Here is a 144,179-nt window from a genome sequence, read left to right as displayed (position 1 = left end):
CTTGAACTATGCTGTTGACAGATGAAGTTGAAGTAGTACTCATTGTCTTCAAGTTGCTATGATACGAACACTGGCTTCCCTCTTCACCTCTAGGTTTCTCAGGTTTCTTAAGGAAGTTGTTTCCTTTTACTCGGAGCCAAACTTCGTAAAGAATAAATTGGAATGTACATTTTTGTAGAAGTGATTTGACCTTTTTCATGTTTACAACATTTGGGGACCATTTCTGTTTTAAATAATTTCTGTTCTGTCTTTACTACTTCAGTGAAATCAGCTTAAGTGACCCAGATGTAGTTGTATACCAGGGCACAGGGTAAAACTACGGGCCTTTTTGCACGCCTTCAAAATAGCACAATGGTTGCTAATTGAAAACACTACTGATTTGCAATAACGCACGACGTCGTAGACAATCTGCCACACACCTGAAACCAATCAGCAAAAAGCGCTTCCTTGTAGCGCTTTGAGGGGAATCCCAAAAAGTGGATTCACCCTCCGGAAAGCGCTACACTCTTGCAACCAATCTGCAACACTAGCGAAAAAGACCTGTGCGTTAACATTGTTGCGGTTTCTTCAAAGTCCCTCCTCCTGAGCCTGTCCTCCAAACTTCCGGCGAAGCGATCGCCATTTTTTTTTCTCCGAGCGAGCGGGGATAAATGCACCAGCAAGCCTCTTTCTGTTTAGAGGCTTCCCTGGCTTCAGTCCTTCCCCTTTAGTCACTAAGCACAAACCACAGAAAAGCCCGTTTGCTGAAATAAAGTCCCTTTATTTTTTACACATTAATTCAGCCGAAAATCGGGCCCGCGAGAGGGGGGGGGTTTCACTCAAGGCAGCGTGGCAACGATCATACGATCAAACGACAGCTCACATTAGGCAGCTGGATGGGTCTCTCCGTTGCAACGAATCTACACAGATTCGTTACAATGGGTCTGTTTTTTTTTTAAAAAAAACCTTTCTTAAAGGGAAAGGGGCTGTTTGGGAGCATGCTAACGGCTGCCCATTGGCTGCTTGACGGCCAGGGGCGGGACGAGCTTGGCAATAGCGCTTCCTTTCTAGCGATTTCTGCCGAGACCGGAAGCTGTGGGAAACGCTACAAAACGCAACTGGATTCCACTACAAAGGCAGGTATGCATAACGACGAATTCCACTATTTTAAATGGCGATTTTTCATTCAGTGACCAATTTGCAACAAAGATCCCGGTGCGTAAAGCCCCTACATATTATGTTCAAAATTCTGTACCTGGAATGCCAGATATTTTATTTTGCTCTAAAGAGCAACTTGGAAAACAATAGGAGTTAGGATGACAGTGCCAAGGAAGGAAGGGTAAACTCTCGCACCTTCTTTGCATTTGCACAGTAGAAAATGCTCTCCCCAAGCTTAATTTAGTCCTGGTCGATAAGAAAATAAGAAGAGTCTTGCTGGATCAGACAAACAGTCCATCTAGCCCAGCATTCTGTCAGACACAATAGACAATCAGTTCCTCTGGATACCCGACTACAGGGCATAGAGGCCAAGACCTTCTAAAGTTGCCTCTCGGCACAAGGATTCAGAGGATTACTGCCTCTGAATGTGGAGGTTCCCCTCAGTCACTATGGCTAGTAGCCATTGAGAGACTTTTCCTCCAGGAATAAAATGTCAGTCACTTATTCTGGGATTGTCTTCTTTCTATTTCAGTGCTAAAAGCAGACTACAAGAAGGCATTTTTATTAGATACATGTGGCAGAGGTTAAACCTTTCATTCTCAGTGCTATAGCCCTGATCCAAAATGTCTGTCCAGCTGGTTGTTCCACATGTCTGCCCCCAACCCAACTTACATTTCACATATCATTTAAGGAGACACAAACTTTCTGCTGAAAATAGAGATATGCAGCGCTGTGTTAAAGTCATCTCTATGGAACTCAGTATGTGCAAATGAGACTCATACAATGTGTTCATGTATATAGTAGATTTGACAGAATTATCAATACAATTGTGTTTGGGGAAGAACAACATGGTCCCTAGAAACGGTTTGTTAATACTATAATGCTTTACTGTTGGTATGCAAGATGCCTAACATCCATGAAATGTGCCTATGTAGAAAGGACGGCTATTAATAAGTTAATAGTGCTTACCACAATTTCTGGGAAAACCCCAGAATGGCTTCATATCACTCTAGGAGTCACCAGAAACTGTGTAGTTTTATGATGAAATTGCTGGTGATTCCTACAATGACATGATGCCATATATGTGATGACTACACCCCCCATGCCCCTGACTCCCCCCCCCCCCTCCAAACTTACAGCAGTTTTCAGGCATGGCATGGCAACCCTAAAATCCTTTTAATGAAGACAAGGAATTTCAGTGAGAAGGGGCTTCCAGGGGGGAGTGCGTTTTTTTTTTGGGGGGGGGGCTTCCCTGGCTGGGAGAGAAAGAGGCAATGTAGCCTAGTCATTGAGAGAGCTGAAGGGAAAGGCAGCACAAAAAAGATTGAAACTGAAGTCTGGTCACTTTAAGGTTACACTTAACTCCACCCCAGGGAAATATGTCTAAGGCCCAGGGAAAGAAGACTGCATTTTATGGTATTCACTTTATGTTAGAGAACAACAGTTAGAGGTAAGTAGAAATAATTTTTGTTGTTGTTAGGTGGGAAGTCGTATCCGACCCATCGTGACCCCATGGACAATGATCCTCCAGGCCTTCCTGTCCTCTACCATTCCCCAGAATCCATTTAAGTTTGCACCGACTGCTTCAGTGACTCCATCCAGCCACCTCATTCTCTGTCTTCCCCTTCTTCTTTTGCCCTCAATTGCTCCCAGCGTTAGGCTCTTCTCCAGGGAGTCCTTCCTTCTCATGAGGTGGCCAAAGTATCTGAGTTTCATTCGTATCTCTTTAAAATGGTCTTTTCTGTATTCAAGGAGCTGTCTCATGTGGGGAAGTGTTCAAACATTCTTGCATGAACAAAATCACGTTTGTTAGGACTCCTTCGACTCCACAAGAGGTGAACTCTGGATGAGTTCATCTCACAGTTCTCTGGCAAAGTTAATTGCGATCACAGGACTCTGCCAAGCTGCTTTGCACCTTGGTCAGAGCAACTCAGAACTGCTTTTGCGTTCAAGAACTTGGTGATTCCCATTGCCAGAGAAGAGGCAGTACTCGTTTCAGTCATTAAATGTAATCACCTGACTGATACAAAGCATGGAACAGCTAACAGTACACCTTCTGTGCCTGCTTCATTAGATACATTGTAAAATGTCAGTCATGGGCTAGATTACACGGCCTGCCTTTTGCAATGGTATCTAATAAGTGATGGTAACAACATTGCAAGTGAAGTTCATGAGATGCCAAGTAATTCTCAATTCAACCATCTCAAACTGATTACAAAATTACTGTGTGTGTTTGAGTACAAGAGAGAGGTGGCTGCTGCAGGTGGCTACTGCAGGGGGACGGGGGCAGAGAAACTGCAGGGAAATCTATCACATGGAAGCCCCTGTGTTGTTGCACTTCATTGCAGCTACACCAGATATGTTGAAATCATATGTGTATAAACATATAAATTTGTTTTGGATTGGTCATTGAACATGATCACTATACACGAGCTTGAAAAGTTTCTTTATTAAGTTAGCATACAAGAAGCTGATAACATTGACATGCATCTTATTCAGTACAGTGATTTTATTGAGCAAATGTCAAATGCTAATTTCCCCATTTCACTTGCAACTGTTTTCTTCTAACAGCTTTTAAGCAGTGTAGTTCACCAGGGGTCAAATTAAAAATATGATCCACCTACAAAACAATCCAGCTCATGTTACAACTCTGCACAGAGCACTGCGATGTGGAAGTGGTTTGGGGGAACCCTCCGTGTGAATGTGACCCTCAGTCCAACTAACTTTGGGTGGTCACTTACCTTAAATAGTTTAGGGATGGCAGAGTTAGCTCTACAGCAGCTCAAAGTATAGTCTATAAAAATAGTTCCTCTTTTCCTATGTGCACTCAAGACAATCAGTAATATTCAAAATGAAACTGTACAGAAAATGTACAAGCAATATAGCAACTCCTAAATCTGTGGAAGAAAGATCAGGTTATCCTTAATTCTTTTTATTATTTTACCAAATAATTGTGTTTGTGTTAAGGGTCAACTAAACCTGCAACATAAACCAGAGTTAAGAGTTATCTGTCCCATTAGTAATATAGGCAATCTCGTATGGCCCTGGGCACATCCAAAAATATTTGAGTCATCTCACTTTAAATACACTAAAGAGCAATCCAGGTATGATTAATTTTTTTATAGACCTATACTAAAGGCATCAGTTTTTGCTTTTCAAGGCCTCTGAATATTCCTATAGGACAAGCTTTTTCAACCAGGGTTGAATGAAACCCTGGGGCTTCTTGACAGCCCTGGAAGAGTTTCCCAAATGGGTGGGAATTAACTAATATTTATATATTTTAAAAATGTGTTGAAACCTTTATCAGGTAATATTACTGTATATGGTCATGTTGACCCACACACCACTGTCCCAAAATGGCTAATGATGGGCCTGGAGGGGGTGGGAAGGGGATAGGCCCAAGGTGAGCATGTGCACAGCTATGCTTCTCTATAAGTTAAAATGACTAAACTGAGGCTATCGTGTTTTGATCATATCATGAGATGATCACCTACTGAAAAAGACAATAATACTAGGAAAATTTGAAGAACTTTTTGAAGAAAATTTGTAAGGGGGAGGAGATTTATTCCTGCAAAGCACTGCAAAACAGTGACACAATCTGGTAAAAAGAAGTTAGAAGACTGATGACAAGACCAGGGAATATATCATCATTTGTGGACAGCTTTAGTTGGATGCAACATGCCTGGCATCATATCCAAGAAATGATATTTGTAGAGTCTCTCCAACTACAATGTCAAGAGGAAAAAAATCAGCATTAATCATAAATAATATAATTAGCAGCATAGACTGCTATCTCTAGCTATCCATCCCATTTGGATCTCGCCCTTCCTCCATGGAGCTCACCTTGACCTCCATGGGTTATCCCATTTCACAGTTAAATATGGGAATTACTTGTCTAAGGCCACCTAGTCACCTTTATGGTGTTGAGAGTACTTAAACAGGCCACCTCAATCAAAGTGGGAAATTCCTCTATTGGCTCTCATTGGACAGTGGCCATATAAAGGATCAGATATCAAAGACCCACCACTTTTCTAAGGAGATAATTTTTATTTTTATCACACTTTTCTGCCAAAAGACCAGGAAGTAGCAACCTACTTATCCTCACAACCCTGTGAGGCATGTAGAATGACTGAGAGATGGTGAGTGGGTCTGGGTTACTGAGTGAGCTTCATGGGCAATTGAACCTATATCTTCCCAGTCCTATCTCATCACTCCACCCTCCAGGCCACACTGAATAAATAAGCACAGGAAAGCAAATTCATAATTCCCTTACATGCAATGAAATTGAAACATTCACTCGTAGAACACTTGGTAGCTAAAATTATCAGACTTGATTTGGAAGTTATATGCTCCAGCCTTTCGTTGGTATCGGAAAACCAAAAGACCTGCTATTCCCAGTGCAAGAACAAATACACCAAAGACAATAAGGACAATGTAGCCAACTCCTAAGCCAGGCTTCTTTTCTTCATTTAAATTATCTAAAATACAAACAATAAACATACATCTCAGTACAGACAAGTGTGCAACTTATCAAAAACTTAATCAAAAAGGGAGATCACAACTTATCTAAACTTCCTGCTTGTATGAATAGCCCCATCTTCACACTATCAGTGGTTCTTAATTTCACTAGCAGTCCCAAACCAGAATTTAAGAAATACAGGAAGCAAGTAGATCATTCATTGGCTTCTTCAAAGTTCACTGCAAGAATAATTTGACCAGCTGACACAGGAAGCAATCATAAAAAGGTCTCTTCAATGGTGCTTACTCCCAGGAAAGTGTTTTTATGATTGTACTGAGAGTCTGTGATGTCTAATCTCATGTGATGTCTGCATCATCTGTACCCTTGAAATTCCCTTTGTAACTGCCTATTCTATTCCTTACTGGAAAGAAAGATTAGCCAAGGTAATTGCTGCCTTTCCATTTGAAAATATATATATCTATATTATTGTGCTCCTGGAGTAGCACAAACAGCAGCAGCAGTGATAAGCTGAGAACAGATCTCAGGTAAAGTGGGGGGGGGGGGGCGGAGAGTTAAACTTTCTCACTCCCTCACGCTAACTGGAGCTAAGTTCTACATTAAGGTGACCAGATTTTAATATTGGTAAAGTGGGACACCATTTACCGGGGTGGGGGGGTGTCTTGATTAAAAATTTGGTCTATATGGAGCAACAAAAAGTTTCATAGAATGCATAGAACGCAAAAATAGTATTGTAATATATATATATATATATATTTTAATTTCAACATAAGTGCAATTTGCCAGCTGCCCCCAGATGCCCCTCCAAAAGTGGGACAATCTGGTCACCTTATTCTACATCTGACGAGCTCGTATCTAAAGCAGAACAGAAGTCTTTAGTCTAGAGATCAGCTGTAATTCTGGGAGATCTCCAGGCACCATCTGGAAATTGGCAACCCTAGGCCAGAGCAAGGCAAGCCAAGAGAAGAGACATCTGGATGTTGAGCTGAGGGAGGGACAGAAAGGGGGGCATCCCTTGTGGCCTCAGTGATTCCACATAAGATTGAGGGGGTTCTAACAGAAGGCTCCAGAGAGCAATACAAAAAGCTGGGTGCAGAGTATGTGTGTATGTGTGTGTATTTGGCTGCCTGCCCTCGAGGGCCCAATCTGTGTACAAACACAGTGTGGTCCTAACACAGCAGTTCAAGAGCATTTGTTGTTGTTGTTAGTTGCGAATTCGTGTCCAACCCATCGTGACCCCATGGACAATGATCCTCCGGGCCTTCCTGTCCTCTACCATTCCCTGGAGTCCATTTAAGTTTGCACCTACTGCTTCAGTTACTCCATCCAGCCACCTCATTCTCTGTCGTCCCCTTCTTTTGCCCTCGATCGCTCCCAGCATTAGGCTCTTCTCCAGGGAGTCTTTCCTTCTCATGAGGTGGCCAAAGTATTTGAGTTTCATTTTCAGGATCTGGCCTTCTAAGGAGCAGTCAGGGCTGATCTCCTCTGGGACTGACCGGTTTGTTCGCCTTGCAGTCCAAGGGACTCGCAAGAGTCTTCTCCAGCACCAGAGTTCAAAAGCCTCAATTCTTTGATGCTCGGCCTTCCTTATGGTCCAACTTTCGCAGCCATACATTGCAACTGGGAAGACCATAGCCTTGACTAGACGCACTTTTGTTGATGTCTCTGCTTTTTAGGATGCTGTCTAAATTTCCCATATGATGACTGTTATTTTTGCCAGCATCAGTCAAAAAGGCTTGATTACTTGTGAGCAGTTCTGTTAGCTTAGTTCCAGACTGCCTCATAACTGCTTTAATTCCATTGGACTGATTCCCAGCTATCTCAACATTAATCCTCACCTGCCTTATGTCCCTTTTGTGGTCCTTATTGATTACTCACCACTGGCTTTGCGCAGAGGACCCCAGGATGCACGGGGCATGGGAATAGTTTCTCCAATCCTCCAAGAACGGGTACCCTTGCAGTTCTGTAAGAATGTTTTTGTTTAGATCAAAGGTTGGCTCAGCAACATGCAACACTGAACATAAAGCTTCTGATCCAATCCAACAGAATAACCTATACTATGGATTCCCATAATTTTCATGTAAATTAAGAACCACTCAAAAATTATATGACTCTTCTTCCTTTGTCACACCCTAAACTTGTAGGCCCTTGAAATGAGAGTTCTGCTTCTTTTGCTGTCTCAAGAGGTCATTTGTCCCAAGAGATTTGTACCCATGTACTGAAGCAACAGCAGCTGCCATCATGCAACACTGGGAAAATGAGAGGAATCCTGTTTCATCCTAAGCACTGTTTCATCCTAAACACTGTGAGACCTACAGCAACTAAAGTGAGAGATAGGATCAGTCTGCCCGAATATTTTCTGCTTGACAAAAAAATTAAATCCAGATACTGCATAGACTTACTAATGAAGCTATCCCTTAACATAGCGATCCCCAACCTGTGGGCCACAGACCACATGTGGTCCATCGACTAATTGGAGGTGGGCCCCGAAGGACGCCTTCTCCCCCCCCCCGGCCCTTTACTTCATCCCCCCCCCCGGCCCTTTACAACACACTTTGGGTGTCATTGTCTCCCATCACTCCCAGATGGGACTATCCCATTGCAGCGAAACAAGCTCAGGGTTCCCATTGATTTGTCATTGTCATGAGTTAAAATTTCCATGAAAATAAAATGTTCCTTATGTTCATTGTTGTGGCATGTCTGTATCTTATTTTGAAGGGATGTTTAAACATTACCATAGTGATCAGAGAGCGTTAGGACAGTGGTTGAGAGTAGAGGAGTAAACTACCCCCCCCACCGGGCCTCAGTAAAAGGCGTTGAGTGGTCCCCGGCATTGAGTGGTCCCCGGTGATAAAAAGGTTGGGGACCACTGCCTTAACAGACTTGGAGCCCCATCCTAAACAGGAATATTTGAAAGCAAATCCCATTAAATAATTTCTCAGGGTCAGAGTTGAAAAGTACATGAAGATCTAGTTCTAACCGCATGGCATCCTGAGCACTTTCACAGTTTTTCACTGCTACTGGAAGCTGATTAGGAAGACCCTAGCAATTGAATGTCACAATCATTTGTTCTTTGGCTGAATATCTTTGAGAAGAAGAAGATGTAGAGTTGGTTCTTTTAGGCCACTTTTCTCTACCTGAAGGAGTCTCAAAGTGGCTTACAATCACCTTCCCTTTCCTCTCCCCACAACAGGCACCCTGTGAGGGAGGTGGGGCTGAGAGCCCTGATATCACTGCTCGGTCAGAACAGCTTTATCAGTGCTGTGGCTAGCCCAAGGTCAACCAGCTGGCTGCATGTCGGGGAGTGGTGAAGTCAACAGGATGAAACCATTTTAAATGCAAGAATTCCATTGTAACAGATTTGGGGATTGCACTCTTATACCCTCAATTTTCTGTTTAATAAAACTTTATATTTATTTTTATATTTATACCCTGTCTCTCCCAGCAACTACCAGCCTGAGGTGGCTCACAATAAAACAATAAAAACAAGAATCAATATCAACAATAAAACATCCCCAGCCACAGTTAAAACAACCTAACATTAAAACAATAGTAACAGCAAAATGGCGGAAACAGCACAAAAGAATCCCATAGCTCTGCCACACCAGCCACCAATGCCTGCCACAGTTCTCATGTGGTGAGATCTTCCATAGCAACCAACCATAGGGCGGGACCCCAGATTGAAACTCTGGGCACCCTTTCCCCAGCCTCAGCCAAACATCTGGTAGAAGAGCTCCATCTTGCAGGCCCTCCAGAACCTTGACAGCTCCATCAGGGCCCTTAGCATTGCCAGGAGCTCATTCCACCAGCTTGGGGCCAATGCCAAAAAGGCCCTGGCCCTGGTTGAGGCCAGGCAGATTTCAACAACCAGTAGTTTCATAACCATAGAGAGAAGTGCTCTACGGGGGGGGGGGGGATAGGCAGACAGGCAGTCCCGCAGATAGGTAGGACCCAAGCTGCATAAAGCCTTGAAGGTCAAAACAAAAACCTTGAACTTGATCCAGAAACAGACTGGTAACCAGTGCAGTTGTTTTAGTACAGGCTGGATATGGGTCCTCCAAGGTGTCCTAATGAGGACCCTCACAACTGTGTTCTGTATCAGCTGCAATTTCCAGATCAGGGACAACAGTAGGCCTGCATAAAGCAAGTTACAGTAGTCTAGTCTGGAAGTGACCAATGCACTGTGGCCAAGTGGTCCGAAGACAGGTAGGGTGCTAGTAGCCATGCTTGGAGCAGATGGAAAAACGCTGTCCTGGCTACCTTCATGATCTGAGCCTCCATGGAAAGGGAGGCATCAAAGATCATGCCCAAACCAGAGATGGTTTCTTCAGAAGAGGAAAGATCACTGCCTCCTTAGGCCTCTCAGAGAACTCCCCTATTGTAAGGGAGAGGTTCACAATTTCCCTTAAAGTGGTCACCCTCACTTAGCCCAGCAACTTGTCCACTTTAGTTAACAAGAGCCATCTGAAGTCATCAAGCCTCATCCCCTGTGACGGCCACAGAGCTTTCAGTTCGCAAACTGTATCAATCGTGGATGGAAAGTCCCAGCAGAACGAGACGACTTTGTCTGCAAAATAATTGTGCTGGGCGAGAGCTTGTGGACATGATTTCCACAGTAAACAAGTCTCATTTTGCCGCTTTCACCACATTCTCATATGCCTTCATAAGGTGCAATGAGATGTCTGTACCACCTCATTGTGAGTCTTCCACCACACCCACTTCAACTGTCTCACTTCCTTCTTCCTCTCCTGAAGCTCCTAGGAGTACCGTGGAGCCTGTTTGAGGCAAGGGTGGAGAGGGCGCCGAAAAGCAATCTCATCAATGGCAGCCAACATGTGGGACTGCCAGTCTTCCACCATGGCTACCAACGAGGCTGGAGGGCATCAGATCCCGAAGGCTATTCAGGAATCTCTCGGATTCCATCAGTCTCCATGGGCGGACTAAAATACGGTCATCACCCAACTAGAGCAGTGGTGGCATCCTCATTTGGGCCTTCACAGCATGGTGGTCTGACCATGGCATCCATGGCATCTGACCACCAGATCCACCTCTGCACCTGCACCAAAGATGAAATTAAGGGTAAGGCCAGCCTGATGGCTGGGGCCGGCAACAAATTGCAAGAACCTCATTATTGCCATGGCCAACGCCAGATCTGGCCCAAGTCCTGGAGATGGCACATCCGCATGGACATTGAAGTCCCCCAAAATCAGCAGTTTGAGATACTGCAATGCCCAGGCAGCCACCACCTCCAGCAGGGCCAACAGCGAATTTGAGGATGCAGTGGGTGATGGGTACAATACATTCTCAACCGATTCCCACCCTAGGCTGACACATTCAATCCCTGGAATCAATGGTGAAGGGAGAGCTCTGAAGGGAAAGGTCTCCTGGACCAGGATCACTACCCCTTCCCCCTACCATGAGTCTGGTGTTGGTGCAAGACCAAAAACCCAGGTGGTGCCAGATCTTTCAAGGCGATCATTGCACCTTCTCACACCCAGGTTTCAGTGATGCAAGCCAGGTCCGCCTCATGCCTTGCAAAATAATCACTCAAGGTTGAGGACTTGTTAATGGATCTGGCATAGCAGAGGATCAGTACCGATCCATCCTAGCCCTCACTCCCCCAAATCTGGGGATGGTACAGAGATTTGAAGGGCAGCACAAGCATCGACCAGGCCACTGCCCATGGAAACCCCATGGGCGGGGCCTCTTTGGACCTATGTACTTCACTGCCCCCCCTATTATCGAACCTCCTCCCAACGCTATATCTACCTTGGCCCAGATATGTTCCCTTTTCTTATGGTAAGCAGACTAGAATTTTTTAATTGCTGCCAGGGTTTTTTACAATCATACACACACACACACACAGAGAGAGAACAATGTACAAGCACTTTAATGGTTTATTATCAATTTGTTTTTCCATTGAGTACCCAATAGAACATTTATTAAGCAATAAAGTTTGAAGGGGGAAATACCTTACCGTCTTACAAGTGCTTCCCAGATTTTCCACACAAATATGGATTTTGCAGTGTAAGTAAACCACAGAATTGTTCACAAAGGAAAAGATTTTCAGCTTAAATTGGGCTTTGCTGGAGATCCCATTTGCAATAATCACAGTGTGTGTGTTGGGAACTGGACAACTGAGAAAAAGAAATAGGTCAGTATAACAATTAGTTGCATGTATGTTCTCATAGGCTTCTCATGCCTCAATAGTGTCTTTTCAGGACTCAAGAAACGAGGCAGTTAAGATCCCTTGTGCAAGCTTTTCTCCATTTGTAGACTTTGTGTCCAGTCCTATGCATTTATTTGTGACAGGCTGAATGCTTAAGCATTTATTCCTTTTGAGTGCTCAAACTACTTGATCTGTATTAACTCAACCCTAAAGGGAGATCAATGGAATTAATCTCACATTTCAGAAAGGAAGCACAGGCTAAGTAGCAGGAGTCTTGCCGGAAGACTACCTAAATAGATTAAAGTTTTCAGTGAGTAGCTGTGTTGGTCTGCAGCAAGAGAACAAAGTTTGAGTCCAGTGGCTCCTTTAAGACCAATGAATTTTTATCCAAGGTACAAGCTTTCATGAGCAAGCACATTTTCCTAGAAGAAGTGTTCTTGCACATGAAAGTTCTTGCACTTGAATAAAGGTGCCACTGGACACAAACTTTGTTCTGAGATTAAAGTTTTGCCACTGACAACCATGGTTTCAAGTTTCAACATGTATTGGGGAAGAACTATTAAGTAAGAACATATCAATAACGTGTTAAAGCAGGGCTGCCTTTTCTGTCTCCTGATTTTGTATGCTTGTGTATTAAGTGAGAGACTTGCTCACATGAAAACACATCACACACACACATATACACTCACACAATCACCTTATATTGGTTGTGGTACTGTACCTGCCATGGATGAAAGGAAATGATATAAGGTCCCTTGAGTTATTACTTGGAGTTGCCCAACATTCACTGACAACCACCTTGAGCTTGCTATCCTTTTTGCGAATTCCGACTTCAATCATTATGTCATCACTAGCAGAGATGCTAAAGTTTTTGGGAATTGGAGAATTTCCAATAAAGAGTTGCATCTCTGATAAGAAGTGTCCTGATCCATGTAAATCTTCAAATATGGTGTAAACCCTGTAAGCAAATTTATCTAATGTTAAAATTCCTTAAAGAAAATTCATTTATAATGTGCCTAACAGTACTGAAAGAATGCAAAATAATGATTTTTATGGTGTTTTATGTTTTTGTTATATTTTATTCTGTAAACTGCCTCAAGCAGGTTCTCTGGAGAGTCACCATAGAAATGTTCTAAATAAATAAAATAAATGAGAGCATTGTATCTTGTTCCAACCCAAATTAAGGTATTTTAAATTGTTTGTGTATGGATTTATGCATGTGATAACTAACATCAAAGACAAAAGAAGCTTAGCTATAGAAATGACATTTTCATCTCCTTCATTTAAATTAGGATTGCTGCTAGGGAAAAAAAAAAGTCGATTAGTTTGAAATGAGGTCCTGGAGGTGAATTTTACAGAAACTATGAACCACTAAAAAGACAAATAAGCGAGTTCTAGATCAATTCTCCCTATAAGTTAAAATGACTAAACTGAGGCTATCGTGTTTTGATCATATCATGAGATGATCACCTACTGAAAAAGACAATAATACTAGGAAAATTTGAAGAACTTTTTGAAGAAAATTTGAAGAAAAGAAGAACTGTAATGGCATGGATTGACTCAATGAAGGAAGCCTAGGCCTTCGGTTTTAGACTTGAGCAAGGCTGTCAATGACAGGAGATTTTTTAATTCGTAGGGTTGCTATAAGTTGGAAGAAAGTTGATGGTACATAATACACACAGTTATCCATCCTCTGAATTTTCTACTTTATTTAACATGACTGTCTTTTGCACCCTTCCTTATTTCTCTTTGCCTCTTAGGATTCTACTCTGCTTTTCTATAGACTCTCAGCAGTGATATTTTGAACTTAGACAGAGACTCCCATCACATTTGTATTGGCAGAGTAATTAATACAGTGATGGTACACAACCTGATTAAAATGTAGATAAAGGTTTATTTAGGAACAAAAATATTTGATAGTAAATAGGTGAGAGGGAGATAGGTTCCTAATTACATCACTTGCTGAGAGAGCTACGTGTGGAACTTCTGAGATGAAGCAGGATATTGCCCTAAGAGTAGCAATCTGGAGACAGACAAGAAATGACATCAGAAGAACAGGGTCACTATCACTATCATATACCATTGTCTTCTTTCTGCTCCCTACAGAGTGCTCTTCTCTTCCTTGTATAGCAGACATTGCCTGTTCCAACAACTGGAAGGGACATGTAGGTAAAAACTGATGCAAACCCTTTGAAAGGTTTGTATTCAATGTACACTCTAAATTGCTTTGAAGCAATACTGGAATGTGATTTTCTCACTTGATGAGAGGCTTATGTATTTTATACTTAGAATGAAAACTAGCTCTGAGCACCCTACCCAGTCCTTCTTTCTCTAAAGATCTCCTTTCAGACTGTATTTGCTGCCATTCTATAAAATATAACATCTGTGGGTGAGTGTTTATTGTAGCAATAGGATCTGAGATTTCATTTACCCTTCCGGAGTGTATCCAGATGAAGTCAAGAGATCATTTTGAAATACACAATGAACTGGACTAACAACCTTTAAGTGATGGATGACCCCCAGGGAAGACATGTCATTCCGGAGAACTGTTTTCACTATGGTATGTGTTGTATTCTGGAAAATAAATAGAACAAAAAAAGTTAACAACTGGATCCTCTGAGGAGTTTCATCAGTCTCATCTCATCTCCTTATTTCAATTGCAATTCAACATGCTTTTTATCCATGCAGGTCCCCATGATCCCCGGTAAAGACCCTTTAGTGGTCTCCTCCCCTTCCCACCCCTCCCCTTTTTGCCAGCAGAAAAGCTGCTTGTATCCAGGCTTACCTCACATTTCATTTAAGTATTAAGGAGAATTTAAGAGGTCTTTTTATATACTTGGCTTGCAAGACAAACAAAAACTCAATGATCAGGTACAGGATATCTTCCATATGAGGAATGGCTAAAGGGATTACATCCCTGCATATTAGAAAAGTAACATCTTTAATCAAATTGAAGTTGAATTTAAACTTAAGTTGAAATTGTACGGAAACAAAATCAGGAATCAATAAGAAAGAAAGAACAATGCAAGCCCTTTCACTTTTAAGACAACACCCGTACTGCAGCCCAACACCAGCAGTGATGCAGAGCTGTTCATAGATAGCTGTGCACTAATTTCAATCATACACTTGCAGTGATGGAGAGAGAGCATCCCAAAAGACCATGATGTACTTTACACACCACCTTTGCCCTGGGATGGCCTCTTGAGATTCTTGCGCCATCATGTGGCCACCCAGTAGTATGCAGCCATCATTAGGGAAAGGATCAAGAACTAAGCACAGAATTACAAAAGATGCAGAAATGTAGGTTTATAATGTGGTGGCACTGCCTGCATATAGCTATGTTGTAGGCGTCATCATGAATGGCAACTTCAAGCATTCCTTGCAAGCTGTATCAATTGACTGAGATGAACTAGATCCGATGGCCAAGCAGTACAATCAGGGAGCAGTGTGTAACTTACAGTGTGTACTTCAGTTCCACATTCATTCCATCCGGTCCGAAGAATAACATGACTGGAATTGCTGGCGCTTACATTGCAGTGTGGTTCCCCTAGGAACAGGGAGGATTCTGGGATATCTTCCTGCCGCAGAAAGAGTCTCTGAATGGTGATGACAACTTTTTCAATCTCACACACTACTCGAACTGCATTCCTCATGGCAATCTCCTGGACAGATTTAGTGACAGTCAAGGAAGAGACCTGGACTGAACTATGGTCATTCAGACGTGGTTGTGTAGGTTGTTTAGTCACTGCCATGCCAGTGGTTGTATTGGTTAAGGTTCCAGAAGAATCCTCGTTAGCCAATGAAGTATTTGAATATATCAAAGGCATAACTGTGCTGTTCCAGGATTTTCTTTGAATATCTGCAGCACCACAGGTAGAAAAAAAGTATTGCTCATTTTCTTAAAAACAGTAAACTAGAACCCAGCCACAATCATCTATTAGATGAAAATAATTTTAGCTAGGGAGAGGCCAATTTGATGATCAAAAGTAATGTTTTTGGAGACGGAAATATTTGCCCCAACTTCCTGAATTAGAACCTTCCCCTTTGGGGGATCTAGTTTCCTGCCATTATTGGCCTGTCAGCTGCTGCTTCACTACCATTTCCCCTTAGTATTCCCGCAGCATCTTTCATTATTAGTCAGATGGCAATCCCAGCCAATTGAGTGTCATAAGTTGGCTTGGGTCCTGTGATGTTCGAATAGAAAGAAAAATTAACTTAGCACAATTCTATTAGTGCAAGCAATACCACAAGGGCAGTGCTAATACATAGAACCATTATAGTTTAAAACAGGAAACAAAACTATTTGCATATAAAATTGTTAGAAAAAAATACCTTCCACTATTTCTTGCACTCAATGAAAAAATAGGCATACAAATCCCTATCACTTAGCCCATGTAGACAGTAAATAAAAACTGAAGTGCTTCTACATGTGCTAAGGACTATTGCCCCTACAGAAATCTTCTGTGGCATCCAGTTCAGTGAATGGAGGATTACTGTGGAATATAACTAATCAGATCTGGTTATGTGATGATATTACTGAGTGCAAACAAAGCCACCCAAAAGTGAGGGCAATAGTTCCTGGATCAGCCACATGGGTGATCCCAACAGATTGGGAATCACATGGTGAACAAGATAATGAACAATGGTTTTTATACCTCGCTTTTCACTGACTGAAGGAGTCTAAAAACAGCTGACAATCACCTTCCCTTCTTCTCCCCACAACAGACACCCTGTGAGGAAGGTGAGGCTGAGAAAGCCTTGATAGGACTGCTTGGTCAGAACAATTCTATAAGTGCCATGGCAAGCCAAGGTCACCCAATTGGCTGTATGTGGAGGAGCAGGGAATCAAACCCAGCTCGCCAGATTAGAAGCTGCCACTCTTAACCACTACACCACGCTATGTTATATAGCCAATCAGATCTGCCTGTGTGCTAATGTCACTAAGCAAACATTCACTGTTGGCAGTATTTCCCCAAAGGTGGGTATTGCATCCCTTTTGAAACCAAGAGCTGGAGAAGGAACTTTTCAAAGTTGCCAAACCTGTTCATGAAATGGGCTGCTCCTCAGCTCAACCTGAGGTGAAGTTATTTCTAAACTGTATTTCCCTCAAAATGTAGCTTCTTTTTCTTTGGTAATCTAGTAATGTTATACCTTAATAACATTCAAAGATTTCACTGAAAGATTTTTCAAAGCAGCTCTGATCACAAGTAAATATTAGATTAGACGTGCATTAAAATGTTATCACACAGAATTATGAGATCTTCTTTAAATGTTTTTGAGGGCTTAAGTGATTAAGAAATCTTCCTGCTGCAAAGTGCCTTGTTTTGTTACAATGCTCCACCACTGAAAATATTTAAACATGTGTTTATATATGAAAATACACACATGTACAAGGGAGTTTTGATAATATACACCTTCCAATAAAGACCCTTTAAAATACTGTACTCACATTATGTCTCATTTACTTTAACACTTTTACTTGGAAACAATTCCATTAATATAATGAAACTTTCTTCCTAGAAAATATTTTAGTACTTCAGCATACTGGTGGAGTTATATAGCCATTTCTAAATAAAACTTTTCAGTTATGCATACCATTTTGGGGCTAGATTCCAGGCTTGTGAATGTTTTAATAATATCAAAAACTAAGACATCAGAACATGATGGACACATGACATTATGTTGCTGTCAGGGCTCACAGTGATTGTGGGCAACCTTTTCAGAAAACCAGGTCAAATAGTAAACTGTATAGAGGATCATGAAAGATATTCTCAAGAATGACCAATGTGTCAGTCTGAGAAAAGTTCTGAAGACATTAGGGAACCTGGAGATTTGGAATCAGGTTGGAAGATGGAATTAAAATGTGAATGGAAGATCAGAAAGCAAGGATTCAGAGAAAGCTGTACTAAATGTACTAAGAGAGCCAGTTTGGTGTAGTGGTTAGGAGTCCGGACTTCTAATCTGGCATACCAGGTTCGATTCTGTGCTCCCCCACATGCAACCAGCTGGGTGACCTTGGGCTCGCCACGGCACTGATAAAAATGTTCTGACTGAGCAGTGATATCAGGGCTCTCTCAGCCTCACCCACCCCACAGGGTGTCTGTTGTGGGGAGAAGCATGGGAAGACGACTGTAAGCTGCTTTGAGCCTCCTTCGGGTAGGGGAAAGCGGCATATAAGAACCAACTCTTCTTCTTCTTCTAAATCCCTATCAGCTCCCATGTAGGGTGCCACAGGGGACAGTACGTTCCCCCACATTATTAAACATCTTTATTTGCCCTCTGGTCCAACTGGTCCAGAGCTATGTACTGGGTTGTCACCAATTTGTGGATGACACCCAGACACCCACACACACATACACACCTGGATACATTAGCCAGATATTTGGAAGTGGTCGCTGGATGGTTAGAGCAGAGTCACCTGAAACTCAACTCCTCCAAGATGGAGTTCCTGTGGTTGTGCAGAAAGGAGGCTGGACAGGAAGCATGCCTACCTACTCTGGCTGAGGTGTAGCTTAACATTACTCCCTCATCCAGAAACTTGGGTGTGATCCTAGATGCCTCCCTTTCAGTGGAGGCCCAGGTCACCGGTGTAGCCCGCACAGCATTTGTCCATCTTCACCAGGCGAGGCTAATAGCGCCCTACCTGCCCTGGGACTGTTTAGCTACAGTGATCCATGCAATGGTAACCTCCAGATTAGACTACTGTAACTCGATCTATGCGGGCCGACCCTTGTCTCTACACACAGAAATTACAGTCCATGCAAAATGCAGCTGCTAGGGTCCTCACTGGTACACCTTGGAGGGCCCATATCCAGCCTGTGCTGAGGCAACTGCTTTGGCTGCCAGTTTTGGTCCAGATCAGGTTCAAGGTTTTGGTTTTAACCTTTAAGGCCATCCACAGCTTGGGCCCTGCTTATCTGAGGGACTGCTTGTCTCCTTGTGCCCCCCGCAGGGCTCTTAGCTCTGTGGGTGCTAATCTGCTTGTGGTCCCTGGCCCCAGAGAAGCACGTTTGACCTCGACTCTAGTCAAGGCATTTTTGGTTCTGGTTCCGACCTGGTAGAATGAGCTCCCAGAAGAGCTGAGGGCCCTGTCGGAGCTATCACAGTTCTGTAGGGCCTGTAAAACAGAGCTCTTCTGTCAGGTGTTTGGTTGAGGCTAGGACCATGAACATCTGTGCCCCCCCCCCCCCGGCCAACACTGTGTCATACTGCAAATTCCCACCCTTGATGAGAGCTGACTGTGGATAGGGGAGGTTGGGATTTTCCACTTCTGGTGCTCTATGCTCTTTGAGGTGGTGCGGTTGAATGAATGTTATTAGTTTTTATTGGAGATTTTATATCGTTTTTTGTGACCCACCATGAGTCCATGGAGAGTGGTGAATACATAAACTGAATTGAATAAATTTAAATTGAATAAATAAATAAACAAACCTAGAGTCCTAGAGTCCTAAATAGCACTCAGTTATTAGTCAAATAAAGTTCTTTTGCTCTGCTTGGGTGAATTTATAACATGTTATATTGGCATAACATGTTATAAATTCACCCAAGCAGAGCAAAAGAACCTTACTCGACCAATAACTGAGTGCTGTTATGCTAATATAATGAGTGTTATGCCAATATAAGAGCCTCTTGTGGCGCAGAGTGGTAAGGCAGCAGACATGCAGTCTGAAAGCTCTGCCCATGAGGCTGGGAGTTCAATCCCAGCAGCCAGATCAAGGTTGACTCAGCCTTCCATCCTTCTGAGGTCGGTAAAATGAGTACCCAGCTTGCTGGGGGGTAAACAGTAATGACTAGGGAAGGCACTGGCAAACCACCCCGTATTGAGTCTGCCATGAAAACGCTAGAGGGCGTCACCCCAAGGGTCAGACACGACCCGGTGCTTGCACAGGGGATACCTTTACCTTTACCTTTATGCCAATATAAAACTATTACCAGATCTCTACATGATACACTATAATCCCACCCAAAGTCAATATTATCTAATGCTTTCAGGCATTTAAAAAAATTAGGGCTGGAATGAAGTGGGGAAAAATAGTGCAACATTGCCTTCACAGTTTCTCCCAGGTCTCTCAGCATTTACATTGGAAAATCCTTCTTTGCAGATACATTCATAAGATCCATAAGTGTTATTGCAAGATGCATTAGGAGAGCAATCCATTTCTTCTCTGTTACACTCATCATAATCTGTTTTTTATTATTTAAAAAGAGAAAAACAGAGCACAACTATGCATTAGTGTCTATAATGATTATTGTTTAAAAGATTGGCAATTACTGGCATTTTTATTCTGGTTGTTGATGCTTTCAAGACATTTTCCTACATGTAATGCAGTTGTACAATTTACAATACCAGTCTAACATGCAGATTGCTCTGGGGGTGGAGGTGGTATGATCCTTGATAACAATTGCACGCAACCAAAAAATTCAAACACAGGTCAAGGTCTCTTGGGAACAGAACAGAACAGAACATTGAATACCTAAGGAAGCTGAGGAATTTCAGAGTTGATGTAGTCTTACAATGAAATGAGACATTGCCTAGGATTCTAGTCTTGTTCTGATGATTGTGTTCTGACTTCTTGTGTTTAATATTAACATAGTTGGAACCTAGGAATTCTTCTGTTAACTACAAGATTTATAGAGCCATGTGGGTTTAATCCCTATTTGCACACATCCTCCCTTGTGTATTTTCACTTTTATATTGTAAAGGGTTAGCTGCTGGGAAAATACGGTATATTGCTGTTTTGAAACAGCTACAATGGAGGCTGCCAGTCCATTCTCAAGTTCATGCTTGTAATGGCCTTTAAGGTCCTTCACAGGCTGGTGCCCACACATTTGAAAGACAATCTCTTTCCATATGTTCCTGTGCACCAGCTATTGTAATTAGGCAGCCATCTGATGGCTCTCTCTCCATTTAGGGTGCCCCAGTTGGTTCAACCCAGAACCTAGGCCTTTCCCCGTCATGGCTCCTGCTATATAGAATGGGCTCATTGAAGGGGGGGGGGGTGCTGGTTGGAGACCTTCAGGAGGTGCTGTAAGATCTGCTTGTTTGTCAGAGCTTTTGAAGATGTTTGAATGACAATGATCTTTTAGGGGGGGTATTTGGGTTTGTTAGTTTATTTTGGTTTTTAACTGGGAAATGCTTTAAATGATAATTATAAACCACCTAGAAAGGAAGGCAGGGTATAAATGTTTAAATAAATAAGTATAACTTACCCTGTATGGAGAGACTGCTATTGTCAATTATGAACAAGTGGCTGTGTTGAAAAGCATCAAGAAAAGTTCTAGAAACATTCCTTGCATCCATGTCTGTTGCTACCAGAAGATCAAAATTTATGATGATGCTTCCATTAGAAACACTTGTTATCAACAGTTTAATTGCCCCAGCATCCATTTGTTGACAAATGTAAAGGGGCAAGTGGGTGTGGACCTGTTATTGACACAAAATGTGTGTGAATATGTATATGGCGGATTCTTGCAACTGATTCAGTGCGTAAATAATTCAACATGTGAAACACTGGGGCTTATTTTGTACAGGCAACAAAGGTTACAGAAAAAGTAGAATCATTCTGCATCAGTCAAATAAAACAAATAAAACCCATGTTTGGGAGGCTGTTTAAAATAAAGCTGTGGCCATATTTTAAGCCATATCACATGTCGCGTCTTCACTGCCAGAATTGGCCTCCTACCTGCCAAAAGGATATTCCTGTTATTTAATGGCAGTAGCCTTTTATCAACATGGTTGTTAGAAGACAGTCTGCTGAAAGGATCTGGTCCTGATTGAGGACTGGGAAGCAGATGGTTGTGTACGTGAAGCAAGAGTACTCTTAATTTGAAAGAGAAGAAGCAGACTGAAGTTCAAGCTGGCAATGACCTTTAAAGTCCTTACACCCATTTCCAGCTTGCTTATCAATGATTGGACGCTGTCTCCACCCCCTTCCTAAGATGAGTGGTTTCATTTCCCTTTTTTATGGCATTAAAATACTGACATATTGTTAGAGTGTTGTAACAATAGGTTCTCCAAATTCCCAGGTGTCATCAGCCCTTGCAAAGATATACCTTTTCCTTATGCCTGTAAGGTAGAGACTTACTTAAAAAAAAATAACCAAAACCGAGTAATTTGGAGAGCCTGCAAAGCCTAGTGTTGCAATGCTCTAAGAATATTTCAGTGCCTTTTTCAAAGAAGGGAATGCTGTGATGCCGACACCAGCAATGATGGCATTGGTGAAAATTCTCATTATTGAAGGCACATGCAGAAGAAAATATACTGACTCCACACCTGTGGAAATGCAGAAGAATCTGCAGAAGAAACATGAACAAACTGATTTCAGTGCTCGGAGGTCAACTTTCAAGGTAATCAGAAGTATGTGGGAAAGCCCTGAGAGGGAGCTGTGAGTTGCCTGAAGTACAAGGTATCATATGCTGGGATATTGACATGGGTTACTGGGTATGTATGCTGGCTTTCAGAAAAGTCCTCTTTCTCATACCATTATTTAGTGTTTTCTCCTCTGAAGGGATCCAGATCCGGGAAGCCCTGTCTTTGGAACAGCTCAAGTCTTGGTCATGTCCATGTTGAACAACATTGAATCTTTGTATTAACTTACCTCAGTGACAAATAACTGTGTAAAATTTTGGTACTCTTCAGAGCTTGAATTGCTGAATTCTGAACTATAATTCAGATTTGTTATCCTGACTGTTCCTTTAAACTTCTGGGCAGCTGCAGGATTGAAAAAGATAAGTTGTCAGACAGACAGTGCTAATTGTCTCTGAATCCTTGAATGGGAAAAGAAGATTTAAAAGAACATTCAAGTAATAGAGCAAAAAATGTCAAATCAGATATAAAAACTGTTTGAATCAGGATCAATTATGCACTGGGATTTTGAAGCTCATTTGGCTTGGTTAAAAAAGAAATCAATCTGCACATGATGTTAGTGTAAACTCTGATGCTATTTGCTCTCTTTTTTCAGTCTGCACTGTTCAGGAGTCACTTCACTTATCTCCTGTGTTACCTAAATTACACTTAAACGTGTGTCCTGTGAAAGGAAGAAGGAAGAAAGAGTGGCTGAAGATCTCACCTCACATCTGCTTCATGCTGGGGTTGAGAAAATCTACCAAGGGATCTCCCCTGCTATTTCCCCCCTCCCATTTCCCTCCTATCTCAGCAATTTCGTTTTTAAAAAATTAAGGGAACACTGAACAAATTGGTGGGAGAAGGGGGGAAGACAGAGAGAGAGCAAAGGGAGAGGACAGCAGTGACCCACTTGCTGACCAGCCGGTGACTGTTGATTGACATGAGACATCGGCTGCCACAAAAACCAGCACCACTTCAGTGATCATGCTCCAGAGTAATCTAATTTAGGATCGATTTAAGATCAGCAATTCTTATAATGATAAAAAATGGTGAATGCAGAGTATATCCTGAGTGTTCTGAATTCATAGTTCAAGAAAGTGTCTATAAACATGGTGGGTTTCCCAGTTTATATTCCATTCTAATTGCCTTTTTGAGTAGGGCTGAATCTGCACTTACTTTGTTTATTCCATTGTGGATCCTGCTGAATCCAGATTGATTTGAACTCGGGTCTTCCTCTTCCCACCCCCCTCCCCATTGAAACTGAAAAGTGTTCTGCACATGGTTAGGGAAGTTCAGAAGGGGAGGGAGAAGCCAAGCACAGCAGGAGCCTCTTTCATTCTTTTCTTGAAGGGGGGTGGGGAGAGGATTGGAGAAAGCAGAGGAGAGAGAAAAAAACCAAGAGGCAAATCTCTACCGAGAGAAGTTAGGGTTTCTGCCAAGAGAAGTTAGGGATTCCCATTTAAGGTAAGCTTGCAACCTGGGAACCAGGAACTGATGCCCTGGACAATCAAGGCTTCTCTACCACAGAGGCTCAGCAGCAAGTTTGGAACTGGCAGAGCTCTGCATGCTTTCTCATGCCGATTTTTCAAATATTGAGGGTTATATCCACTCTAGGATATCGCAAGGAAAAGGTAGGGTCATTCCAGATCAATCATGCTTGTTGCAGAGGGAAAATTTAAATTGGACAAAATCAAAATGGAAATCGCATTCAGTGTACACGGCAGGGACTGAATCGATCTGGGATTGGAATAAAAGCTCCGTGCAGATTCAGCCTAGGAAGCCTGGAGAATCACTGACATAGTGTGTGCCAAAACTGGGCTTAGGTTTCTAAACATTTGTCCATATACAGCAACAATGAAAACAAACCCTGGCTTTTCTATCATGGGGAAAATAAAATGAGCGTCTAAAGAAATGTACCTGTTTTTACTTTCCACTGTGCTGGTTTACTGTTCTTTTCACAAACCTCTGACTTGATTTGAACAGTGTATAGGACCCCCGGTTCCAGTCCAGAAACAGTCAGGTTGCAGCTCTGGGTCTTAAACTTTTGTATAAGCTTTTCTCCATCAAACAGCAGAAAATGGAAACCAGGATTCTGTGTATAATTTGTAGTCCAGACTACATGAAAACCAGTACTCGTGACATTGGAAAAAACAGTCCTTACAACTGGAAGAGGCACTAAAAAGAAGAGAAAGGACAATTATACCTTTAAAAAGAGGAAAACAAAGAACTATCTTTCCAAAGGATCAGGCCACAACAATTCTCTTACAGAATGCCTTTATAATTAATTAAACTATAAACCAGTGAAAATTGAGAGCATGTGAGAAAGAACTTATGCTCACAGAAAATCAGCTGTTTAAATACATGGCAGCTACAGGCAAAATTACTATGTTTTAATATGCATCCTGCGAAGATTGGACTAGATGACCCTGGAGGTACCTTCCAGTGATATGATTCTATGAAATATATCAATTTGCAGTGTGAAAAAAAACATGAACTTCTAAATCTAACAAACTATACTGAAGGTCTGCAAATCTTGTATTTATATGTTCAACAAACAGAGAACTTAGTGGGGGGGAGGCATTTTTTTCTATTATTAGATCCTCCCTCATGATTCCTTGACGGTCCCCCAATTTGTGTCAAACATTTTCCAACTAAGACCTCCAGATTTACAGAGAGATTCACTTTCTGGAAAACTTTGAATTTCTATCTCATGACAGTAGATAATACATTTTTTGTGTCCTGGAAACTAGAAAGCAATAACAAGAGTTGCCTGATCAATTAATTCATGTGGATTATATTGTATACAATCTTTTAGACCCACACTCAAGCCCTTCAGACATTTTGATACACATGCATTCTGATGCCAAATGTTGTCTGCATGCAAACTCACCACTACAATTTGTGGCTGAGGAGCCAAATGTTGTAGAAGATGGTGACTCAGAAGAAGCTGGCAATAATGAACGTGATTTTTTCTCTGATGAAGAGCTGTTACCTGTTCCAATTTTCTTATCAATTGTATGATTTAGACGTGTGGGGTGTTCTGTAACATAAAGGGCTGAAGACGAAATTGGCCTAGTATTTCCTTCAGGTAAGAGACCAGATGTGCTTGTCTCTCCTAATGACTCATTTCCTTGAGCATAAACTGTGGTATTTGATACTGTGGGTAATATTAACAAAGCAGAGCCAGGCTGGTCTTGAGTAGTTGATCTCTGTTCAGCTACGTTTTCACTTGGTGTAGTTCTGCTGGCCCATTGCTCTGTTACCTGCGGGGACGTTTCAGAGATGCTCAGAGTCTTATTATTTGTGATATTCTGCAATGCTGGAACCATTTTGTCCATTGTAGATGTGTTTGGCTCTTGAGCACCACTTGATGGCAGTACAATAGGCAAAGCAGCTGCCTCACTGTGATTAGAAGTCAGTGTCCTTATTTTTGCCTCATCTGGAGAAGTGGCACTTGTCACAGGCAGTCCTTCAGATGTAGGTATCTTTTCTGTAACAGGATCTACAATTTCACCTGGAGTAGAGCATTGTTGCATATAACCAACAGAAATTTTAAAATGTGTTAGATTGTTAACACCCAATATGCACACAGTTATTGTTATTGGAGCCAGGTTGGTATAGTAGTTAGAGCAGGGGTAGTCAAACTGCGGCCCTCCAGATGTACATGGACTACAATTCCCATGAGCCCCTGCCAGCATCCTTCACAGAAAGCTCATTAATGGAAGGAAATTCACTGTATAAAACCCCTGTCTGTGTATTGCTTTTCTTGAAAGAGGACCAACAATGAATAATATCCATTTTAGAATGGGAATGTGAAAATGTTCACAGATTAACCACCTCACAGCATTTTTGTGAGGAGGACATGGAGGAGAGGACAGCGGTACATGCTAATTTTGGTCCCCATCGGGGAGGAAGGTGGGTTATACATGAGGCCAATAAATCAATCAATTGTGTCAACAGGAATATTTAATAAAAAAGAAACAAAGCCATCCCCTTCAGTTCATGGCAAAAATGCCCTCCTCTGAAACAGGAATCTGCTTGTTACCTTCACAGTTCCTCCCAGGGCGAGAGGGGTTGGTGTCTGTAGTAGTCCTGCACCTGCACACATATGAGCCTATGGTATTGATGCATTCTGCAAAAACACAGCAGTCGTTTTCTATCCGATGTGTGCATTCATCCCAGTCTGTAAATTAAAAATCCCCAGATTCAGCATGACAAATTTTCACAGAACCAAACTCAACAGTACTTGGAAGATCAGATTTTCAGTATTAAACCAACCAGTGGGCGAACATGATGCTGACTGTGCATGAAGTTCTGAGAAAGAGATTTTTAACCGTCAACCTCACCCCACTTTGACAAGGTTTCCCTGACAGAAATCACTCTCCAATTTAATCTCAAGGCCTGATTGTTGTTGCCAATAGCAGCTGCTGGAATAATCTAGCACAGAAACTTTGCCTTCCCCCAGACTGTTTCCACACCTGCAAAGCATGGCACAATGGCTGCCTTAATGTTCCATGGAATTAGAAGCAGCTTACACTGAGGGCCTTTTCGCACAGGGATCTTTGTTGCAAATTGTTTGCGGAATGAAAAATCGCCATTTAAAATAGTGGAATTCGTCGTTATGCATACCTGCCTTTGTAGTGGAATCAGTTGCGTTTTTTAGCGTTTCCCACAGGCTTCCGGTCTCGGCAGAAATCGCTAGAAAGGAAGCGCTATTGCCAAGCTTGTCCCGCCCCTGGCCGTCAAGCAGCCAATAGGCAGCCGTTAGCATGCTCCCAAACAGCCCCTTTCCCTTTAAGAAAGGTTTAAAAAAAAAAAAAACGACCCATAGCAACGAATCTAGGTAGATTCGTTGCTATGGAGAGACCCATCCAGCTGCCTAATGTGAGCTGTCGCTTGATTGTATGATCGTTTGCACGCTGCCTCGAGTGATAAAAAAAAAATCCCCCCCCCCCTCACGGGCCCGATTTTCGGCTGAATTTATTTGTAAAAAATAAAGGGACTTTATTTCAGCAAACGGGCTTTTCAGTGGTTTGTGCTTAGTGACTAAAGGTGAAGGACTGAAGCCAGGGAAGCCTCTAAACAGAAAGAGGCTCGCCGGTGCGTTTATCCCCGCTCGCTCGGAGAAAAAAAAACGGCGATCGCTTCGCCGGAAGTTTGGAGGAGAGAGCCAGGGGGGGGACTTTGAAGAACCAGCAACAATGGTAACGCACAGGTCTTTAGCGCTACTGTTGCAGATTGGTTGCAGGAGTGTATCGCTATCCGGAGGGTGAATCCACTTTTCTGGATTCCCCTGAAAGCGCCACAACGAAGCGCTTTTTGCTGATTGGTTTCAGGATTGTTGCAGATTGTCTACGACGTCGTGGGTTACGGCAAATTAGTAGCGTTTCCAAATAGCAACCATTGTGCTACTTTGAAGCCGTGCGAAATGGCCCTGAAATCTCATAATTCAGGTACACATGGGAATTCACTCCCTGTTTACCTCATGTTTTGCAAATTCCTCCTCCTCCCCTGGGAGGGAATTTACATTTACCTAATGAGGAAGCTCAAGTTGGCTTCCTCCTCTGTTGCTTGCCTCAAATAATGCCATATCAACCCCGATCAATAGTCTGACTCCCCTCTTGACCTCCCCTTCCCTTCCATATTTTTTTTCTTTTGAACATGACTGCATACAACGGTAGTCTACAATAGCATAAACACCGTCCCCCATTCCTTGAGTGATTTGAGTGCCATGGGCATCGAGGGCTATGGTGCCACTTAAATCCTGTTTTATTTTAATGTATGAAAGATTTTCAGTAGCAAATGAGAACCAAGGGTTTGTAATGAAGGCTTGTGTGCTTTGAAGAAAGACTGGCCTCCCTTCCAGTATTATTTATTTATGTATTTTTGTTTGAATTATTTTATAATTTTAATTGTATTTTTAATTCTTCAAATGTTTTATGTTTTTTTCCTGATTACTACCTTTCGGACACAGATTGGGTGAAAAGGCAGCATTACAATGTTTTTAAACAAATAAATTTGAGGGACATGGCATAATGCAGACATTTTGGAAGGAAGATCCAAACATAAGGCGCAGTAAGCAAGAAAGGGTGGAATCATTTGAGGTAACAAAAGACCTGCAAATGGCTGAAAGTGGAGACACTGGAGGCACAAAGCTTTAATGGTTTGGCATTCTACGTTTGGCCAGAAAGTGGAGGGAAATACTTGAATCACAGAATCAGAAGGGATGAAGGAAGTTGCATTGTACAAGTATTCTTAAGATTTACATAGGTAAGATCCATATACTGTGCAACTTGTTATACTGCCTCCATGGGATCTCTTTATGGCTTAGTCAGGTTTTAAAAAAAACATTTCGTGTGTTAGAGACAGGGATGCCAGCCTCCAGGTTGTACCTGGGGATCCCCCAGAATTACAGCTCATCTCCAGACTACAGAGATCTGTTCATGTGAAGAAAATGGATGCTTTGGAGGGTGGACTCCATGGCATTGTACCCCACTATGGTCCCTGTCCTCCCCAGGTTCTAGCCCCAAGGGGTTTCTCCATCTGGATCTGGGAACCCTACCCCTCACCCCTGGCCAGTGACCAGGCAAGCCTACTTAGAAAAGATTCTTAGGGTTCCTCCAGCACTTTTCAAATTAGAGATTCATTGCTGGGTTCTATGTTCCTTGACTTCAAATAAGATCAGTCTTACACAAACCAAGTTCTTTAGGATCTCAGCTCCTAACATCTGAATAAGCACAAAAAGCAGATGTGGTAGATGAACAATGGTGGTAGAAGTGGTAAATGGGGAGGGTGGTCCCTTACAAAACCTCATCTAGATATTTACAAGTGGGTATGGGGAAGCACGGAGGAGATGCAGAAGTTGGAGAAAGATCTGCTTTCCACTCAAAGTTCTTAAGATCTAACTCACGGTAAAAATTACACAAAATTGACATGATGTTCCTCTGCATGATATTTGTATAGCTGTCAAAATAAATTGCCTACCTTCCACTACAGAGCTCTGTAAGTCAACATGAAGCACAGAATTTTTGTGCAGTGATGAAACCATCTGGTCAAATGCAGACAAGCTTTCTGGAAATTGTGGGTCTTCTATTATCATTTTAAGTTTCACAATGACGCTTCCAGCTTTAATAGATTCCATTTGCACTTTCAATTTCTCCACCTTGTACAATGCAAGCAGATTTGAAGGAAATGATTTTTCAATCTGAAAACAAATGAGAGAAATATTGCTATTACTTGGTGTAGTGGTTAGGGGTGTAGACTTCTAATCTGGTGAGCTGGGTTTGATTCCTTGCTCCTCCTCCACATGCAGCCAGCTGGGTGACTTTGGGCTAGCCACAGCACCGATCAAGCTGTTCTGACCAAGCAGTAATATCAGGGCTCTCTCAGACAGGGTGTCTGTTGTGGGGAGAGGAAAGGGAAGGCGACTGTAACCCACTTTGAAACTCCTTTGGGTAGAGAAAAGTGGCATATAAGTACTAACTCTTCTCCTACCACCAAATAGATATGCATTGTATTTTAGTCTCCTTGATCTGTGTTCATATTCATAACCTACCCATATCCATGAACGACATGTATGAATTTGTAGTTTTGCAATTTTATTTTTTGTTTCATACATTGGCATTATGAACCTTTGTATTTCTCCCATTGTGTTGCCAGTGTTCCTGATCTGTTTGTTTGTTTTCTGCAATATATGTTATATTTTACACTACTTACACATAACAGGCATTGGGTTTAATAGTAATAATTCTATCAGTAGTATGGTCAGTAACAAAAATGATTACAGTTTTATTTTGAGCAAAGATAATATGTTTCAGGAGCTAGGATTTTCAATGTGGAAAAGTGCTTTTACAGAATGTTGTAGCATCCGTAAAATAGAATAATTGTTAAGTATTATCAAACCACCTGGCACTTGCATTAATTCAGTTGTGTCCACCTTGTTACCATTCCATGTTTCACACTGAAATGAAATGTGACAATTTAGTAGGAATAGAGCACAAATTAATAATGAATTAATATTGCACTCATTAACAGTATCCTAGTTCATAATGTGCTTCTTTCCATATGATTACCTTTCACAGATATGGTACATGAAGTCCACAGATGTCACCACCATTAATGTTACCAAAGAGTTATCCTGACAGGATAAATTAAATTCCGTATAGCTCAAACAGAAGCCAAGATGAAGTGATGCATTTGGCCCTAAAATTATGTGCTTCTCATTTCTGTGTAACAACATGTTTTTTATCTGATACAGCCCTTAATTGATTGCTTGAGGCTTCCAAAATACATAGGAAACTCATATGCCTACCAGGCATGCCCATTTTTCAACCAATCATGGTAGCTGTGCCTTTAACAGCAGCTGATATGGATGTAACAATGTCTCATGTTGTAAAAAGACTACGCTGCTGATGCCTGCACATCAGGCTGTTGGTAGAGACGGGATATGAAGCTAGAGCCATTGCCAAAGGTTTAATGGATGCAGCAGATCTAATGGGAGAAACCTGCACATGGTGGTACTGTGTGTCAGAACACCTGCTTTAAAAGCTAAGCTCTCATCTCTAGTAAAAGGTCAAAAAATAAAAGTTGCTTTTTGAAACTTCTTAGGCCAGTTTGCTATTCAGTAAGACAGTTTATTTAGAATTGTTCCATGAGAAACTGCTGCATCATGTAAAATCTGATCCATGGTTTTAAATAGGTAAATATTTTAGCATTACCTCTGTCAACAAAATGTTGAAAAATCCATGATATTCTTTGGAGCTGGTGTTTAAGAACTGCTCTGTGAAGTTATAGTTCAGGATCCTTATTGTAACACCAAATATCAAGGCATCTAAAAGGCACAATATCAAAAGAGTGATGCAATACATCAGACGGATCAATCGAGCCACAGATGTGATGTCATTACAGTAAGTGATTAATCTATATGATGAGAGAAATCTAACCCTTAGGGTAAAAAGAAGTAACTCAAGTTATAAATCTGTGTTCCTTCCTTAAAGGGAGTTGAAAGGAGATGCTATAATACAGTTGAATTCCTTATCAGGAATATGTACATGACATTTGGGGCAATCTGGTATATTAGGGTCAATTAAATCCAAATTAGGGAGTCTTCCTAAATATAGATATTGTCACCTAGTCCAGTGGTCCCCAACCTTTTTATCATCGGGGACCACTCAACGCTTGACAATTTTACTGAGGCCTGGTGGGGGGGGGGTGTATTGCCGTCGGCAATCAAGTGGGCGCTCCTAAGCGCTGGGACTCTGGGGGGACGGGAAAGACAAGGCGGCGCTTCTGCTCAGGAAGGCGGGGTGGCTGGGGCGGGGGAGGGAGGCACCGCCATCGGCATGCCAGCGAGCGCAGGCGTGGAGCTCTGAGCCTGCACATATGCGCCTGCCGGATCATTGATGAAGTAAAGGGCCGGGGGGGGGGGGAGAGAAGGCGTCCACCTCCAATTAGTCGATGGACCACATGTGGTCTGCAGCCCACAGGTTGGGGATCGCTAACCTAGTCCACAAAAAAGTTTAAATAGAACATTTGCATCCAACTGTTTATTAAGTGTGAAATCGGTAAAGGTCATTGATAACAAAACATGATTGAGGTGGGTTGGGGGGGGGGACATGGATGCCTGCTAAAGGGAGGAGAGCACTTCTAAAATGATAGATACCAGTCTTCACATTTCTATATGATACTCTGTTTTTGCCACAAGCTTCATAGCTGATCTTCACAGTGTACATTACGCCTGCTTCCAGTCCAAACACATCCAATGTCGTATTGCTGGTTTCCATTGCGTGAATCAATGCTTTGCCTTTGAATACTTCTATCTGGAATGTGTGGTTTAGCGAAGGCTCTGTGCTCCAAGACATTTCAAAACTGCTGCTAGTAACACTGAAGATCTTGTGTTCCATAATAGCAGAAGAATCTGCAACAGCATATACAATGACTTATCACAACAGAAAAGGACATTTACTTAAAGGAATAATATGAATACAGATTTATGGTACACTTAGCCAGATAAAATGTCCTTTTGATACTGGATTTTATTCTCTAGCTATTATGCTAATTCAATTTATTCATGCTTTCAAATTTTAGCATGCCTAGTTTCAAATGCTCTGAGCAGGTTACACTCAACTTCTCCTTTAAAACCATACACACTGTAGATTTAAGTAATACATGAGTTATAATTAATATTCCATTTATACTAGTATTTTTCATTTTGTTTTATCAACAATTCTCTGTGCAATACAAGCCTTCCTAAGGAGGCACAGACAGTACTAGGAGAGCCCTGGGCACACCCATCATACAGCATTTATAGGCCACCTTTCTAAAGTATCAAGGAAGATCAAAAGTGTGCTCTCCAGTTCTTAATGGCCTTCAGTCCAAAGGATCACATGTTCTCCTTTGTGCACTTGTGGTCATGTGGAGTTGTCCTTGAAAACTGGCTAGAAGCTACAGTCGGTACAGAAAGCAGCAACTAGAATATTAACTGGAGTGAGTTGTTGGAACTATATTACTCAAAGTCCTGTTCCAACTATAAGAAGAAGAATTGGTTCTTATATGCTGCTTTTCTCTACCCGAAAGAGGCTCAAAGTGGCTTGCAGTCGCCTTCCCATTCCTCTCCCCACAACAGACACCCTGTGAGGTGAGAGAGCCCTGATATCACTGCTCGGTCAGAACAGTTTTATCAGTGCCGTGGCGAGCCCAAGGTCACCCAGATAGTTGCATGTGGGGGATCACAGAATCGAACCTGGCTCGCCAGATTAGGTGTCTGCACTCCTAACCACTACACCAAAGTGGTGTAGTGAATGAGACTTACCTTGGCAGTGCATTTGCCGCAGCAGGGAAGCCCCATGCCAGAAAAGGAACTGGGCAGATTGGGACTTCAAGTCCTAGAGTTCCTTGGGCAGTACATGGGTGGTGTGGGGGGGGGGGCTGGGAAGAGGGAGGGCCAGTTTGCCTCCTCTCTACCCCCTCTTTTTAGATACAGAGCAGAGTAGAAGGCATGTGCCTCTTCCCCATTAATGAGGTCATCCACCCGCCCCTCCCTTGTTTTATTGGTTTGCTGTGTGAAGATGATGTTCATGGAAATTGTTTGAGAATTGTGTATTTACTGTAAAACAAAAAAAAGATTATGTTCGACTAATTGTCACAACTTGTGGGAATTTGGCATGGGGTGGAACCCTTTGTGAGCAGACCAGGCCTGCGTGCAGGCCTGCTCTTTATAAGGGGCCTCCATAAGAAGCTGTGGAGCTGTGTGCCCCCCCACCCATGGAGGAGGGAGCCTGGATGTCAGAGCCACATTTCCAGGTAGCATGGGCACCCAGCAGGGGTTCACACTTCAACAGGTTCCCAAATAATGCTGCATCTCCCTGACAATCCAGCAGGTCATTGGGGGCATAGGGAGCCTAGCAGAGTGCTAGATGAACCTGGGACAAGCCGCCATTTTCAGATTGTCTTCAAGGGTAACCCCATGTAGATTGTGTTATAGTAATCTTCCTAATTAGGTATGAATGGGGATTTTTTTTTTTTTTTTTGCTATTGTGGGCACTTGTGTTTTTTTAAACAGGAGACCAGGATCAAGCAAAGTTGCCAATCTATTAACGGAGTTTTTCAATGAAAGCTAAGTACCATTGATGGCAGGAAGAACAATCCTGTTTAAAGCAGTGGCACTTCTAGCCAGCATCATTTTTATCTTCCCTAAATTCAACTTCTCCCTCAGCCACTTGACTATGATATTCATGCAGTAGCCAGGACAGAGACAACAGCAGCTAGTGACTTATTTATATAGCTGGATATCCTCAGCATACTAATGACAACCTACTCCAAGGGCTTTTCCAAACTTGTTAAATATAGTGAAATCCTTACCTTATGTAGTCATTATATTCCAGCCCCTCCATATGATGTCACCACATCCAGCGTCTGGGCAGTAACCGGCTGGCTATCTCCTCCATTTTAAAGTGCTACTTGGGGAACTGCATAAAGTGGATTCCCCAACCTATTTAGCACTAGCTAAGGGAGAGCAACCAGCAGACAACCAACAGAGGGAAGGTATGGAGGCTAAAATGCGCTAAAGGCGCCTGCCTCGTCCTGCCCTCACACCCACCTCCCTCTCCCTTGTTCCTGGGGCCAGGAATCACTTTTTTAAAAGGTCTAACTTCCTGGAGCAACGAATAGGCGGACAAGCGTGCAGGCAATGCCAGAAATAAAAGTATTTTCCCAAGGTTTTTACACAAAGCATGCCTCTCTAAAGTCCCCCCCCAAAAAAATCAGGAACAAGATTCATATTTATGATTAGATGCATAGGCGTTTAAATAGGATCTTTAAAACACGGAGAAAGGGGATTGGCTGCCTGGCTTGATTGACAGTTGTGTATAAAGCACGTTGCTCGCTTCCACCATTTCCACCAGGCAAAGTGGAGAGTGAGAAGCTCGAAAAGGCGGCAGAATAGAGTGAAGCAAGCCAAAAGGTGAGGAGGGGCCGGGAGGCACAATAATGTTTAGCGCTATGCCATTCAGGTGGTGTAATGCTATTTTTGCTGATGTACGGAAATGTCCCAAATTTTCAGAAGATTTCAGTAAGGCTCTTACACAAGTAGTAAACAACATGGGCAATAACAGAGTGTTGAGGTATAGCCCCATATCAATTCTTAAAGGACAAAAGACCCGTGTCAGGATTTCATTTGCTTACAAATTTGTGTCCCATGTCCCTTATGTCCCAGGATGGTTTCCAAGTGCATGGGGGAACTGTGGGGCTCATTACTGTAGGTCCTGAGTGTTGAACAGTCAGGGTAAGAGCTGACTTTTCAGATTGCTTAAGGGCACAGTCATGAAAAGTGAACAAGACCGCTTCAGAGCGACTGCTTTTGCTGGGCAACTGAAATGATTTTGAGAATAGCATTGCCTGCCTGTGATCCTTCTTGCTTTTAATCTGCTCAAATGATATAGTTGTAAATAGAAAGACACTACAAACTACTATAAGTTTCCTTAATTGTGTCCTCCAAAAGAAACTGTCCACAAAAACGTATGCTAGAATAAAAATGTGTTAGTCTCAAACTTCATAGTTTATAATTCTGTAAATAATGCAATGATACAAATAATTATGCAGTGTAGAAACTGTTTAGCATGTTTTGGCAAGAGACAAGTACTCAATATATTCATTTTTATTCATTCATGCAAATATACATCTCCAGATTCAGCAAACTTGAAGAAATGCCTACAACATGCAGTTATACAAGCCCTTAATACTTTATGAGTAGCAACCAACAATATATCCTGAAATCAGCTATGGAAGTTCATTTGTAGAGACCCAAGAGTCAAAGGTTATTGCTACAGTCATAAGAGACCATAGCAGTATGGTCATAAGGTATTGTGCAGTTAAGACATATCATAGAGATAATTTAAAACTATCTTACTGCAAGACATCATATTTTCATAGCAGTGGCGCAAAACTTAGCATGCTGAATTGTCACCTGAGTGCTCTCATTGTCTCTTTGCTCTGCCTGTATCTGAACATCCTGAGAATCTTTTAAGTAATGGATTGATCAATTTGCCTCACAGGCCAATCAGTGGAACAGTATGTGCAATTGGGCCACTATGGCAAAAAAGATGCTAACACGAAGCTGGACTAGCCAGCTATTATTCTACTCTGGGATAGCTTTTTATCATTCCCTCACATGGGAGATCAGTGTAATTATCCCAGTGTTATAATTTTTTTAATGTAGGCAGATTCTTCTGTAACACATTTTGTAAATACCTTGAACAGGTGTTACTGGACCTCTGTATAGGCCTCTGTATTGAAACATTGTCCAGACTGAATACCACATGATCTTCCACAATACTTGAAAAGGTTGGGGAAAGCTTCATCTTCCTTATCTTACTCATTTTCACATCAGCAAAAGGCTGATGGAGTCATTGGCACATTATTATTGTTGTTGTTGTTGTTGTTATTTTCAAATGGAGCTCTTCCACCAGGTCTATGGTTGAGGCCGGCGTGCGAAGGAAGAGCTACTGGACACCACCCTTGAGTTATTCAGATGGTGGCTGGGTTCTATCGACCCCCCTTTTCTTCCTCCTCTAGGAGATTATATTATTAGGGTATGGGCTTAGAAGAGTTATATTGAGATTCCACCGCATCTTATGCATTTTATTTTTTACTGTAATTTCTGGTTGTGTTTTAAGGGGAAGTTTTATCAGGGGTTTTATGCACATTTTGTTACCCGCCATGAGCCTTATTGAGAGTGGCGGGTAAGAAATTTAATCATCATCATCATCATCACAGGACATAGCAGAAACCCCCTCCCCCATCCTCACTACCGGAGGGGCGAGGAAGGAGGTCAAGATGATTCAGTATACTACTCATACCGGGGTGGGGGGGGGGCATCGATCTTCCTCGCTGACCGCAGCCTCAACCATAGAACTGGCGGAAAAGCTCCGTTTTGCGGGCCCTGCAGTTCCCTTACCTATAAGTTTTAAAATCTATTATCTTGGTGTCAGTACACAGATACATATTTGCTAACAGTAACATCAAGTGTAAAATATGCCATGAAAATGATAAAAATGTGACTATCTTACAAAATACAATTGTTTTCCAATGAAGCATATTTCCACATTCAGCTGCTTGTAATTATACCTGAATTATACCCTGACCCATATTGGGAGGGAGGTATAGAAATGTAATAAATAATAATAGATGTGTGCTGAAAAATACAGCAAACTACAGAGGACCTCATAAACCTGCTTTTAAAATAGTTGTATTAAAACACAATGAAACTGTCCTGGGAAAAGAGATTCTGCAGTGGTGAGCAGGGTTCTTTTTAGCAGCCACTGGATGTCACTGTAGACATGATACCTCAAAGAGTTCTCAGAATGGATATAAAATGACTCTCTATGTGATCAATAAAAGAGCCTCTTGTGGCATAGAGTGGTAAGGCAGCAGAAATGCTGTCTGAAGCTGTCTGCCCATGAGGCTGGGAGTTTGATCCCAGCAGCCGGCTCAAGGTTGACTCAGCCTTCTATCCTTCCGAGGTTGGTAAAATGAGTACCCAGCTTGCTGGGGGGTAAACGGTAATGACTGGGGAAGGCACTGGCAAATCACCCCGTATTGAGTCTGCCATGAAAACGCTAGAGGGCGTCACCCCAAGGGCTAGACATGATCTGGTGCTTGCACAAGGGATACCTTTACCTTTTTTATGTGATCAATCAATCAATCAATCGATTGATTGATTAATTGACTCTCTATGTGAATTTTAGACATATTTCCTGTTTACAAGGTACAAAGAGTATATACAAAATAGATTTCAAATCCAATAAAGATTTTAAAAGAAACATTAACTTACAGCATGTGGAATCTATTGATCTGCCAGTTTTTTGTGGCACATATGTTGAATTTGCCGAAGTATTGCTAGCTTTAAACAGAAAATCTGGTGAATCTAAGCCTGTTGAAAGAAAGGAAGAAATTTAGAGCTCTTTCGCACCCATTAAAAATAGTGTCATGCCTGCCAAATGGAAGCTGAATATTCTGATAAATTGTATATGTTCATGTAACTTTCTATAAGAGAGAGGGGTTTTTTGCTTGTGTAAAACTGCTCTGCAGATTGAAATTGTCTCTTCATACTGGGATTTCCAGGTTTTCCTGTATGCAAAGAGTCTCTTACAGGATTATATTTCTAAAGTTCTAATTTGTGTATAAAGTTAGTATTTGAAATGTATTTGAAAAAAAATAACCTTGTACATCTACGTCGATAACTTCATACACTCGCATCACAATGTCCTTCAACAAAGTTGATAGGTTCACCAATGAAATAGGCTGCTTCAGGCCAATCAGAACTTGAGATGTTAGTGTCTCAGCATAGGGTTCTGCTTGAGAAGTCTGGATGTGGTACACTGAAACATTTAAAGGCCACAATGCTCCAGTAATCTGTAAAAAAAAAAGAAAAGATATTTGTATTACGTGATACAGATTTTGAGAGATTCAGGTGGGTAATTGTGTTGCAGGTGGTAGTCTTGTTGTCTGAAGCAACAGAACAAAGTTTGTGTCCAGTGGCATCTTTAAGTTTAATTCTGGGGGCCATTCCACACAACTGCCAATGTAGCTAATTCTGAACGCTATTGAAAAGCGCTGCAATTAATAGCGGCCGGTCTCGGTAATGCACACAGCCGTTTTTCTCGGAAAAAAGGCTCTCCCACTAGTGCTGTTCTCGTAACTCACAAGTTTCCGGTCTCCCCGGAATTGCAACAAAGGAGGCGATATTTTTCCACACTTCCTCCCATCCCTGGCCGTCAATCAAACCTAGCAGCCAATGAACTGTTGTGTTTGTGCTTCCCTTTAAAAACTGTTTTTTAAAAAACCCGAAAACACCTGTAGCAATGCATATTTGTTCATTCGATGTATCAGAAAGAACTTTTTCGCTGGCATAGGAGCTGGCGCTTAATCATTTACACACTCTTAAAGTTAACCCCCACCCCCGGGTGCAATTTCTAGCCGAAATTACAGGTATTGTCAAACAGGGGGCTGTATTGTGCTCGGAAACTTTACAGATAATTGTTTGTGGAGGGATTTCAGCCAAAGAAGCATCGCTTATTCGTTGCTTCTGCTGGTTTAAGGGGGGGGGGGAATGGTGATCGCGATGCTGGAAGCTCAGGTGTGAGAGGTTAGGGAGGGACATTCTTGCTACCGCTATATTGAGAACACACATTCCCCCAAAAGCGCTACAATGAAGCGATTTTTGCAGGAGTGTTGCAGATTGTGTACAATATCGTGCACAATGTTAAAAAAGTAGCGTTACAGAATGGTATGACTTCAGCAACACTAATGCTGTGCGGAATGGACCTGGGTATACGCTTTGGTGTGCATGCATTGAAACAGTTTACCTCAAGCCTTACACATAGGTAGAGGAGGGGGTTAGTTGCCAGGAAGAACTAGTTAACAGGCATAAGTAACTGGCCAATAAGTATAGACAAGATTGGATTAAAGCAGAATACCTATGAATGGCAGCAAAGTAGCATATAAATACAAGAATTAACAAACAAATGTGAGAACTAAGTTTGGGTCCAGTCGAACCTCCAACACCAACACATTGTGAGTATAGGTGAGAACTGAGTGATTTAGCATGTGTTGTGAGATAAAAACCTGATATCTCTGAAGCCCTGAGATTGTCCTGAGTATTGTAATAACTTGTAATTCAGCAGTCTCCCATTCCAGCCTTTTTAAAAAAATTATTTCCAGTAAAACAGCTACTTTGAAGTCCCCTTGGTAGGTTGAAATATTCTTGCACAGGATTCACATTTGTGTGATTCTTGATTTCAGATTTATGAGAGAAATATTGCTATTGCTTGGTGTAGTAGTTAAGAGTGCAGACTTCTAATCTGGTGAGCCGGGTTTGATTCCATGCTCCCCCACATGCAGCAGCTGGGTGACCTTGGGCTCGCCACAGCACTGATAAAGCTGTTCTGGCCGAGCAGTAATATCAGGGTTCCCTCAGCCTCACCCACCTCACAGGGTGTCTGTTCTGGGGAGAGGAAAGGGAAGGCGACTTTGAGACTCCTTCAGATAGAGAAAAGCATCATATAAAAACCAATTCTTATTCTTCTTTATCCTTTGGCACAGGGTTTGACCTGTTTATGTAGAGAACTGTCATTTAATACCATGCTAGAAGATGAGTAAGTCCATGACCCTGAGATGGTGTAGCTGATGTTGTTTGGTTTAGTGATTGTGTTGTCTGGGTGTATGTGGCAGCAGAAGTGGCATCTGGTACCACTGTCCGTATTCAAATTAGATGTTGTCCTATTGTGAGTGAGGAAACTGTCTGAGACTGAGGGGCTGTCAGTGTGCAAGAAATAATTTGCTCCATTTCAGGGCTATTTTGGCTTTTGAATCTATCCCTGCTCTCCTGCTTCCTGTCCTGTCCTGTCCTAGGGCCAGGAACAGCAGAATTCACCATGCAACTTGCTGACATGCATTTGCACAACTCACCCAGGCGTAGTGGTGGCTATATCTCGATGCCACACTACTTTCTTGAGCTTAGGCAACCTCTGCCCAACTTGCATGACTAACGGGATCTTTAAGCAGCTCAGGAGCCACCTTCTCAGTTCATCATATTGCAAGCAGGAAAGGAGAGAGGCAAGGAACCTGCCCAAGCTCACTTGTAGGCCAAGGGAGGTATTTTTTTCCTGTCACTCTTACACACAAACACACTCACATGCTAGCAGTGTAGGTCCAGGCCTGGTTTGGAGCAGTCCATCAGTAAATAAAGGGTTACATTTTTCCTGTGAAAGCTCAGACTACCCAATAAAGCTGTTTGGCACATATAAAGACCCTGGCTCATACACATGCACAACCAATCCAGTGTACAGGGACATTGACAGCTTCTTGCTTACAAACAGCCTCCTAACCTAAAACAGCTTCTTTACTACAACAATGGGACATGTAAAAGTGACACAAACCCAAGGATCAGGCCTGCCATAAGTCAACATGCCAACTTCGTGCCTATATACACAAAGGCAACGCACTACTACAGGACCCTCTGCAATACCTTTTTGGGCTCATCCACTTGTTCATCCTCCATTGTGATACATGCCACCATGTGTCAGTGTTGCTCTCTTGTTCTCCATGTAGGGCTAAGAAGACCCCTTCTATCCAAAATGTACACCAAATCTATATGAAAAATCTAAGTCCCCAGGCCCAGGACACAGAATTATTCACCTAAAAGTCACCATTCTTCAACATAATCATTTAATAGAGTGAAAGACATTTCATACTACACTCCAGTCAGAACCCAGAGTTTCTAACCTGTTAATAACCTTCACAAAACCTACAAGTTCCTACCTATTCCAGGGGTTAACTTGTGAATGGAGCCTGCTTTCCCCCTTTTATTAGATTTGGATTTTACTTAATTATATTTCATTCTCAACCCTGTTCACATCTCCTACATAAAGTGCCTGTCCAGTGAGGATCCACTCATAGCATCTGAAGATGTGGATTCTGATCCATGAGAGCTTATGTTGGAATAAAAAGTGGTTAGTCTTTTAAGATGCTGCAATCTCCTGTTTACTTAAGCTTTGCTGTATCATCACTGAAGTTTGCAGCCAGCTGGAAGCCATTGTATGCATTCATACCATAGAGTGCAAAAGGCGGGCATGCTCCAGAAATCTTGGATCCACTCTGATTAATTCTTTGAAATCCATTTTCACCAGGACTGTCACATTAGACCAGTATGTCTCCACTGTTTGCTCTAAAGGTTGTCAGGAAAAAAGAAAACAATTTATTTGAATCTTCTTGGGACATAAAAATCAATCAAAATGCGCTGTTGCTGCAGTGAACTTCCTGTTTCCAAAGGTCAAGTTAAATCTGATCAGTGTCACATATTTAGCACTGAAATTTCATCCTCTTTACTAATTCTTTTTACTATTCCAGAGCAATTAGCAATCTCTTTGTACATAACTCCTGCAAGTCAGTTGTTATGTTTTACTGCCTGCTGAAACTGATGGCAGCTTTGAGCCATTTCCAATGCCAAGAAAGCCATCCTCAGCACAGGGACTCCCTTCTAAACCCATTGGCTTTAATGGACTTAGAAGGGTGTAACTCTGTTGAGGAATGCTCTACAAGTCAGCAGAAATTGGCTGTGTTCCTTTTTTAGCCTGGTTGCCATAATCTTCCACAGTACTGAGAACTCTGCTAAGCCCCCAACTGACCAAGAAATAAATAAATGTTTGCCTTTCTTTGCACATTTGAAGTGCTGCCTGAGTGTTATATTTTACTTAATCAATAAAAACATTAAGCACAAAAATGTCTACTGATGTGCTGCTCTGACAACTTCATAAGACTTTGGCTGTCCAAAGACTGTCCAAAGTCTTATGAAGCTGCTCTAGTTCTCTTCATGGGCATTCCAAAGTTCCAGCAGCTCATCCTTTGAGTCGGAGACACTCCACCAATGGAAGTGGAGGAAGAAGAAGAAGGTGAGACAATGTTGAAGCGTACGAGGGGTCCTCTACTAACAGCAGCATTTATTTGACTCATGTGACAGCTTGTCTTTTTTCATCATTTTTTAGTGGCTAAACAATAGCTGCTGCTGCTGCTGCTGGGAACTGATGGAGAAAATGAAGCAGTTCATAACCTACCTTCAGGAACAGGGTCTGAACAACCCATTCCTTTCGGTGTCTTGCAGCATTTTTGACGTTCTGGACAATCCTTATCAATAGCACAGGAAGCATTCAACTCTTCCACTCCTTTTGGGCAGGCACCAAATGTTGAGGCATATTCACTGGATCTGTTTAGGGCTACACAACGCAATCATTAACAGCAAAATCTCATCCACTGTGCAGACAGAAGGGGCTACTTCAAGCATGACTTCCTCCCTCCCGCCCAAATGAACAGCGTATATTCACTGCTACCGTATGCCATACCCAAAATGTTTTTAAAGATCTGTTATAGCCACTTGAAAAGCACAAGTCTCAGAACTTTGTTGAGAGTACCAAACCAGTTGTGAGTTTTATTTATCTCCCAGTACTGTTTAAAACTATTTTAATCAGTGCACAGCTCCCTTCACCTAACTACACTGCATGTGAGTTGAATGTATCCCAAGGGGAAACTGCTTCTTCTCCAGAGGCTAAGACATATTGAGCTGGTTGCTTTGGTATTCCCAACCCTCCCCTCAAGAAATAATTTCCTCAAGAAATAATTTTAGCCCTTGTAAATTTTAAAAAATCAAATTTAAAAAGTTATCCAGTGTAATTCACTATATATGTAGTAATGGAAAAATTGGTACATCAATGGCTATGAGTCATGTTGACCAAAAAGAAGCTCCTTGGACAGAGGCAATTCATCTCTGAATACTAGCAGTAGGAGGCAACATTCAGGGAATGCTTTGGTCTCTGCAATTTTGTTGGACCTCCAGGACAACTAGTTTGCCACTGCATGAGACACCGTGCTGGGCTAAACAAATCACCAGTTTCTATGCTCTTATTCTTTGTGAACCCACTAGGCGGCAGCAGGACATAAGTTTCTTCCATGGACCCAGAGCCTGGCCAATTGCAATGTCTGTCTCTTTATTGGACTGAGCAAAGTCTAAGGATTCCACACAAGAGCAGTTTCCTTCACCAGCACCTTCAAAACATCTGGGGCTGAGATGTGCCTCTGCCTTGGAGCAATTCTACCAGGCCAACCCTTGGCATAGTCAACCTGTGGTCCTCCAGATGCTCATGGACTATAATTCCCATGAGCCCCTGCCAGCAAACAGGGCAGGGGCTCATGGGAATTGTAGTCCATGAACATCTGGAGGACCACAGGTTGACTACCCCTGGCTTAGAGCACTCCCATTCCTAGGTGACTGCAAGCATGAGGTGTCTGTCTGTAAGGATGGAAGTAAGCAGCAAAGGTTAGGTAGGAGAAAGAGTATTGATAAAACAGGAGGGGTGCAGAGAGAAATTCTGTTTGTCTGTATGTGTGTGCATATCTGTTCAGTTCTCTAGATCAACCATGTGTGTGCATGTAGGTAAAGCTGGAAACTCTCATGCTCTACATTTGTAAATACTTCAGTTCCATAAATTCACAAAACCTTGCAAAACATCTGATGCATGTAATTCACTAAATTTGGCTCCTATTTATGACTATCAGGGTGGCATTTGTGTGGACTCCTGGCATCAAGCATGCCCAGAGGGTGTGGTTGCTTTTACAAGAAGGGGAAATTGCATAATTTGGCATCGGGGAATTCACAGTAAAAGCTGTGTCATGGAACAAATGGGCTAGTGCTGCTCCTCCACCACACTACTTCAATGCTGAGTTATGAAGTGGACCATAGATTCCCAGGTCTAACCAAACAGAAAAATGTGACATTTATGAATGGTCAATAGTAGAGGCAAGATCAAATAACAGCAAGTTGATGATGATGTCATCCGTTCAGTTGTGTCCGACCCTCAGCGATTGTATAGAAAAGTCTTCACCATGCACCCCTGTCTCTGACTGCTTCTTTCAGTTGGTTCATGGTCATCCCTGTATCAACTCTGATTATGTCAAGCCAGCGGATCCTTTGGCGACCACGTTTCCTTTTGCCGCTGACCATGCCGAGCATTAATGATTCTAGCAAGTTTGATCGCATGATGTGTCCAAAGTAAGTGAGCTTTAGCCGTAATATCTTCCCTTCTAATGACATAGTTGGTTTGCTCCTCTCTAACACTCTCTTGTTGGTAACTTTGGCTGTCCATGGTATTCGCAGCAGTCGTCTCCAACACCATAATTCGAAAGCATCTATTCTCCTCCTGTCTTCCTTCTTCAGGGTCCAGCTTTCACATCTATAGGTTGTTATGGGGAAGGCAACAGCGTTGACTAAGTAGCCCTTTGTATTAAGGCTGATATCCTTACTCTTCCATATTCGGTTCATGCCTAACATTGCATTCCGGCACAGTGTTATTTGCTGTTTGATTTCATGGCTGCATCCACCACTTAGATTGATCATAGAGCCAAGAAAGATGAAGTCATCAGTACATTAAATGTTCTCGTTGTCAATCATGACTTTGGTACTACTGCCAGTAGTTGTCATGATTTTGGTCTTTTTGATATTTAGGTATAGTCCCATCTTTTCAGTAAGTAGATCTCAATTAATTAAGAATGCCCAGCTTTAACAGAAATTTCCCAGATTAATATGGTCCTATCACAAGAACTAAAGTAGGAAAATAGTACTAGGATGCCTGATAACATGATATCATAAGCAAGTGGTGATATTATTGTTGTTGTTTCAGTAATCTCTCCTTTCAATAGGGAAGTGGGTGGCCTTGTGCTTATCAGTTAGGACAATAAGACAAGGTTACTCACAGACCTGGTAAAGATTTCTGTGGACCCAGGGGCACCCAATGAAGCTGATGGGCAGTAAGTTCAGGATGGACAAAAGGAAATATGACTTTAGAGCAGGGGTAGTCAAACTGCGGCCCTCCAGATGTCCATGGACTGCAATTCCCATGGGAACTGTAGTCCATGGACATCTGGAGGGCCGCAGTTTGATTACCCCTGTGAGTAATTAAAATATGCTGGCAGGGACTCATGGGAATTGTAGTCCATGGACATCTGGAGGGCCGCAGTTTGACTACCATGATTTAAAGTGATTAAAATATTAGAATTACTGCCAGAGGATGTAATGATGATGACAGAGCTAAAAAGCTTTAAAGGGAGATTAGGTAGATTTATGGAGGGTATCAATGTCTAGCCATGGTGACTGAAGGGAACCTCCACATACAGGGGAATAAACCCTCTGAATACCAGAGCCAGGAGCAACATTCGTGGAATACCTTTGAGCTGGTGGCCTATTGATAGTACTAAAACACTAACATAAGGTAAGACTTTAATATTCACAGTTGTTAACAATATGGATTTAAATATTAATCTTATCCATGGTTCCTCTTAATATTTGTGAAACTGCCCTGGGGGTGGAGTGTGTCCGGGGTATTTGAGTTGGAATTGGGCCAATTGGGGTGCGGCCAGCAAAGCTGGCCATGCTGTAATTGGCTCAGCCCCTACAGCTCCCGTCCTCCTGGACAGATGCTTGCCCATCTGCCCACACACATGCCTGCCTCCAGGAGCCAGCGCATCTGCCACACTCCCCAGGTGGTGGCAGGGACACAGCAACCAGCTGCGCCGTGAATGAGCCGCCAACTGCACTACTGCCCCCAGACAGAACTGCCCGGACACAGCCCGGCACCCACAGGGCTCCAGCCACCGCCTTGCATGCTGCTGATGCTTCTGCTGATACCCCGCCACAGATGCCGAGCACCACCGCCGCCTCCTGCCCACGAAGACACCCACCAAGCCCTGGGGGACACTGGGTGGGGACAGACCAATGCAGCTGGTTGCCACCATGAGGACCCGATACAGCCGCTGCCACTCCCACACAGGACTCCCTAGCCCTGAGACTGGGGTGCACACTCCAGGAGGCGGCGGTCACACTGAGCTTCCTGCGGCGGCTATGGCCACCCACAGGGGCTTGCAGCCAAACTGCCGTGCCATGCACCCCAGCCGCCACTACCCCCGCACTCCAACACGCCGCCACCACGGCTTACAATGTACGCCCGACTCCCCCACCCCACCCCACCCTCTGCGCCCTCCAGTACCTAACCACCTCTGCCCCATGGTCTCCACTTCTCTGAGGAGGCTGATGCCCTGCCAGGACTCTCCGTTCCTCCGGTGCTCTTCCCCACACACACACACCTCGCTAGTGCCCGCTGCATTTTAAACTGCAGCGGACTTCATGGCTAGTTATAATATGACACATGGGAAGACACAGAACAGACAGGCAGCAAACTACTAAATCACATAAAGTGCAAAACAGGTCTGTTAGCCAGCAACCCAGCCTTCTGAAGGGTGAAGATTGAGAAAAACATCACTTTGCTACTGTTTGAAGAACTCTTCATTCTAATAAGCCAGTACCCATAGAAAACTAATATGAATAATGTCACAGGAAAAAAATAGCAGTAGTTCAGTGACATGCTGTGAATTCATTCCACTGATTGTCAACTTCCCCTTGTCATCATTTATTTAACACTATGTCTAGACAGTGCATTACCATTCACCAAAGCTGTGACTAGGCTCTGAGGGCTGAAGGCAAATGAAACACTTCCACCCCAAACACAATTCAGGTGGGAGACAATCTGAAAGCAAGTCACTGCAGGAAGATCCTCTGCTCTTCCACTAGCCCTGGGCTGCCTGAGTCTGGGCCACCTTGAATTACAGAGTTGGTTTTGTTATGTTTCCTTTTCACAGACTCAACAACAAAATGTACTCTTGATGGGTAGTTGCGGCCATGGTGGTTCTATCCAGAAACATGGAAGGGGGGATGTATTAGGCTTTGCTCCTTATAGAAGCAAATCACAGAAGAGAGCCAATGCCAAACAGCAGAACTAAGAAGCAAGAGGCATTCTCTTGAAAAGGTCATTTAGAGGAGTTACAAAAGGATTCGGTGAGAATCAGGGCTGGCTTGCACATGGCCTGGGAATGGATACTATCCACACAAGAACAAGCCTCACAGCCACATACATTCCATTGATTGAGCACAGTAACTCAAAAATATAATTACCGTATTTGCCGGTGTACAAGACGACTGGGCGTATAAGACTACCCCCCAACATTTCCACTCAAAATACAGTACTATGGGCCACTATGGGCAGCTATGTCTATCCGAACTGAAGTGTACCCGGCGTATAGGATGACCCCCCCACTTGGAGGCATGTTTTACAGGCTGAAAAAGTAGTCTTATACGCCAGCAAATCTTAACACAGCCCGCAGCACTATGGGTGCCGCGGACTAAATAAAGCCGTAAGGGCTTTGTGGGAGGAGTTAGGGCGGGCTCTGTCTGGGATGAGGAAGGGTGCCGATTGGCCCCTTCCTCTGGACAGACCATTGGCCCGGCTGATTCCCACCCTGGTGAAGGGAGCAATTGCGAGCCACGCGGAGCGTGGCTCGCAGTTGCTCTCTTGCCGGCGGCCTGAGGCGTCGGGAGGCACAAAGCGCCTCCTAACACATCTGACACGGCGAGAGGCTTCGCGCCTCTCGCCGCGTCAGGCCACCGGCAAGGGAGCCCCCGGCAGCTGCGCTCCGCGTGACTGCCAGGGGCTCCCTGCATGGCGGCCTGACGCGGCGAGAGGCGCGAAGCCTCTCGCCGTGTCAGACCGCTGCCCCACAGCACAACAGCCCCCGGCAAACAGAGCAGCGCTGCCACCGCCACAGAAACCGCGACCGGACCTGCCGAAGACGGAGGATACCCCGCCACCGCCACCAACAGTGCGGCCCGCACCACGGAGAACGAACACTCGGGTAGGCCGCGGCGCGGGGGGGGGGCTGGACACATGGCTAGCACCTGCTGTATTACAGCTACAGCGGGCTTAATTACTAGTACTGTAATAAATATAATAGATAATAAAAGGGGGTCTACATATGTAAATGCCACAGTTCTCATTATGGGTCATGTGAGGAAATATGACACATGAACTATGATACACTGCAATGATACACTGCTATGTGCCTCAGCTATGTAGGAACCAAACCTAACCTATAATAGATGCTAGCATTCTAGCATGATTCAGATATCTAAAACAGCAGGTAATCTGGTAACTCATAGCTCAATTGTGTCTTATCCATAGTTAATATAATACTCCATAGTTAATATAATACTCACATAAGGAACAATAGAGTCCAACTTGTTCATAGCCTTCACAGCAGTCTGTTACATTCATAGGCTCTGGGACTGTGATTGTGTGATATTCTTCTTTGTAATATGTTTTGGTACAAACTCTCCAAGGAATCCATCCTCCACATGGAGTTTGCTTCTCATATGACTTCTGATAGGCAACCATTTTAGACACATGCTTGGTCACACTATAATTGCATAAATGGTATCCCAGCAAGGAGAGACCTTTCTCTGGGAAGGAAACACAATAATATCAATTAAATAAGAGTGTCACAGAAAGATATTGTTTTAAGCACATGCTAACTGATGACATTTCAGGGAACCATTGAAGGTGGGTATATCAAGTTGTCTAATTCTTAACATGGCTCAGTTGGTGGATGCTTGATTCTGAAGACTGGACTCATGAATAGACAAGATAGATCTATAATTGTGGGGAGGTTAAAAGCACTAAAATAATATAAGCAACAACCATAGCTTTGAGAAATTAATGCCCTCAGGAGCCATTACTAGACAACCAAAACAGTACTGCCAGCCTTCAAACCTTGGTTTCTATCAGTTAAAGCAGTGGTCCCCAACCTTTTTATCACTGGGGGCCAGTCAACGCTTGACAATTTTACTGAGGCCCAGGGGGGGTAGTCTTTTGCCGAGGGACGTTGCCTGAGCCCCTGCTCCACTATCCTGTCGACGCCCACTGGGGGGGGGCACTGCCAGCAGCAGCTGTGCAGTGCCATGCCGAGGGAGAGCCCCAGCCATGGGGCCACTTGAGAGCACCAAAGGTGAGCCGGCAGCAGAGTGTCAAGGCAGCCCCCGAGGCAGCAGCCAGGGAGGAGGATGAGGAGGAGCTGCGGCCCAGTACCAATTGATCCATGGACTGGTACCGGTTCCCGGACTGGGGATTGGGGACCACTAAGTTCAAGGAAGGGGAGAGGGCAAGGCTTTTCCAGGTTTGTTTTGCACTTTACGGGGGGAATCTTTGGGGCCAGGCCTGCCAGCAAGCACTGGGCAATTTTATACTATGTGACTTGCAGGACTCACCCTGACCTGGCTGTTTGCTACTGTTGTTGTTGTTGTTGTTATTGTTATTGTTATTGTTTATATTCCACCTTCCCCCCGAAGGCTCGAGGTGACTCACATAAAAACCTCTCCCTTAAAATCCATAACAATAAAATAAAATTACAATAAATAACAACAATTAATCAACTATAACAACAATACAACAATAGATGGCAATACCAATCATCGAGTCTCCACCGCCTCAGCTACAGGGAGGTGGAGGGAGCTAGCACTCACTCACTACCACCAGATTTCATGAGGGGGGGACCCTGATCCTCCTCACCGCCTGGCCTCACCGTAGGCCTGGGGGGAAGCCCTGCGGGGGATATAGGGTGAAAGGCAATCCCTCATATATGCTGGGCCCAGACCACGGATGGCCTTAAAGGTCAAAACCAAAACCTTGAACCTGATCCGGAATATAACTGGTAACCAATGCAGCTGCCTCAGGACTGGCTGGATATGCGTCCTCCATGGTGTAGCTGTGAGGACCCTAGCAGCCGCGTTTTGGACTAGTTGCAGTTTCCGGATCAAGCCCAGAGGCAGGCCAGTGTAGAGTGAGTTCAAAAGCAGCTACCCCCCAGAGTGGTGTAGTGGTTAAAATTTCAGGCTAAGATCTGGGACTCCCAGGTTCAAATCCCTAATCTGCCGTGGAAGGTGGCTGGGTAACCTTGGGCCAGTCACAAACACTCCACTTCATCTAACCTACAGGACTGTTGTGATAATAAATGAAAGGGAAGAGGATGATGTAAGTAGCTTTGAGTTTCCATTGTGGAGAAAAGTGGGGAATAAATGACGTAAATAACTATAGCAGTTATGTTAGGGCCTCCATTCCTGTGTGCAAAGAGTACTATGTCAGCAAACCTCCTTGTGTTAATATTTCTGGTGCACCTTAGGAAAACATGAGTTGGGCAGGGATCTTGTTCAGGCATGTTTTGAGCATCAGAAATATGTCAAGCATGCTTTGGTGGGCAGCCAGGTTTTCCCCAAAGGAATCTAGCTATCACAGAATGATACAATTATTGACATGTAGGGTTTGGTCATTAGTTCCTTTCCCCCACTCTGGAACAACCAGGACAAAGGAACTCTGGAACAACCAGGAAACCTCTGGAGGGTTTCCCCTTTGTCCTGGAAGCATTGTTTCCTCTTTTGATCTTTTCCTGATGAAGCCATTCTTCCAGTCATTTTTTCTCCATCCTTAATTGCTGGGGCATAAAGCTTCCATTGACTAGGTGGCCCATCACACCTAAGTCACCTATTCAAGCCAGAATGCAAATATGGCTAACACCTGAGGAACACCCTTTCCTTATGTCAACACTAGAGTTTTCCCAATGAGTCAATTAAGAATCATTTACAAAGATTAGTTCTTCCATTAGCGTAGTCTCCACTTCTTTATCTCAATCTAAACCTGGCCTCACGATACATTTTTGGCTATAAAAACACCCCACTTGGTTCAGTTTGCTGTGGTGTTCTTTGAACCCAGAACTCACCTGGCATAGTGAGGGGGACCATTCTTTGCTTTTCCTCTGAATGGTCCTTCCTATTAGACAATCTGCATGTCATAGACAGTACCTATCAAAACCTTTATTGACCCCAAAATTTAATCCTCTTTCAACTGGGCCTTAGAGGAGGGCAGTATACAAATGTAATAAACAATCAAACCATCTCAGCCGCTTTACTTTTTTCTTTGTGTTTGAATGCCAGGTTTTAATAATTTCTTTTTATTATGCTTTATTTTGTAAGCAGCCTTGGGCAGGTTCCCTGAAGAGGTAGCATAGAAATTTGCCAAATAAATTAAAGTGTTGCAATACTTGTTTTGTTTTTAGAGCAGTAAACTATGGCAACTCTACTGGAATTTGTGCTGTTTGTTATGAATCTCAAATTTTCTTACTTTGGCTTTTAAAAAAACAGCTATTGACCTGTATCAGGATTCTTGCAATGTGCATATGGCCTTGTTTCCTTCACTCTACCATGTATTCCAAGATGGGGGATGGGGGGAGCATTGCTCATTTTGTTATGGTGGCAAGTGGCGATTCCCTCTTTATTCCCCCAGATTCAATCCTAATCCTAACAACAGTTAGGAAACTGAAGCTATTCTAAGCATAGCTTCACCAGTCCTTTAACTTCCCTATGTTCAAACAAAGCCCAGGTGTAAACTCAGCCTGAAGATCCTCAGAGAGCCAGACAACAGAAAGCCCAGAGCTCCATTCCCCTGAGCAGAGGTTGCTAAGCAAATGTTCCGCAAATTGGCATTCTCTGCTCCGTAGCTTCAAATCAGAAGGATTAGGCTGCCATTAAGCTAATTAAAATGTGTTTTTGTTGAATGGCTTGTTACTAACCAGTAGCTGAAGTTTCCAGTAAGACCACAAGAAGATTGGTTCATGTGCTGTTTTTATCCTCATCAATTGCTTGCTGCCTTTGTAGCACCCTTTTTGCCTTTGCAGCAAAGATATTTATGAAAATTAAAACTGTTACTGTGCCAACTAGCAGCAGAAGAATCATTTAAAGCTTTTTCTTCTCTTGTATTTGAGACAAAGATAATCACAGTTACCAGCAGAAAGGAATTTCTTGGAAATTTCTTTTCATCACATCCATGGCAGTTTGTGCAAGTTTGCAGTTTGTAGTTCTGCCAGATAGTCCTTGATCATTATTTAAAACTACTGACAATACATTAATATAGTCAGCAAGCTGTTTAATAATACAAGGTATCTATTGTGACAAGCCCTGTTCCCATGTTACAGCAAACACATATACCTCCTGTATACATGTGGACAGTTGCTTGTAAGTAAGAATCAACACACATTCACCAGAGACCAGAACCAGGATAAAGCTGAAGTTTAAATCACACATTCATCTGTGCGTGCACTGAACACAGGAATTACTTGATATGCAAATAAACTCAAAGACTGCCAACTGCCCATGAATCATGAGCCTCCCTCACCTCAGACTCCCAATGTACATTGTCCCTACTTTCTTTTTAAGCTAATGAAATACATTTTCCTTCCTGCCTTTCCTTATTTCTGTTTGCTCTCCACACCATCAGCCTGACAGTGGCAGTAATTTCTACCCAGTGAGTGGAAAACAAAACAAGCATTGAAGAGTACTTAATAAAAAAAAAGAACTGTAAATCAATGCATGAGGGACACTCCAAAGACTACAACTATTTTTGGAGGAACTCTGCCCAAACGGGTCCACCTCGTCCAGCAGCGGATCATTTCTTCTCGTTGGGAATTTATGCACATAGTCATCCATCCATATCTTCCTTTCCCCCTTATCAGTTTATTCTGTAAAGTATGGCAGGTTGCTTGAACCCTTTTGAAAGCTGTTTCTTCTCTGCTTTGTTGTTCTGTTATGAATATTTTCTTGTATAAAACTCACTGTTTAAAAAACTGTGACATCAGGTATTAAAAGTGAGTTCGGCATGATAGTTGGCATTTCAAAGACTTTTTAGACCAGGACAAATGAGCAGAGATGAGTTCTGAGAGTGCCAAGAAAGCAGGTTCAGCTTCTTTAACTATGAAAATGCACATTCTAGACCAGTGAGAGTCACAATCCCAACAGTCTTGTTGGCATTAAAAAGATGGCCATTTTCCAGAACAAATTAGACCTGATGGATACATTTATTTTTTAATGGAAAACAACTCTCACTACTTGAAAAGCAGAAAACAGAAATGCTCAAATGCAAATATTTTAAAGTATCCAGCAGTACTAGTCCAGTCCTTAAAACTGAAAGCACTGAAAAGAGTATCTCATTTTTCCCCTTCCTCCAGGTCAGATGGTCCCATAAGAAGACAACACTTTGAATGTTTTGAAGCATATCTACCTTATTTTACACATCTTCATTCAAAGCTTCATTCATTCCCATTTACCACTCCTACTCTATAATGTATTTAGCTGCTCTGGCTGACTAGGCTGCTGTTTTTCTGTGTTTTCTTCCCTGGCTGAGAATATAATCCCTGACCCTCTATTTTGTAGCAGCAAGGAATTTTATAGACTGATATCTATAAACAACAAAAGATACATAGACAATCTCTGCTATGTTAATGATGACACAGCACTAACCCCAGTGCAAATGGAGCCCTTTTCTATATGCACTAAATAGTTCCCACTTCACACTTCTTTTACACCACTGTGTTAACAAAGTGATGTAACCCTACATCTAAAACAATACATAGCCAAAACCAATATACTGATTCTACACTCACCAGTGAGTTCTGGGAATGACAAGAATTGTGTCTGATTAAAACAAAGGGCCCTCAGGTAGATTTCTGAAAAGCATTCGGCACTTTTTTCAAGTTAAAATTCTGTGTAAAGCTACATCAGCACAACTGTGCTGTTAAAGTGTATTGTTACTCACCTGTGAAGGTGTTGCCTATTTCCTGTCCCATACTGGTGCAGAAGGTGAAGATAAAAACAAGGAGCCCAGGCACAGAAATTCTTATCATTTCTGCAATCTTTCTTTTCCCAGGGAACAAAATAGCTGTAGGTATTGCATCCAGGCTTTAGGAAATAAGAGAGAATTGTCTTGCCTTTCTCTTCTGTATATGGATAGAATAGCTGGTCTGAGAACAAAGAGAGATTCTTACCTGTGTAGGTTCATTAATGCCTTCCCTATGGACTGCCTGCATCTCAATTACTGATCCTAGTTCTGATGTAGTGATTTACACAATAACAACTGATTAAACCAGACTTACTTGGAACCAAGTTCTACCAAAGTCACTGAGACTCCAGGCTACAACTAAAGGGGGTGGGTGGGAATGGGATGCATTGGTTACAGGGGAGCTTTAGTCTCCTCCTTTGGAAAGAAGGGATTTGAGTTGCAGTAGAAGGCTAGGATAAGCTGGGGAGGAGACTCCCTTGGGTGAGGAATGAGAAAGTGGGAAAAGTGACAATGCAAAAAATGTTAAGGTGAACTACTATCATGTTCTATGGCGATGCTACCACACATTATAATAACAGATGATGTCTGCACACAAACTCATGAAGTGGCATGACATCATTGCATTCCATGAGATACCAAGAGTAAGATACCAAGAGATACAATGAGATGGCCCCCAACCACTCGTTCAGTTTATTGGAGACTAGTGCAATCACACTGGCCATGTCTGATATGTTCTGGGAATTAACCTAGGAAAAACAGCATCTTTGTGACAACATATTCTTAGGTTAAGGTGCTAAATATGAAGTGGTTTGCACCAAAATGATTTAATTAATCTAAACCAAAAAAAAAGGAACTTGTATATAAATAGTATGTGCATTGAAATCTATCCTCAAGATATACAAACAGAAGTTGTTATATGCTGTCCTAAGTATTTAAGTGCTGTTACATTAACTTTAGGTTGCATTAAGGCAGGGGTAGTCAACCTTTGGTCCTCCAGATGTCCAGTGTTTTCTGGCAGGGGCTCATGGGAATTGTAGTCCATGAACATCTGGAGGGCCACAGGTTGACTACCCCTGCATTAGGGCACTGATAGAAAGAACTACCCGTGCCATCATTAAATGTTATTATGTGGTCTATATAGTTCCTGTTATTAGTTAGACTGTTTTCCCTTTGGAATTGACTCAGCAGGAGCTGGAAATGGGCTTGGTCTCAGATGCTCCCCTCTTACGTGTCTGCCATGCTCCTTTACCAAGGAGAGAACCATTGAACAGGAATTGCTGTTTGATTTAGTCATTCACTTCTCCCTAGACACAGGTAGCATGGGAAAAAGGACAAGGAAAGAAAGTGGGCATAATATACATCTAAATAAAAGGGGAGATTCTTACAAAAACAGTTGCTAAGGAAGACGGTCATGGGATGAACATCTTGGTATGGATGCAACTGAGAACTCCTGTGCTGTGGAAAGCACATATGTGGTCTTTCATGTGATGATGCTGTTAGCTTTATCCACCTTTCATTTTAACATATATTCATGTACACCGTGGTGGGGGGAGGATCCAGATCTCTCTTTGGTAAAGTGTTCTCCATGGACAACTATTCTCAGCACTGGATTGCATGTTCAAATTTTGAAATGCAAAATGGCCTTAATCAAATGATAAAGGCAGCCTACTAGGCAAATCTTTAAAAAGAGTTTTTACATCCCGGGAGGTTGTCACTGCACTCCTTATTGCTGTGGGTACTATGGGAAATCATGCACAGTACACTGGAAACACATCCAGAGAGGTTTTTCGTAAGGAACTCTAAATAGATTTGCCAGCCATTTTAGAAACCAGGAGATATTCTGAACAACCATTTGCACAATTTGACAAACTTGGGTTTTTATCTCATCTCAATTAATTCCTCTTTCAGTGATATTATTAATAGTTTTTTTTTTAAAGACTTTACCTGTCTCATTCTAATTCCTTTCACATCTGAGGTTTGTTCTCTGGACCTTTCCTTACATTTATAAAATTCTGTTATCTAAACCTCTCTTCTTTCTTCCCACTATTGCATCGCTTAATATTCCCTGACTTGCTCCAAAATTAAATTTGTTGGTGTTATTTACAAAGAAGTAAAAAAAAAACGTGCTTGTCTAGTCTGTGGTTGTCACTGGGCAGCCTTTCCTTGGTTAGGCTGACTGATAGCTGAGTTTATCAGGTGGGTAAAACAGAATCAGTGCGGCTTGCTGGCATCAAAAGCTTGGAACTCCAAAATATTCACACAAAATTCCCCTTTGGGAGATGGACTAACGGTATAATGTGCTAGAACAGAAATACATCATGGTTTCAGTACTGAATACTGGTAAAATCTAGGTCAGAGATTATCAAGTGGCAAGCCATAGGTTCACACCCTTGTCCTTTATGGCTGTGTCTCTGTTCTGAATTTGTTCTCTGGGCAAGAACAGCAAACACCACACTCACAACCAGGCTCCCCTCATTTCCCATTATGAAACAACTGTAATGAGAAAGCAAATGAAGAGGTACTGGGTTTCATATTTGCCAACCACTTTAAATTAAACATCAAAATGACAGGTGGGAGAGGAGGGGGTACATATGTAGCAACACAAAAAGTGCCCCAAAATTGTTAATATAATTTAAATAGGCAAACCCTCCCCCCCCCCCCAATCTTGGACACACAAGTATGTGGACATGAGTTTTTGTAAGCCTCCCATTTAAATGTTCTGCTGCCCTGGTAACTCAAGGCTTTGCCTTTCACAGGCTGTCACCTGAACAGCTCCCACAGCACCTTATTAACTTGTTTATTCTTTTCAGTCTTCTGCATTCAGGTCAAACATACTACATACATAATGATTACAAAAGCAAAGCCAAAGATATTTCTTTTCACAACTTTCAAATACTATAAAGATTTAGAGAGTGCTGTTTTACTGCTGGTTTCGGTATTTTACTCTGCCTGTTAGTTTAATCATAATTTGGAAACAAACATTTAAAGAACACAGTATACAAACTTAACGGGCCTCTTGTGGCGCAGAGTGGTAAGGCAGCCGTCTGACAGCTTTGCCCATGAGGCTGGGAGTTCAATCCCAGCAGCTGGCTCAAGGTTGACTCAGCCTTCCATCCTTCCGAGGTCGGTAAAATGAGTACCCAGCTTGCAGCTGGGGGGTAAACGGTAATGACTGGGGAAGGCACTGGCAAACCACCCCGTATTGAGTCTGCCAAGAAAACGCTAGAGGGCGTCACCCCAAGGGTCAGACATGACTCGGTGCTTGCACAGGGAATACCTTTACCTTTACCATTTATACAAACATATGAAACAATCAACTGCCCACATATCACTACCAATTTTTCTTTCAGGCATTGGACTGTGTTTTGCTGTGTGCTAGTGACATGAATGAATCACCTAGTCCTAGAAGACTTTTAAAAAACCAACCCTTACTCCAGATTTACTTGCCTTTGGATCTTTAAAAACATAAAGCAGAAATTGATATTGTGGGGGGGGAGCAGAGTTCTTCTGTGGGAGGGGAGAAATCAGCATAACAAAAAACAAACAAACAAAAAACCCAAGGAAATTATAAATTTGAGAGCCACACCACTGCTTCCATCACTATTTTATGATATATATATATATATATATATATATATATATAGATAGATAGATATAGATATAGATAGATAGAGAGAGAGAGAGAGAGAGAGATTGATATATAGATATAGATATATAGATATAGATATATATATCTTATACAGTTATTTTAAAATAATATTTAAATGTTTTTAAACTCTTCTGATCAAACAACAATTGTTTGTTATGGAGTAAAGTAGAAGTGATTTAAAGAAAAATACATAAACCTTCCAAAACAGCCAATTGGGAAATGCTTGCTCTACTACGTTTTTGAAAAATCAAGATTATCGCATCAGCTTCATCTCTGTATTTCAGTGTAACAAAACCATGGGAAAGAAAGCTCACCACAGTGAGCAGAACAGTGATTTGAACATGGGAGCGGCATTCAAACTTGCTCACTGTGTGCTCTTAAAAAGCCACTCTCCCTTACCCTAACCTGCTATACAAGGTTTTTGTAAACATGTGCTATACAGAATGTGTTATGACCTGCCTATGGAACAGGGCAGGAAATGAACAAGGCTGATTCACATTCCTATGAGGAGGAGAAGTGAAAGGTTTCCCTTTTAAAAAGTGTCCCTTTATATTCATATAGAAGAAGAGTTGGTTCTTATATGCCGCTTTTCTCTACCAGAAATTGCACTTCCAGGAACAGCTTTGTTGGTCTGGACTCTGATTTTGTTTTGTTGTCCTGAAAGATATGTTAGGCTGAGAGCGAGTGACTGGCTCAAGATCACCAAGCAAGCTTCCAAGGCAGAGTGGGAATTCAAACATGGCCTCCAGATTCTAGTCTGACACTTTAACCACTACACCATGATGGCTCAATTTTTATCTTGGCTTTAAGGTGCCTATCTTGGCTTTAAGGCTTTAAGGGCTGTGCAAACTCATGGGCAGGTGGCTGAAGCTCAGTATCTGAAGTGCCTCAAACATGGCGATAGCACTCAGCTCTATCTTGCACTTCCAGCAGATTCCACAGGGGCTGTGCAAACTGTGAACAAATACCTGGTGGCACTTTTGGAATAAATGAGGATTGGTAAACTGAAAGGTAATCCCTACAAAACAGAGGTTGGGGAAAGGTTTGATCCATGAAACTTATGCAGAAAACTGGATATCTTGTTCTTTAGGAGTTGCACTTCCCCTAAAGGAGCAGGCTGGTAGCTTTGGGAAGTTCCTAGGCCCAGGCCTCCAGCTGGTCAACAGATGGCAGCAGTGGTTAAAATGCTATTCACAAACTTCAGCTGGCAACTCAACTGAGGCCCTTTTTTGGCGGGAAAACTCTTTGTCACTGTGGTGCATGCCCTAGTGACATCTAGATGAGATTTCTGCAATGAACATTACATGGGCTACACACGAAGACAGTCCAGAATGCTAAAGCCAGAATGCTGACTGAAGTGGATTGTAAGACCTGTAGGCAGTCAGGAGCTGGGTAGCTCTTGACCTCCAGGCCAGCCTCTCTCTCTCTCTCTCTCTCTCTCTCTCTCTCCCTTCCCCCCCCCCCCCCCCGTGTGTGTGTGTGAGCTGCACAGCTTTCAATCTCTATGGCCAGTATTGGGAGAGAAGGCTTGGAGGAGGAGAGCCCTGCAGCTGTTGAACTCTGAGAATCATGTGGGTTGGGGAGAGGGGGCAGAAGGGAATATTGACAGAAGGGGAGGGATGTATCTGTGAAGAAATGCCTTTTTGCTGTGGACAGTTTGAAATGAGTATTTTGGCATTTGTGTTTCTCTGGACAGAAGGAGAGGGTTGGGCAGTGTTTTTCCAGGCTCACACCAGCAAACCATTATACAAATACAAATGGGCCAACCTAAAGGCAATGTAAAGTTCAACTCCACCTCGTTAACAAATGTGTTTGACACTTCTGCCTAAAGCATCCATTTTCTTCTTTGTAGCATGGAGATGAATTGTAATTCCAGGTGATCCCCAGGTCCAACCTGGAGTCTGGCATACTATAATTCTTAATCTATTTACAAATCAATTTTACAAATCAATTTTACCCTTAATCTGTAATCTGGGGATAAGAATCTTGCCCTACTTGACAAAGCTGTTGTGTAAAGACAAGGTGCCAATACACGGGAAACACCCTAAGATACTTCGACACACAATGTAAATATTCAAGGAGACTTTCACTAATTGGGAAGAACCCTTTATCCGTTTGCATTTGCCAGAGCGGGGGCGGGTGGGGAGGGGCATGGCTCCGCATACCCAGCCTCTGCTCGGCAGCCCCGCTGACTGCTCAGTTCACCACCTCTCCGTCTTCATTTTCCTGCATTTGAATTTCGGCGCGGATCAAGGACCACCAAGGTCTGTCGCCGGCACTGCCTGATTTCTCCTCTTCCAAATCCATTCAGGCACTTGAGGGAACCCCTGACCACCCCGAACACCAAGCCCCCGCTCCCCGACCCCCCCCCCCCCCCGGAATGTCTCCTGCGGCGGGCCAGGAGGCCGCGGAGGCGCTGGGGAGGCGGGCGGCTGGGAGGCAAGCGGGCGGCAAAGCGGATTGGGTGTCAGTTCAGCCGGCGGCGGGGGAGTTGGGAGGGACGCAGAGTGGCCGCGTGTGGCAATTGTAGTTTTGCAATGGTATCATGCTCCAATGTTTGGGGATTTTGCTGTGTGGAAAATGCAGCGATTGCAGCGGAAGCAAGAGTTTTTAAAGCATTCAAGGGTCACGACCGGAGATGGTGACACTGACTGTCATGTACATTAGCTCGAATGCTTTTCCGGCCCCAGAAAATATCCCGACAGTTAAGTGTAGTCAACGAAGGAAGGTGCTTTTCATATGAGGCATCAGTTCATGGGATTTAGATTAATCAGAAACACGTTGCCGTTTTATGGTCCAGGAACATGCCTTCAAGTGGCAACCCCTTGAAATCTGGAGATGAGGTGGTTAACCATGGCCGGCCTCTGCATAGCAACCACCAGGGCCAACTGTGCCGCAGCTTCCAACATCAAGTGAGATCAAGCTAGTCTGGGCCATTCAGATCTTATAGAGTTAGGTAAAACCTGCATCTAGGTAATTTTAGATGGATTCAACAAATGCATATGATTTTTTACAGTGAAAGAACGCACAGACAAAAAATACTGTCACATAAGAGCAATTTTTGCTGAATGGGACTTACATCCATACAAATATATTGTGAACCATTTCCTGTGGGAATGGGGATTCCTGGAGGGTTTTTGTTGTTGGGGGGGGAGTACACAGAAGTCTTAAAAACTAGGTATAATCATTAAATTCTACTTTAAGTCTGCATGAAAGTGAAGTTTCAGCAATGCAACATTAAAATATCACACCATGTAGGATCAAAGAAATGTCATGTGATGCTGGATACAACATTGGTGTTGGTTTTAAAGGTACCACTGGACTCTAAATTTATTCTGCAACAGTTTACAGTACATTTTGTATGCACAGATGCATTCAATGTGTATGGGATGAAGATCCCTATTGTGATAAAACAGGAAAGGATGTAGACTGTGTATATGTGGACTTCTGCAACTCACTCTACACAGGCCTAACCTTATCCTTGATCCGGAAACTGTAATTGGTGCAGAATGCAACGGCCAGGATTCTCACCAATACACTATGGAGATCTCACATTCAGCCTATACTTCAACTACTCAACTGGCTCCCAATTGAATTCCGGATCAGGTTTAAGGTTTTGGTTCTTACCTTCAAGGCCATACACGGTCTGGACCCAATGTACCTAAGAGACCATCTCTCTGCCTATACCCCTCAAAGAGCTTTACACTCCGCCACCTCCAACTGGCTGCAGATCCCTGCCCCCAAAGAAGCACGTTGGTCCTCAAATGAGGACCAGAGCTTTTTTTTGTCCTGGCCCCCACCTGGTGGAACGAGCTCCCTAAAGAGATTAGGGCCCTGTCCGAACTCCCACAATTCCGCATGGCCTGCAAAAGGGAGCTCCTCTACCAGGCATTTGCCTGAGAGCGACCACAGGACCCCCTCAGACATCCCCTCCCGGCCTGAACCAGTGTGACCTCTCTAAGGGCCTTAGCTATGTTCCTGTTATATTGATAAGATCACTGAAATTGTGTTATTTAGATTATTGTTGTTGTATTTGTTTATGTTACATATTAATTAATTCCATGTATCCTCCCATGTTGTTGTATGTAAACCGCCCTAAGCCATATGGAAGGGCAGTATAGAAATCAAATAAATAAATATAATAAATAAACAACATTATGTGTCGGGTAATGGGTTTCTTTGTGATGACACCCCACTCTTCCTCCTGATGGATGGCCACCCTGACTCTCCCACAGAATCATTAGCCAACTGCCTGGAAGCAGTGATGAGTTGGCTTAAGCTCAACCCTTCAAAGACAGAGGTCCTGTGGCTGGGTGGGAAGGGTCCAAGCAAGGAAACACACCTACCCAACCTGGTTGGAGTGCAGCTATCAGTGGCCACTGTCAGGAACCTGGGTATGGTTCTTGATACCTCCCTCTCAATGGAGGCTCAGATCTCAACGGTAGTATGGCTGGCATTTGACCACCTTTGCCAAGCCAAATTACTAGCACCCTACTTGGCCCCAGAACACCTAGCCACAGTGATCCACTGAACTGTCACCTCTAGACTGAACTTGTGCAACTTGCTCTGCACAGACCTACCCTTAACTTTGATCTGGAAACAACTGGTCCAGAACACAATGGTGGTCCCACAATCAGCCCATCCTCTAGCACAGTGGTCCCCATCCTTTTTATCACCGGGGACCGGTCAATGCTTGACAATTTTACTGAGGCCGGGGAGGGGGTAGTCTTTTGCCGAGGGATGTCGCCACCTGAGCCCCTGCTCCACTTGCTTTCCTGCCGGCACCCCTGACTTCCCACTGGGAGGTGCTACCAACAGCAGCTGCGCAGTACCACGCTGAGAGGGAGCCCCAGCCATGGCGGCCACTGGAGAGCACCAAAGATGAGCCAGCAGCAGAGTGGCAGGGCAGCCCCCGAGGCAGCAGCTAGGGAGGAAGACGAGGAGCCACGGCCCAGTACCAACTGATCTACGGACCGGTACTGGTCCCCGGACCGGGGGTTGGGGACCACAGCTCTAGCAACTGTGTTGGCTTCCTGTTGAACTCCGGATCAGACTTAAAGGTTCTGGTTATCACCTTTAAGGCCATATGTGGTCTGGGCCCAGTGTACCTGAGGCATCGCCTCTCTGCCTATACCCCTCAAAGAGCCTTACACTCCACCACTTCCAACTTAGTGATCCCTGTCCCCAGAGAAGCTCACTTGACCTCAACCAGGGTTAGCACTTTCTCCATCCTGGCCCCCACCTGGTGGAATAAGGTTCCAGAGATCAGGGTCTTAATGGAATGACAAGTTCTGCAGGGCCTGCAAGAGAGCTCTTCCACCAGGCATTTGGTGGAGGTCGACATTCCCATTGGCCCCTGAGCCTCCCTCCTATGGTAACCACTGCTAATCTGTCCAACCCACAGGGTCATCAGTATGCATAAATTGACTTAACATTCTCCCCATTCTTCTACTGTTCTACTGTTATCTACTGTTAAAAGGTAAAGGTATCCCCTGTGCAAGCACCGGGTCATGTCTGACCCTTGGGGTGACGCCCTCTAGCGTTTTCATGGCAGACTCAATACGGGGTGGTTTGCCAGTGCCTTCCCCAGTCATTACTGTTTACCCCCCAGCAAGCTGGGTACTCATTTTACCGACCTCGGAAGGATGGAAGGCTGAGTCAACCTTGAGCCGGCTGCTGGGATTGAACTCCCAGCCTCATGGGCAAAGCTTTCAGACGGCTGCCTTACCACTCTGCGCCACAAGAGGCTATCTACTGTTACAACTGCGTTATTGTTATATTGAGTTATCTGTACTGTTCCGTTTTTATGTAAACCACCCTGAGCCTTCAGTGAAGGTGGTATATAAATATAATGAATATCATGGGGATCCATTTTTGTGTCATAGAAGCACTACAACTGGTGGCTTTCTGTTGTGCTGTCTATACACATAGCTATGATGTGTGACTCAGAACAGTCCATGTGAAAATAAGGAAAAGTTTTTATTTATTGATTTGATTTTTAGGCTGCCCCTTCCTGAGCTAGAGCCATGCCATGAAATGCTGGATGTGTTTTTTATTTTTTTGTGGTAAAGATTATGGATCTATGTGTGATTTTATAACGAATTATTATGAAGTTCGTCTAAAACAAATGTGGATCAATGGCAAAGGTTCGATGGTGCATGTATGCAGCATAATCAGATGGTGAATGGGGAAACGATTCCATTTAAAAATCAACCTGGATCCATGTTCTCAAGCGCACTTTTGGATCATGATGTGCTACATATAGGCTTTTAAAAACGTTTGCTCAGGGACAAGGATATGAGCTGTGATCCGGTGGTGGTGGTGTCTTGTTTCAGTATAAAAATTTCACTTTCACCCATTCCCTGCGTTGAAGAGGAGCTCAGCGAGATGCATTGTTCCTCAAACCCTCCACGTTGGTCGGCGAGCTCTTCGAAGGCGGCTGTCGATGCCTACCGGGAAGAGCCGCAGCGGAAGTCACAAGGGGGACAAGCCGCCAAAGCTGAGCGGCCTGGCAGGGAGGCGAAGGCGAAGCTAGCGAGAGGGCGGCGAGCCTCTGCCTCCTCGCCGGCCAGTGTCCCCCAGACCCTCTGCCCCGGTCGCTTCCTCTCCCCGGCGCAGCTCCGACTGCTTGTGTTCCGCTCGTAGCCGCGGCGGCTGCTGCTTCCCACTTGGATTTGCGGCCAGACCTCCCGGTCCGCCAGCTCACGTGGGGGGGGGGGGGGGATCCTGGCTTCCCACGGCGGCCCTCGCAGCCAGGCGCTCCCGCTTCCCTTTCTCTCAGCGACCCCCCCCTCCCCGCCCCGGCTCAAAGTGACCAATGAGGAAGATGCGCACGTGACGAGCGTTCTCTGCGATGACCTCATCCCTGGTGTGGGATGACGTCAAATTCAAGATGGATGGAATCACAGCGACGGTGGCGGCAGCGCGCACGGGTGGATCGTAAAGGGTGGCACCGAGGGGGGAAGGAAAGGGCATACTCGTCCAGTGGTGAAAAGGGTGAGTAACAGCCACGGCTCCAGTTCGCTTACGGCTGCCCTCTCCTCGCACAAAGGAGCGGGTTTCCCCGTGCACAAAGGCGTCTTTTCCTGACGTAACTCTGAGGTATGTTTTTTTCCCCCTCGCCTAGTAGGGCTGTGGTCCCTGATCCCTTCACTGCGCCTGCGCCGATATGGTAGCTGCCCTCATGCTGTGGAATAAGCATGCTGCTGCCTTGAATTAGGTGTTTACTGCGCATGTGCGCTGCCCACTCTGGTCTCTGGCTGCATTTCCTCACTGAGTCTGTGCCTTGCCAGGGCTGGAGCAATCGACTGCGCATGCTCCATTTATACAGTGACAGAAAAATGGGTGTGGTAGGGTTTTGAGCTTTACGAGGTCATTTGGCTAAGGGGTTCCCTTATTTTTGAAACTCCATTGGGAATGAGGGGCAAAGTGAGTACTTCTTCCTGAAGCTTATGCCATCTCTTCAGGTAGATAGATTCATGTTGGTCTGAAACAGCAGAATAGTTTGAGTCCAGTGGTTTAAGGTGTAAGCTTTTGTGTACATGCACATGCTGTATGTTGATTTGCTGCTCACCCTTTATATATATGTATAGTTTGATAACTTCCATTTCAATGTATTTGAAACAGAGTGTGTGCACACAAAAGCTAATACCTGAAATAAAACTTTGTTGCTCTTAAAGGTGCCACTGGACACTATGTTCTGCTCTTCAGGAATAGTTAGGGTAACTTAGACTCGGTGTGGAGGCTCAAGCAAGAATGGATTCTAACCCTTCAATAATGCAGGAGCTTCCCCCAAGCAGAGATAGGCACAGGAGAGGGGACAAGCTGGGGCAAAGTCACTTCAGCTTGAATTAGTTCTGATCCCATAGCAGGAAAAGTGGGACTGAATCCACAAAATTCCAAGGCTGATTCCTCATTAGTCATGGCTCATGTTAGCATTTTCTGATGTATGTAACAGGACTGGGATGGTCCTGTTGTACGGTGGCTGCCATCAGGCCTGAGCCCCGTTACTTGATGGCTGCTGGATCCAAGCTGGGCCTGCCACTGTTGCACAGTGGCTGCTAAAGCTGGGCTGGCCCCAGGTGCATGGTGGCTGACCCTAGAGACAGTCCAACTTGTGCGGGGGCCACTGCCATACCATTCTCAGTTGCACAATGGATGGGGCCAGGCCTAGTTGCATGGTGGCCATCACCAGGGCGAAGGCCACTGCCAGGACTGTAACTGGGACTGAGTTGCACAGTTGCCACCTGGGCTGAGCTGGGCCCAGTTGTGTGGTGCCCATCAGAGCAAAGTTCAGATGTATAATGAAGAAGAATTGGTTTTTATATGGCACTTTTCTCTACCAGCAGGAGTCTCAAAGCAGCTTACGATCACCTTTTTCCTCTCTCCACAACAGACACCCTGTGAGGTAGGTGAGGATTCAAACCAGGATCGCCAGATTAGAAGCTGCCGCTCCTAACTACTGTGCCAAACTGTGCCAACCCTGTAACCTGGGCCCAATGGTACTCCAGTGCCCAGGTGCACTCCAGTGCCCAGGTGCACAGTAGCCAAGTTGGACCCAGATGCTGCTGTGCCTAGCCCAGTATGCCACCACTGCACCCAAGACCAGTTGCACAGTTGCCACCAAGGCCAGCCTGGGTCCTATAATACAGTGCCTGCCTCTTGTGCCTGGGTCACTGATGTGCCACCAGAGCCAGGTTTTATTGAGTGGTGTGTCATGGCTGCTGGGCAAGAGCCATTTGCATGGTTTCTACTGGTTCTGGGGCATAGTGTTGCCTGCTGGACCCTGGCTCAGATGTGCAGTGGCTGTGTACCACTGATCCCTGGGCATGGTGTGCTGCTGCTACTGAGCCAGTAAGTTACACTTGCCAACGTCTAAGTAGGGCCAGGAAATTTCCCAGTCTGATCTCGAGGCTGCAGAGATCAGTTTCTCTAGAGAAAAGAATTACTTTGGGCTGTATGAAGTTTACCCTGTTGCTGTTCCTCTGCTCCCCATACTCCATCTTTCTCAAGCTGCTTCCCCTAAATATATAGGAATTTTCCAAACGGGAGTGGACAAGCATACTTGGAGCCCAGTTGTCCAGTAGTCATCAGTTTGTCCTCAGTTGCACAGTAGCCACTGCCAGGCCCCATTGAGGGCCCATTACTGCCATGCTGGGCCAATTTCTGCTCCACCTACCACAGTTGTTGTGGGGAAAGGAAGGGAAAGTGATTGTAAGCCACTTTGAGACTCCTTCTAGGTAGGGAAAGGTAAAGGTATCCCCTGTGCAAGCACCGGGTCATGTCTGACCCTTGGGGTGACGCCCTCTAGCGTTTTCATGGCAGACTCAATACGGGGTGGTTTGCCAGTGCCTTCCCCAGTCATTACCGTTTACCCCCCAGCTGCAAGCTGGGTACTCATTTTACCGACCTCGGAAGGATGGAAGGCTGAGTCAACCTTGAGCCAGCTACTGGGATTGAACTCCCAGCCTCATGGGCAAAGCTTTCAGACAGCTGCCTTACCACTCTGCGCCACAAGAGGCTCTTAGGTAGGGAAAAGTGGGGTGCAAAAAACCAGCTCTTCTTCGTTTGTCTTTGTGTTCAGCCTATAAGGAAGTACTACTCTGGCAAGCAAGCCTTTCCTGTACATACCGCTTTATTTGACCTCAAGCAAAGTTTGATGTGTAAATAATTTGTTATTCTGGTCATGGAGTGGATTAGTCACATGTTGTACAGCTGTAGCCTATGTTCATTTGAATAAGTGACACTACTGTACCATGTTGGGCAAAATTCCTTTCAAGTATTTCACTTCATTTTTATTACAAGGATGTTTGATTGTCATTAACGCCATGTCACAGGCAGGACTGTATCATCCTAGCTGCCCACCATAAAATCTAGTGTGGCTCTTAGCAGTGTTGTTGATTTAAGCTTTCACAAACTTTAAGGTCTGTCCTGTGCAAGGAATACAGGTGTATGTGTAAAGCTTGGAAACTCAAACGTTTTTCTAGCACTTATTGTCTCTATTGTTTTAAATGAACTCGGTCGGAAGAAAGAAATTCAAAAGTTCTGGAGAATGGTTTAAGTTCGTAGCATTCAGATGTCGGCATTCATGTAAAATTAAAAATACAAAATGGTTGAAAGTGTCAGAAATAGCCCCTTGCTGCTTGGAAGGATATGTAGATTGAGACTCCCTAAGTTATAGCAGTTAAACTCAAACATAGGGAACAGCTGCATTGATAGAATGGATATAGAAGGAGGCTGTGATTACTAGATAAGCATCTTCAAAATAAATGCATCACATTTTCTTTTTTCAGTCCTTTTCCAGAGATATAATGCATATAAATTTATAATGCATATAAATGTATTTTCATCACTAAACGTGACTCATGTTTTCTAGTGAGCTATGTTGTACTAAATATATAATATTCTTACCAGACTTTAATGGAAGAGAATAGTCATAAGTGCAGTGATAGTAGACAACCATGACCATGCTGTAGTCAAGGAAACTGACAGTATATTTTTGAAAACAAGTGAAAATGTTTGTGTCTGTTCTCTTAGTCTGAATCTTCAGTGTGGTTTTGATTTCTAGAAAGACACAGAACAAAAATTTAGCATCTTATAATGAAGGCTATAACAACATATTTTAGGGTAGAAAATAGGCCATTTAGTACTTCACTGCTCTCCTCTATTGGAAATGAAAGCTGCTTGCAAACATACTACAATATGATTTAATAAACAGTTTAAACATACTGTTTAAATAAAAAGACAAAAGCAAAAGAGCCAAGAGGAAAAGGAGGCTATAAATATTTTAATAAATAAAAATACCAGGAAGCGTCTGAATATAATGGGTGCTTCATCTGGAGGCCTCTGGTAGAGTCCTTTTGTGCCTGTGGCCATCCCACTGTTTGCTCTAGCATACTGGAAAGAAAGCTCAGTCCTGAGGCTATACAGCTGGTGACCTTTCCCCCATTGATTCATTTTCCCATTATTTTAAATATTAGAAATCCTTTCTTCTGCATCATGTGGAAGAGTATTTCATATAGTCGTTTTCCTTTTACAAATAGGGAGATGGCCTGGGTTGTTGACACAATCACCCCTAATCACTTTCTGCCTCCAGGTAGAACCTAGTCGTCTCCCTGGTTTACTGGAGAACTGATGGTGATGAGATGGGAACGATGACAGGTAAAATGCCGGTGGTGGCAAGTGGGAGCAAATTTGATCAAACATGGCATAGAGCCCACATTAGAGCCTGTTTTGTAGCTCTGATGGTAGCAAAGAAGCAATATTATCTCTTCCACCATTCTGTTTGCGTGTAATCATCCAGCTGACCTGAGAGCTTTTACATTATAGGCCCAGGAAACTGGATTCTGACCACGATTGCCTGCTGTGATAAATTTGCTACTTAATTTGCAGACTAAATTGGCCCAGTCCTCATTGGGGTAGGCGCTGGCATAGGTGCATATTCAGAACTGCCCTTGGCATCTGCTTGTCTGATTTATACTTTGACTTTTAGTTTGTAGAGTCCAAGTGTGGACAAGATCCTTGTAGAGGTGAGGCCTACTACCCGTGTTCTTGACTCCTTGCTCTTCCTGGTTGATAAAATGGGAGTGGCAAATGCTTCCTTGAAGGCTGGGGATGTACCTTCTGTGCTTAAGGCAGCAATTAGACCTGTTTTGGTGGTGGTGGTGGTGGTGGTGGGGAAACCCTTCCCTAAATCTTAATATGTTGGGAGAACATCCAGCCAGTCTCTAATCTTCCATTGTTGGGGAAGGTGCTTGAGTGGGTGGATGTTTTTCAGCTCTGGGTACACTTTGGAGAGACTGAATTTCTTCACCTATTTCAGTCTGGTTTCAGGCAAAGTTTTGGAACTGAGACTGCTTTAGTCGCCTTGGTCAATGACCTGTACAGAGAACCAGGCAGGAAGATGTGACCCTGCAGGTTCTGATGGATTTCTCAGTAGTCTTCAATACTATCTACCTCAGTATCCTACTAAACCACACTGGAGCTGGGGGAACCATATAATACTGGTTCAAAACCCATTGGAGGGTCAATCTCAGAACATAGTAGTGTTGCCTTCCTGCTTTACTCCCAGGCCATTTACCTGTAGAGTTCTGTAGGATTCAGTATTATCTATTAGAGTCGGGCACAGCTGTTTGTGCCCAAAGCAGCCAGTGCCATGGGGGGGGGAGGCACGGGCGCTCCAGTGGGCGCACCTCCCCTCCCATGCCACTTGATGCTTGGGCGTGAATGGCCACTTCAGACACTGAAGCACCCAACCCTATTAGCCATCATGCTACTTAATATCTATGTGAAGCCATTGAGAGGGGTCATCAGGAAGTTTGGCCTGTGGTTTTACTAATCTGCGGATTATAATGTGCTCTCCCTTTTCCATCTAATTCCAAGGTTGCTCTTGATGTTCTGAACCAGTACTCAGAGTCAGTAATGAACTGGATGAGGGTGAACAAACTGAAGTTTAATCCTGACAAGGCCAAGGTTCTTTAGGTTGGTGGGCCTTGGAAATTGAGATCTCTCCGGTTTTTGATGGAATTTAAGTTCCCCAGAAAAGTCCAGTTTGTTGCTTGGAAGTGCCACCAAACATGGCAATCAGCTTAAAAAATCAGGTGGCTTTGGGTTTCAGAGTACTTTTTGCTCGGGACTAGGCTATTGCAATGTGCTCTATTTGGGGTTACCCTTGAAGGAGTGTTTGGAGGCTGCAGCTAGACAGCTGATTAGGGCCAGCTGATTGGGAGCATGTGATCCTGATATTTCAACAATCACCCTGGCTGCCAATCCACTCTAGAGCACAATTCAAGATGTCGGTTTTATCCTTTCAAGCCCTACATGGCTTAGAACTGGGGCATCCAAGGGACTGTCTTCTCTCACCTGTTCCTGCCTAGGAATTGAGATCACAGGGAGAGGCACTCTTGACTGTTAGGAGGTCAGTCAAAGAAGCATGTTTGTTTCAAGGGTAATCCCAGAATGATGAAAAAACCTCCCCAGCCCCCACACTTTCAGTTTTAAGGAGGCTGTCAAAGATTATTCTGTTGAGGGCTGCTTTGGCAAAAGTTTATCGGGAGTCCTGAATTGTGCTTTTACTTGTGGTTTTCGGGTTTAAATGTATTTGTTTCATATGTTTTATCTGTGCTGAATTGTTTTAAATAATTAATCAATTTTTAGTTTTTACCAGTTTTTCCACTTTATTGGATGAAGAAAAAAAATGGCTCAGAGTTAGGTTTACCAGGCACAGCCTACCAACTGATGGGAGTGTGATAAAAGCATGGTCCATACTGTCAGTGACACTGTGATGAGACTTCTAGAGGAATATTCTGGAATTCTATGGTAAAACCAAAAACATTTCTGGCTATCCCTAGAGAAGTGTGACTCTGCTTTTGGGTTTCTCCCAGAAGTGATGTCACACCATTGGCTTGATGGAAATTCTTTTTGTTGTTTGTTTAATTTTCTCCTGAGAAGTTCAGAGCGGATTGTCAGTGGCGGAGGTACCTGGCAACCGTGCTCAGAGTCCATGAGATTACTTTGAATTTAAGTGTGATTTTGATTACTAAACAGTAGAACAGAGATTACGCAAGAACTCCACAGGGGTTCCATGGCCTTTCCATGAAGTTTGAGTGGCCACTGATGTCAATAGGGATTACTGGAATCCACTTTCCCTGTTACTCTGCAGGCCTAGTCTTTCTCCACATTGGAAAAAAGGTAAACAATCAACTGATTCCTGCATCTTACTTCTGCGCCCACTTTTCTGAAGGGGCATATCACCACATCCTGGATTCCTCAAAGCCTGAGAAATATTTCAGGGGGTCCTCTACAATCAAAAGGTTGAAAAGGGTTGCACTGGAGCCTCCTACACCATCTCATCTGACATCTCAAGACATTTTGAAAATCTCGGGTTCTTAAAAAATGTTTTGCTGCGTGGACATGTGTCACAAGATAAAGAATCCAAAGCCCCTTTTGGTGTGCATTGCATTTCAGAATAGTAAGAAGCCCTGCCTAAGGTGCTTGCTACCTAAAATCCAACACAGAGCAAGGCAACAGAGGAGAGAAAGAAGGATGGAGGTAATGGCAAAGGTCATTTTCAGCTCAGTTGCATGTACTTAGGCTTTATGTATTCATTTCTACTCAACTTTTCTCCCCATATCTGGAACGAGGGATGGGACAGAATGATGCTGGGGGGGAGAGCCGTTCCAATCATGTTTTCAGTGCAGTGGGATAACCCCATCTGAAGCAATCGAGCAGAACCTGTTCACTTCAGTGGCACTCTCACAGCTGCATTCACACTGGTACAGGATTCCAAGGCAAGGTCACACGGCTCTCCACACGGCTCTCACACGGCTCTCCAGCTCCTGAGATGCTGACCTGGATGGCTGTAGGGATTGTGTTGCCTTGGGAAGGGAGTTGCAGACAATTTTCTGTCATCCTACTGGCAGCCAGCACTACCATCATAGTTGCACACACCTACCAACCCACCTACCCACCCATCTACCTACCTGTGCAAGCAGCTGCACTTCGGCTCCCTTTCCCACCCCACTCCTATGACTAATGCTTTGAGCCCAAGCCCTGACCAATGCTGTGAGCCTGGGAGAGGGAAATGCTTCTTTGGCAGTTTCTTTAACCCATTGGGGACCTAATCTTGCCACTGAACACACAACTTGGCAGCTGGGCCTCTACCCCAGGGGCCACTCAGCTGCTTACAGTCATAGGCAGCAGCTACCTAGTGAGAGGGATCTGTGGTTACAGTGGTCACTAGGCATTACATTTTGGTACCTGGCATTACAATTTACGGTATACATGACCGAGCTCAACAAAGTGATATTTATGTCAGATACAGCCTTTGTAACAAATAAATTTGATGCCTCTGTCCTAGCCTGACACTCTAACCACTATAGCACACTAGCTCTCATAGGTCTAATATGGGATAAGATTTAAGTTGCTATAAGCTTAGAAGTGGTGAGTTTTGAGAAGGATGTTGAAAGAAGGGGGGAGGGAGGAATGGGTGTATTTGAGCAGTTAAGAATGACATGTTGAAGGAGTAAAATCAAGGGTATGGTGGTATTGGGATTGAAGGATAAGGAATTTGTGCTGGATAATTTTTCTTTGATGGAAGTGTTTAAAGAGAGAGAAGGAAAGGAAGTAGGTCAGTGCAGTAATAGTGTGCTTCAGGGATGATGACTGGAAAATCCAGTGTTCCCCAAAGTGTTGCCCATGACTCATGTTTCCTAGTATCTGCCTCCTCTTGGCTTTCTTCTGCCTTGTTGGAACAGATGCTTGAGGAGACTTTTGCATCTGGAGGGATCACCCATTCATCAACACCTGTCTTCATTGTAATGTAATGCTTAGAGTCTACCAATATTTTGTGACATGCTTCACCACCCATGCGATTTCCTGCCATGTGATTTGCTGTATCCCTCTTCCAATAGGTGGCCATTTTTAGTGCCACCCATTCAATGTTATGAAATATTTAAGTGTCCAAAGGTTCCGCATATTTGAGGTTCCTTGCCTTAGGGCATCTGTGGTAGCGAATATGTGCTCACTTGTGTGAGCGTAGTTGACAAATAGGAAAGTACAGTGTAGTGCAATATAACTCACAAAGATCTTGTACTGCATATAACGTTAATGTAATACATTGTAGTATCAAAGGTCCATTGCCAGAATATTTTATTCTTTTGATCGATTGTATTTACATAGATCTTTACCAGACTCCAATTTCTTTATGGTTGGATAACTGAGCTCATTTCTATCCCAAAGATAAGGGTTTAATGATATCTCACCAACTCTGGAATATCAAAACACTAAAATCTTAAAACCATTATAATTTCCACACCATTTGTTGTTCTGTTACATAACTCCCCCCACACACACACATACACATACACATATGGCTTCTTCCAAATGTTTGCCTCATATCGCTTCCCCTCAGGACCTTAAACAAAAACATTTGAAGAAAAGGGTGATTATTAGTGAGAAACAGGTGGCAAAAGTAAACAGCCTCCTTAGAAAGAATTGTAACTGGTTAGTTTTGGCCTGAAGATAATATTGGGGGTAGTGAGACTATAGGTAATTCTTAAAAGTTCAGGGAAACTGACATTGGCTAATGGTGGGAATCTAAGATACATGGCAGTCAGTCTGCATACCTATAAGGACTTCCTCGTTGGCTGTTGCATTGGTGCAGGAATTTGATTAGCACGGATAGATTACCTAGGATGTTTCTGCATATGGTCCCAAGTTCTTTCCCAAAGTCAATATTGTCAGGAAGTGTAGGGCGGGGGATTCCTGCTTTCCCACAGCTGTTTTTTCTGGCTCTTCTTTGATATTTTGCAAACTTGCTTTTCTCTGATGTTTTGGGGAAGATAACAAAGTCTTTGTGGCTATTGTTTGGATGGAAAAGTTGGGATTTTTTTTGGTCCTGCCCACTCAATAGTAATGCCCCACCTCCTAGTAGCCTTACCTAGATATAAAGGTAAAGGTAAAGGTATCCCCTGTGCAAGCACCGAGTCATGTCTGACCCTTGGGGTGACGCCCTCTAGCGTTTTCATGGCAGACTCAATATGGGGTGGTTTGCCATTGCCTTCCCCAGTCATTACCGTTTACCCCCCAGCAAGCTGGGTACTCATTTTACCGACCTCGGAAGGATGGAAGGCTGAGTCAACCTTGAGCCGGCTGCTGGGATTGAACTCCCAGCCTCATGGGCAAAGCTGTCAGATGGCTGCCTTACCACTCTGCGCCACAAGAGGCTCTTACCTAGATATACCTGTACCAAAATATGGATCAGGTACTTTGAATTCCCAGCTTTCATTTTAAGAAATAAGTTTCTATTCTTTTTCCCTGCTGAGACATAATAAAGCACATATTTGCAACAAAATGGGCCAGAGACTTCCTTTAAAAAAGAGAATAAAGTTGGGAACTTTTGGTGTAATGGTATCTGTCCCTCTTAGTAAAACAGTAAGAGTGGTTGGGGTAGGCCGAGTCCGGGATTAAAACTCCCAGATTGGGCCCTTGCCCCCGGACTGACAAGTGAAGAGGCCAATTGGGAGGCATGATTGTCATTCCACACCCCAACGTCCCAGTCGCTCTCCATTCCACCAGCGGGCTGTGTCCCACACCCGCTCCAATGCACAGACCTCCCCGGGGGAGGGAACCCCCCACCTCCCCCCACCTTCAAAGCTCGTCCTAGCGCCCATTGCATTCCCGGGTGCAATGGGCTTTCTTTTTAGTATAGATATAAAGCTATAAAATTGCAAATTAAACAGACTTACCATGGAAACCTGCTGAGGAGAATTATGTTGCTGCTGTGGCTCCCAATACAGCACAGCAGCAACAGGGAAGCTACACCATGACTATAGAGTGATAGATTCCAAATGGCCTTGGCCTTTTGGGCAGCCAGTGTAACATACCTTTTCTGGCTGGTCATTGACTAAAGCTGCTGATCTAGCCTCATCTCTGTTGAGTCCTGTTGCCATCAGTGCAACTTGGAATGTGGCAGAGGGAGAAATTATTAATTGTATTATTATTATTATTATTATTATTATTATTATTATTATTATTTATGTAAACCGCCCTGAGCCTTTGGGAAGGGCGGTATATAAGTGTAAATAAATAAATAAATAAATATAAATAAATATATAAATACATAAATAAATTCACAGAAAAGTTGAGCATGCTGACATTTGCTGTGCCTTACACCACATGTTCAAGGACCTAGAAATCTGTACTGGGAATTTATGTATGCAGATGCTGTTTTTAAAATATATTTTTCTTTCTTTTTCTTCCTAGATTATCTGTGATACAAAATTCAAAATAATTGCAAACCAGGATGTAAAGGAAATCCTGAGGCTGAAATTTCTGTAACTTTGGAGCCCATTTATCTGAGATAAAGGAAAAACAAATTTGTGGTAAGATATTAAAAAAAGATTATACTTCCAATTTACATTGTTCCCTGTAAGAATAAAAGTACTTAGCAGAAAACTAAGTCAAATGCATTAGTGTAAAAACCCTCTCTTACATGACTACTTATGTCATAGTGCAAATAAATGTACTTGGTGATCTTCACAGGTTATATGATATTACTAGTAATCAAGCCCGCTGTACCTGAAATACAGTGGGCACTAGCGGGGCAGTGTGCGGCCCCCGAGCCGGCAGGCGTGCCAACGGCCTGATGCGTCGGAGGCACTTTGCGCCTCTCGACACGTCAGGCGGCCGGGAAGGGAGCAACGGCGAGCCGAGGCAAGGGAGCCTGCCCTAACTCCTCCCCCACAGCCCTTAGCACATTATTTAGTCCGCGGCGCCCGCGGCACCGCGGGCGGTGTTAAGATAAAAATCAAATGAATCAACACTGTAGGTAAAACAGGAAGGGGAAACATGGGTATGTGGAAATAGACACATGGATCTACAGTTCACGGCTACACACATTAAGTGCTGGTTGATTATTAAATGCTCTGTGTACATATCATTACCTCCTCCCAGCTCTGATGATATTAATGGTGTCATGTTTGTTGACAGAACTAGTTTGAGAGACAAAGATAGCATTCTCGCATCCTCAAATAGAACACCCCAATTTTCACTACCCGAAGGAATCTGAAAGTGGCTTACAATCAACTTCCCCTCCTCTCCCCAAAACAGATACCCTGTGAGGTAGGTGAGATGGAAAGAACTCTTAAGAGAACTGTGATTGACCCAAGGTCACCCAGCTGGCTTCATGTGGAGGAGTGGTAAATCAAATCCAGTTCTCCTGGTTAGAGTCTGATGCTCTTAACCACTATATCACACTGGCTCTCAACACTGACAAAGCTGCACGTCTAATTATTATTCTGAACAAATGAAGCTGTCATGCCGACTGAATCCATTGGTCCCCATAGTTGAAAGAGTGATTGAGCAAAGTCAGCTCATAAGCTTCATAGCAGACTGATAAATTTAAATTGACTTCAGATATCTTTCTGTAGTCATCTCATGTTAGGTTTTTTATTTTCAAATTTGTAGAAGATGGAAAAACCCAAGCAAAATTATTCTTGTGAACTGCACAATCTTAAACATAGTTACATCCCTCTTGACCCCACTGACTTCAACCGACTTAGAAGGGTGTAACACAGTTTAGGAAGGAACTGTTAATTACCCATCACAGGTAGATAACTACTTCAGGATATATTAACAATCATATGCAGAATCATACTTTGCTACTTTATTCTTTATGCAGCAGGTAGACCCATTGCAATTTTTGTAGTATTTATTATGTATTGCTGTTTAAAATATATTTAGCTTCCACAGTATTACTACTGTCTTCAAAGCAAAATAAAATATTAATGAAAAATGACTGTCCACTTAACTTGTTATGGATGGGCTGGGGGAGGAGGGTGCAACTTCAATATTTTTTCTTTCACTAAAAGTGTATCAAAATCCCACTATGGATCTTTCTGTTTTCTTGTTTTTCAGGTAAGCCTAAATCATGGAGGGTCTCCTACATTATATAAACCCTGCACATGCCATTTCTCTCTTAAGTGCTTTAAATGAGAAACGTCTAAAAGGACAACTCTGTGATGTTGTTCTGATAGTTGGAGACCAAAAATTTCGAGCTCATAAAAATGTTCTGGCTGCCAGCAGTGAATACTTTCAGACTCTGTTCACTAAAGAAAATGAGACCCAATCAGTATTTCAGCTTGACTTTTGTGAACCAGATACTTTCGATAATGTATTAAACTACATTTACTCATCTTCCTTGTTTGTGGAGAAAAGCAGCCTTGCAGCTGTGCAAGAAGTGGGGTACAGCCTTGGGATTTCTTTTCTTACCAACATTGTTTCTAAAAGTCCTCAAGCCCCTTTGCTTGCATGTCCCATTAAGAAGACAATGGTCCAGGAAGAAGATGAAAGCATATCCCAGAAACGGAGTGTCATAGTTTGTCAGAGCAAAAATGAAACACAGGGGGAAAATGTTGGTCATACTCCTCATGAATTAAGCCATAGTTTTCAATTCTCATCTTCTGTTGCCATCAAAACCAAACAACCACAAGCGACAAAGGCAACTGAGTTTCTGCACAGTCTACCACTAAATGAAAAGACATGGTTAAAAAATAGCTTTTTAAGATATTCCAAGTCTCATGAAACTTCAGGCGCACTAGATGACCAAAGTGATGCTAAAAGGAATGCAGTATTATCACAGAAACCTTTTTCAGACAAGGAATTGGTAGCAAATGAACCAACAGGAAAGTCAGCTGAAGTACCCTTGAAAAGGCCATGTCCACCCGTTGTATCTGTATGTAGTTCTTCAGATTCTACATTTTTGTTGAGAGAGACGGGGAAAGGAACTAGTCCAGGGGAAGACAGAAATTTGCTATACTACTCAAAGTTAGGGTTAGTGATTCCATCTAGAGTACCTGTTCCTGAAAAACAAAGTATTGACAGGAGTGGACCGCTTGTAAAAAGTCTCCTAAGGAGGTCATTGTCCATGGATAGTCAAGTTCCTGTTCATTCCTCATCGGTTGACCCGAAGCCTTCACATGCATCTTCACCAATCAACAACACCCAAGAGAGAACATTAAACATAATATCCCCAAAGCCATCCATGAAAGAGTCTTCAGAAAAGGCAGCTGCTGATAACAAGACACAGCTAATTCACTCACATCGCCTTAGATCTTTTAGTGCCTCACAGTCAACAGAAAGGGAAATAACGTCACCTCCTCTTAGAGAAATGCGGATTAAAACTGAGCCCAGCAGTCCTCTTTCAGATCCTTCTGAGATCATAAGAGTTACAGTGGGGGATGCCTCATCTGCCAATAAAAGTTACCCTTTTAAAAATGAAGATGACCATAGAGATTTGAGTAGACTTCCAGCTAAAAGAAGGTTTCAAGCAGACAGGAGGCTTCCAATAAAAAAAATTAAGGTGGATGAACATACTTCCCTTGGGTCAGAGGACAATTTTGAGGAAAACTCAAATCCTACACCACTTGATGCTGATTTCCCAGATTCTGATATTATCAAAAATGAATATGGAGAATTGGAAGAAATGAAACCTAACAAAAAGTTTAAGTGCAAACATTGCCTTAAGATTTTCAGGTCAACTGCAGGCCTTCATCGTCATGTTAATATGTACCACAATCCTGAAAAACCATATGCTTGTGATATTTGTCATAAGAGATTTCACACAAACTTCAAAGTTTGGACACATTGCCAGACACAGCATGGGATTGTGAAGAACCCATCACCTGCTTCCAGTTCACACGCTGTCTTGGATGAAAAATTCCAAAGGAAATTAATTGATATAGTGAGAGAGCGAGAAATTAAGAAGGCTCTGATTGTTAAACTAAGGCGTGGCAAGCAAGGTTTTCAGGGACAAGCTGCTTCACAAGCACAAGTCATCAAAAGAAATCTAAGGTCAAGAACCAGAGGAGCTTACATTTGTACGTACTGTGGGAAAGCATATCGCTTCCTGTCACAGTTTAAGCAGCACATAAAAATGCATCCAGGGGAAAAAACAGTTGGAGTAAATAAAGTTCTTAAACCAAAAGAGGATATTCCTGTTGAAAGCCCAGTAGAAACCAAAAAAGTGTACCAGTGTCGTCTTTGTAATGCTAAACTTTCCTCTCTTATTGAACAGGGAAATCATGAGCGACTCTGCCGCAATGCCACAGTTTGTCCTTACTGCAGCCTTCGCTTTTCTTCTCTAGAGCTGAAGCTTGACCATGAAATTGCATGTGAGTACAAGAAGCTCACTTGCTTAGAGTGTATGCGCACTTTTAAATCATCTTTCAGTATTTGGCGTCATCAGGTCGAAGTTCACAATCAGAATACCATGGCTCCAACGGAGAATTTTTCTTTACCAGTTCTGGAACACAATGGTGAAGTTAGTAGTACTTCCAGATTGCATTCTCAGTCAGAGCCTAACAAGATGAACAACTTGGTGACAGCCAAAGAGGACAGTGTATTCAGTGACTCTTCAGAACAGATTAATTTTGATTCAGAAGATTCCTCGTGTCTGCCTGAAGATCTAAGTGTTTCCAAACAATTTAAAATTCAGATCAAAGAAGAACCTGCAGATGATATAGAGGAGGAGGTGGTCTCTGAAGCCAACCGAGAACCCAAAGGAGCAATTACTAATAAAGATACTAGCTTATGGCCCTGTGAAAAATGTGGGAAAATCTTTACTGTACACAAACAGCTGGAGCGTCACCAAGAGCTGTTGTGCTCTGTGAAGCCCTTCATTTGCCATGTGTGTAACAAGGCATTCCGAACCAATTTCCGTCTGTGGAGTCATTTCCAGTCCCATATGGCACAACCTACAGAGGAACCTGTGCGCAAAGATCCTGACTTGTGTGCACCAGCTAATTCTCCATCACCGCCACCTTTGCCTCCTCCCCCACCACTTCCAAAAATACAGCCTTTGGAACCCGATAGCCCCACAGGTTTGTCAGAAACCCCTCCAGCTACTGAGAAATTATTTGTTCCACAGGAATCTGACACACTCTTTTATCATGCTCCACCACTTTCAGCCATCACATTCAAAAGGCAGTATATGTGCAAACTTTGTCACAGGACATTTAAAACAGCATTTAGTCTCTGGAGTCATGAACAGACACACAATTAAAAATATAAAGAATGCTGGCAGGGAATTTTAACATTTCTCAAATTTACATGATGTTTCTGAATTTATACAGTTGAAAAAAATCTCATATATAAAGGGACAGGGACACTCAGCAGTTAGAAATTTATGATGCTGCTGTGGATGTGGAGCATATGGTAAACTATATTATTGTTAGATTAAATTGCTTGTGTTTCTGGGTGTCATATTCTGGGTCCTTTAGTAACAGAATGATTAATTCGAATAATTAATTAAATATGATTACATCTTTCTCATCTTTCATATAAATTCTTATAAAGAACAATTTAAGAGTTCAGAGTAATGAAATCCTGCAGCTAGTTTATGGTTTTCACTGAGTTTCATATGAAAAGCATCCATTGTTTAGGGGGGGAATTGGGTATCTTGCTGTGTTGGCTTAGTGATTATGAAACATTAGCAATAACAAATAAGACCTCAAATTTTAATTAACTTTGCGCTTATTGAAAACTTTGATAATTACTTGTTAAGTATGGAGGGGGACAGTTGTTACTGTATTTTTTCTCTGTGGAAGTTGTGCAAGATACAGTACAATCTAAAATTAGCAATATGTGAATACTTTGATTTTTATATACAAAATAGCAGACAGCCTACTTCCAGCCATTTAAAGAGTTTTCGAAGGAAGAGTATCAGAACAAAGTTTTAATGTCTCAGAGGCTGATATTCTATAGATATTTTGGTAACTAGAGTTATTGTGCTACAGAAGCAGCCAGCTATGTATCCTAATGCAAAACTATATTACTGTCTTTTAAATATCAAACAGCATTGTGTGGTTTTCAAAAATTAAGTTGTACTTGGCTTATTTCTGATTTGTATTGGAGTGGATGTGATTTATTAAGTGGAATGTATGAATATGCTAGTTTTTGAAAATAAGGAGCAATTACAATTTCTGTAGGTGAATGTGGCAAGCCCTACCATGACTACAAATATAAATGCAACTATTTATACATGTATAAGTGAATAAAATGAAAATTTGAAGTACCTATTAAATACACACATACTCCAGATTGTAAAGTAATTGTTAAACAACAAATGATGCATTTCATAAATATAGTACCTGCAATGAGCAGAATATTTTTACCATTCTGTATGTCATATGTTAGACATTTTATTTTGTACATTGCTGGACTGTGGTTATAGGCTGCTATAGGAATCTTGTTAAATCTCATTCACTCTAGGCCCTGCACACACACACATAATTGTGTGTCTGTTGTGGGCAAAGAGCGACGTGTACCCAATGCATGCACAGATCTTCTGCATGTACAAGGTTTTTATGAATTGGTTCCAGCCTCTGGTGGAGCTATGTATACATATGAATACTCTTGTATCTGGAAGAGTCAAATGGAGGCAAGTTGTAACGGGCTTTAGAGCAGGCTTTTCCCCTTTAAATGGGAGAATGGATTCATTAACATAAGTCTCTGTCAGGAACCACAAACAATATTTTCTAATCAGGAGTTCAAGACTAAAAGTAGTCCATTGGCATTTTAAACTTGACTTAATGGATTGACATTCACACGAATGAAGAGGGTATGAATGCTACAGATGAATCACTTAGCACTTGAGAGATTGTTTTGGAGTCTAGGAAAATACCACAACATAGTATGCAATTGTGACTTTCATTAATATTATAGTTAAAGGTAGTGAGAACTCTATTGAGTTTGAACAGAAAATTACTAACTGGCACCCAGTTCTAAATGCAATTATTTTGAAGAAGTACAACACGTTAACAAAATTTGCTTTCATGTAAATGTAGAATAACACTTCCAGGGTTGGAGACAATGGAATGAGTTTATAGAATAGATCGCTCCCTCCCCTTTCCCTGCTGTCCTAAAGCCTTCTAATAGAGAGCACAGTGGGACAAGGAGGTACTGGCAAAAAATGTCTCCCTCTTCACTCTTGCCTAGGTATCTAGTGTACAGTTCACACAAAAAGAGAAAGCCAATTTTCCCTGTTGAGGGGAAGACCCGCTATACTGCATCCCACTGGGTGCTTGATGTTTCCACAGGGAGAGATCCTTCCAGTGAATACATTCCAGTCATGGTTTATTGAATGTAGCAACAGTCCCATAAAATTCCTTCATAGAAAGTAATTGTGTCTACCTTTATACAATTTGGAGCGTCTCAATTTCTTTTCTGAAGAATAGGAAGCTCATTTCTGCCACATCAGAAGTCATGATTGAAAGTGGAATTAAAAAAAAACTTTCTGATAAAAACATGTGCTGCTTTATGTGTGCATCTTATGCTATTTAAAATTATGATTCCAGTATTTAGGCATAAAATCTGAAAGGCATTCCTTGGCTTTCATGTGGAATACAATCAAGTTCTAAAAGTAAACATGAAGCCTGCTAGCACTGATAGCACAGTAGTCCTTTCACTGAAGGCATCTGAGGAAGCATTTCTTCTTGGAAGTAAGTCTCATTTTATTCAATGGAGCTTACTCCCAGGAAAGTGTTCTTATGATTACGCTGTCATTCTAGCAAACACTAGCTTTACTACAGAGTCAAATCAGCTCTGATGCAGTAGAACTGTAATTAGTTTTCAAATGTTATGATTTTTATTTAGAAACAGTTTGCTAGGGTGGGGGGAAGAGGAATTACTGCTTATTTGTAGGCCTAGCAACACCTAAACTGCAATAAGCACCAAAGTTTGTACAATAAACCAGTTAGACCACTGGTCCGCAACCTTTTTTGGACTGCGGACCGGGGGGGGGCGATCTGGGGTGCTGTGAATGTGTGCCAGCCCATGCGCAAATGCGCATGTGTGGCAGGTCTGCGCATGTGCATTTGCACAATGTGTGATCTCAAGCGCGCACATGCAGCAATTTTGTGCATGCGTGCATGCACAGCGGCTCCACGCTTTGGCAGCCGATTTGCTTGCGGCCTGGGAAGTTTCTCATTGTGGGGGGGGCGGGGAGAGGAAGCTGCGGCCAGGTGCCGAGGCGGTGGTTGTGGACCACTGAGTTAGACTATACGGCATACATCAAGATGGATAGGTGCTTGTAGCCTCTGAAAAGAGCAAGAGTCCAGTAGCACTTTAAAGACTAATAAGATTTATGACAGAGTATGAGTTTATATGAGTCACTGCTCACATCTTCAGACATAAAGAATAAACCTTGGTTTGACTACTTCTACCTTCTACTTGCAAAGCTGGCTGCACCCTGATTGGCCCTGCCCCTGCAGCTGCTGCCCTCCATCCCTGGACTCTAGCCTCTTTGCTCTCAGACACTCCTCAGTGCCTGGAGTCAGTAGCAGATAAGGGGAGAGGGCCCTGGGCAAAGTGTCTTGGTGGAGGGCTTGCTAGGCTGGGCCTGCTAACGAGGGCCTCTTGGCCTGTTGACTGCCTGCTAAGGAGCTCTGTCCTGGGCCTGCTAATGAGCTGGCCAGCCCCCACTCATTGTACTTGATCCTGCTGCAAGCTGCGGCCCAAAGCCACCTTAAGCTGCCTGACCAGGGGAGGGGGCCCTTTCAAAGCCCGTTCTTAGGAACAGGCTTTGAAGCTTATTAACTAATAAAAATTTGATTGAAGCACGGTTTATCATTATGCCAAAAGGGATTGCAAGCATCCTGCAACTACTGTCAGCAATCACAACAGTTCCTGGCCAGGCATGTGCGTAATGTGGTATAACAAGTCGTCACAGGATCTTAGATTAGGACTGCACATAGACCACAGTCATATCATTGGCTCTTATATGCCTGAACCTTTCAGGTGCTTGGGATACATACTATGTCTTAGCTGCCTCTATTGCGGCATAGAGAGCTAAGGTAGTAGTAAGAAAGATATGAGCATGAATGTTCCTAAGCAATAAATTCTGTAAATTTAGAAGGCTGGAATTAGGTAAGAGACTTATTAAATGTCTAAACTTATTGAAGTTTAAAAAACTTTCTGGGAATAAGCCCCACTGATAGACACAGGATTTACTTCTGAGAAAACATGCTTGGGATAGGCTGTTACCTGAGTCCAATCCCATGTATGTTTTCTCGGAAGTAAATCCTGTAACTTTCAGAGGACTGTACTATTAGGATTGCTGTTTTAAAAAGCAATCCTAAACAGGTCTATTCAGTGGTGTTTACTCCTAGGAAAGAGTATTTAGGAGTGCACTACTAATCTCATTCAGGTGGCCAGAATTTAAAAAATTAAGTCCATTGATTTCATCTTTGTCACAAGCAAACTGCAATAATAAACAGCTGTGAAAATCTAAAATACTTGCCCAAGCAAGACATGGATGTTTTATCCTAATTCTAGAAGCTGAAGGAGTTTAAAGTAGCGATCCCCAGCCCGTGGGCGGCGGACCACATGTGGTCCTTTGACTAATTGGAGGTGGGCCCTGAAGGACGCCTTCTCCCCCCCCCCCAGCCCTTTACAACACACTTCATTGTTGTGGCGTGTCTGTATCTTATTTTGAAGGGATGTTTAAACATTACCATAGCGATCAGAGCGCTAGGGCAGCGGTTGAGAGTAGAGGAGTAAACTACCCCCCCCCCACCAGGCCTCAGTAAAAGGCGTTGAGTGGTCCCCGGTGATAAAAAGGTTGGGGACCACTGGTTTAAAGCATCATGACTGTTGTATTATATATATTTAATAATAACAAGGCATTTGTTATTAGATCAAGGCTAATCCACAGTCTTTAAATACCGTGTTTTTATTCAGTTTGGCAAAGTCAACCTCTTTAAAAAATTGTGAGCTATGGCAATTGGCAATAAGTACTCTTTAATCTCAAAATGAAATGTAACGATTACAATACATATGTAACTCGTTCTGCTTGTTCAAATGAGGCCATCTCTGTGTAGATATGAAAAAACTTCTGTAGAGCTTGACCCGAATGTTCAGTTTCATAGTTTGGAATGGTTATAGTTGGTATCTCTCTGACTCTGATTCACACAATACATATCTCCACCTGAGGGTAGTAAAAATTGCTAAATGTTTGTAGAGAAAGGATTCTGTGAGAATTGGTCCTGGCTGTTCCAGTCTGCATGCTGATCTGTATATGAAACATGACTTGGCCAACTTAATTTACCTGAATTCATGTCAGCAGGTCTTTAGTTGCAAAATTTACTCATCTCTATAAAATGCAGTTCATATCCTATACAGTAACTGGTATTTTGTCTGAGAGTCCCGTACCTGTGACAGTTGTGAGGGAGGGAATACTTTCCCCCAGTATTGACTCGACGCTGAAAATAACTTTGTTAAATGTCTGTATTCCAGCCTGTCCAGAAAAAGTCCACTCCCCACTAAACATGCCTACCCAACCAAATATGTCACTAATTTTATTGCTGAGCATAACTTATCGTTCTTAACATGGGTATTGCTATGATATATTGGGGTTACATGAGAAAATAAGTCATAAATACTAGGTTTTAAAAGCTGTGCTTCATTTTTTTTAAAGTAGGGCTCTTTCTAAAAAGTAATATATGCCATAAGATTTGTTTTATTAGTTTCGATGTTGAAACTTTTTTATATCAGTTACCCAGTAGAAATATATAACTATCTTCCTGTAGCTCCAATTTTTGGTAAAAGTTTAGATAGGGATTTTCTTCTGGCTTTATATTGAGTACTGTTAAAAACCCTTAGAGTGTTTATTTTGGTGGACATGAATGAAATATGTTTCCACATATGAAAGATTAATATATTTATGTTTTAAAAGTTCTAAATTATGAAATACGTTAATTATATACATAAAATCTTGAAGGAATATATTTAGTTAAACCATAATAAAATAAAATTAAAATTGTTGATTTGTTGTTATGTTTAATATTGCACCTGTTTGATCATAAAAATGCAGTATTTTGTGCTAAAAGGATAAAGGCCTTGATTGCTTGAGTCTCTATTTTTAATGAAATTTCCTGTTTTGTTATAAGATGAGAAAAACATACAGGGTTTAAATTCATAAATTACCATTCTTTCTATCATGTCTTTAGGTCATCTGATAAATGGAATAAAATCCAATGCTATCACAGATTGTCACTTATATGAAGTTCACATTAGCATGATGAAACTGGTCCTTGAAATTAATAACATAAAATAAATGGAAAACTGCTCCTTCAAAGCTTTCTCAATATACATTAACAGAGAGATCAACATGTTTTGTGTTTTAAGCAAGTGTATGAGCACTAATTTACTTGAAACAGATTTTTCCTACATTTTAAGAAAAAGAGGGTGCTGCCCTAGATTTACATAAAACGTAGTAATTTTTAAAAATTCATCTTCCTTTGGGGAAAATATTATACATTTGTCTAAAGAGCAATGGAATCGAGAGCCAGCTTGGTGTAGTGGTTAGGAGTGCGGACTTCTAATCTGGCAAGCCGGGTTTGATTCTGCGCTCCTCCACATGCTGCCAGCTGGGTGACCTTGGGCTCGCCACAGCACTGATAAAGCTGTTCTGACCGAGCAATGATATCAGGGCTCTCTCAGCCTCACCTACCTCACAGGGTGTCTGTTGTGGGGAGAGGAAAGGGAAGGGGAATATAAGCTGCTTTGAGACTTCTTTAGGTAGAGAAAAGTGGCATATAAGAACCACTCCTATATATGAATATAAAGGGACACCTTTTAAAGGTCTACAGATTGTAGATTGCAAACTACACCAAGGAACTACTGGGGGCTGCAAGTGAGGACAGCATATAAATGCAAATAAATGACTTACCTTAAAAATGCACTTTTCATTTATAAAATATGGTTATTTTTTGTAAAGTATATTTTTATTTCACCATTCCTTTGAAGGACATGGGATAGCTTACATCATCACACCCATACCACGTCTACATTAAAAACCTATGAGGTAGATTAGGCTACAGAAGACACCAGGGATCTTACAGCTGTGTAAACTGAAACCCAGGCCTTTCCTGTTCTAGTCTGACACGCACTTGCTTTCTGTAAACCATTTGCTCTAGATTAGGATGCGAGGGCAATCTGGCTGTGACATCTGTCACCTGTGTTTCAGCTCCAGACTAGCTTTGCTTTCTATTAGAAAATAATTTCAAGGTGATCAGTGTGTCACACCTTCCTTCAAGAACACAAACTGGAGATCTTTGTTCACTATTGCATTTGATACTTTTTCATATTTTACTGCTTCTACCTATTTTCCACATCATGAAAGTAATTCTTAGACAAAACCCATGCCAATGGGTTTCAACTGTCTAATGCATGATTGGGCTACATAATAGTGGCTATTCACTGAATAATTCCCACATCAATGAAAAAACAATTAGTTCTTAGGCAGGAGACAGTTCTTGTTGAAAGTTACTAGTTGACCTATCACTGCCCTTAGTATATGCACCCCCTTCTGCCCCTCAATCATTTCGGTTTTAAATACAGCCTTGGTGCCTTGGCTGAGAGCTGGGGAATAACTTTTAGGGTTTTGAAATCCTATAAAACCTGTCAAATCTTACAGGGAGGAGTTGCCATATGCAACAAGACCTACATCAAGCCTGCAAAAAAACTTTCCTGTAATCCTGGACCATTAGTGGTCATAGGACGTGTCCATATATGACTTGGTAGTGTTCACACTGAATGCTAGAATTAAATTAGAATATATTTTCATGACACACTAGTTAATTACTGTTGTAAGCAGGCATAGAGCTTAATCAGGTTTTATTTTAGTGTCATATATTCATATCTGAAATAACTTTGCACTGTTTAATGTTCCCCAATAAGTGAACACAGTCTAATCAGCTGTCCGTATGCTCCTTCACTGTGCTACTGTTGCCACTTGAAATGATGGAAAATGTCTAAAATTATGACCTTCCCATAGTAACAAAATTAATTTTAGTATAAGACCCATTATTTTCAATAGAATTCTAATGACACTTATAATTGAAACTTGAGCACTGACTTGGTGGACAGCTAAAAGACAAGATGTGAACTTTAGATAGCTCTGAAATAGAAATTGTGTTCATTAGTACCACAACTTTAAAAGATTGGGGGTAGGATTTCATGGCACTGAAATGGTTATATGCAGAACCCATTTCCTTTTTGGTGGCTGTGAAATGATTTTCTTTCTAAATGTCAAATATAAATGATCTGGAAAAAATACATGTAAAAATGCAATAATTATGGCCCAACTTTCTTTGTAGTGTTCCTTTTACAAGAAAGATTTAAAATTTTAATTTCTTTTGCTAAATTCTTGTCTTATCATATTTTCCTTTAGAAACTAATTTAGTTCTTCTCTAGTCATTGCTCAAAATCTGTTGATCAGAAGAGCTCTGAAAAGGAAATAATTTAGCTGATTGAAAGTCATCGCCACCATACAACAAGCACTATTCAAGTTCTATTGAAGTTGCTTCTGATTTTAAGAAAGTCTGTCTTTTTAACAATCCTATTTATCCTGTACACTTTATATACTGGTTTAATACAGCTGTGTTGAATTTTAAGTAGTAATCCAACTAACTTTTTAGGACAGAGAATTCAGAGTTTCATAACTCTTCTTGTAATGTAATGTCGCTGCTTTGTATTACTTTTCTACTGTATGTTTTCTTTACCTAGATCTTTATTAAGTTTGGAGTAAAATAAACTTGTTTCTTTTGAGTGACTGTGTCTTGTTTAGGGATCTGATATGATGCCAGAGTTCCAGTCTTTATGTACAAAGAATCATTCCTTTTGATTTCAGTGGATCTTAGCACACAGGTAATCAAGTATTAGAATGCAACTCAAGAACTTTGGGCACTGAGGCTGGCTCAAGAGCCAAATGTGACTCTTTGATGTGCCACAGATGGTTCTTCTGAGCATGCACCCCGGAGGTACAGATGTTGCCACAGCCACCATCAGAGAGCATGGAGGATGGGTGACCTGTAAGCTTCACAGAGGTGCTGGCATCAGGGAGGAGAGTCAAAAACCCATCTTGACAGCCATGTGGGAAAAGCAAACTGACCACAGTGAGAGGGTGACAATTTTACTCCCCTTTTTCCACTGCCTTGCGCTTCTCTAGACACATTGGCAATTTCCCTCTCTTGTCTGGTATGCTGTGCCTCATACTGAGGAGGGAGCAGCATGGTGCACAGGGCATACAGTATTCACATGGCTTTTTGGTTTCTGGTAATTCACAGGGTGAGTAGCACTGACAAGTTATGTCTGCTTTAGCCATTTTTCATGCATTTTGCTAGAGAAAGGAGGGGTTAACCTATGATTCTTTTGTGGCTCAAGCAAGCATATATAATATTCCCAGGTAGGTGACCCATATAGGTATAAGCTTTGCTTTAACAAGGTTGCCGCATAATATGCTTCACTTTAATTTCTCATGATAGTATGCACTCATTAAAAGCCAGTTTACCAATTTTCTAGGAATAATGCTCACCAGCAAAACTTTCAAACTTTAGATCAGCCTTTTTCAACCTTTTGATGGTGGCAGAGCCTCTGAAATAAATTGCCAAGCTTCAAGGATCCCCAGAAGTGATGTCATCTGGCTATGCTTCCCTGCCATGCCCCCAGGAAGTGACATGTCACTAGAAATGATATCACCACCTGCACACTTTGCCCCCCCTTTTCTACTACTACTACTACTACTACTACTACTACTACTACTACTACTACTGCCTCACATTGGCTTGAAATAATGACAGGAGCTAAGAAGACAGACTAGGCCCTCCATTTCACAACATAATCAACTTTCCCCACTTTGATTTTTACTCCCACAGCCTAACCACCAAGCCCTCTGGGTAGAGGCGGCCAGTTCCCTAGCTTGTTCGCTAAGTTAGGAGGGGAAAGGCTGCAGACCTCCTCTGGAACTTCCAGGGACCCCCAGGGGTCCATGGCCCCCTGGTTGGGAATTTCTACTTTAGATACTTACCCTGCTCTTCCCAGTGGGTCTCCAAGGCAGCTTACAATGTTTTTCTTCTGTCATTGTATGATTGCAGCAGCAGCCCTGTGAAGTAAGTTGAGAGAGTGTGCCACTGGCCCAAAGTCATCCAGTAAGCTTCCATGACAGAGGAGTTTGAAGGTTGAAAGTTTACCACACTATACCATACTGGTCCTCCTGTACTGAGATGTGGCTCTATAACTTTGTCATTTTAAAACATTATTATCTGGACATTATTCTGCTCTTCTTCTACTGGGGTTTATTCAACCATACAACTTTATTTCAGTTTAAGAGGCAAGTGCTTCCACTGGACTCAATGGGAATTCAAAGTGTTTGCGGAACTGTGGCCTTTTCTGCTTTGTGATTCCTTCCCCCTCCCACGGCTACTATGTAATCCAGTCCTATGTAACACACTGTTCAATATTCACCAGGACCCATTATGCACGGGGGTTTTAGCGCACATTCGGGGTGGAATGGCGGCGACTAAAATCACGGATAACGCACGGAGCTGGCTGCAACCGGCTGCAGCTTCGGTGCATGCCGCCGAAAAAGCCGCGTCAGTGAAACGCGGAAGAAAGCGCAGCTTCCGGGTGAGCGGGGCACAACCAGAAGTGGCGCCCGGATCGGCGCGTGCATAATCGGTTACTCTGGGTTTTGCCGCCGTCGCGCCCCGCCCCGTGTATAACCGGTATGCGTCGCGTCTTCCCCCTCCGCGTTTTCCATGTGACCCGAAATCGCCGTTTCGGCGGCCGTGCATAATGGGCCCAGAAGGTGCAAGGGTACAGCTGTACAAACACACAATGACTCACAAAACTTAAAACATTGTAATGGGGAAACGTGCTTGTGATAAATGCACAAATCTGTCCACATTCCCCCATAAACGTGTGGAGGGATCTGTAAAATGCTGTCATTCAAACTTCAATTTTTGAGACTAGATATAGTGTGACTTTCAAGGCCTGGTGTCATACTCTTGCATTATTGCAGGAGTCAGACTTCCCAACTGATTATTCTTCTCCCCTACAATTATTTGCAGGCCTTTGACTTCTACTTTTTGTCTTTTTATAATTTGTATGGAATAATTCTATACTCTGTTTTGCCGCAATTAACAAACAGTCCTATTTATTAAAATGTTTAGCATTTTATAGTGTTCAGATACTTCATGAATATTTTAAATCTTTGCAATATCCCCCAAAAGCAGGCTAGTAGTATTGCAATAGGTGTATGTCTATATATATAGAATCTGAGTAGGGTTGCCAGCTCTGGACTGGAAAATACCCAAAGATTTGGGGATATAGCCTGGAAGGTCAGGGTTTGTGGAGGAGAGGGAGCTCAACAGAGTATGATGTCATGGAATCCACCCAGGAAACGACAGGAAAGCAGTCGTTTTCTTCAGGGGAACTGATCTTGATCATGTGGAGATCAATTGTAATAGCACATGATCTCCAGGTGCCACTTTATGAAATCCCCAAACGATTATGAGCATTTTGCCAATGTGATACTACGACTACTACTGTGACAGTATATTGGAAGAGCAACCACTGACAAAGATAAAACAGAAAGCGGGTCACTTAACCTAGGATCCCGTTTTGGTTGACTCTTTATGTTTGATCATATGTTTGACCATTTAGACTTTGTTATAACCTTTTCATCTCTAAACATAGAGAAGACTACTATGTGCCTCGTGATTTCCTTTTTTCTTCTGAGGCCACCTGGGGACTGTCATCCCTAAAACAGAGAGCATGGCACGTCTAAGGCTATAAAACTTATTCACAGCAGAAACATCATTTGAACCAGCACAGCAGCTGTGCTACGCCAGCTCTCCAGCAACCATTTACAATTAAACATCAGGACTTCATACATAAACTAACCTCTAGCATCCAGTAACAAGAATGGTTGAGTCACAGGGGCATACGCTGAATGCACATGTGTATTGTAAAGTGTGACTGCCTATGTAATGATGAGTGCTTCTAGCTGCAGAGACACAAATACAACTGAAATGCTGCTTGCTGGAAATTGTGCACAAATCAGCTATACAAGAGAATAGGATGCTGGATGAGAAACAAGAGGCCCTGTGAGCCCGGTAAGTTCTATTACTAAGCATATCATTGGGCAGGACTGCAGCTTCAAAGCACAAAAAAAGGTTGAAATGCAATGGTAAATCAACGTTCCTGCATGGCCAGCCATCAGTCCAAAAACATAGCATCAGCACATTTAAAGCTGCCTCTCCACTTTTCAAAAACACATGCACATCAACGGAAGCAGGGTAGGGGGAAAACCCTTCAAGTGAAGGGTTCGAAGGAAGGCTGGCTGCCTCAGGATGATAAGGCTGAAAGCAACACATGTAAAAACTTTTACTGGGCTGACCTCTGTTGGTGGGAATATCAAAAAGGCTGGGCTTCAAGGATATCCTCTGGGTATATAAATAAAGCTCTAACCAAATGCATGGATTTCTGTTATGGTTGGGTGAATCAGCTTTTGAGGTTCTTGAAAAATAGTGGCTCTACAACTAGAACTTATCATCATAACAAAACAAGCCAGCATAATGTGATTAAATGAAGCTTGCCAAAGTCCTGTGGGAATGCATGTTTACCCCAGGAATGTTTGCTTTGGACAAAGTGCCAAATGATGTGAGGTGCTAGGGATCTGTGACTGTGTTTAGTCACAAAAAGCAGACTGGGGGAGGCCATTGTGAAGCAGGGCACTGGGAAAAGGTCTATGTGTGTGCTATTTTTCTCACTGAAAATGTTCTGCACCCCTGGCTGCTTTTAGTTCCTATTGGGGGGGGGGAGAAATGCACATTCTCATATTTTTAGGGGTCTACAGGGATTAAAATTAACCCCCAGTGGGATTTCTAATCCGGAAAACAGCAGGAGAGAGTTAAGAAACAGCAGAAGAAGAGTTGGTTTTCATATGTCACTTTTCTCTACCAGAGTCTCAAAGCAGCTTATAATCGCCTTTCCTTTCCTCTCCCCACAACAGACACCCTGTGAGGTTGTTGAGGCTGAGAGAGCCCTGATATTACTGCTCCAACAGGACAGCTCTATCAGTGCTGTGGCGAGCCCAAGGAAAATAAGAAAAGGCTTGCCAGATTAGAAACTGTGGCTCTTAATCACGACATCAAGATGGCATCTACCTTGCCGGTATTATGGCCCTGATCCATGTTAGGCTCTCCTGCAGTTGCTTTCTGCAATTAAAATTACACATCTTGGAGTCCAGTGACAGTCCACTGAAGAGTCTTAATTCCCTTAACTGTGTTAAACACCAATGAACACTTTAACCCTGTCACTCAGTTTTTGACAGAAACCTTGAAACAAGGATTGAGTCAGTTCCATTTATTTGCCAACAGTCCAAATCCCATCAGATCGTTCCCTTCTCACTACCAATTCCCATGAGGAAGCAAGGCTCTTGACCCTGTTGCATGTCCACCCCCCCATGACCTTGGGAACAGCAGAGCAAATCCCGCCCAATGCATGAATGCTTCAGTACTCCAACATTTGATGGTGGCACTGCACTGGGAAGGCCTACATGCAGAACCTTGGTTCTTGCTGAAACAACAGCATCCGAAAATAAACAAATACCTCTGGTTGTGTTATAAAAATCACAGATCCAGCACAACCAGGAGACTCTGGGAATAGGTTCTCCCAGATCCCCAAGTAAAAAATGCCCTGAATCCACCCCTAAACAACCACATCTTTCCCTAATTTAATTATTTCAAAAGAATATTGTCATGTGTGTCAGAGGAATTGCAACCTGTTTACATGTTTCCTGGGATCTTAATAGCTTTTATGCAACAATGTTATAAATCATCTCATTCATTGTTTTACATGTCACAGCTAAATAAAGTACGCGTGCACCACAACACACCTTTCCCACTACAATTGTTACTTTTTCTTGGCACAAAGGGGTGGCAGCCACAGTTAATTTTACTTTCTCCTCTGCAGCCAGCTTGCTCTTTTCCTCCTGACACCACTGAGAGGCTACAGGAGGGTGGGGCTTGCTGGAAAGGATGGACCATTTACTTCCCTACTGGCATGATGCCCACAGCTCAGTGGCTTTCAGTTAACAGTCCTCTAGTCCCTCGGGTGTTTCTTAGTGGCAACCACAAGCCTTACCAGGCAATGGCCTTGCCCATTTCCCCATAATATGGGGGCAAGTACCATTCTGAGCCCCAGTGCTCAGAAGAGCCCCAGGTGGCATCCCATAGAGCCACATGTGGTTCCCAAACCACCAAGTATCGCTGACCTAAAAAGCAGTTTAACTTGCCATTCCAAAAATGAAGCTGGTCAGCGAATGCTTTTAGGACCGTGTATTACTAGTGTGCAAAAATTGTATTATTAACCTACATATCCCAAGATAACGTGCACTTATTGGTCAGTCTGGCAAGTTCTACACAAGGTGCGAGTGAAATACAAGGACCTACAGAGCTGCATTCGTGGGGGAGGATTGGGAGAGCAATTCCATACACCCTTTCTTTTCCTTACACCGCTTAAAAAGCCTTCCGGGATTTTCAGCAAAATGTGGTTGTCGACCGCAGCTTGCTGCGCCTTTAAGGACCGTGAAGTGCAGTCTGGGAAGGGCAGATGAATAATGAGCGGCCGCCACCGCGTCCAGGTGGAAGTCTCCCCCCACCACCTTATTTCCTCTGCAGGCACCGCGGGGGGGGGGGCAGACGTCTAGGCTGACTGGGCAGAGTATCATGTGGGGTCGGCAGCAGACCTCCGGGGTGCCTGCGAGACTCTGCGCGTCATGCCTCGTCCGGCTGTCTCTCCGCAGCCCTCGCAGGGCCTGAGCTGGGTGCAGGCGAGCGGGGGCGTGCGGAGGAGTCGGATACGGCTGGCCCCGGGGACGCCCGCGCCGGCCCTTGCCGAGGAGGGCGCGCCAGAGCCCCGTTGCTCTGCTGTTGGTCTTCTGGGCAGGGAAGTTGGCTTTGTTTGCCGGGCTGCTTAAAGGCGCGCTCCCCTCTGCGTCTCTCGCTCGTTCCGCGGGGCAGGTCCTGTGACGTTGGCGCCTCCCGGCGCAGCTGCCGCCCGGCTCGTTCCCTCCTCAGGCGCTCTACCGAGGGGCAAATGTCCTTCGCCGGCCTTTCGGCATCTTCGCGTCTCCCCGCGGCCCGCTGCTTGCCATTTCTTGCAGGGGGCGGAAGGATTATCTAGGCTCGCCGGGGAGCAAGCGCCTGGAGGCTTTGCGGGCGGGGAGCCAGCCAGCCATGTGAATGAAGCCTTTTTCGCAGCCGAGAGACAGGGAGTGGGGGCAACGGCGCTAGTGATGGTCAGTCATGGCTTGGCTGGTCTATTGGCTGGGTGAGGTGCAGTGGTTCTCTCTGCTGTCGCTGTTTGTGGCTGCCTTGGCCATCGTCGCCGTCTACGTGGTGCAGTGTGGCCTGAGCTCCCTGGGAGGTCGCGGAGAGGAGCCTCCCCCCGCGCCCCCTCCGGACCTCCTGCGTGGGGACGAGGGCTCCCTCTTCACCTGGCTGCTGTCACTGAACAGCTGGAGGCGCGAGTGGCAGAAAGCCTGGATAACTACCCTGAATTGGGAAGCCCAGCTAAGGGAGGTAAGTGGCTGTCCCTGGCCTTGCATTGGGCATGCTTGCTTCATTCGGAAATGGCACCAGCAGTGGCTTCTTGCGGCTCTCTTCCTCTGTGTTTTTCTCCATTATCGATGGGCAATTGTTTTTACAACATGATACTTTAGAACCAGAAAAGTTAGCAGTCTAAGGCTCTATGCATATTGGGAATATGTCTGGTAAAAAGCGTAAGGCTTAATTTCTCAGGCTCTCCCCATGTTTTATAAAGTAATGCTTCAAGGTGACATGTATGCCTTAAACATTCAAATAAGCCTGTAGTTGAATTGAATACAAGGTGCAGTGGATTGTTCATGTTTGATAGCAGGTGCTTTCCTTAAAAGGTGACTTTTCCCAGAGGCATTCAGTAGCATGTGGGAAACACTTTAACAGTACATGGCGTGTTCTTGACATTTGAATCTATTGGCACAATCTTAATTCTATGCAAGCACGGAGTCATGTCTGACCCTTGGGGTGATGCCCTCCAGCGTTTTCATGGCAGACTCAATACGGGGTGGTTTTCCGGTGCCTTCCCCAGTCACTACTGTTTTACCCCCCCCCCCCCCAGCAAGCTGGTTACTCATTTACCGATCTCGGAAGGATGGAAGGCTGAGTCAACCTTGAGCCGGCTGCTGGGATTGAACTCCAAACCTCATGGACAGACAACTTCAGACTGCATGTCTGCTGCCTTACCACTCTGTGCTACAACATCATAATTGATGACATTTTCCCCTCTAAATCACTTGTGTGTAGCAGTGAACAGCATAGAAATAGCAGCAGGAATTTGGGGTGGTACAAAACGCAGCAGCAATGACATTAGCTGATATTTAACCATAATAACCCGGCTTTTAGCTTGATTTTGGCTCAATTTAAGATACTGCTGTCATCCTTTTTAAAGCCTCGTAGCTCAGGTTTAGATACTTGAAGGCCGGCTTCAAATTGCCTGAGGTCTGAAAGATACCCAGATGGTGCTTTCCTCAGGGAAATAACCTTGTCCAGTGAGGAACCATGTTTGGGCCTCTTCAGTGGTTAACCCCAAACTCTGAACTGCCTTGCTCAGTAGGTGAGAATGGTCCCATTCCTCAAGTCTTCCATACTAAAAATCAGCAATTCCAGAAGACCTTTGAGCTGAATTGACAGTTGTGGGGTTCTCCCCCCTCCAGTTTCATTTATATTTATATTGTTCTTTATTATAATTAGTAACTCTTTGGTTTTATTGAGGGCCTTTTTACTGAAAGTCAGCATGAACCAGTCAAATGAATTATTCCTTAATGCTCTCTTAGTTTTGAACATTGTTTTGTACAATAAGAGATCACTTATTCATTTCCCCCCTTTAAACTGCCCTGCACTGTTACTGAATTTATATCTTTACAGTTTATTCAGTAATAGTAGCTTAATCCTGTAAAATAACAAATCAGATTACAAATTAGGAAGGAGGGTTATGGGCTAGGAAGCCCAACTGTAGGGAAACGGATAGGAAAGTTAACAATGCCTTGCATACGTACATACATCCTTTCCAAGAGAACTGCATCCTCTTTTGATGAGTTCACTGCCTGGCAGTGCAATGTGTTTTATTCCCTCTCCTCTCTGAGCTTTCCAAACTCAAAACAATGCCATCATCCAGAAGTCAATGGAATTCTGCTTTGCTTCAGCTGCTTCGCTGAAACATCCTTAGACAAAGTGAATGTAACAGCTACCACTAACTGCTGTTAAATGCAGCTTCATCATTGTAATAAACATGACTGTAATAATTAGATTACCACACTGGTTTTTGGAAGTGCTTATGTCTTTTGCAATATCAGATGGCTACTATAACTGAGGACCGTGTTCTGTTTAGCAAATGCCGTGTGAACTTTCTTAGTTCTTGCACTCCAAATATTTGATCACTTTGGGTTGTTTAGAATGGAATATTTTGTGAATTTTGTCTTTTAATACTAAGAGGGCTATTAGTAAAATAAGCCTCCTGCTTTCCTCCCTTCCCCACCAGGATTCACAAGTTTTTACATTTGAAGATGATGTGACTTCTCAGCCTCTTGAGCTTGTGGTGCAACAAGTTCTCAGTGTGATAAAGTCTCCTGAAGAAAAGGTAAATGTTGTTTTTACCTATAGGTTTTTAGTCCGAAGAGTTCCTCTTATTAGTTCCCTTCTAATATTCTGAATAGAAGTGCTAGAAAAAAATTAGTATAGCAATTCCATATTTTCTATACTGGCTGCTTCTGTGTAGGACTTTTATTGCCACTGAAGATCTACCTGCAATCTTTCCAGTAAGAAAAACTGGCCTATGTTGCTGACTAGTCCAGTGACCAGACTCAGGTATGCAAAGAATTCTGGAACCAAGTAGCAATCACATGCATCTCTGAAAAGTAAATCAGTATAAGTCTGTGCTGGGGTTTGCTAGGAGAATGTTTTGTGAGCAAAGTTACTAGTTGCAGACAGGGTGGATAAAGTGTATGGATTAAGGGTTCTATGCCTGCCTGTGTAAACATGAGTAGACCAAAGTATGTCTTCATCTGGTAGGCTGGTCTCTGAGAATAGGGTTGCAGTCTTATCTCTCTGTTTCCTTGCTCCTCTTGACTTACGGCACACCCAGAACAAAGTTCACTCAGTAGTGTTTGTAAAATTCCCTGCCATTGAAACTGAAGGAGTGGCACTGTGGATGTTTTCGCTGCATTATTAAAAGTAAATTTTAACTAGCAAACTGTGTGACGATCCCTGTTTTGTTAGTTCTTTGTATCAATACAGAAACTATTGACTAAAGAAACATCATAAAGTAATACAAATTTGCTGTGCATTTTTATTACTATGGTTGAAATTGGCTTCTCTTTGCAAACAAAAGTAGAACGGGAAATGCCTAATATACAACTGAACCTTTACAAAGGAATATTTATGTGTATGACTTGCAGGATTATTTGACTTTAAATGAAGTGAATTGTTTTAATTATGAATAACCAGTGCATTGTATTAGAACACTTAATCATATAGTATTATTAAAGGGAAGAAAATGTGCTGTAAAAATCTGTATATCACTTATGTATGTGTTGAGGGTCCTCTTCCCTAGTGGACTATTTTACAGCAAATCCTATTCCTATTCTAAAAGAATAAATTGCCCCGAGATGGTAAATAGAGAGATAGATAGATATTCTAAATTCCCGATCCCTTCCAGGTCTAAGATCCTTTCCAGATCTCGCAACTCTGAGTAGATACTGAAATTCATAAACAACTGTGGAGGAAAGCCTTTGATCTTTAACAGTCTTCTGAAAATTAAGATTTTGGCTGTAACTGCGTAAATATAAAATAGTTTAGCCTCAGTGTACTTATTGGAAGGTGGCATTTACAGTAATCTTTTTAGTGAATATTTATTAAATATCCTGAAATACTGAATATTGAGTCTATATAAAGTTAACAGAATCTCAGGAAAAGACTCCATATGCTACTGAGGTCTGACCAAAGATTATGAATAGGAGGCTCAGTATAGATTTGAATATCAGATGCCTTAGTGGGATTATCACTGAATAGCAAGGAATTTTCTTCCTGCTGCTCTCCCGGGCCCTCTAAAATTCCTCCCTCAAGCAGTAGTCCTTCGCAATTTGTGACTTGGCAAGTTCAGTGGAACATTGTAGCAAGCCCATGTTATAGTCTGTTTGTACAGTGCTAAAAGGGAGGCAAAAGGGGGGATTTAGTGAACTCCTGGTAGGCTACCACATTACTGAGTAGAGTAGTGGCTCTCAGCTTGTGAGGTCACATGTTATGCAAGCCTGTTGTACAATCCGTGAATGCTGAGTAACCAGAGTTTTACTGCCCTATTGTTACTTGCTAAATTTGGTGGAATTGTATTTCTCTTAGAGAAAAAGACAAAAATCCAAATTGCTGTTTTTTCCCTATTTATCTCTGGTATCTGCTAATTATTTTCATTTTGCTGTATGTTAATTTACTCTCACACTCTACCTATACATTTGAAGCGATTACGTTCGTTCCATTCCATTGTATCTGAGGAAGTGTGAGTGCACACGAATGCTCATACCTTGAATAAAACTTTGTTGGTCTTAAAGGTACCACTAAATTTGTTCTCTTACAATAATCTGTTGCCATGATCTGCTAGTTGCTATGGGGCTGTAATGCAAAAACATAACAACCAGTTGCCGTGAGTTGCTAGTTTGTCAGAATTCCTAGATTTCATTTAAAGTAAAGCTAAATTGGAAATCCAGTGAAGCAACTGCGTACTGTGGATTTTTTTTTTAAAGCCCTACTTATGGTGGGTTGGTTGCAGGGGGCTGAGGCAAAGCAAATGGTTCAGATGTGAGTGAGATCTTAAAACTGCACACCTTGGTATCCACACAGCATGCAAACACATCCTGCAATCTTTCTGCTAAAACCAGAGCAAAGCAAGGGAAGCCTGGAAAGTGGATGATTACTGGCGTATGATGTTGTTTGAATGTTCTGCTCTGTTTAGAAACAAGCAATATGTAATGGCAGCTTGGTGTACTGGCTAATCTGGAGAGGCAAGTTTGATTTCCCACTCCTTCACATGCAGCCAGAAGGGTGACCTAGGGCCAGTCACAGTTCTCTCAGAGCTCTCTCAGCCCCACCTTACCTCACTGGGTGATTGTTGTGGGGAGAAGAAGGGAAAGGTAAGCCGCTCCTTCATGTAGTAAAATGCAGGGTACAAAAAACCAACTCTTCCCTGTATTACTGGAGACTGTATTATGGACCATGAGGAATGCGTGCCAAACCACATGGTTAGCCACTGGTATGAAAGAACACCCCTGTAGTCTTTTTAGAACAGTATTTAGCACCTAGGGTTATGTGTAACTCCAGGGTTATGCAGGAGCCCAGAGGGGTAATGTTGGTGCGGGAGATTTAATTAAAAAAAATTTTTTTAAGGACTTGGAGGTGGTTTTCATCTATTGGGGCAGGTTGATCCACCCTTTCCCAAAAATGGCCAGTGATTGCCCTGGAGGGGGTGGGAAGGGGAGGAGCCCCGGCCATACAAACCTTTGCTAGCTGAGGCTCGTCTGTCATGGTTAACCTGTTGGAGTCTAGCGCTGGGATTCCTCTTAGGCTTAGGTGGGTGGGAGGAGCTTTAACAAAAAAAAACCACTGGGTGGGTTGGATGGAGGGGGACCTACCCCATCCTCAGGCTTTGCTTGACAGAGCAGGTCACTGGGCCACATCAGGTCTTGCAGGTGAGTTTAGACTGGGGCCTAGTTCCCACCTACCACTGTAGCCTGTCATTTTGGTTGTGGCAACAGGCAGAGCAGGTTGCCGATTTTCAGCTGGGTTTGTCCTCTTGGGGTTGGTTGTGGAGTGTTTCTTTTTCTTATTATTCTGGGTGGGTTGGAGGGGGGAGTAGCCTTCTTGGATGGTTATATGGGGGTTGTCCGGGAGATGTCACTTCCAGTGACCTATTTCTTCTGGGGGTGTGGTAGGGAGATGTGTCCAGCTGACATGACTTCAGGGTTACCTTGAAGCCTGCAACATTTTTTCAGGGGTTACTCCACAATGAATAGATTTAAAAAGACAGTTATAAACTGTAACCTAGAGTCTGAGTGCTCTGCCCTGATACGATCTTTTTCATGTACCTCTAGCCTATTCATGCACCTGATTGCGTACATGTTGGTGCCTGTTGCTTCAAAGTGATGGGGATGCTGATTATAGAAGTATATATTTCAAATCAGCCTAGCTGGAGTATAAAACACCTTTCATAAGTGACTGTTATAGAGGTATGAAATGCTGTTTCTCATCTCAGAATACAGGAGCAATCTGGTTTATTTGAGTTTCCACTGAATCTACTGTGCGGAGTTTTCTTCCATTTCTTTGCAAACCAGCTCCATTTGATGGTTTGAGGTGCTTGTTTTTAAGAGTGGAAGGGAGAAAGTATTAAGATTTTTCAGTAATTGAGGGGAAATGGTTTGGAAGTAATTTACTGTATTATATGTATAATATAATAGTAGTAATAATAATCTGTTCCACTTAATATTTCTCGTAAGGCCTAGGCGGAGGAGCTGGTCTCATTTATTTATTTCTTCAATTTATTGACAGCCACTCTCAAAGGTTCATGGGGGTTTACATACGTCCCACTAAAAACCCCATTAAAAGGACTATAACAGCAACAATCAACAGCAAGTAAAGATGGCGAAATCCTCAACCCCCCCCCCCAATTCATCTACTAGAGGGGAGAGAGGGGAGAGACAAATCGGTGTCCGTTGTTGGCAACAGGGGGACCCCAATTGCTCTTCCTGCATGGCTTAAGTGCCACTCAGTGCTTAACACCTACTCAGGGTGGCAGTCCCACCCCTGAGTGCCTCCTACAACCGGCTTGCCCATCTGTCCAGTGGTCAGCCAATTGCCTTCCGTCCCCCACCCCTGACCACCCCCTCCTGCTTCCACTTCCTTCCAAGTCCTGGAGGGAGGGAGAGGCCAGCCACAGAGTTCTTCCACTCCCCCCCCCCCCCATTCTAGCACCCGGTGTATTCCTGAATGCAATTGGCTTTGTCCCTAGTGTATATATAAAGTGAAATACATATGATTTTATAAACATACCTTCATGTAACAGCTGGTTAAGTTGAGACTTGCTTTGCACATTAATCTAATGCTGGAGCTCATGATTCACAGATTTGGATCCAGCTACAGTTAGTCATGCCTAAGGCCTTTTTAGACTCCTAAGCAGGTGTAATGAATGTTCATGAGCACGGAAAAGAAGATGCATGTGCAGAACAGAAACCTGATGGTAAATTCCACTCATGATCTTTAGTTTATTTGATCATATTTACAGAGACGTGTTTTTACAGTGCTCCCCATGCTTTTTTTGGATTCCTAGTGGTACAAAGAGAAGATTAAGCATATATGTTCTGTGCATGTAGGCTCCAAGCATGTGCTCCAATTACGAACAGAATTTACTACCACAATCTTGTTCTCAGTTCATTTTCCAAATGTGTGAGCTATTTACCCAGCCAGCTTGGGTTAGGAATGCAGAGTTCTGCTCTGGCGAGCCAGGTTTGATTCCCCATGCAGCCAGCTGGGTGTCCTTGCACTGATGAAGCTGTTCTGTCTGAGCAGTGATATCAGGGCTCTCTTAGCCTCACGGGTGTCTGTTATGGGGAGAGGAAAGGGAAGGCGAATGTAAGCTACTTCGAGACTCCTTCTGGCAGAGAAAAGCGGCATACAAGAACCAACTCTTCTCCCTGTTAACTTGTTCTAGTTGTTCAAAATCTTATGGATGTAGTAGGATTAATGCTGGAGATCTGGTAACGCAGAACCACTCTCCTGTAGTTAAAAAAATTAAATAGTGCTGGAATGAAGGGGGACACATACTTCAGCTGCCTAGTTTCCAGTTATCCCCATGCAGGTCATTACTAAAAATCCTATGTGCAACATTGCCATGATAGTACTAGAAATTTGTGCATTCTCTCTAAAATGAGAATGTGCTTTTAAAATTACACATTGCAGAAAAACACTGTAAAAAAGAGAACATCCTGTATTTCTTTTATTTTGCAAATGTTGGTAATGTACTGCAAAGGTCAACACGTGAACAGCACTCTTGAGAAATTGCAATAATTTAGCACTGAAATAAATAGTCTGATTAGTTTCCTTTATTAATATGTCCAATCTCTAACTACAGCCATGGTTCACTTTTATTCCAGGTGGTCTCTTGTAATGTAGCTGGAAATGCCATTCATTTTATAGTCAGTGTGACCCATCCTTCACTTGGTCCTCCAGAATGCCGGTCTTACAGAGTGACACTGTCACCATTTTATTTGCAGGTAATGTTTTGAATTCTGTTTTATGTTCTACCTTATAGACTAGAAGAAGCAGAAGACCTAGAGTGACTTTGGAGGGTGGAGGCTGTAAGATTTCAGTTCTTCGTGTGGTATATCATAAAGGAATAAAGAAAATGATGGTTTTCTGTAAAGATGCTGAAGGACTGCAGATGTTTGGGAAGTGAGAGAGCGATGAGACTGCTGTTGGGGGACTGCTGTTTTGTACCAGCACATGTTTTTTAGGATAAAAGGCTAAGTGTGACATACAGATGTATTCAGAAGTCTACACGTGATATAATATGGGAGAAAAGAGGACAGGGAAAGTCAAATGAAGTAGGAAATATATTTAAAATTTGATTCTTTGTGGGAGGAAGTGTCTTCCCAGGAAAGGGAGCAGCTGCTCGTTTTGGCCAGGCTTTGAGATCACTGAGTGTGATGCCACTTCCCGGATGAGCTCTTTGCTCTCCCAGGCACTGCTGCCAGATCTCCTGGGATTTCCCAAGGCTGAATTGGCACCTCACTTTTGCTCATGCCAGGGGAAAACCCTCAGTAACCTTTACGCTAGAACCTGGATGTTTGAAAACAGAGTTCTGTGTTGGTACGGATAACTGAAAAATCTCCACATGTCGCATAAAAGCACAGTCTGAAACATACTGATTTTTTAAAATCTAAATTTTAATTTCCCCCTTTTTTAGAAATGTTGCAAATGCTTACTGTTCAGGGCAAAAGAATGGAAGAAAAATGCAAGACAATTGTCATGAGTAGGGTTGGGTGGTTCTGCCAGGATTTTTCTGATCCTGAGAATCAAAGATCAGTCTTTTCTTACCAGTTGTTTAGGCTTTTGAGGATGTCTTTCCATATAAACTGAAATAATGTAATTTATTGTTATCTGTAACATAACAGGGCATTTGACTATAGGTTGCCATAAAACCTTAAGTTGAGAGTGAGGCACTTGTTCAGTCAAAAGTCCAAGGAAATCCTCACACCTAATTTTTTCTTAACTGAGCAGGGATCGTCCTTGTCTCCTTCGAGTTCTCCCTTTTGGCCTGAACTGGAAGTAGAATTATAGAGTTGGAAGGGGCTGTACAAGCCATCAACCCCTGCTCAATGCAGGATCAGCCTGCAGAATAACTATCTGTCCAACTGCGCTTGAAGACTGCCAGCAATGGGGAGCTCACCCCATCCTTAGGCAGCCTATTCCATTGTTGAACAGCTGTGATTGAAATTTCCCCCCCTGGTATCTACACATAGTTTAAACCCATAACTACGGGTCCTATCCCCTGCTGCCAATAGGAACTGCACCCTGGCCTCTTCAAAGTGACAACCTTTCCAGTACTTAAAAACAGTAATCATGTCCCCTATCAGCCTCCTCTTCTCCAGGATGAACAATCCCAAGTTCCTCAGCCCTTCCTCATTGGGCTTGGTCCCCAGCCCCTGTATTATCCTCGTTGCTCTCCTCTCAATTTTGTCCATGTTCAGAACCACATACAATACTCCAGGTGCATTCTGACCATTGCGATATACAGTAGGACTATACATCTTTCAATTTTTATGTGATGCGTCTGTTCATACAGCCCAAGTTTGCATTTGCCTTTTTTACCACTGCATCACACTGTCAGCTCATATTTAGCTTACAATCCACAAGAACCCCAAGATCTCATTTGCGTACACTGTTTCCCAGAAGTGTATCTCGCACCCAGCAGACATGCTTCTCATTTTTGTGGCCCAGATGTAGAATTCTGCACTTATCCTTATTGAATTGCAACTTGTTTTCATTTGCCCACGTTTCCAGCCTGTTCAGATCTCATTGAACTCTATATCTGTTTTCTGGGATGTTCGTTATTTGGTGCCTTCTGCAAATTTAATAAATAGTCACTCCAGTCCCTTATCCAGATAACTGAGAAAAATGTTCAAAAGTACCAGACGTGTACCAAGCCCTGTGACACCAGGGCTCACCTCCCTCCCATCTGATGAAACACTGTTGGCAACTACTCTTTGGGTGCAGGGGATCTGAACTCATCCAGTGCAGCCAGGTGCCTCTCGACCACTCCTGTGTCAACTGCCACTCAGACACTACACCTTGCCAGACGATTGCTCCCAATAAGCAGATTTTGTTGAAGAAATCTCTTCATGGAAAGGACAATGATGACTACATCTCAAAACTTTTGTAAGACTAACTACCCAGAATCCGTTACTCTGTTTTAATGTCCAGTCCCCTGACTTCTCCCATCTGCCCATTTAGGTGCAAAACTCTCCAGGTGCCTCCCCCCCCCACCCCCAGCCAGGCTAGAAAGACACAACTGGCACCTCCTGCCCCAAGGATAGGGAGAGAGATAGCCCTATCCCACACATCAAAGCATTGGAGTCGGAATTCCTGGAGCGAGCTAGCCCACTGTAAATCAGCTACAATTCACACCTAAGGTAATCAATCAGACAAAAAGCTGAGTAATAGAACAAATGGCAAAACCAGGATATGTGGTTTTGACACTACTGACATCCCTAGATGTGCCTATACTCTTCTTCAGAGAATAATAAAATCAGAGTCCAGTAGCACTTTTAAGACCAATAAATATTGGTCTTATTTATTGGTAAATAAATATTGGTCTTAAAGACTGAGGAAGAGTGCTTGCACTCAAAAGCTTATGCCTTGAATAAATCTTTGTTGGTTTTAAAGGTGCCACTGGACTCTGATTTTATTGTGCTACTTCAGACCAACATAGCTACTCATTTGAATGTCTCTTCTTCAGAGAAAAAACAGATGGAAATAGGTACTGAGCCTTTCTGCTTTCTCTCTATCCTCTGTCAGTTTCTCCATCTTCACTCAACATTTTCTCCTCACATGTCTGAAGAAACTTTTCTTGTTATAGTGGACTTTCCTGGCCACTTTCAGCTCACTCCCAGCTTTGGCCTTTCCAAACTGACCTACAGTACCTAGTAAACTGGAGATCCTCTTGTTCAGAGGTCTGTCCTTCCCTCCATTTTTTCAACATTTCCTTTTCCTTCCATCACTTCTGAAGTTTTTTGTTAATCCAAATAGGCTTCTTGGATCCCCTCCCATGCTTTTGTCTTGCTGGAATAGTCATAGCTTGAGCATGCAATAGCTTTAGTTTGAGGAGAGCCCACACTTCACTTGTTCCTTTATCTTCCAACATCCTTGTCCACAGGATAACTCTTATCATGTCTCTGAGTTTATTAAAGTCTGCACTACAAAAGTCTATCATGCATGTTTGACTATGAACTTCCTTGTCCCCTCTTTTTAAAAGGAATTCTGCAAGAACATGGTTACTCTCTCAGTTAATACACTGGGTGTTTTTTTAAAGCTTTTTAAAAATCAAATTGTTTCTTTTTAAGCTTTCACTGAGTTTGTGTACAGGATTAAATGAATAGTGGCATCCTGTTAGTAATCTATAGGGCTATGAAGTGTAATGGCTCATGCCTTTAAAATACTATAGATGACATGGTGGAAATACTTCTTAGAAGAACTTTGCTTTACAAATCAATTGCTACAACAATATAGAGCAAGTTTTCTCAACCAGTGTTCCATGAAACCCTGGGGTTTCTTGATGGCCCTGGAAGGCTTTCCTGAATGGGTGGGAGTTAATTAATTTGAATATATTTTTAAAAATGTGTTACATCAAGATATGTCTATATATGGTCATGTTGACCAGCCCCAAATGGCCAATGATGGGCCTGGAGGGGGTGGAAAGGGGAGGAGCACTGAATGGGCATGTGTACAGCTATGCTTCCCAATCATATTCTGCACAGTTGCACCACTTCTGGGTTTTCTCAAAGCCTGAAGAATGTTTCAGGGGTTTCTCAACAATAAAAAGGTTGAGAAAGGCTGGCCTAGAGGAACAGCACTTATTTTAACAGTACTAATGATTGGAAAGTAATGATTTTTATGATAAACACAGCAGCCTGCTGTAATCTCTAATTGAGAAAATGGTGCAGTCAAATGAATCATGCATGCAGCTGGGTTCCATGTTTGGCTGTTAAAGCAAAGAAGAGCATAAAATATTCTGTCACTGGCAATGAGCATGCACAGTGGTTGATAACTGAATTACTGAGTGTGTCTAGAACTGAAGCATAAGATTTCTGGAAAACTGAAGTGGCAAATTAATATATCAACAGCTGGAACTTTTAATGAAAGCCGAAGAAGAAGACATCCAAGTCAAGTGGTCTTTCATACACACCTCAAAAACAAACACTGAGATCAAGCCAATAACAGCACAACAGGTACGTTTAGCAGCAGTTGTTATATCTAATGAATCACAATTAAAGATTACTAGTACACAAAAGGTTCACAGTTAACTAGGATTTAACTGAGACCATCAACAGAAAAAAAAAGAAACCTGTTCAGGTGCAAGCTTCCCTGTCCCAATCTCCAAAACAACAACAATCTGTCAGCCTTGCCTAACCTGAAAATGCCCGGGGTTTCTCAATGGTTAGTTGGCAAGTATTGAAAATGCAGCATTCTTACTGCAGACCCTTTATAGTGAGCAATGTGGATCAGCAATTTCACTAATGATTTGTAGAGGGACTTGCCAAGATTCAAGCCAATCAGAGTGATTTCTACTCTCTGTCTTGGCTATTACTTATTTCTGACTGCTGGCAGTGATGTTCCAATAAACATTGTGGCTTTATAATAGCATATTAGCATTCTTTTGACTGCAAGGCGTTTTATACTTGGTGCTTTGTAAGCCAGTACATTTATTGTTCTGTACGTGACCCCCTCAAAATTATTTTGATACAAAAATGCTGCACTGACCCGTCCTCCTCAGAGTCTCACTTTTATGAGTTACTCAATTTCCTTGCCTTTGAGGTTCTGCATGTGCTGTAAGGTTTCTACTCAGTGTCTTGGTCTTCTTGTCCCTGACTTAAACCTTTCAAGGTGAATTTAGATATACAATCAGATTTCCTGCATCAGGTAACTGGTAAATGAGTGATTAACATTAGTTCTCTTTATAAGGCTCCTGAAGTTAATGAAGCAGTAAAAAATGAAACAACTGATTGTTCTGTGTAATAGAAGTCAGACTATATAGCAGGGGTAGTCAAACTGCGGCCCTCCAGATGTCCGTGGACTACAATTCCCAGGAGCCCCTGCCAGCATTCGCTGGCAGGGGCTCCTGGGAATTGTAGTCCACGGACATCTGGAGGGCCGCAGTTTGACTACTCCTGCTATATAGGATATTGGAGGTGGTTGATCACGGCCCGTCATGCAAACATTGGATAATACGCTTCCAGTGCACTTTGGAAGTAGATTTTCGTGTTCTGCAGAGGAAAATCAAGCTGCAAAAGCACATTGAAAATGCATTATCCAATATGTGTGGAAAGGGCAGGTCTCCCATTCCTTTTTAAAAAGTAGCAGCCATGAAGAGAAGTACATATGAATCAGAGGGTTAACTCTTTCCCTGGTGTCAATTTGCTCCAGCAGAAGAAATATATAGGTAATAAAAATGAGGCAAATAAGTGGCTTAGAAGAAATCTTATACTGGGTAGAATTTCCACTAACTTGATGCTTCTAGTCTACTTTTTCTTTGTTCCATCCCCCAGCCAATATTTGCTATTAAAAAGTTTGAAGAGATGAGCAATAATGTTCTGATCTCCAAAATCACTGTATGTTAGATCATTTCCAAAACATCTGCTTTGTTTTGTGTTAGGCTGCATAACATAGAAGGCACCTGTGTCTGTAAATTTGTCACAGCCTGTATAATCCAGGTTTAGCATTCCATAAGTAGAAAAGGAGCAAATATTTGTTTTGTGGAAAGTAATTCTGGAGAAAATAGTTCCAGAAGACTTTAAGTTAATTAAGTTGTTAAGATTTTCTCTCATGTTACTTTTTGGGTTTGTAAGCAATGCAATTGTTCTTTTTCTAGGTCCAGTCAGATGGGAATACTACACCATCAGAGAAAGTTAAGGGTGTGTTGCAGAATCTCATCAATTCAGCATCTCCCTCTATGATTTTAAGTACAAAAACAACAGATGTAAAAGCAATACTGGTAATTCTTGGGTTAATTGTCTGCTATGAGTTCACTATTATTTCTCTGTGTCTTTCATTATTAATGATTATTTAATGTATTATAAGTTATTATTTAAGTTAATGGGTGCATGTTATATAAAGTGCTTAACATTTATGCACAATAGTTTTAATTGCTTTCCTTCCTTTCTGAAGAATTTTCAAAATACAGGAACTCTTCCTCAGGGAACCAGTCCCCCTAAACCTCCAAGGGCTCATGAACTAAAGCTGCTAATGAAAAATATCAAAGCTACACTGGCCAGTCAAAACACTGCAGGTAATACAATGTTTTTTCTCTTCTTCCCCTTCTCTCTTCCAGTAGCATAAAACAGATTCTAATAAAAATTCAACTGGTCACCAGCTCTAAAATAAAATTTAACAGCCAGCAAGCTTACCCATTTTCTGAGTTAATAAAATGCTGCACAAAACAAGGCAACCTTGCATGCCCTAGGCAATCAAAATAGATCCTGCAGACCATGAACCTCCTTGGATCTGTTTTCATAGGGCAGGAACAGATATGGAAGGATGTGGACAAAATTGAGAGGGTTCAGAGGAGAGTGGCAAGGGTGCACCATGGCCTGAGTCCAAGCTCTATGAGGAAAGGCTGAGGGGCTTAGGAATGTTCAGAATGGACAAGAGGAGACTGAGCGGGGACATGATTGCTGTCTTTAAGTATTGGAAAATTTGTCACTTTGAGGAGGGCAGAGAGCAGTTCCTGTTGGCAGCGGAGGATAGGACCAACAGCAATGGGTTTAAACTACATGTAGAATGATACCAGCTGGACCATCTGGAAAAAATTGTTCAGAATCACAGTAGTTCAGCGGTGGAATTGGCTGCCTAAGTAGGTGGTGAGCTCCCCACTAGTGGTCTTTAAGCAGCAGCTGGACATATACTTACCATGGAGGCTTCAGGCTGATCCTGCATTGAGCAGAGGGTTGGACTAGATGGCCTGTATAATCCTTTCCAATTCTAGGATTCTATGACAGCCACTGAGAAGGCCCTTGCACTAGTGAAAGTCAAACAGGCTATTTGTGGGACAGACACCTGCAGTTGGCCTTGTAATGAAGACAAAAGGGGAGATCATATTGAGAGAGGCAATCCCAAAGGTACAAGGTTCTCAAATTGTTTAGAGCAGTGGTCCCCAACCTTTTTATTGCCGGGGACCGGTCAATACTTGACAATTTTACTGAGGCCCAGGGGAGGTAGTCTTTTGCCGAGGGATGTCACCGCCATCTGAGCCCCTGCTCTGCTTGGTTTTCCACCATCGTCCCTGACTTCCTGCCGCCTGCTGGGGGGCGCTGCCAGCAGCAGCTATGTAGTGCCACGCCAAGGGAGAGCCCCAGCCATGGTGGCCACTGGAGAGTACCAAAGGTGAGCCAGCAGCAGAGTGGCAGGGCAGCCCCCAAGGAGGCAGCCAGGAAGGAGGACGAGGGGGAGCCGTGGCCCGGTACCGACTGATCCACGGACTGGTCCCGGTCCCGGTCCCCGGACCGGGGGTTGGGGACCACTGGTTTAGAGCATTATGAAATATTTTGTTGATGTTGATTGGGAAAGGAGGAGCTGGCTTCAGACCCACTTATCCTAGCAGCAGGTATAATAGTGGCCTCTTTGTCCACCCTTTTCCCTTTAGTGTAGTTGGTTCTTAGGTATTTAATATGATGATGATGCAGCCAACCTGTTTTTACCAGCATCTCCTAGTCATTTATGTTCTGAAGCCTGTAATGGGGTATAGTTTTTTTTTAATGCCTGTTACTCTGCAGGCATTTATATGTAGGAGTACTAATGTAGCAGTACTAATCTAAATCTAAAGAAATGAGAAAAATTGTTTACTGAAGTGTTTTTGGCCCTGTTGTACTGATTGACAACTGGAGGGGCTGTTTTAAATGCTGCTTTCAAATCTGAGCAACTTTTAAGCAGTACTTCTCAGACCCATCAAAAGTTGCTTCTTTAAATCAAGAGTTCTGAGTAAAGAGAAAACCAATCAAGCTATAAAAGTAAATGGCCACAGCATTGTGCAGTATACCTTTGAAGAACTGATATATAACTTGTCCATCAGGTTTTGTGAACCACTACATGCTTAGGCTTGCATAATTCAGGCATGCCAGCATAGAGGGTAAGAACACTTTATATGTGTAAATTGGAAGCTTCCACTTGTCTTCATTTACCTGCTGTTTTATTCTGCTTAATATGCTTTGAGTTTTGATTGGTACCAGTGTTATACATTACTGAACAGTAGGCTTGTTGTTTTTAAAGGAATCATTAGGCACAGTTTTAAAGAAGTCTTAGGTAAGATGACTAATGGGAACTTCCAGACTTCAAGGTGGTTTCAAAACATTAAATGGTTTTTACAACACATATTGGCAAATGTACTTCTGGCTTTCAATGTCCTCATTCAAAACCTTTTGTTGTAAATCAAGACCTTTATGCTGGCCTTCCATGATCAGTTCCCCCTGTGAACATACACCATTTCCCTCTCTCTAATGGGGAACTGGTAATTCCGTTGTACACATGCATCCATATGTATTATGAGTTTGCAAATTATGATTGAACTTCCTCCATAATCAGTTCTAATGAACTATCCTTAAACATTAATAATACATACCTAGTATAGTTAATATACATCCCAGAATGGGTAGAGTTTCTTGTATTACTATAATGATGAAAAAGACAAGAGTTTGGAGAAGAAAGTTGTACTTGCTTGTCAGTACGCACAAAACGTGAAATGCATAGAAATATATAAGCAATTATTATGTGAAACTTCCTTTTCTCCTTCTCATTATAGGCAGCATTAATCCAGTATGTATCATTCAGCTCAATGATCCTTTGCAAAAGTTTTGCAGTTCTGTAGCTAATAATTCCACTGACCTCTCTTGGAAAGAAGAGTTCATTTTGTAAGTACTGATTTCAGTAACACGCTTAGTAAAGGATTCCAGAACACCTGCTAAGAGTAATGGAAAAGGTCATAATGTGCCACTACAGGCAAGGAAAAGTCCATTTAGCATACAGAAGTGATTTTTCCAAATTTACTAGATCCAATGCCTGGAGTAATTTCTAAATCATTAACTATAAACAATATACATTATTTTCTCATAAACTGCACTGTATGGATGTGTAGTTTCCAATAAGAAAATTAGGTCATTTCCTGGCACTGTTTTCTTCAATGCAAAAAACCCCCTCCCAAACCTCTTTGTTAGTGGGTTCCTGACAGCTTACGCTGAATAATTACCTGCTTTTACAAGAGTAATATATTATGGCTAGGAAAATGTGGCACCTCCCACTTCTAACAGTACTGTAGTTGTGAATTTCCTGCATTCTGCATGGGGTTGGGTGACCCTGGAGGTCCCTCCCAACTCTGATTCTATGATGTGTCAGATATGCCTAGGACATCCATGGGACAGTGCCTCTGACATGACATGGTAAGTGATACAGTATGCTGTCCTGCCCTCCCCACAAACACACTATTTCATATAATTTGATACATTTTCTTATTAGTTTTTTGGATGAGCACGGAAGAGAAGCTGGGTCTCCAGGTGCTATCTGTCTGTCCATTCCTAGATTTATATACTGCACTCCCTTGTGGCTCAGGGTAGTTTATGGGATACACGAGTTGCATAATACAGTACAGCATACACTTTATAACGGTGTCATTAACAATGCAGCATTGGCAACAATATTTGTAATGTAACATAGACAATAGAAGGTTCATTCCCAGTAACAGTACAGCCATGCCCCCATAGAGTGAGCATGTCTGGATGGGAGGGCGTTCTGTCTAGGGCCTTAAAGCAAGGGAGGGCAGTCACCTAAAGATGCATTGAAGCTACTGCCTTTATTGTGACTGATTACAGGAATAAAGCAGCCAACTTGTTTCTAATTGTGTGCTCAATTAGTTACAGCTGCTTTAGGTACTAATCTTCCTATCCCCCTCCTCCCTTCTGTTGCACCAGAATGCAGATTGGTAAGCTGGGGTCAGCCTTCCCTCCCTGTCTCTCCACCTCATCCCGTATGTAACAGCCACAGCTGAATTTCTGTTGCTGTCTGAACAGGCAGTTAGTGCTTGTAGTGCGGTAATTAAATTACCTTATTGTGACAGAATATGGTCCATCTCTGGGTGAGAAAAATACTCTCCGCAACTGTGAGGTCCTGATAAAACCTGAAGGTATAACATTCACTAGTCATTGGTCATGTCCCCTGGAAATAAAAACGTCTGTCTTAAATTGTGTGTGTGCGTGTGTGGGGGAAGATGTTTATTTTAAAAGGCTACAAATCAAACATAGGTGCAACTCTGTCCCTCAGTAAAAGGCTGTTAATAAGACGAGGCTCTGTTACTTTCCTTGCTGGAAGAAATTGTTAGATTTCCCAACTATTCATCCTAGCCAGTAATTCAGATGATGACTGATTCAGATGCTGAATTACTTGGCAGCTTCCTTGTTATGTTGGTAGCCAGTTGATACTTCCTATCTTGTGGTCTTTCTTGATGTTTTTCCTGTCACTCTTAATCATAGATTTTCTAGCATCTTCCAGGCAATCTGGGCTTTTCCTACTGTCTTGCCTTTAATATGGAATTCTCCTTTCCTTAAGCCACTTACTCATCCAGTTACTGAAAGACTGGCTGGTGTCTTGTTTTGTTTGTCTTTTCAGTGGTTTTTCCACTGCTTCTTTCAACCATTCCTCATACACTGTACTCAGGAAAGTATCAGTACTGCTGACCCTTGTACTGCTGACCCTTGCTCTGATTGGTTCTGAAAACTTGTTCTGAGCTCGAAAGCCCTTCTTCTGGTCTTTTACCCTTACCTTAGTAATGGTCAGACGTTGCTGCCGCCGGAGCCCCTGCTCCACTTGCTTTCCCGCTGGCTCCCCTGACTTCCTGCTGCCTGCTGGGGGTGAGGCCAGCAGCAGCTGTGCAGTGCCACACCGAGGGGGAGCCCCAGCCATGGCGGCTGCTGGAGAGCTCCAAAGGTGAGCTGGCAGCAGAGTGGCAGGGCAGCCCCTGAGGAGGAGCTGCAGCCCGGTACAGACTGATCTACGGACCGGTACCGGTTCCTGGACCGGGGGTTGGGGACCACTGGCATAGAGAATTCATATTTAGAAGATCTATGACAAGATTCACACCTTTTAACCTCAACTCCTTCCCTTTTTTGTATATACACTTGAAAGTCTTGTGAAAGATTTCATACCAAGCTCTAGTGTTGATTGGATGGGCATGACAAATGATTGATGGGCACTGCCTCTTTTGGCAACACTGTGGTTATGGGCTTGGCAACATTCAACTTGATTCACCAAATGAAAATATAAAATATGAAGTGTGCACATGAAAGCCTAAACCTTAAATAAAACTAGGTTAATCTTAAAGGTGCCACTGGGCTCAGACTTTATTCTGTCGCTTCAGACCAGCATGGCTACCCATGTGAAAATGCATTGTAACACCTGGGTAATCTCCTGTTTTCCCCTCATAGAACCTTTATATACATACATAAAGTAAAGATAACTGTAACGTGACATTCTGAAATTTGGTTTCAAACAATATTTGTTGTTTTTTTCTTGTCAGAATAAACTTTCTTCAAATTAACATTTCCCCCTGTATTCAACTTACTATTTAATAGTCATATTGAATAACTGAAATTAAGTGAGAAGTGTTGTGTCTTGTTTGTATATCACTTAGTGCTTTTGTACTGATATGGTCTTTATAGGATTAAAGGCAGTGCAGTGGTCTTGCCAGAGATGTACTTTGCTGAAGTTGATGGCTGTTCTGGAGTGGCCAAGGAAATGTCCTCATACCCAGCCAGTGAGGCTGTACATGGTTCTGTTAGCAGTTATTCAAAGAGTAGAAACTTGTGCTTTCTTCAGATGGATTGCTGTTGTATTGAAAAGTAGGAAACTATGTTGATTTGAATATTTAATAGTTTTTCTTCTTTACAGTGAATTAAATGCCAAATCAAAAGATCTTCAAATAAAGGTCTTAGAAAATGGAGAAAAGGATAGTAAGTCCCTTAGACTACTTATTTGTTGCTTCTAATTTTATTTTGCAAAAATATCTAACATGCTGAAAATTATCTAGAATCAAGATAATGCATTAATTTCATTAATTTAATAATTTCTGAAATGTTCAAACGTGATCCATAAGCATTATCAAGAGTAAAATATTTGTAGAAGAAATCATTGCTTTGTGATTTTAAATAGATTCTTGGATCTTTAGCTCACAGAACCTGGGGGGCTTCACTACTTTTCATCTGAGGAACTGATCTTTGCAACTTTCTGGAATGGGCTCATAGAGTTCATTATACTTTTCTCTGCCTGAAGTTGTTATAGGTTAATGTTACTGAGTAGCCTATTGAATCTACTAACTGAGGCTATGACAGCATGGTAGGCCTGCATAAATGTCTGATAAACCAGCAGCCAAACATAGCTGATTTATCAAGTATGAGTAATTTTCTTTTAAAATGGCTCAACATTTATAATGATAGGCATCCTTATGCATGTCTCTCCTGAGCCTCAGTGCTCTCTGCCATCTGGAATAAACAGTGAGCCAATGCAAAACCTAAAAACCAAAAGCCTAGCATATCTTGTACTAGAACCAATCAGATAATATGAAATGGCATGCAAGATTTCAAATTCTCCAGAATTTTCTCCTCAAGGGAAAAATTGTTCTGAGAGTTCTGGAAAGTGTCAATGCCTCCATTCTTCTGTCGGGCTATTTAGAGCTGAACTTGATTTAAGTAGTGCAGTGATGTTGAATTCATTTGTTACAAGGGCCACATATGACATGTGTGACTTTGTTGGGCTGGGCCATGTTCACTAAAGACGATAAAGATCAGCAGGTGGTAAGCTCCAAGTTGGTATGTCCTCACTGCAAGGCCCCATGGGCTGGGGGAGGGGAGTGTAGAAGAAAACTGGACTGAAGAGTCAGTGGTGCAGTGCTGGGCATATGCTCCTGTGCTGCCTGGGGTGCGGGCAAACACCTCAAGCTCCCTCGTGCAGCCAATGCTTATTCTCAATAAGACTTTACTTTCATGTGTTACTTCTGTCTTTTTTAGGTGGTTTCTCTGCTTTGGCTACAGTACCTTTGGACCTGTTCAGGAAACAGCCTTCTGGCCAAAGAAGTTTTGCACTGAATAGCAACCTGAACAGCAACAGCCTTTCAGTAGGGTTTGTCTCAGCAGAGGTAGATCTTTAGTCTTACAGTTGGGTCTTTCAGTGGCTTGTCTCTTGCATGTGAACATATGAAACTGCCTTATATGGAACCAGACCCTTGGTCCCTCAAGGTCACTGTTGCCTACTCTGACTGGCAGCAGCTCTTTAGGGTCTTGTGTAGAGGTCTTTCACTTCACTCGCTGCCTGATCCTCTTAACTGGAGATAGGAATAGCAGGGATTGAAGAGGAGGCGTTCTGCATGCAAAGCAAATTCTGTACCACTGAGCCACAGCCCCTAGAACTCTGATTCTGACCCAGTCCATTGTATCAGATATGTGCCGCTGCAGAATAGAGAGCCAGGGTGATAGGAATTGAATATGGGTCTAGGAAGTGAGAGAAGCAGATTTGAATCCCCACTCTGTTGGCTGGGTGACTTTGGGTCAGTCACTCTCTCAGCTTAATCCACTTCACAGGATGGTTATTAAGATGGAAGAGGGAAGAACAATGTTGTGAGCTACTTTGGGCACCCATTGGCAAGAAAAGCAGCGTATCTCTGAACAAATATAGTGGGCATAGAGGTTGTGGGCAGTTGGTGGAACTCTGCATTGGACCTTTCAGCTCCCCCCCCCCGCCCATTTGTGGCTTTTCTAGGAGCACCAACTGAGTAGAATGCATCAGCACCTTCCCACTGAACAGTGCTTCCTGAATTTTAAATCCTAAATGTTTTTCTCCAGTTCTCGTACATAGAGCCTTTGGAATCCAGACATCTGAAAGTTCCTGTTACGCTAGCAAAGGTAGAGAAGGATCGGACTGTGATGCCGTGTGGGACTGTGGTCACAACTGTTACTTCTGTGAAAGCCAAACCTTTACTAGAAGGGAGGTCTTCTGCTTTGCATTCAGGTGAAAACATAGACAAGGATCCAGGCTTGTCCTTGAAGATTTATTTTCATTTGATGATATATAAAAGTTGCAATATACAGGTACATGTGACCAAACTCATGTGTTGCTGTGGTATTTGGTTACCGTAATTTTACACAAACCTATAGCATAGCAAACCGGATAAAAATGGTTTCATCAAGGGCTCAGAAATAAGTACTGTATAACTTGGAAAGGGTTTTAAGTATGTTCTTGTGTCCGTTTTTGGCAAAGGAGAGGCTATAGTTTTTTATCATACTTTTCCCAAGGTAACAAGCACATTCAACATTTTTTTTAATGTTGTAAGCACACCACAAACACATTGGGGTCCTCCTATTTTTCCCCAATAGGTCTGCACAGCTGCTAAATAGGGGTGTGCAAAACAAATCTTGTTGTTGTTGCTCAGCTCTATTGGACCTACCAAAATTTAGGTATTTCTGGAAAAGCCATGATACCATACCAGTGTGGTACTCTGATCTGGGATTTTTCAGAAATCCTGACTTTTTTCAGGTCCAATAAACCCAAGGGAAAAAAAACCCTTGCACTACAAGAGATACTGCCTCCAGGATCTGCATTGTCCCCACAACCTACAGACCTGACTAGAAGCTCTCAGCCCCCATCATCATGGCCAGTTCTGGGCTGGCACCTATTGAACCTTAAACCGAGGAGCCAGCCCCAGCCAAGGCAGCACAGAGCTCCCAGTCCCACCATCACAGCTGATCAATATAGCTCAATATCCCCAAATAAATCAAGACAAAAAAATAGCTTTTATTCAGGTTCAACTGTATCGGTAGCCAGCCAGGTTCTCTGATCTGTAATTGGCTTACATATAACTGAAAAATACCTTACCAGTATTTTCCAGGTAGTTCTCAACTCTGATTAGCCAAATGCATACCAATACTGCCTAAAACTGTTCACATTTGTTGTTTTCCATACTTTATGTTGCAAATCAAATGCTACAGGCCTTTAATTGGTGTTCATCAGATTATGGCAGGCTTTCTCAACTTTTTTACCATTGAGGAACCCCTGAAACGTTCTTCAGGCTTCGAGAAAACCCAGGAGTGGCATGATTGTGCAGAATATGGTTCAGAAGCATAGCTGTGTAAACATGTCCATCCAGGGCCCCTCCACTTCCCACTCCCTCCAGGCCCATCATTGGGCATTTTTGGAGAGGTGGGTTTGACAAATTTCAAAATAGATACAAAAATTAACTCCCACCCATTCAGTAAACCCTCCCAGGGCCATCAAAAAAGCCCAGGTTTTAAGAAAACCCTGGTTGAGAGGGCCTTGGTTATTGATATCAGATGGAACTCATTTCATCCATGTTCACAACCATTAATTACCTAGATCAGGGGTCCTCAACCCCTGGTCTGCAGCCTGGTCCCGGGCCGCGAAGGCCATAGTACCACCAGCGGCCGCGCCTGCCTCCCCCCCCACCGCAGCGAGAGGGGGGGAAAGAGGCAGGCGCGGCCGCCGGCACGGCAGCGACGCAAACGCACATGCACGGAGCTGCCGCGCATGCGTGTTTGTGCCCCCTGCTGGTGAAAACGTGCATGCACGGCTATGCGCCTGCGCGTTACCGCCACCTGGTGACAAAAACGTGCATGCGCGGCAACTGCACGTGTGCGTTTACACACAGCTGCGGCGGCCGGGCCACCGGCTCTCTCCCACCCTCGGAGGCGGTCCCCGACCACAAGAAAGTTGGGGACCGCTAACCTAGATCATAATTTTGTAATTGTAGTATTTGTGCAGATGTTATTGCTGGGTGTCAGGACTTTAGCCTGGATGGGCATACATCAGCTGAGTCTTTGTTGATGGGCATCTCTGTGTTTTCAGTTATCTTTCTGTATTCATTGTGCCTTCAGAGATGTGGGGGAGCAATGTGGCACAACGTAGGTAGTCAATAGATCAGAGTGGGTTTCATACATCCACTGAGGGTTCTCCTTGTTGTACTCAGTTGAACATCAAGTTTGTGGACATGGGTTCTGTTGAGCCATACTGAAGCACCAAATTCCACAGTATTATACAACATCCCAAAAGCTGAGCATTTAAGTGTTGTTGCAGACACACCTCAAGTTGTTCTGTATAATTTTTGGAGAATGTAGTTTTGCATGTGAGTTACTCCTGCTTCATTGGTAAGGCCCTGTCCAGGGTAATGCCGAGATATTTAGGTGAATGGTTGTGAATAAGTCAGGAATAGACATTCAGTTCACAGTTCACAAGCTACTAAACTGGGAGGGATAGCAAACACAGCAGAAGACAGAATCAGGATACAGTATGATTTTGCTAGGCTTGAGAACTGGGCAAACTGAATAAAATGAAATTCAATAGGGACAAATGTAAAGTTCTACATTTAGGTAGGAAAAACCATATACACCAGTATAGGGTGGGGGAGACTTGCCTTGGCAGTAGTATTGCCAAAAGGATCTAGGAATCTTAGTAGAACATGAGTCAGCAGTGTGTAGGTGGGCCAGGACTGGAGTGATATGGTTCCAGTGACCAAATGGCTGCATTGTGCTGTACCAACTAAAGTTTCTGGATGCTTTCCAAGAGCAGCCTCACATGGAACACATTGCAGTAATCTAATCTAAATGTAAACAGGTCTTGTACCACAGTAACTAGATCTTTCTGTCCAGGTAAGGCTGCAACTGGCTAGCTAGTCAAAACTGGTATCAGGCATTCCTATCCACCACTATTTTCATTCAAGAGTAGTGCAACCACATCCCGAATCCTTGCACCTTAAATCCAAGGTCAGACCTTCTGCTTATCAATAGCACTTTTGTTCAAGGTTTTTACCACTTCTCTATAATCAGCTGGAAGCATAAAATAGGGCTAAATGTTATAACTCCAGATGACCTCACCCAGTGGTTTGCTGTGTATGTTAAAGAGCATAGGGGTAAGATGGAATCTTGTAGCACCTCAAAGGCCAAGTGGCAGAGTAGCTGACTTCCTGCACCATTTTGTGAAGCTTATCTTCCAGGTAGGACTAGAACCACCGAGTAGCATTTGTTCTCAATCCCAGGCTAGAAAGTCAGTCCAAAAGGTTACTATAATCAGTGGTATCAAAAACTGTTGAGGGGCTGAGGAGAATAAATTAAGTCACCCCCTCTGTTCTACAACATACTCCCAATCCTAAAGATACTGAAGGAGTTGCTTTTTTTCTCTCCCTTAATACAAAGAGGAGCTTCACTCATTATTCTGCTACTGAAGCAAGATTTAATTATGAGAAATATGTCTAGGTGAATACTCTACTCAAGGCTTTCCTCTCATAATAGAAAATGGCTGCTGCCTCGGGTTTGAAAGGGAAGAGGTGAAAGTTATGGAAAGAAATGAGCATTTTTTAAAAACACAATGGGTTCATTCTGGTGGGGGGCATGACTGGAAGGTTTATAGAGACAAACTTCATTTGTGCTTTGATAGCCATCAGATGTCTTCATCTGAGAGAACAATTGGCTGGTCAGGTTTTTTCCTTCTTGGGGAAGGAAGATTGACAGGTCTGGCCTATGAAATAAAGACAGTCCTAAAGTTAAAGGAAAATAGAGAATAGCTGTCAATCCTGCATTCTAGATTCACCAGCAAGAAGTCCTGCTAAAGTAAAAGTGATTGAAAAGGATTTGTCTATTCAAGCAATCCATTGTCGGAAAGCTTCAGTGAGCAAAGCTTTATCGTCCTCAGATACAGGTAAGCTGCTTCTTTTTTTTTGCTTTAGCTGTGCCTAGAACTTAATTAAACAACAGTTATTAAATGTTGATGATTGCAGCACAACAAACATTAAATGATATATGGATTACTTTTTTAGGCTATAAAGGGTGGGCTATAAAAATAAAGTTATTATTATTTCAGTGATGGGACACAGTGCAAGAAATCTTTTCCTAAATATCCATGTAGTGGCATGGTTTTGTGAAGAGTTAATACATCCTGAGAAAACACACAAAGGAATCCTGAGAAACACACAAAGGAAACCTTTTTATAATATGCTATCTCTTCACTTTTAAGATTTCTGTAAAAAAATTTTTTTTTTTAAAATCAGTGTTCCTTATGAGTGTTTAGATATCGAGAACAATCCTAATTAGATCTACTGGGAAAGATGTCCCATTTTATCCAGTGTAACATATTCCCAGGTAAGTGTGTTGCAGCCATAGTCTTTTAGGTGGAGCTGTAAGTATCTGTCCCCCAACTTTGGGTTACTCCTATGTTCTCTGCATGGGTTCAGCTCTCCCTCCCCCATGCATAGGCCATTATTGTCATAATAATCAACGCAGCATGTGTTGCTCTACTTAGAATGCTATCAAATTAGCAGGAGGCAACTGGTGAAAATAATTATCTGACAACACTGCAGCCCTCTTTAACACTTTTAAGAGCCAAGATTTGGGAAGCAGGGAGAATCTGCATTGCATATTTGTAATACCTGCAGTAATCTCTGGAATCTCCTAGCTACAAAGTCCTGGTTAAGAGGCTTTTGGAAAATGCCTGTGCCTCAACACACATTTTGGATTGCTTTTTGAGACTTGTTTTCTTGTTTGTTTACATTTTTATTAATCTGCTTGAGATTGTGAAAAGTTGGGAGAAAAACATTTTTAAAAACTCACCTATACAGTGCTCTATGTGCATTTAAAAAATGCTGACAAACAAATGAAGTCTGAACTCCTAAAACAGAGAGCTATTTCCATGGGTATAATTAATATTTTAAAGGTTAACACTGAAGAGCAAATTATTGGTTTTAGAAACAATGAGCTTTCTACTTAGATCAAAAACTTTCTGTTTTGACTTCGTTTCTAGTTATTCTCTTAAACACATTCATTTCAGAGTTGCTGGTGTTAAACGGCACAGATCCTGTAGCTGAAGTAGCCATTCGGCAGCTGAGTGAGTCTGCAAAGCAGAAACTCAAGTCTCCCAGGAAGAAAAGCACGATCATTATATCAGGGATTTCAAAAGTAAGATTAACATTAACATTCTCAGCTTCAAGGACTGTCCAACTTCATGTGAATTGTGTTATGAAAAAACGTTCATCTTATTTTTGAATGTTTTGTTTGTTTTGCTTATTTATTTTATTATATTTATATATCAATCTCCCTTCACAGCTCAGGGCAGTTTATAGAAAACTGAAATTGCAACTAAGCTCTATCTTCTAAACGCAGTCCTTATTTCTCAGATTAAGCCTTGATAAAAGGCTAGCACTCCATAGGAACATCAGAAATTCATGCTGGCTGGCTGTTAGAAGAAGCCTTCTCATTTAAAGTGGTATAAAGAGAAGAGTTAGTTTTTATCATTTACTCAAAAGGGAACAAAATTGACATTTTTATTAAAATGAGGGAACAGCCAGAAAAGAGTTATTCAATGTTCAATGTAAACCGCCCAGAGCTGTAAGGAATGGGCATTATAGCAATCAAAACAAATAAACAAATAAACAAATAAAATGTGAAAGAAGGGTACAGTACTCATCGAAAGGGTATGTACAATCAACCTACTGCATGGTTAACAATAAAATTCAAGGAAGCTATTAAAAGTAAAGAAATATAATTTTAAAAGTGGAAGGACTGTCCCAATGAATTGAACAGGAGAATAATCTGGATACTCTGAATGTTTATCAGACTTCTTTCCTCAAATTGTTGCTTGCCATTTTTTTTTTTTTGCCTTTCTGTTTCTAAAAACGTTACAGAAGTTTTCCATATAGTACTATTTCCATATTTTCTATACAGATATGGGAGTTGACAGTTATCATCACATTTTATAATAAAGTAACCAGTCTGTAATGAATGTTATAATAGGTGGTGATGCTGTCATAAATCCTTATATAAAAAGTATTTTATTTAAAAATCATATATAATATATAATCTAAATAAAGTAAAACAGCTTTTTAAAATCAGCATTTCATAATCATAATTATATTTGTTTGTCCATCAATTAATTAATTACTTAATTAATTAATGGCACTGCTCCCGACCTGTCAGCTAATGGCGGCTGACAAAATATGATGCAACAGATTTTTTAAAAATACAATAAAATACACAAAACCCTGCAATTCCCAAATCCCACAAAAAATTAAGACTCCCTACCCCTGCTTCCCTCAGTCTGCCAAGTCTCCAGGGATGATGGTACAAGTGGGAGACACTAGAGGACTCTTGAGGTCCCTTCTAACTCTATTATTCTATGACTCTATGAGGAGGGGCAAGATCTTCTGCCTGCCCGACCTTAACCAAGTGACTGGCGGAAGAGCCCTATCTTACAGGCCCTGTGGAACTGGGTTAACTGCAATATGGCCATTAGCTCTTCTGGTCAAGGCCGGGTAAACATCATGTAGGCCAGGGATCACCAGCCTATTTGAACCCATGGAATACAAAACCCTGCAGGGGATATAGGGAGATAGCAGTCCCTCAAATATACTGGACCCAGATCACGAATGGCCTTGAAGGTTATCCCCAGCAAAACATTTTATATCTCCCTTTAAAATTTAGATATAACAAGGAGGGGAGGGGGAGAGAAATAATTTTTAAAATGAGAATTGGGGAGAGGAAATGGAGAGGGGCAGAAAGGAAAATGGGAAACAAACAAAACAGATTGTATTATTTATATTAATATTGAAAAATAAAATTAAAAATATTTAAAAAAGGAAAAAAACAAATTGGAAAAATGAGGGGAATATTTAATTTAATGGCTCTTAAAAGTCTATATTACTCTGTTATACTTTACTGACAGAAGGCCAAGAAATAAAAAAGTAAAAACAGAGGGGGAGTCTTAGCAGCTATATTTTTGTTTTTCGGTATGCTGACTTTCTATGGTTCCCACTGTTTGAAGGGGGGAAAAACCAGTCCACGTGTAAATATAGAACAGAGTAATGTCTCCTTTGCTCTGGTTCCCCAAGTCATGGGAACACAAAAGAAACAGCATCTTGTATTTTATAATTATATCAATTAATAATTAATAATGAAAATAAGGCACAGTGGTGAGACAAGTTTCTATTATTACTAAGCATACAACAAAAAAAGACAGCTGACTAAAGATCCAACAATCTTGGAATGTCCTCTGTTACTACACAGGTACTGCCAGCTCACCTATCTTAGCCAGTGTGCCAGCAGGTCTCCAAGCAAAGTCATGTTCTGATCCCCTATACCAGACTGTCTTGGCCAGTGTCCACATGGGGCTCCACCCAATCACAAACGTGTGTTTCCCTTCCGTAGCTTATTATGCCAGGCCAGCCGGGACAAGGTAGCTTATGGCCTTATTTATGACCTTGAAAGTAGGCAGGCCTGCCAAGATATTGCCAAATTACACACAGCTGAAAGAATATTCCAAACACCTTCTGCTTAATGGAAGTAGCCAGTTAGAAGGAAAGGAAGTAACAGGCCAACAATCAAGCAGCAAGAAACACAGGTGATTAATTGGGGCATCATTACTGCAAGATCTTCACATGAAGACCAGAGTCTTCTCGTTATTTTTAAATCTGGAAATTATCAGAGATGGTATTCAGGTAGATAATATTACCTGCCTGTTGAATCTGACAAATTGCTCTGCTGTGTCACATCAGAGCTGGGGCTCTGATCCCTTCAAATAAACATCCCTCATCAGGCAAAAGAATGTGAGCAAAAGCAACCAATTGTTAGTCCACAAAGAAAATAAAAGATTTTAAAAAGCAGATAAAAATATGTGCAGCTAAATAACATTCATCCGGAAAGTAAGAATGCAGATTATTTCATCTGCTAATGTTTCTGCTCTGTTTTATGTTGAACTTTTCTTGAAAGAAATTGTTAAACTAATGAACTGTGCCCAATTTATCTCTGCATTATCATAAATCTTTTGTTAGTAAGTATATTTTGTACTTGAAAAAGTATTCACATTTATATTCCTCGAATAACAGCATCCCACTCCAACATTATGACATACAAAACAAATTTAATTTGAAAAGAACACTTGATCTGATAATTTGAAAAGAAAATTTGATTTTAGAGAAAAAGGTGAGTACAAATCATGTATACTTGAGTATGTTTTTCAGTTAGTTGTATGTTTACTATCTTTTATTTTTAAAAAATGTTCCAGACTAATTTATCTCAGGATTGTGAAGCTGCTCTCATGATGGACTATGCAGCAGCCATGGATGGTTCATATATACAGAATGACACTACTGCTCTGGAGGATTCTGTTGCACAATTCCCTCCCAATGAAGAACTGTCATTGTCTGCATCCCAAATACTACCTTCCCATGAAGATACCCAGGAAAACAGCCATGATGCCTGGACCTTAGATGACAGCAGCCAGCAATGGCATAGCAATGCACTACTAGACCATGACTGTGATAAAGTGTCTGAGAGCTCCATAAGCATCTCAGAAACTGGAACTGTGAAGAAATCCAAAGGTATAACAATTTTCCCTTTCATTAAACAGTTTTAGGACATCTTCTGATTAATATTGCAAACAAACATTAAAACCTTGAACTTCTCACTGTTCATTTTTGCCATGAGGGCAGCTTTCATACTTAGGACATTTCCCTATCTTCCCCCTCTCCATTTGTTCTGGCTTCATATTTTGGTTTATCCACTGTGTCTTGCATATGTTTTGTGCCTTTAGTTTTCACTTCCGGTTTACCGTTTTCCTCATTTTTAGCCACTTGTTTTGAGACCACTTCTGCTCTGGTTTTCGGAAAGGTTTTTTTCTTCTTTTTTTTAAGTTGGCTTTTTCTTTGTGCATGTTTTTCTTGGTTTTCATTGTCCCACCCCCCTCCAATAACCTGTTCAATTATTGAGCTGTGATGGTTAAGCCCACCATTTTTACTCCCCCCACCAAGAAAAGTGAGTTAATTTTCTCTTTTTAGAAAAGAACCTTAAAAATATCTGAATTCTCAGCTTTCTTTTTAAAAAGTTTACAGAAATACCCATATATAAGATCTTCATGTGTTGAAAACTTCATGTTCTTTCTGCTCTGTTCTTGGTAATTAATTTTGCACTATATCCTTAAGTGGTACGCTTGTAAGAACTGTTTTGGCAGGTAACTCCCTATAAAAGGACTTTGACGGAGTATTTGATTATGAACAAGATGGGGGCAATTCCACTCATCCACCCTTTTTGGTGCCTTGCTTTATAATGATAATTTAGTGTAAAACTTCCACATATTTGTGCATTTGGTTTAGTTGTGTTTATAAACACACTGATACTATAATCATGTTCTGATTTCTTACTGATGTAAAGAACAGGCTTTAGAAAATTCTGAATAATTGTACTTGAAGAGCTTTTTTATATATATAGGGACTGCTTCACACATTATTACAGAGCACACTGTTCATGCATATACTTGTGGCATACTGCATTATATGTGAAATTGGGTCATGATCTTTTGAAATTCTGTGTACTCCTTGTAGACACACAGCTGCCTGCTACTTGACATCAGCTCACCATAACAGGCATGGGACTGGCAAGAGAATATTTCGGAGAACAGAATGGCTCCTGCTGTTGAAAGATTCCTTTGTCAGAAGGGCACTTTAGATCCAAATCCATATATGTATGTAGTCTAAAAAAGATCTAGAGCGGTGGCACCGGGCCGCGGCTCCCTCTCCCCGCCCCCCCCCTGCAGTAAGAAACTTCCCAGACCGCAAGCTTGCGGCCCGGCAAGTTTCTTACTGTGGGAGGAGGGGGAGAGGGAAGCAGGGCCGCGCATGCACAATGCTAGTACAGTTTTTGGCCGCACATGACGCATGCCCGGCCGGGCAATCGCCCTCCCTGCTGCCGCCAGTCCGCAGCCTGTAAAAGGTTGCGGACCACTGATTTAGAGCACTTTCCCTCAAAATGATGTATGACATATGATCAGACCATTTTGTAGTGTGTGAAGCAGTCCAAAGAGCAGAACTATGTAGTGCAAGAGGACAGCCTGTCACTCTTTGAATGAAAATGATGCTTAATGTATGGTAAAGTTTGTTTTAAAAGGTTTGTCATTTTGATATATTAGTATATTACTATATATAATATGATAGCAATGTGAGTGGCTATTCAAATTTTCAAGTTAGTTTAGATTTCTCAATACTTTTGACAAACAAGCTTTAAAGTTAAATACACTTCAGATTCAAATCAGTTGTTACAAAGCTCAGTATATTTTTTCATTTGCGTGTTTGAGGTTTCATTGTTTTTACTTATTCCTATCTTTCTTACCCATTCTGTTTGTAAACTTAAGAGGACCACTATGCTATCCAGAATTAATTGCCTCCACAGTAAGTTATTTCTTTTTGTTTTTGAGAACCTGTAGCTTTACTGTGAGACACTTAATGTGACAATGAAAGCAGCTTTATTAACTTGCATCTGTATCTTTGAGAGTTTTTCCTTCCCTAAAGTTCTCTAGAGACAGATCTTAAAATAGGATGTTCATTTGAGATGGTTAAACTATACCCATTTGGTAAGGAAAAACTTAAGACGTCAGGCTGTATCTTAGACTCTAGTCTCCCAGTAGAAGTACTGTTTATATCGGCAGGAATATCCACCATCAGTGAACTGGAGTCATAAAACACGGTACCTGGCATGTGATTAGATCTTGGAAATTTTAATTTGCAAAAAGTTTCCATCTGAGGCCAAACTACATGCTGGGGAATCTCATTATGTGCTCTGCCGCAAACACAATTAGGGTGCTGTCTGAAGTGGCTGGGTGGTATGTATGTCTGTGCTGAAAAATCACTTCCCTGCTGTTGATCTCCTTTACCGTGCAGTTTACTTCCTAAAGTCTCTTTTCCCTTCCATTTCGGGTCCATCGTTTTAAAATTGTAATAGGCTTGGCTGTGTGAAAAATTCCTGTGGGGAGGGAAAGACAGTATGTGGAAAGGATCCAGGAACTCCTGCCTGCATGCCATTTTGCACCTTTTAACCACAGAACCCCTCCAAAAAGCAGAGTTACTAGTGTTGCATGTAATATATGAACTGGCAAATTGTCTGTTAATCTGGAGCCTCAGTCTACATAATTATATAGCATGAATCAGTAGGATCTAAGACTGTGCAACTGTGGCATGAATCAGAGATGTGTGCAAGCAGACGCTTCCTTCTGTCAACTAGTTAAGGAATGGCTCTGTGAATGTGATGAGAGGCACTAATGCATATGTAATGTTTTCTCTCGATGATGCACATTTTATATTTGGCTCCCAAGCAAGGAATATACATATATTGTTTCAGATTAAGAATACATGTACATATAAATTGTCATTCCTTCAGGACACACACAGCTGAGGGAATCAGGCTCTTGTTCATATTTGAAAGGGGGGAAACATATTGCATTTATAAGTAAGGGGCTCATACATGCACAAGTGTATTTTATTTCCTAATATTAAGTGACTCTGTAAAACATGAGCACTACACATATTAATAGGCCTTTTTCTTGCATGGCTTTTGTATGTCTTTAATTCCCAAGCAGTGCTTAATTTCTAGCAAGAGAAGTACTGGAATCTAAGTTCATCTAGATTCAATTTCTTGTATCCTATAAGGCTTTGAGTCCAAAATGATTTAGAATTCATTGGAAATGGGGAATTATTCTGTTAAAGCATTATTACTGGATTGTCTCCAGTACTGTATTGGTCACAGTCTGAACCCTAGATCTGATGACAAACTCTAAACTACACTTCAGTGGCTCAGGTTAAGCTCTGTTCTCATGGGAGACTATATCAATATTTCTTTTATTTTGGGTATAAGAAAGGTTTTTTGTAACTGTATAGTTTATTTATTTAAATTTGTAAACCACCCTCTCCACTCTCAGGTATGTTTTAAAATCAGATTTGGTTGACAATCTAGATCAAGTTTCATTGTAGGCTCCCCTTCTCTTTTTAGATTGACAAAGTCTTAGAGTGTTCCAAGGATAATGAAGACGAAGAATGGACAAAAACAAAATAATTTAGCTGGGAGCAGTCACATCTTAAAGATACATAGGGGTGACTCCCTCCTCCTGTGAACATGACACAACATGTAGAAAGGTTTGCAGCTTTCTTCAGTGTAGTGAAGGGGGCCGTACTTGAATGGGAAATTGCAGAAAATGAACCATCCACTGCACTTGCACAAGCTCCCACTCCATTTGTGCAAGTGTTCATGTAATAGGGGAAGAAATTTCTATTAATTTTCCTCTTCTTGTTTCAGGATCTCATATTTTATCCAAAACCTTCCCCCCAGGTATCCCTGACTCCTGGGGCTTTTCAGGGCACAATAGGGGTAGCAGAAAGAAGGAAAGTGTGACAGTGCTTTCTTCTGTGAACTGTGGTTTGTGAACTAGTATACATCCAGATCTAATAAACAGTTAAGTAAATAGTGATGGAACATGAGTTCCTGTTACTGTATTTGGGGCTTCCAGTGGACTGCCAGAATATAATACCTATTTCATTATCAATCAACAAGCATTATTAAAAGTTTATTGTACTGTTTTGAAAGCAGAAGAAAGTGTTCCAAAGAGCTAGTGTGATAATAATTGGGTTTTATACCCTGCTTTTCACTGCCTGAAGTGGCTTATAATCACCTTCCCTTCTCCCCACAACAGACACCCTGTGAGGTATGTGAGGCTGAGAGAGCTCTGACAGGACTGCTTGGTTAGAACAGCACTACCAGAGCTGTGGCAAGCCCAAGGTCATGCATCTGGCTGCATGTGGAGGAGGAGCAGGGAATCAAACCTGGCTCGGCAGATTAGAAGCCTCTGTTGGTAATTGTAGCCTGCACAAGTTGTTCCCATTGTTTTTTAATATAATCACTTTTCTTTTTCTTCGTTAGTTGGTATAGTTGATTTTTCAAATGGAAATATTCTGCAGGCATAAGCTGAGCACTGGATTCACTATAATCACGATAAATGGCACGGATTTGAGATTTTAATTTACAACATTCATCATCAAACCAGGAATTTAGGGTTCTTCTTTGGGTTATTTTCTGTGAGTTTGATTGGGGACTAAATAGCTGATGAATGCAAGTGATTATATTATTGTAATTTTTTATAACCTCAGAAGGATTATCATTGATGTTGGGTATGGAGTTAAATGCTGTTAGAGTACTGGCAGTAAATAGATGTTTGATCTTTTCAGCAGTGCTTTGTGACCATGAAATCCTACATAGGGTACCTTGGACATTTTCAGAGCCCATAATTGGTGGAGATGACCTTAGGGAAGAGGTCGCCTTGATGGTCAATATCGGTGGGAGGTGATCTCTATCAGTGCGGTCTCCAATACAAAATACCTCTAATTGGTCTTTCAAAGCAGGGGGAAACAATATATAGTCAATCACACTGCTACCCCTCCCAGAGGCAAATGTGAATTCCCCAGGATGATCTTGGGAGAACGAGCCATTTAGTATCAATCAGTCGAAATGTATGCAAAATTTGGCGAATGAAATTCCAGCATTATTTATATGAGAGTCTTTGGAATGCCTTGTATCAGAAAGACAATTGGGTAGGGGTTCTTCCGGGTCCAAGCCGAATGCCCTTGAAAGTGCAGAGCAATCTTTGCCTATCCTTGCATTGAAATCTCCTGCAAGCAATATTTCAATCAAGGGGAATTTTGCTTCAAGCTCAACAAATATTGTGAAGCGGCTCCCGTGGAAGTTTTGCTGGTCCAGGCAAGGAGGGAAATTAGCATTAATTATTATTAAAGCTATGTTGGAAAATTTTAGGAAGAAGGCCTGAGCAATGGGATTACAAACAGATAGAGCAGTGAGTTCTATGCTTGCCTGTTGGGAGCATAAGAGGGTTAATCCCTGCTCTGTAGCACCCCTTGGACTTGTAAGCTAATACTGAATGGGATTCATATCCCTCTAAGCTAATTTCATAATGTGACCATGTCTCCTATAATAAAACCACATCAAAACCTTTGATAAAACACATGAAATCTAGATTGTTCACCTTACTTTTCCAACCAGCAATATTCCAGGAGAGGATATTGATTGCTGGGAGAGAGGGGTCCTTTAAGAGTCAATCCGTTTCAATTAGCTGCTCAAGAGATTTGTTAGGGTCAAAGAAAACACTGCCCTCAACCATTACATCATGCTAGTTAGTGTGTCAAATTAGATCTCGGAGACCGTGGATTGAACCAGCCCTCTGACATAGAAGCAGGTGTGGCCTTGATCCAGTCACACACTTAGCCTAACCAGTTTGCCAGGTTCTGTGCTCCCCCACATGCAACCAGCTGGGTGACTTTGGGCTCGCCATGGCACTGATAAAACTGTTCTGACCGGGCAGTGATATCAGTGCTCTCTCAGCCCCACCCACCCCACAGGGTGTCTGTTTTGGGGAGAGGAATGGGAAGGCGACTGTAAGCCGCTTTGAGCCTCCTTCGGGTAGGGAAAAGCGGCATATAAGAACCAACTCTTCTTCTTCAACTCTTCTAACCTACCTCAGCAGGTTGCTGTGAGGATCAAATAGAAGAGGGGAATGGGGGAAGTAACTTTGTGTCTACATTGGAGAAAAAGACAGGTACAGATGAAAAAAGGAAGTTGACGTTAAGAATCACGTCAGTCAAGGCTTCAATTGCCATCTGGATGCTTTGAGACTAGATTAGCCACCTATGACAGATATGAAGCTTTCATGAAAGATATCATGCCTGGAATATTAATCAACATTTGCAGTTAAACGATTGCTTTCTTGAGTGGAGGGAGAAGTGACAACTGTAAGAGAGCTGGACTGGGCATAGGGTATGTTATGAAGGGAGGAACAAAATCATGCCTAACAAGAACAAGGTATTGTAAATGCAAAAATGATTTATTTCATTAGCAATTATTGTGTTCTTATGTTTGCATACCTGTCAGCCCTTTTGTATAAAGTGATAAGGAAATATTTTGATGAGTAGAAAATGCCATATCACCAATAGCATTGTCATTCTCCCTTTTCTTTGTTGCTTTTTAGATAATAAAAACCAAAAATGCTATTTCCAGGAACTAATACCAAATGTATTTTGGCTATTATTGCTAGGTATTAGTGCTGTTAGCAAGCAGAATGTCACTGTTTGCTGGCCTCAGGAACAGTTCTTAAAACAAAGCATCACAGTCACGTTCCTCTCTTTTGTAACTTTTACAGGTATTTGGCCCAGTCCTAAATTGGTTCATTTAATAATAAATCCCACTGAGTTCACTGGAGCTTACTTCCTGGTTTATATCATATGACTATGATTGCAACTCTAAAACACCAGAGGCACAATCCCTTCAAAACTATATTAATTCCCTTTTGATTTCAGTAGGATAAGCTGAAGACCATGCTTACCTCTTCCAGTTGACCTCTAAAGTGCTTAACTCTGATCAACTATGTTGGCTATTCTAAACAGATTGCAATTAAATGTTTTCTTTTTTTTTAATATATACAAGTTTTTTTATTTTCATAAAGATAGAAATATAGGATGCAATACGAGTTATTAATACAAAGAACAGTAAAATATAAAATATAATCATCATTTGAAAATGTACGACCCCACATTAACTACACAATGATATAAACTTTTGCCCAAAGCTGAGTCTAAGAGCCATCCACATTTCCACTACATTTTAAAAAAAGGCCTATTTAGATATACAAAAGAGAAGTTGTTAATAATCAACCTACTTGAGAGATCGTAGACCTCACGTTAACTGCTTAATACAATCTAAGAGCTATCCTGACAGAAATTTCTAGGTTTAAGTTAGATGCTTAACATTAAACATTTCTTGTAGAACAGTATGAGTTTTGGCCCTGTATCAATACTCTAATGAAAGGAAAAGAAAGTAGGGCTTTGCCTTAAAGATATACAAAAAAAAAAAACAATTACAAGCGGATTTCATAGCTTCTCCTTATCCTTAATACAGATACATCTACAAAACAATTTATACTTGACCCATTCTAAGAGCCATCCTGACAGGTATATTTTCAGATTTAAGTTGAGAGCTTAACATTAAACGTTTTCTACAGATCAATGTGAGCTTTGGCCCTATAACAATACACTAAAAAAGAAAAAAGAAAAAATAAGGAGGGAAAACCCTGTTTTATATTTCCAACACTAACAATTATATTACCTATATGCCTACAAAAGAAAAGAAACAAGAGAGAAGAAAACACTGCGTCCCCTTTTTCATAAAAATAGAAATATAGAATATAGTATGTTATTAATACACAGAATAGTGAGTTTCCAGGTTTAGATTAAATGCTTAGCATTAAACATAGAACAATGTGAGCTTTCGGTCTTCTTAAGGGGGTCTCATCTCGAGGCTTGCTACATCTTGTCGTTCCCGTAGACTTATATTCTGTCCCATTCGCCTTTGGCGTAGAAAGTGCAGTTGTACTCTTTCCCGCAGAATATACATCAATAAATCTTGAGGCCGTTGCACCTCCAGGACTCCAGTATCAATACAATTTTTTTCTCAAAGAGCTCCTTTAAATCGGTTACTTTAACTACAGATCCATATATCTTTTGATTGATTTTTGTACACTGTTGCTTTGAGATGGCTGTATGACTTTTTAAAAAGGGTGTCCTTATCTGGGCTGCTGAACTCCGACATCCCTTTTCTGTCTCCAGAATTTCAGATTTCTCTTCTACTGTTGGTTTTCCACCTTGTTTAGAGCTGTCATCAGCCACTGCTATTGATCCATCATTCCTGTTGGATACTTCTTCCTTGCCATCTTGGATCTCCTTGAAGATATTTTTGACCAATCCTTCTGTAAATGCTTTGAAATCTTGGGTTTGTTTCTCTATTAGATGAGCCAATCTTTTTAACATAGACATGTTTTTGACTTAAAAAACAACAGCCTGCCTCAAACAATTTTACAAGTGGCCAGTAGAGGACCTCTGTTTTATCCTCTAACGTTCCGGCACAGGCATGTGACGTATTGAAGTCAGTAAGGCAGATATTCTCATGCTGGAACAGAGTTCTCATGAGATCTTCCCATTCACAGCTCTTATCACTTATCTCCGAAAACCAAAACAATTGCAGTGAGAGCTTTTGCCAATTAATTTGAGTTGATTTAAGTCCTTCTTCTGCTTAGTTAGGAGAATTAGCCTGCCTCATAACAAGGTGGATTCGGGCAGAGCAGAGTAAGAGGAGGGAGGAGACAAAGGGCTTTGATGCTGGAGAAAAAGAAACGAGAGATACTTGCACTAAATGATGTTTTGGAACTCAGCCGATGTCCTCCCCTCAGTTCACAACGTTCATTTGCAGTAAATCGTCGTGTAGGGTTGAAGCAGATGCTTTAATATTAAAGAGAGCAAAGAAAGTCCGAGATAAAATATGGCAGTCGTCCTCTGGACTTGGAACGCTGACAGCCTATAATCCAGGAAGATATACTCCCTAAAGGATTGGAGACGGCCCCAAGAACTTCCTGGGTAGAAAGGTGAGGTGGGGTTTGCGTACCCCTCCTCTTTTCTGCCAATTGCTTGCGCGATTGACCCCTGTCAGGCTTCAGAGATAGCAGAGCAGATGCCCTGCAACCCTCTCAGAACAACATCTTAGCCGGAAGTCCCGCAATTAAATGTTTTCTAATCTAGAGTTTCTCTCATCAAAACAGGAGAATTCCTACTTTTTTCTTCAGTGTCCTGTCTATATGAATTGTTATCATTTGTTCAAGATGGGAGACCTTTTTTGTTTGCACAGAATTGAACTTGGATGAAATAATTTAAAGTGTGTTATTTTGTCTTTAAAATTAATATACCGTTTACTGTGAATTATGCTTCTATGTAAACTGTTCCACATAAATCCTTTCTCCATTTTCAGGACTTCTGCTATGCTTTACAACTAAGTAGATATTTCAACATACATTCACACATTAAATGGTATAGCAAATTGCTGTTGGAATATTGCAGTTGACTAGCTCTTGAGCAATTAATTATAGTGGCTAAAAGAGAGCTGTGGTCTACAATCCCCAATAATTATTTTAGCCATGATGCTGACATACATTTACTCTTCTAGGAAAGTCATAGGAAAAAGGTGCTGTCTCAACTGTGCTTTTGCTACATTCAGTAATCCACAGCTTTGATTTGTTATACTGGTTACTGAAAATATATATGCAAAGCACTTCTGAACAGTTTGATGATGTTTGGTCTTGTTGGTTAAAACTTTGGGTTGAGACAGAAAGTATTGGGAGACCCATGACTGGATCCTCCTGGCATCTTTTAAAGGTCAGTCTTAGCCACACATTACTCTGATGCGAAGAGGAGAGATTTATCCCAGGTTTTCCACACTGTTGCAGCCTTTCATTTCCTTTACAAAGGAAGGGGTGGTTTCAGTTTACAAAACATACAGGGATACAGGTGCTAGACCTCTGTTCTCCCTCCCCACATGGGCCTCAATCTGAATTTGAACTACTTGGGCCTATATTTAAGCTTAATATCTGAAATCTGTTACCTCCATCCCATCTGCTTTTATCCTTAAATACTTGACCCTTTTATTTCTGCTTCTGTATTAAATCTGTTTCTTAAAATGAAATGAGATTGTACTTCGCTTAGGAAATATTCCTATTTAAGTTTTAAAAACAAAGGTGACCCACCAGGAGAAATTGCTGTTTTTCACCCAAAATACCTTATTACTTTTTCATCTTCACTGCTGCAGGTGGAATTTTTAAAAAGGGTGCAAGATTGTTTTTCCTCCAACGGCACCATCAGAAAGACCCAGGCATGAGCCAATCACATAATGACCTCATCTACCTACAACAGCCGACGTCCGATGGTAATCGAAGAAAGGGAGGAACCCTAACACGTATCCTGAACAAGAAAATTCTCTCTAAAAGCAAGAGCAAAAACAAACTGAATGGCACGTCAGTTGAACCATACGCATAATATCTAGTATATGCCATTTATGTGATCAGCTGTTTACAGATATATAAACAAACTCTTATGTGCTTAATGAGATTCACTAATACTGTGGTACATAGAAGAGGCTGCAAAACAAAGCAGAGAAATGTAATGTGGAAGAAGGCTTATGGCTATTTTAAGTTGTGTATGCTAAGGCCCAAATTGAAGAAATTTGAAACAAAATTACTTTAATTCAAATCATATTTAGAAATTAAGTTTTCAAAAAGGTGTGTTTTTTTGTTACAGAACATAAACCTGACTGAGCATAACAGCAGAGATGATATAGTGCAGTGGTCCCCAACCTTTTCATCACCGGGGACCACTCAACGCTTGACAATTTTACTGAGGCCCGGTGTGTGTGTGGGGTACTTTACTCCTCTACTCTCAACCACTGCCCTAACGCTCTCTGACTCTGGTCGCTATGGTAATGTTTAAACATCCCTTCAAAATAAGATACAGACACGCCACAACAATGAACATAAGGAACATTTTATTTTCATGGAAATTTTAACTCATGACAATGACAAATCAATGGGAACCCTGAGCTTGTTTCGCTGCAACGAGATAGTCCCATCTGGGAGTGATGGGAGGCAATGACACCCAAAGTGTGTTGTAAGCGGCCGGGGGGGGGGGATGAAGTAAAGGGCCGGGGGGGGGGAGGTGTCCTTCGCGGCCCACCTCCAATTACTCAACGGACCACATGTGGTCCGCCGCCCACAGGTTGGGGATCGCTAATATATTGAGTGAGTGTTGGCAGGAGCTAATAATGTATCACGGTTATTTTTATTAAGAATATAAATATAAATTTTTAACAGGGTAACAGTTGAGACAAAAATGGTGAATAAATGAATTCTGATCCAGATAATATGAACTTGGAAATGCATTAAAATATTTATAGAAGGAGAGATTAAAGGCTGAATTGGGCAGCCTGCTGTTGAAATGGCTTATCCAGTGTAAATAGATTTGCCTCTAATGTATAGTACCCAAACCTACTGGTAACTTGAGCAACTACTTCTGCTAAACCTAATTTAATATTTTGTGCATATACCATAACCCTTTTAGAAGATTGCTTTAAGTCTATGTGCTCACAAAATATTTGACATTTCATGTTCTATGAGATGGAGAAATTATACTGAAAAACACAGCAATTTACCTTGAACAGCCTGCAAGTAATTAGACAACTGTATCCTGTCATGTTTTTTATCCCTAGTTTTGTTATAATAGTGCATGAGCAGTCTTTCTTCCTCAGACTCTTTTTCATCAATGTGAAGGCTTAAATACTCTATTTCAAGGAATGTATATGTAAGTTTTGAGATGTCAGCAGCTCAAACACCAATGGGGGGTTATGCTTCACACGTTACTGCCTGAAGTCAGGAACATAATATATATCCCTTGTACACATTAGTAGACAGATTCCTTATTGAAATGGTCATCCTTAGAACACTTTGTTGGAACCATTCTAGCTTCATTGAGAATTTAGAGTGCTGTATTTACTCTCCTGACAATCCTGAATATAACATGACCCCCTTAATTATTACGCAAAATTACTGTAGGTAAGCGTAACATATGCAAATAAAAGATGACCCCCCTATTTTTATGGCATACTGGGGAAAAAGTCTAGTCTTACATAAAATTTTATGTTTTATCCTATTGTAATCCATCCCAAGTTTTATAGGGCAGAACATAAATGTAACAACAAGATTTGAGCAAATGGTATTACTTTTACTCAGGAAAAAGAAATACCAAGAAATACTCTTTCCAAGAAAGAGTTGATTGGTATAAAAGATATTGCTCTTGTTAAAATTCAGTGGTGATTAGAATAAGTTATGATGGTGGTATTTTAGATGCCAGTTTTTCATGCTCAGTATACACAATGAAGTAATTGGTTCTGATATGCTGAACAAGATCTAGCTTTTCTTATGAGCGCTTCTTAGAGACAGACTATTAAAGAATAATAAATTAGTCAATATTTCACGTGTAATAGAAGCACCATGATTGTGATCCTAGGCATTTTTACTGAGATGTAATGCTTATTGTGGACTTACTTCTGTGTCAGTTTAGGATAAGGTTACAAATACATTGGCTTTTTCCTCCCCCTGTAGCTTGGTAACAGTTTCAGTTAGCTCAGATGCAAAACTGTATTTAAAATAATTTGCTGCTGTGCCTCTCATAAATACTTGAAGACACTGAAAGCTACTACTGAAAGTCTTAACCTGTACCACTGGATTTTAAGAAAAAATACCAAAGGCCTCAGATATTTTGCTTTAAAAACTTTTTAAAAACACATGGAACATGTAGCATCATATTGGAATGGAATAATTTTAATAGTAGTATGAGTAGAACATTTCTGTCTGAAGCAGGATGACCTTCCAAAAGGCTAATTTCTGTACATTTAAAAGTGTCAGTAGTAATGACACAGTGGGTATGCTGATTAATGCCTCTGTTCAAGTCCTTCTGGGAAAAACAGATGATATGAAAGGGTTAGATCTTCCAAAAAAATTTCTCCCAAACCTTCCCATTTCAGTTTAAAATCCCAAGTATTTCCTGCTGACAGGTTTAAAAGAAAAACAACTGAGGATGTATTTATATGAGCTAAAATGTTTTTCCACAATATTAACTGAATGGTGAAAAATGTTGTCTAATGATACATGCTGTTTCTTTCCATTAAGACTTACCTATACTTTTCAGCTCAGAAAGTTGTGCAGCCATTACTTCAGATGCTCAGCAACAAAATATTTTTGTTAACAGTAGCACATTTTGTTGCTCAGGTGTTCGGAGATAACTTTGCAACTAATTCCATTTTGTTATTTGAAATGACACTCCTTTTTCATGACCACTTCCATTGCCTATTTCTATAGTAAACTGTGGGAGACTGTATTTGTGTCTGTGCTAAATATGTATTTCAGCATTTAAAGTGAAGTGAACCAATAGGAGTATGGCTGTGAACATTTATCTGATTTCATGTCACCAAGAGTAAAAATTGAGTTTCATCTGTTGACAGAGTTTAAATATGCAAAAGAACTGAGCACTGGCTACTTAAAGAATAAATAGTTTTATTGAGAATTGAAGTAACTTTGCAGAGAGAGAGAGAGTCCTAGCAGTCTAACTGTTCTTCTGAAAGCAAACAGGGAGGAAGTGTGCTTGAAGGATCAGGAAGTCTCCTAGGCCCATTACGCACAGGCCATAATGCCTGCGTTGGTGGCAGCAGCGCTTCAAGGAAAATCCCCGATAATGCTCGCTGCCGCCGCCAGTGCAGGTGCCTCCTGGCCCAGGGCTACAGAAGGCCTGCGTTAAGCAAACGTGGGATCTTCCGTAGCTTCCTGGGTAAGCTGGGGCTGCGGGGGGCCGGCGCTGTGCATAATCACCAGCACCAGGCCTGTTGGCCCACCCACCCTTGACCCTGCAGGCTTATGGAGCTATAGAGCTCGCAGGGGCGACACCCTGGCCTCACCAGTGTGTGTGGAGGGGGCCTGGCCCCTCCCCACCTCCACTGCTTAATTACACATCTCCAATGCCCCCTCTAGGATATTCTTCATATATGCTGTTGAATCACGCTGACTCCTGATCTTGCATATTCCAACAGCATCATACAGTGACAACACTCACTCATTTTGATTTTTCTAAACTTTCTGTATTGCTTGCAATAACTTTCTGGGAAAAATAATTTGTTGCACTGTGGGAGGTTTTCATGACAACCCCCCCCCCCCCAATTAAAATTGCTGACTTAGCATAAATTATTTCCGTAAGAAGGTGAGCTCTGACCAGACTTGCTGCCAGATTTTCTTTGAAGATCAGCAGAACTTGGTTGTAATGGTATATGTGCAGGACTGTTACCCGAATCCCCAATACGCTATAGGACTCTGGCTTTGAAACTGTCATGCAGAGTATCTTCACATTAGCAAACGCCATGAGTTTGTCAGCATTTCCTCTGGCAATGGCCAAGCACTTGAGGATGGTAATACTGGAAACTTGCTGAACTGTAATACAAGTATCCACTACTGCATTATTTATATATGATGATGATTTATTTCAAGAGAGGTAACTTCGTTAGTCAGCTGGAACCCATATCTCAAATAAGCTTTTGTGAAACAGCCTATTTCATCAAATGGACTCGGCTAGGGTCAGGCATTTGAAACTATAATGGGGAGAAACAAGTTACAGACTATTATGTGACTGCTGCAACATTTGTGCATGTTTTAAAAGTATATTTTGTATCGAGTACAAATACAGTCAACAAATTTGCTTACCTTTTAACATGACATCAGGTTTAAGTGTTTTTCAGTGCCCATCCAATTAGGTATGTTCTTATAGCTGAGAGCAAACAATGGCAGCCTTCATCCACTTGAATTTTCTCAGTCTTTTGATATGTTGATAAGGATACTTTTCGATCTTGCAAAACCCCCCAATTATTTGGGTTGCAATTTGTTAAGGTATTACTATAAAATGATTGTAATGTATGCAGAGAGCCATCTCTCACATGAAATGTATAATGCTAAGAAAACACATGGAATAAAATAGCAATGCAAAATAGAATGTTAACCTAGCCTTATGATATTTTTCAATATGCAAATAAAAACTCAAAATTAATGTTTACCAGATCTTCAGTTTGTGTGTTGTTCTTTTAAATAAAGCCACCCTCAAAAGGAGTTTCTCAAAATAGGAATGCATTGCCAAGTAAATCTGCCATAAAACTGTTCTCATCCATGCCATTGAGACTCAGCAAAATAATTGCTGCAATTAAACAAACCATAAGAATCAGGATGAAGAATAAGACAGAGGAGCAAGTTGTTGTTGTTGTTAGGTGCAAAGTCGTGTCCGACCCATCGTGACCCCATGGACAATGATCCTCCAAGCCTTCCTGTCCTCTACCATTCCCCAGGGTCCATTTAAGTTTGCACCTACTGCTTCAGTGACTCCATCCAGCCACCTCATTCTCTGTCGTCCCCTTCTTCTTTTGCCCTCAAGAGCTCCCAGCATTAGGCTCTTCTCCAGGGAGTCCTTCCTTCTCATGAGGTGGCCAAAGTATTTGAGTTTCATCTTCAGGATCTGGCCTTCTAAGGAGCAGGCAGGGCTGATCTCCTCAAGGACTGACCAGTTGGTTCACCTTGCAGTCCAAGGGACTCGCAAGAGTCTTCTCCAGCACCAGAGTTCAAAAGCCTCAATTCTTTGACGCTTGGCCTTCCTTATGGTCCACCTTTCACAGCCATACATTGCTACTGGGAAGACCGTAGCCTTGACTAGACACACTTTTGTTGGCAGGGTGATGTCTCTGCTTTTTAGGATGCTGTCTAGATTTGCCATAGCCTTCCTCCCCAGGAGCAAGTGACTTTTCATTTCTTTGCTGCAGTCCCCATCTGCAGTGATCTTGGAGCCCAGGAAAATAAAATCTCTCACTACCTCCATTTCTTCCCTATCTATTTGCCAGGAATTGAGAGGACCAGAGGCCATGATCTTTGTTTTCTTGATGTTGAGTTTAAAGCCAACTTTTGCACTCTCCTCCTTCACCCACATCAACAGGCTCTTTAGTTCCTCTTCACTTTCTGCCATTAGAGTGGTATCATCTGCATATCTGAGGTTGTTGATATTTCTCCCTGCAATCTTGATCCCAATTTGTGACTCATCTAACCCTGCCTTTCCGCATACAAGTTAAATAGGCAAGGTGACAGTATACAGCCTTGTTGAACTCCTTTCTCAATTTTGAACCAATCAGTGATTCCATGTCTGGTTCTCACTGTTGCTTGACCTGCATATAGGTTTCTCAAGATACAGATAAGATGCTCTGGTATTCCCATCTCTTTAAGAACTTGCCACAATTTGTTGTGCTCCACACAATCAAAGGTTTTAGCATAGTCAATGAAACAGATGTTTTTCTGTTACTTCCTAGCTTTCTCCATGATCCAGCGTATATTGGCAATTTGATCTCTAGTTCCTCTGCCTCTTCGAAATCCTGCCTGTAATTCTGGAAGTTCTCGGTCCACATATTGCTGGAGCCTAGCTTGTAGGATTTTGAGCATAGCTTTGCTAGCATGAGAAATGAGTGCAATGGTGCGGTAGTTTGAACATTCTTTGGCATTGCCCTTCTTTGGGATTGGAATGTAAACTGACCTTTTCCAATCCTGTGGAATCGCTGCCTTGTCGTGGCAAGGGAGCTTGTGTAGCTCAGTGAAGCTATGAGCTATGCCGTGCAGGGCCACCCATGACAGACAGATCATAGCAGAGAGCTCTGACAAAAGGTGATCCACTGGAGAAGGAAATGGCAAACCACTCCAGTATCTTTGCCATGAAAACTCTATGGACAGAGGAACAAGTGGCAGTTTCTAATTGTAAGACTTTGAAGTCTTCCCACTTTTGTCAGTGTTACTTCCCATATTCTCCTAGTTGATCACCAAGGTGCAGGAGTCCTAATTAGATTTGGAGACTTTAAACAAATGGAAATATGGGGGGGGGGAGTACTTTCTTTTAAACTGAATGTTATATAATGGAGACCACAAATTTGGACAATGTAGCATATATATGAAATTTAGAAACATGAATGTCTTCATTTTCTACAAACATGTTTGTGAATATACCGAATATGTGAGAACTGCTTGCCTTGTGCTATATTAGCGGATGTATCTTCATGTTTGCCATCCCAAAATAGAAAAGGTTTGTAGTAAGCAGAAATGTTTTTGGATAGACTTATACACAAACTAGTAATTCATTTGGGTATTGAGTTAAAACTTAAACAATTTTTTTTAGTCTTATATAATAGTAGACACAATTAGTCTTGTTTAAACAAAGAATGTATCTTTAGGAAAATGCTCTATAAATCTTCAGCTACACATGAATTACCTTTACCTTTAATGCTGTCAATGGTCTTACATGAAAACCATCAAGCTACACACCTTGCTTTATACTGTCATTCTAAGAGCGATAACGATAACATTTTGGGTTGTTTTTTGTTATTTCCCCAGAATAGCCCCAGCATTCACCTGTTTAGCTGAAGCTCCCATACTTGTTTGTTGCAACTGGGCTAAGTAAACTAAGATCAGAGCGCACATTACACGAGATATTTCAAATTAGGTGTGCTGGAGCTCCTCAAACCTTGGTCAGAGCCACAGTTCAGAGAGAGAGAGAGAGACTTAGCCCTTTCTTCCAGTTCCTCACTCTCCAACTCAAGGGCACTAATAGTTCAAAGAGATGGCTTTTGGGGAAGGAAGAGAACAAGAGCAAAACACTCTCCCCCTACCTCAAAAAGAGGAGTGTTCTGATAGAGTTCACAGGGATTGGTGCAATATTCAGTTCCCCAAATTCCATACAATCTGGCCATTGCTCCATGGGAACAACCACTGGGCTTACTGAATAAAGAACTGGACATGGGTGAGGGGCTGCCAGAGGGTCTAGGATCACAGTGGCATTTGTAAAAAGTGGTAACGTGGGTGAACAAGCAAGCCAAATAGTTTGCACTAAGATGGTAGCAGAGACTTAATTGATGCATTACAGACACTCAAGAACTATATTTCGGAAATTAAAACAAAGAATTCTCACACTTTTATTAAACTCTTCCATGCCAAAATGCCTTCGGAACACCATGGAATTGGCCAGAACGGGCATTAAATGAACAATAGTTCTACAAAGAAACCAATGGAATGCATTATAGACACTCAAAAGCAATATTTAAAAATGGAATAGCTGAAATTTCACTCTTTTATTTGCAGCTCTGGTTTGAGAAATTCCTAAAGATATGGGGATGAGTTTGGGGACCATGAAGTTTTTGAAGGTGAGGGACCTTAGCAGAGTATATCCATCCTCTAAAACTGGCATTCTCCAGGGAAATTAATTCCTGTCATCTAGAGATCAGAAGAAATTTATGGGTATATCCAGCTACCACCTAGTAGTTGGCCATCCTACTAATTAATCCTTTTCCAGCAAAGGAAATTTGGCATGGCATAAAAGACAGTTTGAGCCTTCACACCACACAGAAAATCAAACTGAAATTGGAAGTTTTCTAACAAAACACCTTCAGGGCACAAATGGTATTCTAACCGAAGATTCCAAAGGGTACAGGAAGACAATGAGGATTCAGAAAGCCAAGTTAGACAAAGAGAGTCATCCCATTCTTCAAGATAACATATACAAAATTAGAACAAAAAGGTGTGACATTTTACCCTTTTCATTTCTAAAAGATCTGTAATGCATCCCACTGTTTTTTGTGGTACTATCATTTGCTTAATGCCCATTCCAGTGTGTTCTGAAGGCATTTTGCTGGGAAAAGGTCAATAAAAATGTGAGAGTTGTGTGTTTTTTTCATGCCCAATCCAGCCTGTTCCAAAAGAGTACATAAAAGCATGAGCTTT

General features: G+C 42.2%; 3 protein-coding genes across 9 annotated transcripts; 2 read left to right on the top strand and 1 right to left on the bottom strand.

Moving 5' to 3' along the window:
- Positions 1–3,775: 3,775 nt before the first annotated feature.
- On the bottom strand, positions 3,776–54,035 carry UMODL1 (uromodulin like 1). 2 transcript variants are annotated; one of them, XM_077342767.1, is made up of 22 exons: positions 53,694–54,035; positions 48,275–48,517; positions 42,237–42,395; positions 41,235–41,350; positions 37,845–38,037; positions 37,457–37,555; positions 31,790–32,044; positions 30,846–30,958; positions 29,113–29,332; positions 26,174–26,311; positions 25,019–25,642; positions 24,046–24,303; positions 22,382–22,494; positions 20,994–21,207; positions 19,830–19,967; positions 15,242–15,642; positions 14,215–14,357; positions 12,505–12,741; positions 11,592–11,751; positions 7,493–7,577; positions 5,411–5,615; positions 3,776–4,862 (listed from the first exon to the last, which is right to left on the bottom strand). In XM_077342767.1, the coding sequence occupies exons 1-21, from the start codon at positions 53,779–53,781 to the stop codon at positions 5,431–5,433; spliced, it is 4,182 nt and encodes a 1,393-aa protein (XP_077198882.1). In that variant the 5' UTR covers positions 53,782–54,035; the 3' UTR covers positions 3,776–4,862; positions 5,411–5,430. The 2 variants fall into 2 exon arrangements, with proteins under 2 accessions (XP_077198882.1, XP_077198883.1); XM_077342768.1 differs by having other exon boundaries at positions 25,019–25,618.
- A 9,849-nt stretch (positions 54,036–63,884) lies between these two features.
- Positions 63,885–88,473, top strand: ZBTB21 (zinc finger and BTB domain containing 21). 6 transcript variants are annotated; one of them, XM_077342772.1, is made up of 4 exons: positions 63,885–64,362; positions 71,027–71,415; positions 75,130–75,248; positions 76,783–88,473. In XM_077342772.1, exon 4 carries the CDS (start codon positions 76,796–76,798, stop codon positions 79,925–79,927), a length of 3,132 nt encoding a protein of 1,043 aa, XP_077198887.1. In that variant the 5' UTR covers positions 63,885–64,362; positions 71,027–71,415; positions 75,130–75,248; positions 76,783–76,795; the 3' UTR covers positions 79,928–88,473. The 6 variants fall into 6 exon arrangements, with proteins under 6 accessions (XP_077198887.1, XP_077198885.1, XP_077198884.1 ...); XM_077342770.1 differs by having other exon boundaries at positions 63,885–64,467; XM_077342771.1 differs by lacking the exon at positions 63,885–64,362 and adding an exon at positions 65,717–65,773.
- A 5,842-nt stretch (positions 88,474–94,315) lies between these two features.
- Positions 94,316–140,441, top strand: C2CD2 (C2 calcium dependent domain containing 2). Its single transcript, XM_077342766.1, has 14 exons — positions 94,316–95,291; positions 97,288–97,386; positions 102,941–103,060; positions 107,189–107,293; positions 108,934–109,056; positions 109,230–109,350; positions 111,856–111,964; positions 114,990–115,051; positions 116,105–116,232; positions 116,936–117,101; positions 120,684–120,797; positions 121,923–122,050; positions 125,151–125,466; positions 135,602–140,441. The coding sequence occupies exons 1-14, from the start codon at positions 95,016–95,018 to the stop codon at positions 135,826–135,828; spliced, it is 2,094 nt and encodes a 697-aa protein (XP_077198881.1). The 5' UTR covers positions 94,316–95,015; the 3' UTR covers positions 135,829–140,441.
- The last annotated feature ends 3,738 nt before the right edge of the window (positions 140,442–144,179 follow it).

The sequence above is a fragment of the Paroedura picta genome, chromosome 6 (assembly GCF_049243985.1).
Source record: "Paroedura picta isolate Pp20150507F chromosome 6, Ppicta_v3.0, whole genome shotgun sequence".
Classification (NCBI taxonomy): Eukaryota; Metazoa; Chordata; class Lepidosauria; order Squamata; family Gekkonidae; genus Paroedura; species Paroedura picta.
Note: the sequence above shows the minus strand (reverse complement) of the source record. Positions and strands in the feature narration are given on the sequence as shown.

What these genes read in the sequence shown, in the direction of transcription:
- C2CD2 (XM_077342766.1), top strand. Translation starts at nt 95,016, where the DNA reads ATGGCTTGGCTGGTCTATTGGCTGGGTGAGGTGCAGTGGTTCTCTCTG. An exon ending in CAGATGTAAAAGCAATACTG is followed by an intron (nt 109,057 to 109,229) that starts GTAATTCTTGGG and finishes TCCTTTCTGAAG; the next exon opens with AATTTTCAAAATACAGGAAC. An exon ending in TAGGGTTTGTCTCAGCAGAG is followed by an intron (nt 116,233 to 116,935) that starts GTAGATCTTTAG and finishes GTTTTTCTCCAG; the next exon opens with TTCTCGTACATAGAGCCTTT.
- ZBTB21 (XM_077342769.1), top strand. Translation starts at nt 76,796, where the DNA reads ATGGAGGGTCTCCTACATTATATAAACCCTGCACATGCCATTTCTCTC.
- UMODL1 (XM_077342767.1), bottom strand. Translation starts at nt 53,781, where the DNA reads ATGATAAGAATTTCTGTGCCTGGGCTCCTTGTTTTTATCTTCACCTTC. An exon ending in CTCAGCCACAAATTGTAGTG is followed by an intron (nt 24,304 to 25,018) that starts GTGAGTTTGCAT and finishes TCTTCTTTTTAG; the next exon opens with TGCCTCTTCCAGTTGTAAGG. An exon ending in GTGGAACTGAAGTACACACT is followed by an intron (nt 14,358 to 15,241) that starts GTAAGTTACACA and finishes TTTATTTTCCAG; the next exon opens with AATACAACACATACCATAGT.